Here is a 141329-nt window from a genome sequence, read left to right on the forward strand (position 1 = left end):
CTAGTTATTCTCGCTGTTGGTCAAACAACCATTTAGAAATGTCCTGCAAAGAAACCTGTGGCCACAGTTTGGGCCACCCATGAAAGTTCAATGACTGGCTGGACACACACACACACAGACACACAGAGAGAAATTCCCCAGGCTCTGGGAAGGACAGAGATGTCCCGGGGGCTGTTGATTTGAACCCTGGCAGGGCTGCCCTCCTTTTCCCACCTTTCCCCAAAAGCGTGCCTCCTCCACGCCGCGACTGTGCCTGGCACATGCGGAGCCTCGGGAACGCCACCGATCCCAGCGCAGCCAGCTGGGCAGTCCGTGCTTTCCCAGCTCCCCACGCCGCACACTCCACCAGCAGCGTGGGCAGAAGGTTATTCTCCCCGGGGCATTGGCGATCAATGTACCATGCACTAATGGATGCTTCCTCTATTGTCCCGCTGCGGGGCTGGATTGGCTGCGGGGCTGTGGGAAACACCGGCGATCCCGACACTCACGTATCTGCCCCGGCTCCCCGGGTATAAATAGAGGCATTTGGGAGCTGCCCAAGCATCGCCTCACGCTCGGCACAGCAGCTGCCTGGGGTCTGTGCCCAGGGCTGAGCGCTCGGAATGGCTCCCAGCAATGCTCTCATGATCCACGTGGAGGAGAAGCTGCTGCCAAAGGAAAAGAATAAAGTAAGTGGAGCCCCGGAGGGCATTGGAAAGGCCTCTAGCAAATAAATATAACATGGGAGAAGAGGGGGAAAGCAAATATTAAAGAGAGATAAGGGGGATTATATACATTTTTAAAAATTAAAATGATTGGGGAATGGGTAAGCAGCATCACACAGCTCTCTTGCCAAAATAAAAAAAAAATAAAAAAGTATCTTTGAATACGGGTGTATCAGGGCATCAGAGGGGAAATTGGGTCAGGTGTCACAGAATCCCTAAGGATCTGCTCCGTCTCTCCCAGCTGAGGAAGCCGGTGGTGGAGAAAATGCGCCGCGACCGGATTAACAGCAGCATCGAGCAGCTGAAACTGCTCCTGGAGAAGGAGTTCCAGAGGCACCAGCCCAACTCCAAGCTGGAGAAAGCCGACATCCTGGAAGTGGCTGTCAGCTACCTGAAGCAGCAGAGCCAGCTGCAGGACCAAAAAAGTGAGTGCAGGGCAGGTATTGCACACCTGGACCCAGGTGTGTGCCCTCCCAGATACCCCAGAGAAGCAGAGGCTGCAGCTCCCCAGGCCCATCAATGTCACTGCACAAATCACAACTGCCCCATCATCAGGTCACGATTTTAACCTGCTGCATTTGCTTTTGTTTCTCTTTCAGCGTTCATCCACAAGAGCCCAGAGCAGGACTTTAACAGCGGGTACCTGCGGTGCCTCAAGGAAGCAATGCACTTTCTGTCCTACTATGAGCCCAAGAAGGAGACCCAGGTCCAGCTCATCAAGCACTTCTGCAAGGCTCAGCTGGCTGCAGATACCTCGTACTCTGCAGCTCTGCGTGGCCCCAGCCTCTCTCCCTGTGTGTTTCCCAGAAAACAGCCTGCCCAGAAGAGCGTGCCTGCTGCTCCGACCATCTGGAGACCCTGGTAGACCTGCTGAACTTTATTCCCACGTTTTGCTACAAAAACTAGAGGGACCCGTGGTTTATTAGTTCCTCTTTGAAGTAGGAAACATTGCTTTCCAAAGGTGGGAGAAGGGGGCGGTTATTGTTTTTCTGTCACCAGAAATGAGGGTCGCTGGGTGGTTTCCCTTCATAGTGAAGGACTGTGGGTGTATCTTGCAGCAAATTTGTTGCTTTTATTGGTGGCTCCTGGCCAAAGACAGGACCAAGTTCTGTGGTGATTTAGAGAGCAAATGCCCTTTGGTTTCCATCACAGGCTGCTGAGCCGGTGGCTGTCAGTGGAAATCTTTCCGCTGACTGCCTGGGTCACAGGTTCAAGTGCTCCATTGTCTCTAGATAATGTATTGACCTTCCTCAAGAAGAGAATGTATTTTGTATCATAAAGAGAGGATTGAGCCTTTCCCTTTTGAGTGAAAGATGTTATTAAGAAATGCTGATTCTTCTGAAGCTCCTCTGCTATTTTTAGTATCCTTCTTACAAAAAGTTGTGATGATCACAGAGAGCTCTAGGGACAATTCTTTTCATGTCACTTTTTGCTGCTCTCATTTGAGGGATAATTGGTGCCTTTTGTAAAGGAAATACCTCTGCTATACCTTAAGGAAAAGGGGGAGGAAGGGAGGCAATAAGTACTTTATAATCATTCACTGAGCATGCTAAGGAGCTTAAAAAGCTTTTATAAAGTTGTGATGTATTCATCCTGTGTGATGTTCAACTTGTGTGTCTTCACTGTATAATACAATAAAAATGGTTTTAGTCATTAATGCTTTGCTTTGGAATGATTAAAAGGGCTGACACTGCTGGGCTGGGTGCATGCAGGCTCTCCTGTGGTGGGGAAGCCATCAGGAGGTGTCAGTTCTGAGTCCTTCACTCCAATACATGAATTAAATCTGTGAAGTCCCTTTGGCAGAACAGGATTTCAGATCTGGTAAGGAAGAAACCTCTGGAAAAATTATCAAAAATTAAAATGGAAGTGAAATGGAAGTGAGGTGCTGAGAAGTGTCAGCCTTTCAGATTTACCAGCAACCCATTCAGCCCCCAACAAACCACTCATTCCACAGCCATCTCAATTCCCCCACTAATTTTTCCACCAAGAGATCAGCATTGTGCTTTCTGTCTGTTTGGGGGGGAGTATTGTGCAAATTTCCTAACAATTTCCAAAGAGTTTGGCACCTGCCTCAGCTTGGGGATCTTTGAAATCACCTGCAATTAGGTGAATTAATTTTTGCTGTTTTAATTTTGACACTAATTCTGTTAGCCTCCCTTTACTCAAGTGAAATTATCCCACATACGGCTAAAGGTGTAATTAGATAGGAGACTGAGGAAGCATTTCCTCTCTTAAATTATTTCCTTTCATTTTACCTTGTCTTCAAACTAAATCTGCACAAATAATCATTTCACAAAACTATTCTCTAATCACGGTAATTCACTGATTTGGGTTTATGGCAGGGAATCCTATTCTTGTCCCAGAGATACAGGAACAGCACGAAACACATTTGGTCAACAATCCAACTTTGCTCAGATTCCCTGGGAGAGCTGCCCTTGAAAATCTGCATTTCAAGCACACAGAGTTTGCTCCCAAACAAAAGGAAACACTGAATACCTGATCTTGTCAAAAGCACGGGGCAACCTGAGATCTGCTCAGCTGACAGATCAAACTGCACCCAACACTGAACCTGCCCAGTCCTTGTTTGGTTTGTGGTGAAATCCTCTGTTAACCACACAGAAAGGCCCCAAACAGCCAGGTCAGGGATGTGCTGCTCTGCCTCATTTTGGGCCATGGATCATTTTGATTTTTATTTGTGCAAATGCTGCTTGGGTGCTCTTCACCTCTCTGCCAATGCTGTGCAAGGGGGGGGTTTGGGACAGTTCTCTACCAGTGCTCCAGATTTGTCCTTCCCAATGAACTGCTAAATAATTCACAAGAGATATTTTTAAGTTTTATGCTGCTTAGTGAGCTTGAAGAAGTCACTTCAACTTCGCTGTGCTCAACCTGTCCTTGTCAATTAGCACAGACTTCTGAATGCCAGCAAAGCTCCAGCTGTTGTCCATGCCCGTGGGGTTTTAAATCAAGCCTAATGAGGGCGGTTTGGGGGAGTTGAGGCTCAGCTGGAGTGCCATGTGCCCCAAAACCCAGCCCAGCCTGATGTGCACCGCTGGGAACAGAGCCACACGTGGCACAGAACAGGCTGCTGCTCTTCTGGGGATGGGATTCCACCCCAGGAAAACACGTTTGGGGGTCACAGCTGGCAGCACCTCTGCAGGGTGTGTAAAAAAAGAGTGTAAGGGAGAGAAAAAATGAATTCCTCCTCCCTGGGCAGTGGGATGGGACCAAACCCCACCGGAAAATCTGCTTTTTGTGCTCCAAGGAGTCAGATCCACCGTGGTGCAAGTGCTCCCCTTCTGCTTTTCATCAAGCACAGTCTTGCCCCTCTGGGCTTTAATTTACCAATTACCCAGAGCTAAAAGCCAGACCTCGGGCCTGCCCGGCCCCTGCACAGCAAAGGTTATGTTGACAATTTATTAATTATTATCACTTCTCATAATTGAACTCAAAGCTTCTTAGGGCTCCTCCGGCCCCTGGGGTGACTGTCCCCTGCTCCCAACACATTCCCACCCTTAGGGAAGATGTTGTTTATTATGCTGATCCCAGAGCTCAGGAATACTCTCCAACAAAGCCCCTATTAACCTCAGAGTGTGGGCCTGAGTTTCTCGGAGTTTCCCACACTTTCTTCCCTATTTAGGGCATTCAGAGGCCCACAAAGGAAGCGTGCCTCACAACAGCCCACATTAGTGACGCTTTTTGGCTCGGCATTGTGACGAGCAGCAATTCCTGTCCCGATGGACCATCTGGAGAGCTATTTTCCCAAGGAGCACATTGATCGATCAGTATTATGAGAAGGCCCTTTTAAAACTTGGGAACGTTATGCTCTTTGACACTAAATAGGTGTCTCAAGAGGGGTTGTCAGAAAGATTTTTAAACCATTTAAGGAAGGCACGGGGGAAGAAAAAAAAAACATTTAAAATCGTAATTATTTCTTTAAAAACGCCATCAATGGCATCTGGGAGACAGGCTGGCATGAATGTAGGAAATGGTCTAAAATAAAAATTGGTGCAAGCCATCGAGTTGTGTGCTAGAAGCACAGCCACAGAGGCACAGGGCACTGCTTTTCAAATCTGCATCACACAGACAAGGGAATTCTGGGTTTCCACACTCTTTGCTGGTAGAGTTCACCCCCCCTCCACACCTGTTGCTCCATTGCAGTACAGAATTCCTCTCCATGGAAAATTAAGGATCAGGTGGGCTAAGCTGCCAGTTGGTATTACAAGCAATAGCAGCTTTTGTACAAACTGTGTGTGGAGTAAATCTAAACTTGGGCTGAAACCACCACTTGTAAACCAGGAACAGGATGGTGGAGAACTTCCAGCTGTTCTGATTTATGGATTGTCATGGACATCAACCTATAATGACAGGCTTGGGGTGGCTGGATCCTTTCCTGGATCCCCCGTGGCTGTTCCTCAACTCACAGCAATCCCCAGGTTTCCACCACAGCTCAGGGTCTGCAGGGAGCAGCTCCAGTTGGAGATGAACATGGGGAAAGCCAGGGCTCCTGCAAGAGCACACAGGGACAGCCCCTGGCAGGTTGTGATTTTTGGAAACAGCATCTTCGTGGTGCAACTCGGGATTTGATGGGATTTACAGAGGAGCAGCCTCTGCCACAGCATCTTCAGATCTCAAACCTCCTCCAAAAAACGGAATTTTTGTGTCCTGTTGTTCAGTCAAGTCCATGTTTGGCAATTTTGGGGATTTGTCTCTTTTGATTCTTCATTCCCAAACCAGGGAAAATCATTTCTGTGTGTCTCAGACAGCCCAGTTTTCTGGCTCTGCAGCAACAGTCCCAGGCACAAATTCCTCCCAAGGGCATGGAGCACAATGACAAGGATTGGGATCACAAACATGTTTTAGGGGGACAGGCTGCTGCACTAACAGTGGAATTTTTAAAAAAGACCAAACTGAGCTAACTAATTACAGACTTTTAACAAAGACTAAATGGACTTCCTACAGCAGAGGATGATTTGTCCTTAGTGAAATCCTTTCTGCACTCCATTAGGAATACACCATAGGGACAACCCAAGTCTAGACAATTTATTATTCACAACCATCAGATGGGAAATGCTGTTGCCATTAAGTTTTCAGATCTTAATAACCAAACCAACCGGGGGAATATTTGCTTCTCTCACCCCGCAGCAGCACACAGAGGGAGGCTGAGGCAGGCACGGGGGAACGGAAGATTTGTGATCCCTTTCCAAGGGAGAGGGAGCCGGAGTTTGGGAGCTCTGTGTGCTGGCAGCAGGGCAGGGTGCCTGGTTCACCATTCCCATCAGGTCCCAGGATTTCGCATTCACGGTGTTAAACTGCCCACAAAAGAAGTGTGCCTGGGAGGGTCCCGGGGAGAGCCCACGCCTGCGGCACCATCTGCCCGGCCCTTCAAGGAAAGGATCAGCCCTTAATCACTGGGAGCTGGTTTAGCCCTTTGGAGGCCGGGGCATTGTGCTGCGGACAGCGTGGCATTATTTAAAACCGCTCATTTCAAATGTTCAGGGCTGAAAATTGGGTCAGAGCTTCTCTCTCCCCTCTCGCCGTGGCCGCGGGTGCCGCCAGCATCCTCCTTCCCATGCGGACCTGCTGTCCCTGCATCCCTCCAGAAAATCCCGAGCTTCACTTCCCTCTGCAGGAACAGCACAAGCACATGCAGCCAGGGATAGCCCCAACCCCAAGGAATGCTGCAGATTACAAGCTGACAAAATAATTCAGCAAGCTGATTTTGAATGGGACTCATGGTCCGTGTTCAGTTATAGTTTTTGACAGCCATCAAGATTTAAATTTGTTGTACCCTAAGTGATCCATCTAAATATAAAGTGTCTTTGGGCTGGGAAGGGAATAGACCTGGTTTATGGAAATCCACAAGAATCCAGGCAGAGAAAAAGGCCTTAAAATCTTCAGGTTACGGGATCATCTTTTGCAGAATTATGTCTTTTTATTCACTGTGACATTTTGCTATCCAGGTATCCATGGCACAGGTTTGGCCCTGAGAGGGATGCTGAGGGCAGGTGGAACTGCTTGCCTGCAGGTGACAGGAAAATGAGAAGTTTCCTGTCTGATTTTGAAAGGCAGACACAAAAAATAAGCAGGGTTTATCATCAATGTTGTAGTTGTAAAAAAACAGGTATTCAAAAACTGCATGAGGCCTGCCATGCCTGACTGACAGACCCCAAACATGACTGGGTTTGTACTGGGTTGTGCTGGGAGGGGGCAGCAGACCTGAGCTGGCAGCATAAAACATCCTGGAAGAAAATTAAAATATTGCTACAAGGCAGTTCCAATCCAGAATCTTGTCTGGTCCTTTCCCCTTCATTACCTGTGGCACAGAGGTGAGAAGTCCCAAGTCTGAGCAAACTCACTGGAAGGCCTCACACCTGTAGTACCTCCTGCAAATACAGCAAAATAGTAGGCAAGAATTAACTTTTAACTCCCTGTCAGTTGTCTGTAAATGGGAAATATATTTAGGTGGAGATTCAGGAACAGTGAGGCATTTACAAAGTGGCATGAAATTAAACAGGACATGTTTGGGAAAGACATCACAATCATTACATGTCATGGGCTGCCGTAGGAAAACCCAGATTACCCAAACAAAAGCAAGGAAGAGCTCTGGGTATAACTTACAGAGGGATTCTAAACAATAGAGAGGAAAATATTTCAAGCTAACTATTTGAAGGGCTCTTCCCTCGATTTTAGTCTCTCGTTGCCTGAAAATTATCTGGTACTGTATTCATCTAAGCACGGTTTAATGTCGATAAAAGGGTTTAGTCCCTCTAATTCTGCATCTTTCCCTTTTCAACCTCTCTTTGGGGCGCAGAGCATTATCTCTTCCCGGGATCAGTCTCCTGTGCTTAATTTCAACACAGCCTGGGAAAAGGCAGCACATTGAGATGTTGACGTTCCCAACATCAGGCAGAAGCTGGATGATAATGACGGCGAACGCTTTCCCACGTTCCCTGCCCAGCGCCGCGATGCCAAACCCTATTGTGTCCCGCACTCCCCAGCCCACCTGCTCCTTTGGGAGCGGGGTATTATCCCCAGGCAATTCACAGTCAATTTGCCATGCTGTAATGGATGCTTTCCCTTTGTCCCGGGCACGCATGGATTGGCTGGAGACTGTGGGAAACTCCGAGTCGCTCCGGACCCAGACTTTTGTAATGCGGCCCCTGCGTATAAATAGGGCAGAGCCCGGCTCCATTCTCCACTCGGAGCCGAAAGCAGCCCTTGGGATAACGATGCTCTCTCCCTGGACATCCCATCGCCCGGAGGGAAGGAAGCACAGGGTGAGTGTGTGCTGGAGAGCCGGGAAGGGCCGCACTCTGGGTGTTGGGAGCTGTTGGGGTGTTGTTGGGGAGGGGAAGCCTCGCTGCTCACCTTCCCTTCTCCCCCTTCTGTGTCACAGCTCCGGGAACCCCGGCTCGGATTTACAGCAGCTGGAACTGCTCCTGTTGAAGGGATTTCAGAGACACCAGCCCAACTCGGAGCTGGGGGAAGGCGAAATCCTGGGGGGATGGCTGCGAGCGGGCGAGGTGAGTGCCCCCATCACATCCCCCGTCCCTCTCGCTGCCTTTCCCTTTGGGAAAAGCTCCAGCCGGCTCCTCCCCGTGTAACATTTTCTCTCCTGCCCTTTCAGCTCTAGCAGCCCGTGCCCAGAGCCCGCGGCAGGATGATCCCGAGGGGCAGTGCCCGGCGCCGCTCTGCAATCCCCGTCCCCCCGTCCCACGGGCGCAGCACCGCGGGGGAAGCTGAGCAGCCGCTCCCGGAGGGCACAGGTGACACCTGGGGACTCCGGTTCTTCCTCCGTGCCCACCTCCAGCCACCAGCTTCCATCAAAACCAGCAGCACCGAAGCGATTCCAAAGCCTCCGCTTCACTATTCTGTGATTTTTTTGGACTTTTCCCGTGTTCCAGAGGAGACCATGACTTGCTGTCCAAGTCGCCCCCACTCCTCTCACCAGTAGGGAAGAATATTTCCCCTTTGCAGGTCATTGCTCTGCATGGATGTGAGCTCCCCTTCTCCCAGAAGGAGTGCGAGGATCCCACCGCGTGGAGACAGAGTTGTTCTGAGGGAATGTGAGCTGTATCCTCCTGCTGGGAGGGCTGCAGGGGTCGTTCGGAGCGGAACGACGGCTGTTCTTAACCTCTGCGAGGTTGTGCGTGTAGCTCTGCCCTGGGACGGGCAGAATTCCCAAAAGTGTCCCTGCGGGAGGAGCCTTTTCCTCGGGCTCCCCACCTGGAACGCCCCGGGGTCTCACTGGACACATTTGGGAATCTGGCCTTCCCACGGTGCCATGAGGGGTTCTATAATATTTATAGTCTGTACTGAGCACGCTCTGAGAATGGTTAAACCATATCCCAAACTATGTAGAGGAAATTCCTCGGGATGTCTTGCTCACGAGCCAGGGCTGTTTGTGAGGTTCAGGATGCGTGTGTGCCTTTTGTAAAGGCAGGAGCTCGTTTTTTATGTCCTTATAGGACTGAAAGTTACGGCTATGCTGTCTATTATAAAAGAAATATTTATTAAAGTCTTTCATGAAAGGCAGGTGTATAAATTATATTTACTTTTGGGTACCCTTTTGCCAGGGGAAAATGGGAATTTGTTACTGTCCTTGGAGGATGTTACGATGTGTTCTGTGCAAGCTGCACCAATGTATGACCTGTGCCAGAGTTATCCTGAACGTCAGAAGTTGGAGAAACTTTTAACGGTCAAAAATAAATAAAAATCTGCTTAATCAATCCGAAGTTATTCTTTTTTTAAAGTAGTTTTTACAGCTGGTTTCCCTGTGGTCAATGGACATGAGACAGATTCCAGTGAAAGCAGAGATGTTCAGATTTGACACCGAATTTCCCCAGCATTTCTGTGTCCATCGGGACCCCCTGCAATGCTGTTTTCCATGGCTCGGGAATATCAAACCCCAGCTCTCTCAATGTGAGACAAAAATAACAGCACGCCCCAGCAGCCAATTCTCTGGGAATTCAGCGCCAGGAAAGGTCACTGCAAGGGTGAAAAAAAATCATGGAATGGTTTGGTTGGGAGGGACCTGAAATGTAACCTAATTCCAATCCCTTGTCACAGGCAGGGACACCAAACCCAGAAAGTGCTTTTGATTAAGAGATTAAGTTTCCCAAGGCACAATTCATATTCCTGGGGATATGTCAGGGTCACAAAACACTTGGAAAAACGCAGGGGGTTAAAATTCAGGGATTTGGCTACAGGGGGCACACGTGGGGCTGTGTGGGTGTCCTGGACCCCCGGTCCCCGGGAGCTACCGGGGATCCCCCCCGGGGGTCTCTCTGCCCGTTCTCCTCAATTCCTCCCGGGGGTCTCTCCCCCCATCCACCCCAAATTCCTCCATGGTCTCGACCCCACCAGGGCTCTGTCCTTCTCCTGCCCCCCTGCTCCTCCCGAGGTCTTTGCCCTGGGTCTTTCCCGTCCCCCCCACGCTGCCTCCGGGGGTCTCATCGCCCCCTCCCCAGAGTGTCCCCCCAATTTCCCCTCTCCAATCCCCTGGGATGTCCCCCCAATTTCCCCCGCTCTGGGGTCTCACCGATCCCTCCTCACCGTGTCCCCCCAATTTCCCCTCTCCAATCCCCCCTCTCCAGAATGTCCCCCCAATTTCCCCTCTCCAATCTCCCCTCTCCAGAATATCCCCCCAATTTCCCCTCTCCAATCCCCCCTCCCCACCGTGTCCCCCCAATTTCCCCTCTCCAATCCCCCCTCCCCACCGTGTCCCCCCAATTTCCCCTCTCCAATCCCTCCTCTCCAGAATGTCCCCCCAATTTCCCCTCTCCAATCCCCCCTCTCCAGAATATCCCCCCAATTTCCCCTCTCCAATCCCCCCTCTCCAGAATATCTCCCCAATTTCCCCTCCCCAATTCCCCCCTCCCCACCGTGTCCCCCCCATTCCCCCCCGTTCCCCCCGGGGTCTCTTCCCCCCACCGCAATCCATCAGGCCCCGCCCCGATGGGCGTGGCCTCAGCGCGCTCCCCGCCCAATCCCCGCGGCTCCGCCTCATTCATATGCAGATTTATGCGCATACATTTGCATGCCGATGAGGCCGGGGTAAGGGAGGGAGCGGGTCGCCTTCAAAATGGCGGAGCGGGGCGGGCGCGGCAGCGGTCACGGCAGCCTGGACAAGAGCATCACCCTCCCGCCCGACGAGATCTTCCGCAACCTGGAGAACGCCAAGCGCTTCGCCATAGACATCGGTAACCGGGCGTGGGAGGCCTGCGGGGAGGGGGTGGCGGTGGGGAACGGGCGGCGGCTCCGGCCCCGTTGAGACCCGCGGGGGGCCGGGCTGGCTCACGCGGAGCACGGTGGGAAGTGTAGTTCCCCGCTACGCGCGAGCTAGCGCGGGTGGGCGCGGGCTCACTACAGCTCCCGGCGGGCTGCGCGGTGTGGGGGCAGCGCGGGGCACGACGGGACTTGTAGTCCCGCCGCCCGGTGCCGGCGCGGCGTGGGCAAGGAGCGGCACTACAAGTCCCGGCGGGCCGTGCGCGGGTAACGGGCCGCGGGGAGCCGGGCGGGGCGGCCCGGCCGGGACTGCCCTTGGTGGCCAAGAGGGGGACGGGGGAGAGCCCGGGGGGCTCGGCCGGACCGCCCGGGGGCCGGCAGGACTGGGGGACATCGGCAGCACCCCCTGAGAGCGCGCCAGGCCCTGCCCCAGTGCGCCAGGCCCGAGTGCGGAGCCCCTCGGCCGCCCCCTCCCCAGGCCGCGGCCCGCGGGATGCTGCGGGCGCTCCTCCGGCTCCCAAAACCGGCTTGGAAAAAGCAAAAAGAGCCGGAGACGGCGGCTGCGGCAGTGCCCGGGCAGGGCAGGGCGGCTGCGGGGCTTGGCGTGGGTCGGGGTCTGTCACTGCTGCCTCAGTCACCCCCAAAAACACCCGCTGCCCTGTGCGTACAGCCGGCATTCCCGATTTCCCACACACTGAGCCAGGGACGGGGTGACACGCGTCAGGGTGACACGCGTCAGGGTGACACAGGTCGGGGTGACACAGGTCGAGGTGACACGCGTCGGGGTGACACAGGTCGGGGTGACACAGGTCGAGGTGACACGCGTCGGGGTGACACGCGTCGGGGTGACACAGGTCGGGGTGACACAGGTCAGGGTGACACAGGTCAGGGTGACACAGGTCAGGGTGACACGCGTCGGGGTGACACAGGTCGGGGTGACACAGGTCGGGGTGACACAGGTCGGGGTGACACAGGTCAGGGTGACACGCGTCGGGGTGACACAGGTCGGGGTGACACAGGTCGGGGTGACACAGGTCAGGGTGACACAGGTCAGGGTGACACAGGTCGGGGTGACACAGGTCGGGGTGACACAGGTCGAGGTGACACGCGTCGGGGTGACACAGGTCGGGGTGACACAGGTCGGGGTGACACGCGTCGGGGTGACACGCGTCGGGGTGACACGCGTCGGGGTGACACGCGTCGGGGTGACACGCGTCAGGGTGACACATGTCAGGGTGACACATGTCGGGGTGACACATGTCAGGGTGACACCTGCGCGCCACAGCCGGGAGTTGTTTAGGGACAGGCTGAGCCTGTTCAGTTCCTCCCGTGCGGGGATCCCTCATTCTCTGGAATAAGCCTAAAGTGCCGTTTCGCGCGTTTTCCTCCCGTTTCACTGTCTCGATATCCGTGGAACTTTTATGGGAAAAAGCCAGGGAAAAGAAAAACAAGCTATTCCTGCCCATGTGAACACTGGCTTAGGGACAGTGTGAAGAAAAGCTGCAGCACAACAGAAACCCTGGTGTCACCAGTTCCTTCGGCCCCTCGGGAGCGGCTGGGCACAGCAACAGCCGGAACTGGCCCTTTGTGCGGGTCAGCGCGGAATTAGAGGCGTGGGATTAGTTATAAAACCCAGTTACATGTCTCAGCTGGTGTTCTGAGTGGATTTAAGTCTTTAAAAACTGCAAGAGGAAGGGGATAATGCACAAAGCATGGCTCTGCATACCGTGGGTCTGGTGAGGAATTGCTGCAGCACCTGTGTCATTGTTGGTGTAAAGCACATGACATTCCAGCACTGGCTTTGTGATCCTCGGTTTGGAGGTGTGGAGGGAAGCTTTTCCATAAAAAAACCTGTCCAACCCCTCACCTTTTAGCAGAATACACTGTAGGGTTTGTTTGCCAGAAACTTTAAAGTACTGGCTGGGGCACTGAAATCAGATCCAAGGTCAGGGAAGCTTTTTGGCTTTTGTTACTATAAGTGTCTGTCCGTGGTCACTCCACGTTGACCTCACTTAAATTTTCCTGGAGTAAACTGCCTGTTTTTCTCCTACAGGTTGCAAATTATTTTCCTAACAAAAATATTTGAGCACTGTGGAAGAGCTGACAGTTCTGTTATGAAGGGAAAGCTGCACACTCTAGGGATTATCTTTCACCTCTGCTGCTTCATTTCTTGGTTATTATTAGGCAGCAGAGTGCAGTGCCACTGAATTTAGCCATTATTTAGGATCTAACATTGCCAGGTTTTTATTTGCTTTCAGGACTTTAATGATAACCCAGTAGTGGATCACAGTTACCCTCAGACCTGGAGCACTGTGGAAAACATTGAAGTTATTCATTGTAACCCCAGAAATCCACTTTTGCAGGTCAGATGCAAAGACAGGGCAAGGGGTTGAATTGTGTTTCAAGGGGAGAGTTGAAAGTTTTATTGCCATGAGCAAACTGGAGGCCTGAAGGGGATGATGGGGCTGCTCTGCTCAGACTTGCACTTTGGTAATATCTGCAACTGCTGTGTGCTTGAGAAACATCACTCTGAGCATTCTTTACCCCAAAGCCAAGACCAATCTTGCAAAATAATTACTCAGTACACAAGGTCATTTTCTTACCAAGCTGTGAGTTTGCAGACTTGTCCCTAAAAGCAGAGTGAGAATATTATTTAGATGTTGCTGGTGAAACACTGTGCACATGAGGGGCTTTGCTCAGTGGTGACAAACCAGCTGAAAAAATCCTGGTACAGGTCTGGTGGAGGTTTCCTAAAGTTTCCAGACACAGTAAATAACAGCAGAGCATGTACTGGCCTGGCTAATTAAGAATTTCCACTGCTCATCCTCATCCCACATCAGCTGGGCACAAACTCAATTTATGGAGCTTTTCCCTCCTGTGATGCCCTGGGGGTTAAGCAGGCCAAGCAGTTCCTCAACAAATGTTCTTTCTGCATTTCCATTAATTCTCTCTGGCTTTAACTGAGGAGACCTGGAGAACCAAGAGCTGACATAAACATAAGTTCTATTGTTTGCTCCCAGTTGAGGCATTAATCATAACTTGTCATCTCTTTATGAACAGGTGGTTCATTAACCAAGTTGGCTTATTATTCAACTGTACAGCACAAAGTGGCAAGAGTGAGATCCTTTGATCATTCTGGAAAGGTGAGAATTCCATCAGGGATCAGCTGCATCTGATTGACTCACATGTTCTGGACTGGGTAGAACAAAAATTGTATCCAAACCCAATAGATCTAAAAACTTGTTCTATATAAAACTTTTTGGGAAGTGTTTGTATTGCCAGGTATTGTTTGAAATATTTATTTTCCAGACAGTAAGTGTGGTACTTTTGTAAAAAAAAAACCAACAAACTGTTTCTGTGCAGACATAACTTTCTCTTGCAGAGGGATTTCCTGCATGTCAGCTACATGGGAGAATTGATTCTCTCAGCTTAAGGAGAATTAAGACCTGTGAAACTCTATTCTTCTTTGACATAGCTTGAGGTGTTATATTTAATGGCATTAACACAGTTTCAAGGGCAAAAAAAGCACAAGTATTGATGTTCAGTAGTTCAGCATTTAACCTTGTTTCTTCAAGAATATTCTCTTAAGAAATCCTTTTCTCTCTTAAAGGACATAGACAATGAACCTTTGTATGAAATATCTGTTCAGGAGGAGATTACAGCTCGACTTCACTTCATTAAATTTGAAAACACTTACATTGAAACCTGCCTAGATTTCATCAAAGACCATCTTGTCAATACAGAGACAAAAGTCATCAAAGCCACTGGTGGTGGTGCCTATAAATTCAAAGACCTTATTGAGAAGAAGCTGGGGTTGAAGTAAGTGGAATTGCTTTTTATTCTGTAAAGAATTAACTTACACCTACTCCAAAAGCTTTTATCATTTTCCTGGGCATGCTCAATCATTTATTGTACAGCTCCTACCTAAACTTTCTGCAAAGGCTTGCAGGATAACAAAGGGCTGCTCCATGAATTTACAGCCTCATAAATTTACTGTTCAAACACCAAATATTAAAAAGCTTACACTGAAACCTGCCTAGATTTCATCAAAGGCCATCTTATCAATACAGAAACAAAAGCCATCAAAGCCACAGATGGTGATGCCTATAAATTCATCTTCTATGAATTAATAAGTGTAGAAAAAACATTAATTTGCCCCAATTATTACACATCACTGGGGGGACCTTCAAGGCACCTTTCCTGCTGTGATCTGTGTAGTACATTCCTCAACCCCTGAGGGCCTGAGCTCATCTTTTACACTGTCTTTGCAAATTACTGATTTCTCCTGATAAGCTGGACTCTGTTACCTGTTTATTTCACACTAGTACCTTATTGGCTGTTACTAATAATCAATTGATCAAGATAAGGAGGCAGCTTCCTCTTATCTCATGTGCTGCACCTGCTTCTGGTTTTTATTTGGTTCTGACATACTCAGTTGGTGCCCAGGTCCAAACCAGAGCAGCTTCTCCATCATGAACACACAAATCATTCTGCAGTAGCTGAGATGAGTTTGTGTCTTGTTTCTAACAAGCCTCAGGATATTTCCTGTAAGAATTTCCATAAATCACTAACAGTACAGAGATACAAAGTTCACAGAAGTCAGTGTGTGTTAACTGACTTATCAATCATCTCTAAGTTTTGTATCACATTCCCAGACTTCACACTGAATATGTCCTATTGTGAATCCTGCTAATCTTGGGAGAAGTATTTGTTTTTTTTTTTCTCCTGTGTTTGCTAATCCCAGTTGTAGGCTCCTCCCAGCCCCTTCAATCTGTCATAAACAAGTTCTGAAATGTTGAGGGGGCCTTTTGTCCTTTATTAGGAGGCAGGGGAAGAGCAACAGACAATTATTCCATGTTGGGAAATTGTTTTCTGAGGTTAATTTCCAACTAAGCTTCCTGACCTACTTTGTGGCAGGGGTGCACAGACCATGAAAGGAGCAGGGCTGGATGGAGCAGTGTAAACAAGCAAACAGGATTATTTGTAATGACAACATGATTAAAGTTACTGTGTAACAGAACTCCAGCCTGGAGTTGTGGCATGGGAGGGGAGCCCCAGACCATGTGCAGATGGAGGCTTCATGTTTCCAGGGAGCTGGGCTTGTGCCACTGCTGGGAAAATTCCAGTCTGCAGAGTCTGTGCAAACTGCTCCAAAAGCAAACTGCCTTATCAGGAGGGTTGGGACATTTATTTAAGGCTTTTTCCTCCCTCTCAGAGTTGATAAGGAAGATGTCATGACCTGCCTAATTAAGGGGTGCAACTTTGTGCTGAGGAACATCCCCCACGAGGTGTTTGCTTACCAGAAGGATTCAGACACAGAATTCAGGTTCCAGACAAACCACCCCAACATTTTCCCTTATTTGCTGGTGAACATTGGCTCAGGGGTCTCCATAGTGAAGGTGAGTGGTGGCCAAAATGCTTTGTTGGAGGTTTGGTAAAGGTGATCTGAAACCTCTCACTTATTCAGATTTGTACTTGTTTCTTCTTGGGTAATGCAAGGTTTTAAAAGAAAATTGTGCCTTTTTTAAAGTTTATTTCTATTAATTGCAGAGTTATAAATGCTTTTTCATTCACTGATTTTTTTTTTTTAATTACATTTAATTTGATGTTTAGTGAAGTGGTTACATTACCTGATGAGGACAAAGGCTGTCAGATCAAAGTGATTTTTGATGTTTGTTTGGTCACTGATGAAGAGACCAAGTTTAATGTCTATATTTAGCATTATTTGCCAAGAATTAAATACAAATATTTCCAATAGTGCTTGTGGTGTATGTGCAATGTGCCCTTCTCACCTGCCACTTCCACAATGGAAAGATTCCATCTCCACTGATTCCCCTGCTCCAAACCCCTGCACACTCTGACCTTTAAATCTGTGTTAAACATTATAACAGGACTTTCTAAATAAATCTGCCTTGTTTGATTCACAGGTAGAAACAGAAGACAAATTTGAATGGATTGGGGGCAGCTCAATTGGAGGTGGAACCTTCTGGGGTCTTGGAGCTCTGCTCACCAAAACAAAGGTATCCAAGTCTCTCTTTTAAGGGGGGTGGGATTAAATTAAATGCTGGGAGGAAGCCTGAAATGTTGGAATGTTGGGTAACAAGGCTGAATCCTGGACTTGTGTTCATATTTTTGATACTTCTGATGCATAAAAGGAAGCTTTACATGGAAAAAGATATGATGGAATATAGGGACAAGAATTATAATCCTGCTTGGGGCTCAAGGACAAATGATGGACAAGAACCATCATTACCAAAGATTCTTGGTAATTTTTCCTTCTTTTTTCAACTGAAAATGGAAAATGCCTAGGCTGTGCTTTTTGTTTGATGCTCCTAAAGAAGAAATCTTAGACCATGGCAGTGCCTGCTCTTAATTCTCTCTTGGTTTTGTAGAAGAAATTAAAATTAGCAGGATTATAAATTAAGTATTGGGATAATGGAGCTTGCCTGCAATTTTAATTTCAGGGACAGTGACACATCCTGCAACAGTAAAAGCACATTGAGACTTTTTTCTCAAACTTCTATTTTATTGTGCTTCAGGAAGACAAAATTCTCTTTCCTCTTAGTTCCTATATTTCTGACTTCTAAGATAAGAGATGCCATGAGCCTTCTGCCTGTTTGTATGTGCTGACCCACCCTAGTTTTCAGGGGAAATTCAAAAAAATATCTGCAGATAAGAAAGAGGTTGATTGTGTTCATTTTTAAAGGAGCTCCACTGAAAATCTGTGTGTTTGACCAGACAGGGAGTCTGGATCTGTCCTTGTAATTAGAAATAACCTGACTTTGGCTGACAGGGTTAATTCTAAGGCTGGTTTTGCTCAGTAAAGATGCTGCAGAGCTCTGGTCCAGGTCAGCTGTAGTAACTGTGCTTCTCACCCTCAGAAATTTGATGAATTGCTGCAGCTGGCCTCCAAGGGCCAGCACACCAACGTGGACATGCTGGTGAAGGATGTGTATGGAGGTGCCTACCACACCCTGGGGCTCAGTGGCAATCTCATTGCCAGCAGCTTTGGGAAGTCCACCACAGCAGACAAAGGTACTGGGATCAAAAAAATCTACCCAAACATCTCCTCTGGCTCTTGGCAATCAACTTTATACTGATCAAACAAATAGAACTGAAAATAATCATCAGCATCTTTCAGGATCTCGTGTTTTGCCTGCTATATATTGATTAAAGATATTATGCAGTACTGCTTTATAAGCAGGCATTTAAATTTTCAATTTGGGATTGCCTAAGCCAAAGGAAAATTTAAAAATAGCTATCTGGTTAGCCTGGGGTTAATAAATTCCTGTGGGAAATAGATGTGGCTTTCTGGGCTCCAGAAAGGCCCTTTGGCAGTGATTTACTACAATTTGCAGTTTATTTGCAGTATTTTAATGAAGTACTTGCAGTGCATCTCAGGCCAAGAGGGATGGATGAACCTTCACCCGTGGTTCCTAGAGAGAAGAAATGGATTCCTGCCATCCAGGAAGTTTTTTTTTTTCAAGAAATATTTCACATAAGCTTAGTCAGGGTTTTTTTCCTGATACCTTCAATCAAATCACACCCTTCCTTGTTAGAAGTACATTTGTATGTGAAGTTTTTCTAGGGGGAACACTTTTCTTCTCCACACCTAAGGAAAGCTGCTCCAACTGTGGATTTTTCTTTCCCCAGCTGCAGGTTCAGTCCACTGGACCTTCCTCACTTTGTGTGTAATTTGCTTTACCCTTCCTTCCCTTCCAGAGTTTTCCAAAGAAGACATGGCTAAAAGTTTGCTCCACATGATCAGCAATGACATTGGCCAGCTGGCCTGCCTCTATGCCAAACTGCACAACCTGGATAAAATTTATTTTGGAGGTTTCTTCATCCGGGGCCACCCCGTCACCATGCGCACAATAACCTACAGCATCAACTTCTTCTCCAAGGTAAGGAAAACACAACCTTCCCTACAGCTAGGCCACTTCTCAGCTGTTTGTCTAGGCTCTTGGGATACTTTCCTAAATGAATTTGCACATGAAGTAAGCTTAGAAGGCTGCTCCTTAGGTAGGTAAGGCAGGGATGTGTTGTGGGAGGGTGAAATCAATGTGAAATGCCTGGGAGTTGTGTCTGGCCCTTTTTTCTCTCTCTCTCTCTCCCTACCTCCCTTTTTCTCTTTTTATTATTATTTTTTGATTGACAGTCTGTCTTGTAGCTCCAAGTAATGAGTTTCCACTGTGTTCTTAAATAGTCACCATCATTATTCAATTCCTCTTGCTGATTTGCATCTTTCCACCCCCAGGTCATGCAGTGTGGGGTTGTTCTGCTGAGACAGTTGGCATCAGTGGGGTTTTGTTATTACAGAGAAAAATCAAACCCCAAATCAACTAAGCTGAAGTTCTTTGCAGGTTTTGAAGCTGTGGAAAATACTGAAGATTTTTGACTAGGAAAAAGGTCCAATCCACAAGCTCCTTAATGGTTGTTACAGGTAGATTAGTCCTGCACTTTGGGAATTTTATAGAGTAGATGACACCATTTTTTTCTCATCTCAGTGCTTCATGCAGACTCCTGTGTGCTGCTTTTCCCCTTTTTATTTCACCATTGTTGTCCCTTTCTGTAAAACTTGCTGAGTTCCAAGAAAGCTATTGCAAAACTGCAGCTTTAGGTTGTAAAAGACACTTTGCCAAGGATTTAAATCCAAATCTCCCTGTGAGCTGGAGCTGCTGTTTCCCTGTAACCCCCTCAGGGTGAGCTGTTCCCAAGTCACTGCTGAATTCCTGGGAAAAGGCTGTGTCTCACCCAGCCTAGGAAAGCTGAGGGGCCCTCTGAGGGTGAGGGTTCTCCTCCCCAGCATTCCTGTATTTTGCATTAATAATGGAGTTATTTGGAGGGGGGGAGTGCTTGCCTGTGGGTAATGCACAGTGTCTGTGTGGTGTTGAGGAGCAGTGCAATGAAATAAAGCAATGAGCAGTGTCCCAAAGGTGTTGGCTGCAGTGGCACACACCTGCCTTGGCCATCACATGGCCTTGCATTTCCAGCCTGTTGAAGCAAGAGGAGTTGAATATTCATGGAATGATGCAGTGGTGTTTTCCAGGGAAGGCCATAGAGCACACACCACTGGTGCATGGGTGTTTTCCAGCTGTGTGGTAACTGGGAATGATGTGTGTGAGCAGTTCCTCCCTGAGCTGTTCCAGAGCACCATTAAAGTTGCTGAATGTGTGAGAATGTAGCACAAATGACTATTACCATCTTCTAGTTGTTTCTATTAAATTAAAGTGTGAAACTAGTGACAAAGAAGTGCCTGTTAGCCCTCAGGGACCATCCAATTGCAATGTTTCATATTGTGGCAGGGAGAGGTTCAGGCATTGTTCCTGAGACATGAAGGCTACCTGGGAGCCATTGGGGCATTTTTAAAAGGAGCTGAACAAGACAGTAAGTACAGCACTGCTCTGTTCTGTATATGCTGTGTTCTGAAATGTCAGTGTACTGTCCAAGTTTCTCTTAAGAGGCTGCATGTAAGCTGTTGCCTAAATAAATCCATTTGGCACTAATAAACACAGATGCTGGGCTTTGGTTTTATACATTCTGGCAGGGACATCTTAATTTCTCACTGGATTTCCTGCTCACCTTTGAGCAGGCAGCAGGACTGGGCTCTTCTCTTCTCTGCATTCTGCAAAGAGCAGCCACAGCTCTAAATCCAGCTGGGGAAATGTGGGTTTGGAGAACTTCCCCCTCTTTAAGAGGCCACTTCTGAATTCCTTTAATGTACTGAGGAAGACCAGCATCTCCAAACTGTGTTTGTTTGAGAGTGAAAAGCCTCAGAGAGGAGACCCTTCTGTCCAGATCCTTGGATCCAGGGTGCTTTGGTGGAATTCTGCCTATGTAGTTTTCCTTTTCCCATTGATGTACTGGCAAGCCAGGCAGTACATTGGTTACAGTGGCACAGCCACAGGCTGCTAATGGTACTTAGCTCAGTAAGTATCAAACACACCTCCAAAAAATGTGGAATTCTTTTCCTGCCCATTTGATAGAGATGGGCAAGGAACCAGCTACTGAGGAATTAAAGATATTGCTTCTGCAGCATGTACTGTACATCTGAGCTCATTAAACTTTTCTCAAATGAAGCAAATCTGGAAATAACTCTAGTGTTTCTCTGAAGCTTACATTGTGCTTTGAGAGTTCTGTAATACTATTTTATTAATAATGGATCTAGATTTAGAAGTAAGAGATGCTTAGTGATAGTGCTTTGGAGGCATGCTGATTAATGACAAGGAAATGGGGATAAGAATAATTATTTTAGAACTTAAATTGTCTCTTGTCTCATTCAGGTTGAAGCTCTTTGGAGCAGGTAATTCACAGAGTGGTTGAAACATCTCTTTTGGGGGTTAAAGGGAAAAATTCTGTTTGCTTTTAAAGACAAGGGGAGCTGGCTTGTGTAGTGCAGCAGCTGCTCAGAGGGATGCTGGCTCTAGACTCACTCACAGGAGTATTCTCAGTTTTATTTTCAGATTATGTGTGTCTGTGTCTTTCTCTTTTCTAGATCCAAACCAGTACAGCTGGGGAGAGAATTATGCTGGGAGCTCTGGGCTCATGAGCACATCCCCTGATGTTTACCCCATGCAGAGAACAAGGAGTGGTACAGTATGTGCTGTCTTTTCTAGACCTGTGTGTGTTCTCCCAGCAGTGCTGACCTGGACATAGGTGATGATTCTCTGGTTGCTTCTTGGCCCTGGGGCTCCTGCTCCCCAGAGAAGTGACCAGTCTGGTGCCTGGTGTGGTGTTGTCTCATGTCCTGTGTGCTGTTGGATGGACTGGCTGCTGCTTTGTCTTACTCCCCTTCACCAAACTGGGGGGAATGTTTGTCTCTTACCCTTCCTCTGGAGCAGCTGGATTTTGGAATTTCATGTTCCAGCATCTTTAAGCAGTGTTAATTTGCTTCTTATGAGAAGGCAAATACAAGATTGGACAGAAGAGCACAAGCCCAGTTATCTCTTAAAGTCACTGACAGTACAGCAATTCTGATTTCACAGTGGATTATTTTCACACTGGATAATTTCTGTCTATAGGGTGGGCATGGATAAAATAATCCACAGAGGGAACTGGATCATTTATGATGATTTAAAATTGTCTGCAAATCTGTCAGTCTTAACTGTGGCTGGACTTCTGCAGCCCTTGTGCTAATTTAATTCATTGTGAATTCATTTCTGAGGGAGTTCTAACCCACCTCTTTCCTTTCTCCCCTAGTTTGACATGCTGGAAATGGACAGATTGGAGAGACCACTTGTTAACCTGCCACTGCTGAAAGACCCCTCCACCTATATCCCAGACACTGTTGACCTCACAGATGATGCCATGGCCAGAAAATACTGGCTCACCTGCTTTGAGGAGGCACTGGATGGGGTAAGTGTCACAGAACAGTCCTGTGTGGGTGACACAGGTATTTAGGAAACAAATCTGTGAAGCAGCATGTTTGTCCTGTAAAATATTCCTGCTGTGTCACCTCTCTGGAAGTGCAGCCCCTCTTTCCCTGTGACAGAGGCACCTGATATTGTCCCAGTATCTTAAGGAAGGGCTTAGGCCCTTCAAAGGTACAAATGTTCTTCTGTGGTACTTTTTTTTTTTTTTTTTATTGAGCTTCTGGAAGGTGTTTTCAAAGCATTTTCTCCCTTTACTGTCACTTGGACCTCTCTGTACAGAGCTGCAAGCAGGACAGTTACACAACCAAAGGTCAGAGATCCTTGGGTTGTTCCTCCTCTGGGAGCAGTCCTGCTGCCTCCCAGACACTTCCATGGGAAGAACACAATTGAACCAGACACAAGTTATTGTTTTTTTCTGCACTGAAGCTGATTCAGGCAGTTCACTGGAGTAAACAAAAAGAGAACATAAGGGGTCAATGTGCATTATTGCATTTCTGCTTGTTTCTCCTTTAGTGTATGTGCATTGTTATTTTTTTCCTCTCCTCTAAGTAATTAGAACTTGTGCTTAATTTCTGACAGTACAGTCTGGAAAACAAACTTTAAATCTTTTGGGATAAAATAAGGCATTAAAATCCTTGTTTACTGTTTGGAATGAAGGGAGGCTGGGAGGTGCTGAGTGGGAGGCTGCAGGCACCAGAACAGGGAGGCAGATGGAGGGGTTATTGCTCAGACTGAACTTCACATCAGTTACAAGGAGGAAGAGTTAATTTGGTAACTCCAGTGCTGCCTGATTTCTCTGCCAGGTGGCAAAGAGAGCTGCAGCCAGCCAGCCAGACTCAGTGGATGCTCAGGAGAGAGCTGAGAAATTCCGCCAGAAATACTGGAACAAGCTGCAGACACTCAGGCAGCAGCCCTTGTAAGTGGTTTCATTTTCTCTTTTGCATCACTTGCTGCTTCTCTTGAGTAGTGGAAGCCCATCAAAAGCAAACCAGGTTGTGAAGCAGAACAAAGAAAAGTAGGCTGAAGGCTCAGGCCAGTTTCTGTGTCAAACATCAGATCCTCTGCACAGAGATTTTGGATTTTGTGTGTTGGAGTTGAGCAGAGAAATTCTATCTTGGCAGAAAATTTGTTACTAAAAATTTGTTCGTGGTGATTAAAAATTGCAGCAAGTTAATTCTGAACATTCTCCCTCCCTGTATTTAAATAATTTTACTGTAGATTTAAGATTATTGGATCTACAATAAATAATCTTATTGTAGAACCAGGGTTTAGCATCTGTGACTTTCATCTTTAGTGATTATGTGAGGGGCTGTGACTTTCATAGGAAACAGAGGGAAAAATAACTTTTTGTTTGAAGTAATTGATTTGCTTTTTCCCCCCTTTCTAAAGTGCATATGGTACCTTAACAGTCAGAAGTCTCTTGGATACAAGGGAACACTGTTTGAATGAGTTCAATTTTCCAGATCCCTATTCCAAGGTGAGTTCAAGACACTTTTCCAATACTTTGAAACTGTACAAGTGATGGATGGCTCAGAGGGGAGGGATTAGAACCAAGTTCCTGCACTGGTTGTGAGCAGCTGGGGGAGGAGAAACAGCACTGGGGAGTGGGACATAAACCCCTTCACCTGAACAGTGAAAATAGTAACCAAAAATCTCACCAGCTTACTGCCCTGACAGGTCAGGTAAGAAATGTTGCTCTGTAAACCCAGTGTTTCCTGTCTGTCTTACAGGTAAAGCAGAAAGAAAATGGAATAGCCTTAAAGTGTTTCCAGAGTGTGATCGAGTCCCTGGACTCCCTGGGCTGGGAGGAGAGGCAGTTTGCTCTGGTGAAAGGACTTCTGGCAGGGAATGTCTTTGACTGGGGAGCAAAGGCAGTCTCAGAGTAGGTGTTACATCCTTTACCAGCACCCTTTAAGCTACAAAATGTTCAGTTCTGGGCTTTTTTTCTGAAAAATAAAGTTCCTCAATCTCCCCATCAGCCTTTGTACAGCACTGTTACACCCTGCAGCTGGTTTAAGTCATTACATTTCATGGTGGTTTGCAGACCCAAAAATGTCTTTTTTGCCTGTAGCCTACTGCCTGCAAACATCTCTACATTGCTGAGGCTGTTTTCTTTTAGCATCAGAGCTCTGATTTAATATCCTGATGAGCCTTTTGTTTTTAATATGATCACAAAATACATTTCCCAGTCCTGGGACACACAGACACCCCCAGTATAAGAGTGCAGTAAAATTGCTGGGCACCAGCTAAAGAAGTGTTTGAATTCCACTGATGTGAGATGGAGGAGTTGAACTGTGTGCTTTGTTTCTCTCCTGTTCCAGTGTTCTGGAGTCTGAGCCACAGTTTGGGTTTGAAGAAGCCAAGTCAAAGCTCCAAGGTAAGGGGAGATCCTGGTGGTTGGAGCTGGATGTGAGTGAGGAATGGAGTGGGAATGTTTGTGGGGGTTCTGCTGCCTGGATGACAAGGAATTGTTGGGGCTTGTGAGGGTTCTCTAAATGCAGACCCAGATTTTGGGTAATGCTCCAAAGGAATTATACCTGCACAGAGGGTCACTCAGTGTGTCCCTGCCAGGGAACAGTGTCCTGGGGGTTCCACTTCCACACCAGTCCAGAGCTTTAGTGTGAAAATTCCACTTCAGCCCTGTTCTCATGGAGCCATTCCCATAACACAGAGCTTGGGAACTCTGTGAACTTACACATTTCACAGTCCAAACCTGAGCTCAAATGCCTCAGTGAGTGCAGCATGAACCTCCTGCTTGTACCATGTGCAGAGTGAGTGCTGGTAAGAGTTAGTGGCTGCTGCTAAGAAATGCTGACACTGCTCTGTCCACACAGAACGTCCCTGGTTGGAAGATTCCTACAGCCAGTGGCTGGAGCGACTGAAGGTACGACCCTGGGTGGCCCTAAACCCACTAATTAAACACCTTAATCATCAAATCACCTCAGTAATTGTGGGGTTTGTACAGAACTCTGTTCAGGCAGCCCAAAGCAAATCTCAGTAATTCACCATAAGGGACTAAAGGAGTTAGTCTAAAACGTGGTTACTTGCCAAGCTGCTGCCCTGAATTCCCACTGGAGCCCAGCTGCTCCAGAGCCTCCCCTCCTTATCAGGGCCCTTATTTCCATACACCCAGACCCCTGAATTTAAAAACCTGGGGCCAAATAGAGTGTTTAAGTTGTTCCTCCCCCTGAGTAGCCAACCTAAAACTGGCATTAATGTAGGAGCTTGCTGGAAGTAATGAACTGATCAATTAGCAAAGCTGCTTTATTTTTTTTTTTTTCCCATGTGATCTCTTTTGCCATTTAATTAAGATTAATTAAAAAGCTTTTGTGTCTTTGTGTAAATCTCTCTGTTGGAAATGGCAGCCTAAGGTTCAGGATGAGCAGACTATGGCAAATCCTTACATGCTCCATCCTAAAACAAAGCATCAGCTAATCTTGTGTAACAGGAATAATTAGGGAACTACAGGCACTGTCCTGTCAGTTTTTATTAGAAATTAAGCATTTTTCAGTTCTTCTGCTGGTATGAACTGGAGTGAACTAAGTTTCATAACCCCAGGTTGAGAACAAATGAAGAGGTTAATGGAGAATAGGCACTATCTTTTCATTTTAGGATGTCACTGCCCCCACAGTCCAAGCTGCCCTTTCCTGGCAGAAGGAAATCCTGTTCAGCCAGCACCAGGCTGGCTTAAAACACCCTCCAAGGTAGGTCCAGTTGGCACCCAGCACGTTCAGGATCACAGCCTGACTGGAGTTAGGCTTGGCTTGAGTTGGCAGTGGAGGTTTTATTGCTGGAGTTTGAGAGCCCTGTCTCAAACACAGCACAGGAACTCGAGGCTGTTTTAAAGCCCTGTGCAAAGACACCATCAGGGAGCCCCATTGCTCCTGTTTGTCCCTGCTGTGTGCTGGGAGTTTGCTGCAGTCCAGACCCAAAGGCTCAAGTGTTCCAGGGTGTAAAATGTGGGGGTTTGGAGGAGTAGCTGTGAATGACAAACTTCCCTGAGGTGAGTGGTGCTCCATCCTGAATGCATTGGTTTTCTCTTGCAGGAGGGTCCCCCTCATAAATGTGCCTTAATTTTCGCAGATAACAGTGGGATAGACATAATTTTAGGAGTCTTTCCTTTTGTCCGAGAGCTCCTTTCTAGAGGGACAGAGGTGAGTGGTTTTCCTTCTGAACTCTGGACTTTTGGTAACTGCTGGAAGGTGTCACTGCCCACCAGCAGGACACTCCTCTGCCAAACTGGGAATAATGCAGCACCTGGCACACCAGAGCCTGACTGTGTGACCTGTCCTGGCCCTTCCCCCAGGTGATTTTGGCCTGTAACTCTGGCCCTGCCCTCAACGATGTCACCTACAGCGAGTCCCTGATCGTGACCGAGCGCATCGCAGCCATGGACCCCGTGATCCAGTAAGCACCAGTCTGTCCCACCTCCCTGGGCAGGGCAGGGCCTGGACACAGCCTGCCTTTGCATTTCACTGCTCAGTAGCATCTGCAACCTGCAGCTTCAGCCCAAGGCAGAGCATTGCTTTTGCTAAAGTGAAAAATTTAGAAATCGGGTCTTGCTGGCACACCCATAGTTCTGTTTCTTGTTGTGTTTTTCCTGACAAGCACTCCAGCTGCTCTACCAGGAATTTTCTATTGTTAATAGAGGCAAATCCATGTATGTCACTCAGAGTGTCCCCAGGAGAGGATGCAGGGCTGACTGAGCAATCCTTGTGCTCAAGGAAACATTGTGTTTCCTTGAAAACTTGTTTCCTCCTCCTGCAGCAAAGGAGGCCTTTGCAAAACAGGCTTCAATATTCCTGCTTCTTGGCTTATTCCCAGATGTGCAAGGCCTTGCTGAAGCAGCTGTTGAATATTTTTGTCTTTTTAAACAGCTCTGCACTGAAGGATGAGAAGCTGCTGTTGGTTCAGACGGGCTCCAGTTCTCCATGCCTGGATCTGAGGTACGTGGGACAAGTGCCACTGTGTGGTTTGTGCCCCTCAGCTGCAGGATGGTCAAAGGTTTGGCTGTGAAGCATCTCAGCCACTCTTCCTGGTGGGAATCACTTCTGCACACCCATCAGGAGGTGCTTAGTGTGGATATACAGACAGTGCTCAGGCCTTACAGCTTTTGGCCCTTGGTGAGGTGTCTGTGTTCAGGACACAGCTGGGTCAGGAGCAGGTCAGGTTATGGCTGATGTCAGGTGGCCAAAACCCCCTGGGACAGAAGCATCATTTCACCTTGTTTCACCTGTTCACTTCTGATCAGCTCCTCTGTTGGAGACAGAATTTACTTGTGTCAAAATCCCAAGCCAGGTGCATTTAAACAACATTTGATCCCCTTGGATTTCAGGTGCCACTGTTGGTGAGCACCAGTAACTCCATGCAGAGTCATAGTGGGCAGCTCAGGGCAGCCCTGGGCTGTGGCTGCAGGTGGAGGTGCAGGTGTGACTGTAGGTGTGGCCGTGGTGTGGCTGCAGCTGGAGCTAAGGTGTGGCTGAGGCAGGGACAGGGTGTGATGAAGTGTGGCTGCAGTGGTGGCTGAGGTCTGGCTGTGGGTGGAGCTAAGGTGAAGCTATGGTGTGACTGAAGTGTGGCTGTGGTTGGGACATGGTGTGGCTGCAGCTGGACTAAGGTGTGACTGAAGTGTGGCTGCAGATGGAGCTATGGTATGGCCATAGTGTGGCTGTGGTGTGGCCACAGGTGGAGATGCAGGTGTGGCTGCAGTGGTGGCTGAGCTGTGGCTCCAGTGGTGGCCGTGGTGTGGCCACAGTGTGGCTATGGTGTAGCTGCAGTGGTGGCCATGGTGTGGCTGCAGGTGTGGTCATGGTGTGGCCATGATGTGGCTGAGCTGTGGCTGCAGCTGTGGCTGTGATGTGCCCATGCTGTGCCATGGTGTGGCTGAGCTGTGCCCGTGGTGTGCCCGTGCTGTGCCCAGCTGTGCCCGTGGTGTAGTCCATGCTGTGCCCATGCTGTGCCCATGCTGTGCCCGTGCTGTGCCCATGCTGTGCCCAGCTGTGCCCGTGGTGTGCCCATGCTGTGCCCAGCTGTGCCCGTGCTGTGCCCAGCTGTGCCCATGCTGTGCCCGTGCTGTGCCCAGCTGTGCCCAGCTGTGCCCGTGCTGTGCCCGTGCTGTGCCCAGCTGTGCCCATGCTGTGCCCGTGCTGTGCCCGTGCTGTGCCCATGCTGTGCCCAGCTGTGCCCATGCTGTGCCCGTGGTGTAGCCGAGCTGTGCCCAGCTGTGCCCGTGCTGTGCCCGTGCTGTGCCCGTGCTGTGCCCATGCTGTGCCCAGCTGTGCCCAGCTGTGCCCGTGCTGTGCCCGTGCTGTGCCCGTGCTGTGCCCAGCTGTGCCCGTGCTGTGCCCGTGCTGTGCCCATGCTGTGCCCATGCTGTGCCCGTGGTGTAGCCGAGCTGTGCCCAGCTGTGCCCGTGCTGTGCCCGTGCTGTGCCCGTGCTGTGCCCGTGCTGTGCCCGTGCTGTGCCCAGCTGTGCCCGTGCTGTGCCCATGCTGTGCCCAGCTGTGCCCAGCTGTGCCCGTGCTGTGCCCGTGCTGTGCCCGTGCTGTGCCCAGCTGTGCCCGTGCTGTGCCCGTGCTGTGCCCATGCTGTGCCCATGCTGTGCCCGTGCTGTGCCCAGCTGTAACCATGCTGTGCCCGTGGTGTAGCCCATGCTGTGCCCGTGCTGTGCCCGTGCTGTGCCCAGCTGTGCCCGTGCTGTGCCCAAGCCGTGGCCGCTCTCACTCTGTTGCAGCCGCCTGGACCAGGGCCTGGCCGTGCTGGTGCGGGAGCGTCAGACAGACCTGGTGGTGATCGAGGGCATGGGCAGGGCCATCCACACCAACTACTATGCCGTGCTCAGGTGCGAGAGCCTCAAGCTCGCCGTCATCAAGAACTCGTGGCTCGCCGACCGCCTCGGGGGCAAAATCTTCAGCGTCATCTTCAAGTACGAAGTGCCCTGTAAATGATGCAGCTGGCACGGCCATGGACTTGCACTAGTTTTACTTTAACTGTAAAGAATGTATTTTTATTACAACAGGGACAAGAGTTCACAGGAAATTCCGTATTTATATTGTGCTTTTGTGACTTAAAAAGCGACAATATGATTCACTCTATAGTCTGCACACTCAAATATATATATATGTATATCACTCATTGTTTATTTTGGTAAGTGTTTATTTTAATGCTGCAGTATTTGTGATGAAAAGACTTTATTTTTTTGTTCTGTGAGACATTCATATAGAAATATATTTAAATGTCAATGAAACCTTTTTTATACATCTCTGCCTACTCTGCCAGCAGTGACACAGCACATACCAAGTAGTTTTTAACTGCTAAGTGAACCTGACATTGCATTTTCAGCTTTTAGACTTACCTAAATCTCTCCTGCTCTGTGCAGCTCAGTTGATGGAAGGGCTGTCCCCACAAATGTTGCTCAGGCTGTGACTGAGCCAGGGCTGTTGCAGTCTGAGTTAAGGACCAGCCCTGGTTTCCCACCCCCTTGTTTGTTCCCATCAGCAGGAGGAACATGGGAGGGAGTCCTGCAGCTACACTGAATTCCTCAGCAGCTGGAAGCTGAGTCTCACTGAGTTCCCCTCACAGGGAATGTGCAATGCTGGATTCAGGATCACCCACAATTTCCCAGCCTGAGCTCCCTTGGTTTCTATTGCCTTCAGTTCTCCCTGCTAGGACTGACAAGGATTGGTGTCTTTGTTCCTGCAGTGCAATTACAGCCATTCCCATGGAGCCCAATTTGCTTTTTCTCTCTTCAGCTGTGCAGTTCATAAATGGAATGATTTCACCACCAATTTGCTCTAACACTTACATGCTTCAGTCATCCTAGCTCTGAAAGGGAAAACAGCTTAATGAGGAAAGTGTTTAACATGCAGCTGAGAAAACTGTTCCCCTGAACTTCTGCATTCTTTGAGAGCAGGAGGGTGATGCAAAACACCCTCACATCTCCCCTTGCAGGGGCTGTGCTGTGTTTGACTCATCCCCACACTCCCTCCCTGCTCTGGTACTGAGGGATTTCCACTGTCAATCCTCAATTCTTGGGTAATGAGAACAAAATATTCTCTGTCCCCCAACCTGTGATGGGAAGGGACAAAGGACAAGCCCTGCCTGGCATTTCTTAGCTCCAGTGGTTCCTTGGTGGCAGGGGCTCCCTCTGTGGGGTTTGGGGCTACACAGCAGCACTGTCAGTTCTGACTCAGGAATCACCTTCCAGGACCCAGCACCTCCTGCTCAGGCAGGGCAGGGGGAGGCTGTTTGTAGCTGCAATGCTTAATGCTGTTCCTGATTACAGCAGACAGACAAGAGATTTCATGTTCCACGACTGTTCCTCACAAAGGAATTAGTAGCAGAGGCTTCACATTAACCTGTCCCCAGTCACTTCCTCCTCCAGGCCTTCATGAACTTACAGGGCGAACTTCAAACCTAAACATGGATCCACCATCCTGGCCAGCTCAGCTCCAGTTTATCAGTTTGTCACAATCCCACTCTACCCCTCATCAATTTAAATTCTTCTAAGCCATTTCCTTGTGTCTGCAGCTCCACCACCACTCCAGAAGTGTTCTCTGTGTGTGTTATTAGCAAACTAACACTCTAGACTAGCAGAAAAACATCTTCCTACACTGCTACAGCTCCTAGGACATGGTACAACCCTAACACAGGCCCTTTTCCTGCAGCAAAAGCTCCTCTAAGCATTTGCCTTCCCTGATGTCTCCTGGCTTTGTCTGGCAGTTCCTTTTATGCGTAGACGAGAGCAGATTTCTTCTGTGAAAACAGAGCAACAGGATTTCTGAAAGAGAAATGGGAGAGAAGCTGTGGGTGGGTTGTTCTGTGGATCCACATTTTCCATGTGCACATTGGGAGGGTGGAGAGCAGCAGCACCAAGGGGCACACTCAGACACTGGTGCAGTTTCTGAGTATGTTTTGTCTAATGACTAAAGAACAGCCACCCCTGAGAATAAACTTGTTATGGATTATTTACTGTCCTCTCTAGCACCCAGGCAGTGGACTGCAGTTTGGGATTTCAGGGAATGTTTCTTAAATTTTTTTGGGAGAAGGGGTGCTAGGGAGTTCCTTTATTTTTATTATATTTATGCTGTTCAGGCTACAAACCCATCCCACAGGCCAAGCTATGAAATGTTGTGAATTCAAGGAGTCTTTAAGCACAGCCTCTCCTCACCCTTGCTCCATGGTTTCCTTAGAAAACCAAGGTCAGGGTGGAAATGCTGGGGGCTGGACAGGGGTAAATGCAGGAGCCAGAGCCCATGGTGGTGGAAGAAGGGATACAGGGAGGCAGGATGGGGCTCGGTGCAGGAGCCAGGCTCATGTTGGTGGAAGGAGGGATATGATGAGGCAGGACAGGATTAAATGCAGGATCCACATCTCATGTTGGTGGATGGATCACACGGGAGGCAGGGCAGAGGGCTCGGTGCTGGAGCCAGGGCTCTGTTGGTGGATGGAGGGATACAGGGAGGCAGGATGGGGGTCAGTGCTGGAGCCGGGGCTCTGTTGGTGGATGGATCACACGGCAGGCAGGATGGGGGTCAGTGCTGGAGCCGGGGCTCTGTTAGTGGGAGGAGGCACACGGCAGGCAGGATGGGGGTCAGTGCTGGAGCCGGGGCTCTGTTAGTGGGAGGAGGCACACGGCAGGCAGGATGGGGGTCAGTGCTGGAGCCGGGGCTCTGTTAGTGGGAGGAGGCACACGGCAGGCAGGGCAGGGCTCGGTGCAGAAAGCAGCGCCCACCTTGGCGGTCGCGGCGGCGCGGCGGCTGCTGCTGGAGAGCTCGGCCAGGGCAGCGAGGACGCCGAGGGCGAGGCCGATGCCCAGGGCGAGGAAGAGCCCGCCCAGCGCCGGCGGCTGCAGCGGCCCCCAGCGCTCCCGGCTCTGCCGCGGGCAGCTGCTCTCCCACCACTTGTTGCGCAGGTAATCCAGGTCACCCGCCTCCCGCAGCTTGAGCACGGCGATGGACAGAGGCTTGGTCCAGGGGGAGGCTGGGCAGGGCACAGGAGGGACAGGAGGATGGCAGAGCTCCCAGGCATGGTTTAATTACACATTGTTAATGGGCATCGGGCAGAGGTGCCACTGAAAGCCCTGCTCGCCAGAGGATTTTCTGGTTAGCAACCACCCTGCCCTGGCCACAGAGCGTGGAATAAGGGCCTGATATATAGTATTTATATATGTATGTATGAATGTGTGTGTGTATATATATATACACACACACACTCATACATATATATATACATATATATAAACACACACATACGTATATATATACATATACACACATACGTATGTATATATGCACACACGTATATAAACACACATGTATATATATAAACACACATGTATATATACACACTCATATACAGACACACACATATATATACACACAAACACTCATACATACATATATATGTACATATATATAAACACACATGTATGTGTATATATATACATATACACACATATGTATGTATATATGCACACACGTATATAAACACATGTATATATATAAACACACATGTATATATACACACTCATATACAGACACACACATATATATACACACAAACACTCATACATACATATGTACATATATATAAACACACATGTATGTGTATATATATACATATACACACATATGTATGTATATATACACACATGTATATAAACACACATGTATCTATATAAACACACACGTATATATACACACTCATATATATATACACACACACATATATATATACACACACCCAGATGGAGAGAGAGAGATGGAGAGAGAGAGATGGAGAGAGAGAGAGAGAGAGATGGAGAGAGAGAGAGAGAGAGATGGAGAGAGGGAGAGAGAGAGATGGAGAGAGGGAGAGAGAGAGAGATGGAGAGAGGGAGAGAGAGAGAGATGGAGAGAGAGAGAGAGAGAGAGATGGAGAGAGAGAGAGAGAGAGAGAGAGAGAGAGAGAGAGAGAGAGAGAGAGAGAGAGAGAGAGAGAGGAGGAGAGGGAGAGAGAGAGAGAGAGAGATTGGAAGATGAGAGAGAGAGGAGAGAGGAGATGGAGAGAGAGAGAGAGAGAGGAGAGATGGAGAGAGAGAGAGAGATGGAGAGAGAGATGAGAGAGAGAGAGAGAGAGAGAGATGGAGAGAGAGAGAGAGAGAGAGATGGAGAGAGAGAGAGAGAGAGAGATGGAGAGAGAGAGAGAGAGAGATGGAGAGAGAGCGATGATAGAGAGAGAGCGAGATGATAGAGAGAGCGAGATGATAGAGAGAGAGAGATGATAGAGAGAGAGAGATGATAGAGAGAGAGAGATGATAGAGAGAGAGAGATGATAGAGAGAGAGAGATGATAGAGAGAGAGAGATGATAGAGAGAGAGAGATGATAGAGAGAGAGATAGATAAAAAATGTCCTTATATCTGTGAGAAAAGGGCAGTGCAAAGGTGCTTTGGGAACAACGTGACCAGACCGTCCCTACTCATTACACCGGGGATCTGCATTCCTGGGCCAAACACACCGCAAGAGATGGAACACTTGTGGATTCAAGTTCACAGTGCCAGCATTAACTCCCCCATGTTGACTCCATCACCCTCTCCATCAGGAGCTGTCCCTGCCAGCCCCGCACTCACCGTGGGCGGTGGCGATGCCGAAGCCGCGCGCTCCGATCAGCTCGGGCGCGCGCACCAGGTTGCAGTGGCGCGCGGCCGCCAGGTCCTGCGAGATGGACTCGCCGATGAAGGCGTAGTTGGAGTCCATCACACGCTGCACGGCCTCCTGGTAGGTCTTGACCAGCACGTGCTCCCTCCTCTTCTCCATGTACTCGTAGATCATCTGGTGGATGGGGTTCTTGGAGTTCTGGAGGCCCAAAAAAAAAAAAAAATCCAAGTGTCAAACTCAAGTGTGAGGCAGCCACCGAAAAAATTAAAATCTGCCCGTAGCTGCAAGGGTTGTAAAACAATTTAGAGAAGAAGAGCCTTAAACCACATGTGAACCTCTGCAAGCACAGATTGTCCCCAACACCACACCCTGTGTGACAACATGCATCACACCCTGCGTACAAGTGTCACAAATGGCACACAAGGGCAGCCCCTGAAGAGTAGAGAGATTTTCAAAGGAGAATACAGAATAAAAATAAGAGTTCTGTGCCTGCTTTCTTGGGAGAAGAGGTGGAGGAAGGGCTGAACAGAACAATAATCATATTATTTGAAGTATTAGAGAAAAACTGAGAGAGTCAAAGGTGATGAGGGTGTTGTAGGGGTTATAAGGCCTGAGCTGTGTGACAGCCCAGCTCAGCATCCTACAGCCCCTGTGTATGGGCACAAGGAGATTCTCTGCACCTTGAAGTAGTAGAAGGTTGAGGAGCCCTCCAGGGTCCCAAACTCCAGATTCCTTTGCTTGACCAGGTCCTCGAAGGTCTGGATGGGGAGCTGCTCGCTGCCAGAGCTCAGCAGGGCTGTGAAGTTGGCAATGTAGGCAGCCAGCAGGGCCAGGGTGAAGAGCCACCAGACCACAGCAATGACCCTCACTGAGAGTGCCTGGGGCCTGGGGGTGGCACCTGCACCACAGGGTGACAAAAAAATCACCATAAATCACACAGGAGGGGCCAGAGACACACCAAGAACTGCAGATCCACCGGCCTGAGTTACAGAGATTTCCCTTTAAGCAAAGGCAAACTGCAGCCCCTGCCCTGCAGCTGCACAGAGCCCGAGCCTGGAGGGCCCCACTGTGCTGGTGTGAGCAGCAGCAAGGCTGCAGTGCAGGGCTGGGGCAGCAGCACTGGAACAAAGCTGCACAAAGCAGCCAGGCCATTGCCCAGAGCAGAAGGTGTTCCCCACCTGTACAACCCCAGCAGGTCTGCAATCACACTTCCCCAAACTGGTTTAGGGCTCCAAGTGTCCCCACTAAGACACCTTTTCACCCCAGTGTCAGCAGGAGCTGGGTGCACCATCATCTTCCAAACCCTGCTGCTCCAGAGCTGCTCTGGTGCATCCTCCCAGCTCACCTTGCAGGGCCAGTGCTCCTGCTCCAAACCAGAGGCTGTTCAGGAAGGTGAAATGGTTCTCTTCATTCTTTGGCTCATTCCATTCACAGGGGCTCAGCCTGTGGGAAAATTACAGGGTAAAACCAGACATTCAGAGGGAAAAAATAAACATAATCTCCATCAAGAGATCTGGTGTTCCTCACGGGGAGATCTCACTCATAATGCTGGTTTAATCTGACAGGATTTAAGCTTTCTTAGCCATTATACTGGAGCTGTACAGGAGGCTCCTCAAAGCAAAATGCTGCCTGGGACTTGCTAATCTCTTCATAGGTGAGAAATCCACTGGCTTGAACACAATCTGTGAACAAATGCATTTGTACCTGGCAACAAGGAAGAGGCAGAAGCAGGTGAGCAGGTAAGCAAATAAAAGGGCAGTCCAGGTCTCCTTGCTGAAGGGAGACAGGAAGTGGAAGAAAGACATGTCCTGGGAGGTGGTGTCCTTTCTCAGCAAGATCCCAATGCCAGTCTGCAGGAAGGGTGTGGTGAAGGACACCACCTCTTCCCGGGCTGAGGTGACAGTCAGTGGAGCCACTGCAATGTCAGCTTCCTGCCAGGGAGATAAAAACCAGTCAGCCACCCAGCCCAGGGGCATTTCTGTCCCTCAAACCTTTCTGTCCCTCAAACCTTTCTGTCCCTCAAGCAGGTGCTTCCCTGGCTGAGTGGGCAGGTGTTGGAATGGCATCACTTCCCCAAGTCACATCCCAAGGCTGTTGAGCCACAAGGAACAGGACAGGTTTCCCTTGGAAATCATTGGAATGGAATTCCAGCCAGTGGAACCATCCACAGTGAGGTGCTGGTTGGTATCTGGGGTTTCTGGTTTTCTTCTGCAGCAGGAGCCAGGCTGGGTTTGCTCACCCAGAACAAAGGGCTGCTCCTGTCTGAGTCTGGCTGAGAGCTGGGCTCAGACTGAGCTCAGAGGGGCAAAGACCTTTAACTGGAGAGTCCCCCACAGATAACAGAGCAGGCACAGAGAATGCACCTGATGGGTGAAATGTGCATTTAGGCATCTCCTGAAGAGTCTGGGCATTGCCATTCTGAATGAAATGAGTCTCACCCAGGGGTTAAGCTCCGGGTAAGTTTTGCCAAGGTGTCTGAGACAGACAAGTGCTGCCCTGGCAGTGCCTGGCTCTAACAGCAGTTCCCTCCTGTGGCTGCTGTTCCTTGTCCCTTATTTCCACCTCTGCAAGCCAAACCCAACTCCAAATCATCTCACCCATCAGCTCCACACCCCATGCAGCATAACCCCGATCTGCTCAATCCCTGCAGACCCAAGGCAGCCCGGAGCTGGCTGTCCCTGCAGGGTGTGTCAGCAGCAGCAGCCGGCGTTACCCTCCTGAGGATCTCCCCGATCATGCCGCTCCAGTTGCCCCCAGCAGCCACAGCTCCGTACTGGCCGTCCCCCACCACCTTGACCCGGTACTGGAAGCGCAGCATCCCCGCCAGGGCTGCCAGCAGCTCCATGCAGTATCCCTCCAGCTCCGCTCCCCGCACCATCACGTAGGGATCCTCCTGCAAGGATGGACACGGCTGCAGCCACAGGGCAGCTGAAACGCGCCTTAGAAAATTAGGATTTTATGTTGAAAATAGTTAGAAGAGAGTAGTTATCTGAAACATAAATAACTGTCTGTCATTTCATGTTCGCTCAGCTGCGCTTACAATGGGAAAATACGAAAGGAACATAGACATTGCAACCAGAAACCCATTCTATGAAAAACCAGACTATCCCCAGAAATCACTTGTATTGTCATTGATAGGAAAGGTCAACAGTTTAGGGTGAGGAAGACTCACCTTACTTCCTCCTTTTAAGGCCCCTCCCCAGGAAAACGACCCCAGACTTAATTTAAGAAGTCAATCAGTGCTTAATAGCTATTCAAGCTAATTAGCATAGCAAGCGGGGGGTGGGAGGGGCTGTTATTATGAATATGTAATTGTTTGAATCCTTTGCCAATAAATGGACTCTGATCACCTGTGATTTTGCAGGGCTATTAGAGGATTACCTCACCAGCGCTGAATAAACACACACTTTCTAACTTTAACATGTTAGAGAGTCTTTTGTCCATCACAGTTGAGATCGGTATTAGAACAATACTCTTATTTTGGTAAATCACAGGGACACCCAGGGGAGTTAAACCCAGCCTGGGCAAACCCTCCCTGTTATTCTTCTCCCATTAATGCAGGGACAGCTCCAGACTGGGAAGATATTCCCTGGAGATGTGAATCACCACCAGGGCAGCTGCATCCTGCAGGTCACAGGTACCACAGGAATCAGGGAGAATCTCTTCTCAGTCTGAATGTTTTCCTTTTGGCCCCGTCAAAGCCTCAGGTGAGGGGCACAGGCTGGGCAGGGCCTGATAAATTCACTGCTGCAGCTTGTCCTGAAATCCTGCAGGTCTGGAGCACCTGGTGATGCATTTGGGGGATTTTATCACCTGGTTTTGTCCCTGTGTGACCTTCACATTGTTCCTCCCTCAGGGCAGACACAACACACAGAGGACTGAGCCCCACAGGTGCAGCTCCCCAGAGCACTGAGCCAGCCCTGTGCCCCCAGTGCCAGCCCCCAAATCCTGCCTGTGCCCACTGCTGGCACCTCCACACCCTGGGCCAGCCCCCAAAACACTGCCAGAGCAGGGGCACCAGTCAGCCCAGTGCAGAAGAGCCCTGCACATCCCTGGGTGGGATGTGGAGGGCAGAGTGCAGCCCCAGCTGTGCCCTGGCACTGCCTCAGCCTTACCAGGATGGTTGTCACAGTCAGGGTTGGGAGCCCCTCGCCTGCTCCCCGAGCCTCTGTGCCCTGCAAAGCAGAAATTGAGCCACACTTGGGTTTCCAAGCCCCAGGCACAGCCCCGCCAGGCTGGGCCTCACCTTGGGATGTGCCTGAGTTAAACCAGCCCTAAAACCCACCCCAGGAGCTGTAGTGAGTGCTGCTGTTTCCTAATTAACTAATTAATAGATCACAGCGTTTCACTTCATTGCCTGGTGCAAACAAAAAATCACTGCAAAGGTTGCTGCACATCTTCAGATGGTGTGTACAGCCTTCCCAAGAGACCAATCCTGCTGCAGACAAAAGAATTAGCAGCCAATTAAGGTCTCATTAGAGAGCAATTCCAGGAGACACAGAACAGTTGGAAGCCTGAAAGGAGGAGGAGGAGAAAATGTGGATTCACTTCTGTGAGTTAAAGATACATTTTCAGATTTTACAGTCACCCAGCTCCAGAGGATTTCTCATCAAAGTCACTTCAGGGCAATTTAAGCTTTTTCTAGTGAAGTGTCAGATTCTGTGAGGTTTGTTGGTCTTAAATGTATCTGCTTATTGTAAAATTGCAGGGTAGTTTTTCTAGGCAGAGAGAGAGGATGAGTATATGTGTGTGTGAATATATAAATAAAAGAAAATAAATAAATAAATGCAGTACAAAATGTGCAAAAGAAATCTCAGTCTTTCCAGGAGCTAAATGATCTTGTTTTATTTCTCTCTGTGCAATGCAAGTGATTAAAAAAAAATGGAAGTTTGAGGGATGAGGTTGTTTTTTTTTTTTCGAAGCTGTGATTACAAGTTCCCCAACTTTACCAGCCATCAGGACAGGGCTTCTGACAGGTTCTTCCCTGGGACACAACTGAATTTTAAGCTCTGGACAAAAAAAATCAGTCAAAAAAATCCCACAAAAACAGCACAGAGACAGAGCCAGCCATGAGCAGTGTACTTAAAATAACAACTCCACACGGATTAAAACCCTTGTACATTCCGACCACTATTTCTGAATTAAATATGCAAGATCATCTGCCCTATGCCTTTGTTAGTAGCTCTGCACTAATGAACTCACACATACCTTACTCACAGCATCATCATTCCTCCCAGCTCCTGGAAAAACACAACAAAATCAGGTTTTTGTGGGGTTGAATAATCAGAACAATCACTCCCAGCTCCCTTTGTTTCCTCCCCCAGGCACAAAATCAGGCAGAGACAGGCAGGAGTGGGGTGCAGGAGGTTCTAATGTCACTTCATGATGTCACTTGTGTCCCTCACCCTGGCGGATGGATCCTGCACATCCAGCCCATCCCTGAGGAGGGGCAGCACCAGCTTTTCTCCCTCCTCACACAGCCCCATTCCTGCCAAGCCCCATTTTCCCCTGAGCAGAAGCCAAAAGTTCCTCACCACCCACTTCCAGGCACTGTTTTTTTCTTACTTTTCCTTCCCCCTGCTGTTGGCAGGTTCTGCATCTGAGATGCAGAATTAAAATCACAAATTTTGTCAATATATTGCTTATTAATTGCCTGGGATGATTTTTCTAGAATCTGCTTAGCATTTCTCCTTGGACTTAGAGAATTCACTGCACAAAAGCCAAAAGCCCTTCAAGATAAACCAAAAAATGCAGGGTGTTTTCACTCTTTCAAGCAAAAGCTGTGACTTTCTCTCTAAATATAACAGCATATTCATTCATTATGTATTTATTTTTCCTTCTTTGGTGCTGCATTTGCTGGCCTTGTGCTGAACTCCACATTATTGTAAAACAAAACCTGTTTTTTCCCTCTCCACCACACTTCTCCATGGGGGCTGGAAATGTTCACAAAGGAGTTTTCTTGTCTCCCTTCAGAAGCCCCTTTAAAGCCAGCAGCAGCTTTTGGAGCCCCTTTCTCAGGGCCTGTGGGGTTCCTTGGAAGCCAGCAGAGCTTTCTCAGGGCTCCAGCTCCCAGCTCAAAGCCCCTTTGTGAGCCCTCCTGAAAGGCCCAGGGGTGATGGGGCTGCAGCAGGTCATGGCAGGGACACTCCCAGCACCAGGGAATCCTCCTGGGAATCCTGTTTTTTAGGAGGCTGCAGCAGCACAGGACAAAGGGAAGGGATCATCCCTCCTTTCTTAGGTTGGTGGCTGCAAGGATCATCTGTGGGTGTAAAAAAATCAGCTTTTTCTGTGCTTCTGCTGCTCTGAGCTTGCCCAGCCTTCCAAAGGGAGGGTCCTGTTGGAATCCTGGGGAAAAGGCTCCTGGCACTGGTCAGGTCTGGCCACCTCATCTCAGCTTCCCCCCCATCCTCAGCACATCTTGCTGCAGCTCAAGGGACCATAAACTCACAGAAGTGCAGCTTTGACCACAATAACCACACCTAAACCCATTCTTTTTCCTTTCTTTTTGGCTTTTTTTTCATCTTCCCTCACCTCTGTCATCAGTTTTCAACTGTAGCAGCAAAGAGACTTGGGGACATCAAAGACACTCGGTGGCATCAAAGACACTTGGGGACATCAAAGACACTTGGTGGCAGCACTCACAAAGTCACAGCCACAAGGTGAGCCCTGGGGAATCTCTTAATAACCCATTTGAAAGCAAATTCTGTGATTAAGACAAAGTCCTGCAAGCACTGGCAGGTAAAAACTGAAGGAATTAAAGCTCTGAAGAAGAAGAAAACCAGTTTTGGGTGCAGCCAACACTTCTGGATCCTTTTCCTCACCTGCCTGGCTTGATTCCCTCAGGAGCAGCAGGGATGTAACCACACAGATTGTGAAGTGAAGACCTTTATCCATTGGAGCAGAAATTCCTGCTGCTCTAAAGGAACCTCAAAAGTAATAAAAACCATTACACCAGAGATTATAAAAAAGTAAATTTAAAATGCCCAAGAAAATTTACAATTTATGAGAGTGTGTAGGCAAAAATATACTACACATGGCATTATTTGCTGCTGACTATACTCAGAAAACACTGGATTTAGTGATCTTACCTCATCAGCTTTTAGGAAATTTCCTCAGTCCTGCATCCTATGAAAACTCTTAGCATTACAGCTCAGTACTTTCCCTCACTCATTTTCCCTGTGATGAGAAAATTAACTAAAACTTCTACAGAAAGTTCTTTCCAGGTTAAATTTCAATGCTGATTTTGCTGTTGCTGCCATTAAAAAATGCTGCCAAATGGGAATATGTTGATCCTTGTGAAAGGACCAGAGGAGAGAGCTGAGATCTGAGCTGTACATCAGCCAACACTGACTTTATACTTTATTCTACAACTACTTTTTAGACAAAGTAGTTGGGGTTCTTGGCTGTTGCCAGAGCAGCACAAAAACTGAGCAGCTGCATCAAACACGGGGGGGAAAAAAGGGAAAAGAAGCAGCAGCAACCTTCAGGCTGAGCCAGGGAGGAACTGTGCTTTTCCTGGTAGGCTTAACCTCTAAATTCCTGTTCTTTTTCCCTTACAATTTGGTAAATGCAACAAAACCATCTTCCTCTAAAAAAAACCCTAAACTAACCAGAGCTGGTAACATATGGCTGAAAAGCAAGTTGTTAATATTAGAGAGCACAAATAGGGTGCAAATGTGGGTTTAAAAGTCAGGAAGGAGCTGGCACCAGGCTTTGCCAGAACAGAGCAGGAATTGAAGGCATTTCCCACTTACAGAGAGTCCCTTGGCCCGTCTGTCTGTCTGTCTGTCCGTGGGCTGTGCAGGATGCTCGGGATGCCCAGCACTGGAGCAGTGGGAATCCCACAGGCTGGGGCATCCCGGGCTGGGTTAAATACCCGGGAGAGGAGGAGGAGGAGGAGGAGGAGGAGGAGGAGGAGGAGGAGTGGCCTCTGAAGGTGCCAGCTGGACCAGAGGACACCAGAGGCTTTGGGGAAGGAGGTGACTACAGCAAGGACAGGATTTGGAAGCAGCTCAGTCCAGCAGCTGATGCTGCATCAAGACTCACAGAATTCTGTCACTGTGGTGTTCCTGTAAAATTCCTCCCTTTGGAGCTGTCCCAGCTGGGCAGCAGCTGTGCCCATTTTCCTGCCTGTTGGTCACACAGACAGAATCAGCTTTGAAAGACACAATCAAATGTTCATTATTAGTGTTGTTGAAGGCCAGGCTGGAGGAATACAGACCATAAATCCCACGTCCAGCCATGTCCAATACACTGCTGGTGATCTGGAGACTCTGGGTTTCAGATCTTTCAGTTTCATGAACTGAAATCCACATCCAGGAGTCTCAGGATGCACAGGAAGAGCAGGAAGAGCAAAACTGTGACCTTCTGCTGATTTAAATTCCAAATAATTCTTAAATGCTGGAATAAATTCTACTTATAGGAATAAATAAATACATGATGAATGGCTGGTCTTATGCAAAGTCACAAAACAAGCTGGAAAAGTGGTTGCTACTAATTTGGAAGCAAGAGGGCAATTTTCACATGCACTCTTATGAGTTAAATCCAGATTCTGTTGGTTAAAATTCTGAACAAAGGTAAATGTTTTGAAGTGCTACGTGATGCTGCCTGCTGTGAGGTGCATTAATTTAACAAGTATTGCTTAATCAATTAAAGATGAAAATCATCTGATTGTGAGACTTCTCTGAGAAGACACAAATAGGCCTTTTAAACATTAACTTTCCAAAGCTGTCAAGTTGCATGTACTTGACATTAAAGCTGCAAAAGCATTAAAGTTACAAAAGCAGCGACTCCCTGCAGCTTTTCAGCCCGAAATTAAAGTATTACAAGAATGATTTTTCATCCAGAGAATGTTAATGAAACTTGCTTTGTGCTGGGACACAATGGGAGGCTCCTCTTGGCAGATCCCACGTTCTGCTGCAGCTTCACCTCCTTCCCTCCAGAGCCTCTGTGGGGTCACCTCAGTGCACATCCCAAAACTTTGCTGCACAAAACTCTCCTGGGATCTGCAGTCAAGCTGGGCACATCTGAGCCAGGCTGCAAAACCCAGGGAGTATTTTCAGACAAAGCATGCTGAAGAGCAGTTGAAAAGATTTAATCAGAAAATATAACGCCCCCAACTTTATATTTTGATATCTCAAAGTTTAAATTTTGTTACTGTTTTGGTATCTGAGAGTTGAAACTCTTGTGACCGAGTGCTACTAAAATTAGAACCAAGAGCCCCTTTCCAGCTCCACAAGTGACAACCCTTCCAGGAGGAGTGTGAAGGATGTGAAATGCACTTTCACTGTGCACTTTGCTGGGACAGGAATAGAAGTGATTTTTCAGTCAAGTGACAGGTGAAGAGCAAAATTGTGCTGCAGCATTTTCAGCCAGGCTTTAAACCCCTCAGTGATGAAACAGGGCCATCTGTGTTACTTGTACAGCTGCTCCTGGATGGATCAGCTCCTTCTGTCTCTTTGGCTACTAATTCCAGCAGAGTTTTCATCCCTGCAGCCAGGGCTCTGCCCCAGCCCCTGTGCTGTGTCTCACACCACAGAATGTCACTCTGCCAATCCTTGCACATGTTCTGGAGGACCTGAGAAAATCTGAGCTGGGTCTGTGCTGGCTACCCCTCTGTAAAAAAATAAAATTAAATGTTATCCGCAAAGGAAGTCGAAGAACAAAGCATATAGAATGAACCATGTTTGTGTATCACAAACCCCAGTGTTGTGTTATAGCTAGAGTCACCAGCTGGAAGGTTAAATATGTTTATTTTAGTAGTGTAAGGTGGTTTTACAAACAAATTCTTAAGTTTTGCAATATACACAAAAGAATCATTACAAAGGCAAAATATCCTCTCAATAATAGGGACTCTATGCAGCCTGAAATAAAATTAAACCTCTGTTTCTCTTTAAAATGCATCTTAGTAAACATTCTTCTCCATCACTGATAAAATGTACATCTATAATAAATGACATCATAATTGGGGACTGTGGGGACACATGACAACATCCCTAAAAATAAAAAGTAAAAAAAAATGGGGAGGAAAAATTATTACTCTGTTCAGGTTGTTATTTAATTCTAAATATGTCCATCTAAAAAAATTAAATATCTCTCTTTTTTAAACATATCGTTGAAAATTTTGCATGGCAGTGCAATACAGAAATAGTAAAATTCATCCAAAAAAAGTGCTATGTACAGCAGCATTGTTAAAATACCATAAGAAGGGACAGTGCTGTTTCAAGATAAGACTGACATGCTTTGTAGCCATTTCTGAAGTAAATCAGAAGATATTTCCTGTCTATTTTTAGCCATTCCCTTCTCTGCCCTGTCTCAATTTCCTCAGACAATGCCTTGAGACAAGGAACAGTCACAGTTCAGTTGCAGGGTGTGCATGTGTACATGCATGTGCAGACATCTCTTTGCATACACACAGGTGTATATATATAGATATATAGATATATAAACAGGCTGGGTTTATAAAAGCATTGCTTTGGAACGGGAGAGCTCTTCTTCAAAGAGAAAATGTGGATTTTCACTGAAATAAGCAGGTCCACGATGGAAGATGGACTGTATCTATCACATCATTAATTCATACCCTCAGAGGCCTCAAACTCTTCCAGAAAACAAAACGTGATTCTAAGTCCAGCCTCCTTACATGGATCCATGATTTGTGAGAGCAGAATTTACCTCAGCATCACATTTAGCTATTAAACATCAAGGTTGCCTATTGTCAGAAGAATGATTGAAATTAGTAAAGACCAAGAGCAAACTGCAAACGCCAGAAGTGGTCACACACACAGGAGGCCGAACCGGAGGCTGGGCAAAGCACAATTAAAAACAAATCTCATCTGTCCTTTGGGATAAGGTGGGTTCAGGGAGGGCTGGGAAGCACCGAGCCTGGCAGGATGGTCTGGGGCCTCTCAGGTGGCCGTGCTGGCTGTGACAGGGGCACAGACAGCGCCCAGCGCCGCGGGGTCACAGTCTGAGCATGAAGAACACCTCGGGGTCACAGTCTGAGCATGAAGAACACCTTGGGGTCACAGTTTGAGCATGAAGAACACCTCGGGGTCACAGTTTGAGCATGAAGAACACCTCGGGGTCACAGTTTGAGCATGAAGAACACCTCGGTGTCGGGCTGGCCCTTGGGCGAGGCCGCCGGGGCGCCGTGGCCGGCGGGGTCGGTGCAGCCGGCCCTGCCCACGCTGCAGGCGCCCTCGGGGTTGCCCCTCTCCTCGATGGGGTTGCCCCTGTCCTCGATGGGGTTGCCCCTCTCCTCGATGGCGCTGCCCCCGAGGCGCGCCCGGCCCTGCAGGCGCTGCCTCTCCTGGGCCTGCCGCGCCCTGTTGGCGATGTAGCGCACGCGGCTCTGGCTGCGCGACGACGAGCGCCGCAGCAGCCCCGCGCTCTCGCCCTCCTCCTCCGACTCGCTGGGCTCCAGGCTGATGGGGGACGTGATGTCGTTCTCCTGCTGGAAGGCCGTCAGCCTCTTCAGCTGCTCCGTCAGCTCGTCCTGGGGCCTGGCCTGGCCGCGCAGGCCCGAGGAGCGGCGCTGCTCCCGCATGGAGCGCGTGACGAAGCTCCTGCTGATGCTGCGGTACTTGCTCTCAAAAGTGCACGCGATGTCGTCGGAGGTGAGGTCCCCGAGGCTCTTGGACTTCGCCTGGTTATTCCCAACCGCGTCGCGCGCTTTGGATTTGTTGGAGGACTGCCTGAGACTCTCCATGTAGAGCCTGCTCCAGGTGTGCCTCCTGGGGATGGACGAGAAGGCGTCCGGAGGGCTCCTGGCCAGCGGCCGGGGGCACAGCTCGTCGGCCGGCAGCTGCCCGCAGCGCAGGTTGGGGTTGGACTTGCTCTTGCTGACCATTGGCATCTCGCGGCTGCAGGCGGTGGCCGAGCGCGGCCGCATCCCCTTCCTGATGGCCAGGGGCTCCAGGCTGTCCCGGTGCAGACCCAGGGGCTCCAGGCTGTCCCGGCGCAGACCCAGGTCCGGGAGGCTCTTGCGAGCCAGGCTGGGCAGGGACAGGTCGATGACGGTGTCGTTGGAGGACATGCTGGACGAGGAGGACATGCTGTCCCGGTGGCTGCTGCAGTCCAGCTTGCTCCAGATCCGGTCATTGACAGTGGCATCAAAGTACACTTCTGCTGCTGGAGACGGGCTGCTGGGAATTTTTATTAAGGCTGAGGAGTCTGATGTCTTCAGTCCTTCATTCTTTGCCCTTCTTGCCAAAGTGTTAGAGCTCGTGTGAGGAGCAGAGACAGGGAGAGCCTGTGCAGCCTGGCCTCTCTGGGGAGAGTCTGCCTGTGTGCCTGTAATGACATTGCTCTGCTGGGGTGGAACAGCTGCTGCACCCAGGGTTTGCACTTTGGATTCAGAAGTGCTTTTCATGTCTGTTAATACCTGACCTGGTTGGTTGTTTTGCTTCTGGCAGTCTCCTACAGCTTGGCCAGCACTGTGATCTGCTGCCTCTACCAGCCTGGCTTTTTGGGGATGTGCTGCTGATCCACCCTGATCTTCAACCTCACTGCACCATGTCCAGCCATTTCCTTCTGTGGGACATCCTGCCACGCTTGTCCTCTCATCCTCTGGGGCTACTAAACCTGTGTCAGCTGCTCTTGGGACATCCTGCCTTTGGTCTTCTGCAGCCAGATCTGTTCCTTGTTCTCTGGAGGGTGGGGGCTCTTGAGGCTGGTTGGGTGTGCTGCTTCCTTCTGATGGGGCTTCAGTGGAATGGTCAGACCCAGATCCTTCCTCAGAATCACTGTAAGGGGTAATGGGCAGAGGGAAGAGAGGGCTGCAGTGATGGTTCTCATTGGCAGGGACAGGCTCTTCTGTGATTGTTTCTAGGCTGCATAAAGAAGTGACTGACCTCTGGATTGAGAAGTGGCAGACATCTGGAGTGGGAGGCATGAAAAGAGAAAGAAAGAAACAAGAAAAACAGAGATACAGGGTTAGTTATCTCTTACAAATTACAGCTTATTCACTCATTCCTTATGTGCTGCCATTTTGTTCTCAAGGTACTAGTTGCCTATGCTAATAATGATTTTAAAAATGTGATTTCAAGTGCCTGGCCAAAGGCAGCAAAACAGTTTGCACATTCAGTTTTAGCTGCACAAAGCCCTGTTGCTTCAAGAAATCTCAGTCCATGTACAGCAGCACCATGTGACTGTTCTGGTTTTCTTATCAAACAACAACAGTACCCAGCAATTTTTGCCCTTTGTGTCCCCTTTTGTAAACCAACTTTGCTTCCTCCACCATTCAGCACCACTTGATTTTCAGTTTTCCTTCCTTCCAGCACTCAAACAGGTCAGGGTATCAGAGCACAACCAGAGCATGTGCAATAATCAAAACACCAGTTTGACCAGCAGATGTGATCCCAATGACCAACCACTCAGAAGAGAAGCAGCACAGGACTTGTGGAGCAGATTACAAATGATCTGCAGACAGTGGAATGTTGGCAATGGGACTTTTAAAAACAAAACCAAAGCTTTAAACAGACTTTGTTCTTCCAAAAAAACCTTGGTAATTTCTATTAAAAAAAAAAAACTCTACAGACAGATGGGTCATGAACAGCAGGCTGAGAGTGCAACCCTGGAGAATCACTACAGCCACCAATTACCTGGAGAAAATGCTCCATTCTCTGCAATGTTTATCACCTGCACCCTGGGAGCCACAGCAATCATGCCAAAAAGATTATGTCCCATATCTCCAAAGCACAGAGCAGACATGCATCCCAGAACTAACAAAGCACCACTGAGCCAGACCACGACCTTAAGGATACAGGAGCAGGTAATTATGGGGCAGCAAACAAGCAAAAACCAGGAGTACAGGCAACAAGGTGCTTGAATCAGGGACACTCAGCAGACATTACCTTTGACTTGCTTGTCCTTTCAGTTCTTAACTAGAGAGAGAGAGTGTGCATGTAGAATAATAGGACAGAACAGAGGAAAAATCCAGTTAATGTAGGGAAGGCAGGTGCAGATAACAGGATAAATTAGTGCTGAGGGAGGGAAAGGAGATGTACAGGAATATTCACACATGGTTGTAGGATCCTAAGAATTTCTGACCAACCAGAGCACTCAATGGAATCCACACATGGACAGATATTAAGTTCATTTTTTTAGTCATAGAAGAATGAAAATATTTGTTAGCATTGAAGAAACACTCCACTGGACAGGAAAATGGAATCACAGAACCATGGAATCACAGAATCATGGAATCACAGAATCCCAGAGTGGGTTGTGATAGAAAGGACCCTAAAAATCATCAAGTTTCAAGTACCCTGACAGGATGCAAGGACACCTTCCAGGCTGATGGACTCCTTAAAGCCTTTTTCCTAATGGAAAACATCACCTTCACTCCCAGAACCTGCCCAGGGAGTACCAGCCTTTCCTTTGGCACCAGGATTTTTTCCAGTTCAGTGCAGGAACTCAAGGATGGGAGCAGCTCTTCCCTGGCCTGTCCTGCATTAGCTGGGAGTGTTGGAAGGGAATCAGGCACGTGTGCCCATAATCCAAACCCAACATTCCAGACTCTCAGTGTCTGGAGGAGTGTCAGGGAGAGCCCAGAGCTGATCAGACCTGTGAACTCTCCTTCTCCCCATCCAGCAGCACAGACTGGGGCACGTTTGGAAGGGAAATCACTGGAAATTGCAATGCTGGTGCCCTAAAGGGCCAGTTAGAGTTTCCTGCCTTATCCTGGGGGCACTTTCCCCAGCAGAATGCCAATTCCCAAGTGCAGCCATGGAGCTGGTTTCCCTGGTTTCCTGGCCCAGGGCATGGCCTTGCAGGAGGATGGGAAAGGGAGCTGTTTGTGCAAACAGAGGGGCTGTCACTGGACCAGCAGCAGCCAGTCCAAGGCACCATTTCACCATTTTAAGGGTTTGCTGATTCCATGCTTGGGAAGTCAGATGGATTTAATCAAATTTCAAGCATATCACAATATTTGTTTAGTGACTTGGGGGGGCTGGCAGGGGAGCTGGCACTGATAATGGGAAATGGTTTCATATGTCACAGTACTCAGAGTTTGTGAAAAGCCCAATGCCAATAATTTAGGCATAGAAAGAGTTCTGCTGCTTTGGATTAGCTGCAAGTCACGGGAACCAGAAAACTTTGCCCCTCCCATTGTCCTGGTATTTTCCTAAAAACCCGAAGTAGATACTGGAAAAATACATGAAAAAAAAAAAAGTATAATAAAATAGAAGGTAAATTGCAGACACCTAACCAGATGAAATTGGTCAAATAAATAAAAATATTTCAAATTTCTATATGAGGCTTCCAAAGAAGCCCACTATAGGTGGGTAGTTACAATCTGTTACTGAAAAAGGGATTACATCTTAGAAAAAGCACCAAAGTCATTTCACTGTTCTTAAAAATGTAACCATCAGTGTCCAGATTTCCTGGACAATTAATGAGGAGGGTGAGGGATTTGAAGATGAGCTCTTGCAGTCACAACCAAAAGCTGTATTTCCTACTTTCTCCTTTCAATTCTGTGAAGCAGAAAATTCTTATCAACATCTCTTTCCTTCTCTCCCATGCCTGCCAAGCCAGGAGGAATAATGAAATTCTAATTATTAAAAAATTTCCTTTGATGGCCTCTGCTTTGATTTCCCATATTTGTGAACCCCAGTTCATGGTACAGGTGCAGTCACACAGTCCCAGTGACCACATTCCTGTTCCTGCTGTGAAACAAGCACAGGATGCTGCAGCTTTAGGAAGTTTCCTCTAGGGTGGCACATTTTGGATTGCAGTGGGGAATGCCAGGAGTGCCCCAGCCTGGCTGATGCCAGGGAGCAGCAGATCTCACACCCTGTGCTGTGCTCTGCCCTCAGGGACTGTGGAACAGCACAGCACAAATGTTTGCATACACATTTGGGACCTGAACGGGCTGCTGTGTTTATAAAATATTATCTCCTGAACACCCCAGGGCAGAGAACTCCATCCAGTAATTCCTGGACTGACAGCAGTGACTTTGCAAGATCTTTGAGGGGGGAACAGGTTTAGTGTTATCAGAGAGCACATCAGACACCATTCCTGATGTGGTTATCCCTCAGTGGAACACAAAGGCTGAGAATGGAAATATTGTTTGTTGATGCGGGTTTTCCATATTCAATCTCACTTAATGCTCTGGTTTGGATCTTAAAATTTACTTAGTATCATACCACATTCACTAAGAAAACCAAGGAAACAAAAAAACCCTGAATGAACAACCCCAACATTTATGGACTACTGACAGTGTCACTACTGCAGATGGTTAACTAGGCATGGCAGGGACTAATCTAAACCAGACACGTCTACAAAAAAGAAAATAAAAATATTTATGCAGATTATTTTTTTCTGTCATTGCCAAAATTTAAAAAAAAAAAAAGACCTTTTGACAGCCAAACAACATAGAGGAGCTTCTAAGTAAGGATGCTATGCAGAAGCTGAGACAATGATGTGATCTACAGTGGAGAAGGGTGAAGAAAATCTGGTCTTACCAGTAAAGAATATAGGGGATTTACTTCGAATTTCCTCCAATTTTTGAACGAACAAGGCATTCATTTCCCTCTGTAGGGTGCCCACTTGCCTTCGAGAGGGTTCAGACCAATGCTTGGGGAATTCTGGGCTTCCAAGGCTTTCTAGACTGCTGGAGTTGGAGGATACAGAGCCATTGCTGGCTGCAACCAAGTTGACAGTGCTTCCATACTTGCCACCTGCTTGGCACTGCCACCGCTGCCGGGAATGAGCCTTCATCCCATGACACTTGGAGTCACCACTCCTCTTCCCTGGGCTCACAAAAGACTGGGTGCTCCTTGCCAGGTCACCTGCAGTTCCAGGGCTGCTGCAAGGCTGCAAATCTGAGTGTGGCCTGGGCTGCCCTCTGACAACCCAGGTCCTGAGCTCTACCCTCTCCTCTGCACTGCTGCCCTGCCCAGGGTGCAGGGGGTCTCTAGCAATGGGCCTGCCAGGGTGGTCACTCCACGGCCCCTCTGGGTCAGGGCTGTCTTTGGAGCCAACCATGCATTTCATGCAGTTGGTGGCCACTCCGATCCTGCCCGAGCTGTTGATGGCACAGCGGGCGAAGACGCTTTGCTTCTCTCCCTGGGGCTCCTGCAGCCTCACCCTGTGTGCCCTGGGCAAGGGCTCGCTGAAAGGAGCCCCGGGCTGGGCACAGCTCTGCCCTGCCCCTCTGGGACAGCCCTTACCTTTCAAGCCCTTGCCAGCTGCCTCCCCACCGGCACCGTCTCGGGGCGCTGGGGACGGGGAAGCACTTTCTGGCTCTTGCACAAAGCGAGGCTGGGAGGCAGCTTCCACTTCCCTCCCCTCTCCAGCCCCTGCAGAGCTGCTGTCCTTTGTGTCCAAAGCGATTTCAGGAAATCCCTTCTTGTTCTTCTTCTGGCTCTTGGTGGGTGCGCTGGCCGTGCGTCTCAGGATGTGGCTGCTAAAGGAATGTTTGCGATGGAGCTGCCCAGCAGCATGACTGTCCAGAGAGGCCTGCTTTGGATTTCTGAGAAACAGCCCTTTTAGACCTAGAGCTTGTTTGGCCTGCAAAAGAAATAAGAAAAGAAGCAAAATATAAAAAGTTCCCCTATGAAAAATGTCAGGTTCTTCCTCTGGGCGCAGGAGCTCATGAACAAATGATCGTTCACGTACAGAGTCTCCTGCTGTATTCTAGCATCAGCATGAGAATAACCCAGAAATAGGACAGGCATTAAAAATGAAAAAAATCACTAACAGCAGCCTTGCAAAATAACACATCTCTTTTTTTTTTTTTTTCCTCAGCTATGTTTTTAGATAACATTTTCCAGCCACACTTATCTCAGTATTTGTCATAGTTTTCTTTCTAGCATGTAACTACTTACAACATCTACATAAACATTAGAGCTACAGAAAAGACAAAAAAGAAGATAAATACTTCTGTCTACAAGGATTTGATTCTGAAAGCTGAAGAGTTTCTCAGTTTCACCCAAAGCAAATGTATTTAAAGTCCTTGCTGTAAATGCTTATTCTAGGGAGTGCTGGGAAATAAACACTGACCATAAAATAGAATAATTTTTCAGTATAAAGGAGATCTACACTTCAATTGAGTTGAGCACTGTCATGAGTAGCAGTTAACTCTACACACACACACAAAACATTATTGAGTATTTCAATTTCTACCTTGTGATTACATTTTGGTAATTTTTCCTACCATACAACATTTATCCCAAGGTGTATGTTTTCAGCACTGAGGAAACACACTATAAACAAGGGAAGTTAGTCAGTGTCAAAATACAGTTCTCCATAGTCTTCAGTAATTATTTAAGCATGAAATACATAAATTCACCATCATAAATCTCCCACCACCATACAACTGATTTACATTTCAATGAAACAGAGTTCCAGCATTCCTGCAAACATTCCAGGTGTACTTGCCAACTTTTCAAGCAGCAGGCTGATGCCTGAGACAGTGCTGGTCTGCTCTGTGCACAGAGATCACTGGAAGCACAGAAAGGCATTTCTCTTTTAATCCACTTCTCCCCCTTTGTTCTCTTTATTTCCCAGTTAGATCAGACTCCTGAGCAGCTGCAGCATCAAGAATGAATAAACCCAGGGCACATCATGGTTGAAATGCATTTTCAGGAGCCCATGGCAGAACCTGACCAGAGCCACACTTGCACTCTCTGTCATTTCCAATTTTGCCCTCTGATGTCACACGAGGTCACACTTCTGCAGTGCCAAACAATGGCACAGAAGTGTCTCATTTAACTTACAATAGTCTTTCACTCCCAAATAAATATTTGAGTGCATGCTCATGCATCTCCAGTTCTGCTGTGCAGGATTTAATGGACAGATATTGGCTGCCCTGTGCACTGAGCTTGGCCTAAGAGCTGCTTTTACCCCAAGTGTCCTGCCCAAGCTGCCACAAGGAGCAATAAAAATGTTCATAATATTATTTTTTTATACAATATTTAGTCAGTTATAGTTGACTGGAGTTTAGTTATCACGTGCCAATTTCCAGTGTGTGTAGGACATTAATCAAAAATTACCTTTAGGATAAGATAAAGATGGTGGGGTTTGATTTTTCCCATGCAAGGCAAATATTAAATACTGGAAAAATTTTCTGTAAGAGCCAGACTATTGAAGAGTCTGCTTGGATTACTGGGAGACAAGTTGGCAAGTATACGAATTTATTGCTATAAAAATCAGACAATATTTGCAAAAAAATCCAGAAAAAATTGTCATACAAACAACACAGAAAAACAATATCCACCAAAAAGAAAAGGGAAGCACTGATGGAATGGGTGACACGAAGTGCAGGGCCCCAGGTGTCATTCTGGCTTGTTTGGTGCAGCTTTATTAAGCTGGACACTGTTGCTTGAATCAGTGGAGTGATTCAAGAACCCAAAGGCAGATTTGGTTAACTTGAGGGGAGGGGGAAAGTTTTAAAAGAAGGAAAAAAAATAAAAGAGAGCAGTTTTGAGGGAGATCCAGGACATTGTGCTTTCAACTCCCAGCCCAACTTTTACAGGGCTGTTTCACTCTCTAAAGCAGATTTGAAAAACAGCACAAGAGGCTTTTCACAATTTAGCACTGTGAAAGGAGAGGTTTGAATCACAACCCTCAAGAGAAAAGGCAGAAAGAGGGAGAAGCTCAGGGAAAGGAGAGAATGGCAGAACTTTTATCCTGGATCTGCTTCACACAGGGGAGGGCTCCTGGCTGTCAATGACCCCACAGGAGCAAATGTCACCATTCATGGTCCATGAGTTGGAGAGCTGGAAATGCTAACGAGGAAATGCTAATGAAGCTACCAGCTCAAGGCATGCAGGTGTGTGGTGGTGTCTGCACCTCCCTGGGGAAGGAGGGGGTACCTTCAAGGCGTCTAAAAACGCTCTGCTTCTAAAAGGAGACTTTTTTGACATAGAGAAGCCCACTGAAATCACAAACAGACAGAGTAAAGGCAGAGTAACGGTGAGGGAGGATCTCAGAGATAGAAAAACCACAAGAAATTCTGCACTACACCAGCAGAGCACAGAAGAGACAGAAACAAAGAAAAGCCTTTCCAGGAAAATGAGCAATCTGAAAGAGACTCCACACACAAGTTAAGGAGAAAAAAAAAAATAATAAATTCTAAGGGTGTTTTAGTAATACCAAGCTACTGAGCAGGTGGAATATCTCCATTTATAAAAATGTCCCAAAATGTCAATGTTTACATTAGAATCTCTGGTTTAATAAAGAACCAGGCTGATAACTGGGGTGATTTTTCTGCCCATAATTAAGAGAGGAGAAAATAAAGAATTCTTATTTGGACAGCACTCTGTTAACCAAAATTCAAAGCAAAAATTGATTCAGACAGACCAAACCAGGAAGGGGATGTGTAATATCTGTTCCACATTTTCAGTAGTTTTCATTAAAAATTAGAAATAAAAAAAATAAATTAAAAAAAACAAAACAGAACCACAACACATACAGGCTATCCTTCCAAATCCTCCTATTTTGTCAGGCCACAGAGTCACTTCTCAAACCAGCAAACCCAGAGAGACTGCAGTGACAGTGTTCTGCAGGGAACACCAAGAAAATCTACATCCCAAAAATATTGCCAAAGTTTAAATGGACAAATTTCTGCAAACTATCACCAACCAGTGGCTCATGAGGGAGTTAATAATTATGAAAGGCTAGAAAATGAAGGCTAAACATAGAGAATTTTCCAAAACAGTTTTGAATATAAAATACTTCAAACATTGAGAGGATGAACATTGTCCCTTCCTTCAAACACTGCTGGCAAGGGCAGCGACTTGGAAGCTGCTGGAGTTTAGTAACTAAGCTGTGATTGAAGTGCAGCTGTTAGAAATGCTGATTTCCCATTCAGGAATTGCAGGAATTGCCCTTGGCAGGAGGACTGGGCAGTCCCAGGCTGCTGGATGCCTCCTCCTGCTGCCACAGTGCTGACACTGCACCTCCCTCCTGTGATCCTGCAAAGTGCTTTGTGCCTGATTTCAATGACTTTAACAGCACTGGGGGGACAGGGGATCTCTCGTGTTTAAATGGCTTAGGAAAAGTCTGAAATTGGGGCTTTGCTTTTGTGGGAATTGAGATGTGGCAGCCTGAGAGTTGTTTCCTGCATGTGGAGCAAACACATCCTTAATAACAGGCAAGGAGTGAAAATATGTCCAGCTATTACTAGCATTACCTTTCCTCTGCATTTTAAGAGTTATTATGGCAAAAAATCCAAAGCAAATAAGCTTGAAGAATTGAATTAAATTTAAAATACAAAACATCAGGCAGAGCCTTTATGGCATCAGCTTTGCAGGGAACAAGTGCTCAGGGTTAATGTGTGTAACCTTTGGCTCTGCAAGGTGCACTCACAGGACTGGGAACAATCACATTATTTATATAAATGTGTCCTGCAGTGAAATAACCTTCCCCTCTGGCTTCCTCTAACAGAACTGCAAGAATCTCTTCTATAACTTTCCCTGTGACTTGTCTTTATCTCCCTGGATATTCAGAAAGATCTCAGGCTACCATGGCAAGCACAGGGATCAATTTTACTCAAAGTGAACAAAAATTTCAGCCTGGACCTTCACCCAAGGAGCCTCCCTGGTGTGAGACAAGATCCTGGCAGCTCCTGTGGGGGTGTTGCACACCACAGAGACACTCACCTTACCACAGATGTCATTTATAGCCACATGCACAAAGATGGAAGCTTCTTCTATGCCTTCCAGGTACACGTGTCTGTAACCTGAAACAGAGGGAGCAGAGCTGGCACGGGGCTGGGACAGGTCACAGGAGGAGCAGCTGTAGATTTTCCTTTTGTGAGCAGCAGAAGAGATGAAGCAGGTTTCTCCCAGCTCTTCCTCACAGTGAGGATCCAGGCTGCAGCATCACCTTGCCACTCTCAAACTTACAAACTTCACCCCCATTTTTTGTCATGATTTCATAAACCACCCGTGTCCTCTTTCATCCAGGGTCTATTATTGCTGCTGTCAATCCAGGATTTAAACTTGACCACATTCTCTCCTCTGGACTTTCAGTCCATTATTAAGGCTGCAAACCTTCCATCCAAGGTCAGTTTACTGAGACTGGATGTTTTGGTTTTTTATCCTAAACACAAACCTTTTTCTTTACTTTGAAAGGAAAGAAAAATACATACACAAGAAGATTTAATCTGAAAGATGAACTGAAAACAGAAAGATGAAATTGTCAGAAAATGCCATTTAATAACTTGGATCCCATCATAAGAATAGGTAATTTTCTGTTCTGTGTTAAGATACTACTCATAAAACCTGGCAAAACTCAAGAGTTTTTTAAAAACTGTTGTGAAGAGAGGAAAAAGCAATAAAGGAGCAATGATTCTGTATAGCAGCCTGCCAAACCCACAGTATTTACCCACCCTGCTTAACAATCTTACTCATTTCTGCAAAATCTACTCCCAAAAATCTAGAGTTAATTGATTTAGTCTTCACCACTGTACAAGTTCTAGAGTTAATTGATTTAGTCTTCACCACTGTACAGTCAGCAGCTAAGGCAGAGAACTCAGGGCCCAAACTCCAGTCTCTCCAGAAATTTCTGCTGCAGACACATTAATTTTTAATTTTCACAGGAAAAATCCCATCCCTGATTTGGGATGCCACCTTGCCCTACCTGGCATCATGCTGCTGAAGGCAATTGTCCTCTGGCCGATGAAATCCCTCCCGATGGGGTCGTGGTCCCACACCAGGAAACGGATCAGGGCGAGCTCTGGCATGTGCACTGTGAACACCAAGGTCTCCTCCCACATGGGGTTAAAACCTTGCCAAAGGGAGAATCAGCCTTTAGGGGGTCTCATTCACAAGAAATGAGAAGTCTGCCTGCACAGGGAATTAGGGTTTTCCTGGTTGAGTGGTGTTCTTGGAAAATCCAGGATTCCCACAAGGAGCAGCACAAGGGTTTGTGAGAACAGGGTTGGGTCTAACCTAAATTTGGTCCTGCTTCCAGGAGGGGTTTGGTCAACCTGCCTCAAAATACCCCTCTCTCACACATAATGAGAAAACAAATGTCTTGTTTCACACCAAGACCTTCAGCATATTCATAGCAACTCAGTCAAAATCCAAGTCTAATTAACATTAAAAATGCTGAAATCCAATTTTCAATGCTTTGTCATAATAGGTACCAAATCTTATCTACTCCTATTCTTATGAAAAACAATTGCCTATAAGAGGATGTTTCAATCATAAAACCCTAAATCCAAGATAATCTTACCATTATCATCAACAACTCTGGTTTGTTCTTTGAAGCAATCAACAGGTAAGCCTATAACTTCTACTTCAACAAATGGATCTATGATCTGAAAAAGAAAAAGCAACAAATATTAAAAAGGAAGAATGACAAAGATGAAACTCAAGCAAATGGCTTTTACAATATGGGCACTGTACATGAATGTCTGGGTAATTATTGATCCTGAGCTTTATGGAGTGGATTATTAAATTGATAAGATCTCTCTCCCTTTTTTTTTTGCTTCTGGAATTACTGTGTTGGCAGTTGGAGGAAAACCATCAAACCACTGCTGTGATGCTAAAAAATAAAGAAAACCACTTGAAGATGTAGGATGTTCATGGCCTAATTTATTAATGTTCTGTGTCTCCTGATAAGTTACTGCAGGATGTGAAATCCTCATCCTCAGCTCAGCCAGTATGGAAATAAACCTTGTGCATCACAAAATAACAACCATGGCTGTCCCATACCTCTCCTCTGTCTCCCAGCATGGAATCACGTGGTTTGGGAAGTTGTTGACCACTGATAATTCTTAGAACCAACTGTTTCTTCAATTGGCCAGGCAGTGGATCTTCAGAATTTGGATTAAAGACACCTGTAAGAATGAAGAGTCCCATAATGTGGCAGAAGTGCAGCATGACTTTAATTACAGATACCCTCCAGCTGGTTTGCTTCTGGCATCAGAAATGCATCTTTAAATAAAATACAAGACCCACACTCAATCCTGTCATGGAGTCAGTGAGCCACAGGTTCTGCTGGTTTGCCTTACCTTGACACATGCAGTTGGGTTTGAGGACATAGCCACAGTTCCCATTGGCACTAAATTTGGCCCGGTTCAGTTGCAGCATTCTCCCCTCTGACTGGTAGTTTAGTGCAACTATTTAAAAAAAAAAAAAAAATCAGTTTCAAATTTGACTTCTTAGATGCAAACAATCAGCTATCTTATGGAAAATAATTCTCTTATATAACATATAGTACAGCTTCAGGGAGAGAAGCTCTGCAAAAGAGCTGAACTCTGAAGCCCTCTTTCATTTGAGAAATTCATTTATTTCCATTTACCAGGCAACTCCTTGCATGTGAGACACACATTTAAGGTAATCAATCCAGAGACAGTAACAAGGAGGACTCAATGATCAGCAAAGCTGGACAAGCAGAGAGTGTCCTAAGGGGTGATTCCAGCACTCCTATTAAAACATCCCTCCCAAAACAGAACAAAACCATCAATAAACAATCTTGCTTTCTGCTCACCAAGCTGGCAGCCAGCATTCCAGAAGGGCTGGGGGTTGTAGTTGCTGGAGTCCACTCGGTAGGAGGAGGGGTAGATGCGGGACAGCTGGTGCTGGTTGAAGCGCAGGTACTGGGCTGGCTTCTGCTGCAGGATCTGGTGGGCTTTGGTTTCACTGAAAGATGAAACCTGCCAGCTGGAAGAGACTGCAGAGGAGATTAGAGGTAATCTCCTTATTCATTATTTATTGTCTAGATAAAGCTTTCAAAAGTGCATAGCGTTGGTTGCTTTTAACTATCGAGCATCGTTTCAGCAGACGCCACTCAGAGGGAACTCTGGGCACTTATGGTTGGGAAAGTGAAGCTGAATGTGAGGATGACTTCAATCTTCATTAAGAAGTCTTCTTTTAATGAAAAGATATGTAAGAACATAAACATTTCCATTTCTTTGTGTAGCAATTATTTTCACCAAACTTTTAGTTCAACTTACTTTCACTTTCAACATCGTGGCTGCCAACAGATTTTGTGTATTTCACCAGGTCAGACAGGGCCCTGGACAACTTCATTGTCTTCTTCTGTCTGTTTACCCTAGAAAGACAAAACAAATTAGCTTCCCACCAATTAAGGGGTAAATGTTATCTTTCACATTTAGGAATAAATAAGGGCAAAGAAATATACGGGACAATAAGAGCTCAAAATGCATAAAAAGTGCAAAACTTTGCTAGTTAGTCTGAACAGCACCAAGAGATGATTCTGGTGATTTTGTGGCAGATATTTTATCTCCCCACATTCCCACATCTAGACCAGAAGCAAACCTATTTAATGGGTGCATTTATACAGGTATATTTTAGCAACAAAGTTGTCCAATCCCTTGTTAACAAACCTGCTGTAATGTACAGAGCTCCTGGCTAAATTCCCTTGAGAATCCGAATCGTCTTCACCCTCTTCCAGACTTGATGCCTTTTTCAATTTACTCCCTTTTTTCTGTGCCAGAGGGAGATAAAACCATAATATCATAACAGTGTAATCAAAGTTTGAGCATCTGGCTACAATTCTGCTTTGTTATGCCAATGAGTGTGTTACTTAGGGAAAATGGAAAATGACAGCTTTCGTAACACTCGGCTCTGCAGCTAAATTTGCACATAGGGAAAACTCAGCCCAAGGTCTGAGCCTTGTTATAAAGGATGCACAGATCCTCAGATAAAAGGTGTAAATTAATTTTTGTGGTTCTCAGTTAGATTTTGGACTCTGTCAGACCTCCATGTGAATTGAATCTGTGCTGTTATGCACAGTGACAAGCAGCTCCCCAGCCTGTCTGTTCAGTGAGCAGCCTCAGAGCGAGGTGCTGCAGATGCTGCAGTTATGAAATTCCTCTCCACTGCGTGCAAAAATAATAAAAAAAACCAACCCTCCAGGAATCCAAGATGTGGTGCAGACCTCACCTTGGCAGGGGCTCACCTTGCGTTTGGAAAAGCTGCCCATGAGGGAGCGGCTGTGCCTTTTGCTGGCACTGAAATCTTCCCCAGATTCCACATCATCCTCAAGTTTACTCTGAAACAGGCAGAGAGGGAACACAGGAGCTCAGACAGAATGCTCAGGCAGCCTCTGGATATCAGCACAAACAGAAAGGGGGTTTAGCAGTGGCTGTTCTGGGTTAACACCTCTGCTAAAGGGTTGGCCAAGCCTTGGCCTTGCAGTGGCTCTCACAAAAATGTCATGTAAAATATGTCATGTAAAGCTTTGGGTTTAAAACACATCCAAAACTCACCCCACTGAATGAATGGGAAGCTGATTTTTAGCTCTCATCCCTAGTTTAGTTTTAATCCCTGGTTATTACCCCTGCTTATTATTGGCAGATCTCCACTGGTTTTCATTTGTGTGGATCAATCTTCCCAAACTTTTTGTGGCTTATTACAAAGTCTGAAATGAGAATGCCTCAACTTCATGAAGTTGAGTACATTGTTATAAATTAGAGTTAATATAAAATTAAAATATATTGAAAATGCATAGAACAGAGAGAACTGGGGAACAAAAAGAGCCCAACTTTCATAAGCAGTTTTTATAATGGAAAATCAAATTCTTCCTGTTGAAAAGTCATTTCAGAGTACATTTCATGCTCCAATTGCTGTGTGAGCAAGATAAATAGTTTGTGTATCTGACAGTGATGTTCACCTGGCACCATCATTAACTGCATGAATTCAGCTATGAAGCTGAAGTTAATAGTATAAGATATATTTAGTAAACTGATGAAACACAAGTAAAATTCAGCATTAATTCACCTTCTTACTATCAGACTTCAGCCCAGCCTTTCCTGAGGATGGTAGAGTGGAAACTGCAAAATTGTTTGGATCTTCACAGTCACGGATTTTGGATTCTTTTATCAGTGAGTCAAGTTTTTTCTTTGCTATATTCTCCACTCTTTTCCTGTTAGCAGATGCCTGCAAACAGAACATTAAATCATTAAATAAAGCATCACATGAGCCCTGTGCCATGTCCAGGCTGACCCTGCAGCTGCAATAGGATTTGTTGGGAAAAGTGGATGGGAGATGCTTTAGAATCCTCTTTTCAGCACATCAAAGGCAAAATGCAAGAGAAGTCCTGTTCCCTGCTCTGTGTGCACCATGGCCCTTGTGGGGAAGTGGGGAAATAAAACTAAAAATAAAAATCAAGAGTTTTCTATTTCACTCAGGTCTTTTAAGGGGTGACAGATTGTGTTCTCTCAGTAGGCCTCAAGAATCCCCAGTTACATTTATCATGGATCAAGTTCTGATTTTCTGAACTCTTCAAAAATTCATTTTGGAAAGCAAACCAGGTGTAGCAAATCTCAGATTTAAAGCATCAGTAAACCTCAGCAAAATGAACTGTTAATAACAGAGATGGTGCTGTAAAATACTGAAAAGTGATATGCTAACATGTAATAACTTCTAAAAAGCAATGAAATTATTTTTCTCCTTTGCTAGTCTTATTCACAAAGAAGATTCTCTTTTAGATAAAAAGGATCAGATCTATAATACAAAATGAGGAAACAGCCTGAGGGAGAGAGGATTGAGAATGCAAACTCTCTCCAAGGCAATCAGGTTTATGTCATTAAATGGTTTTGCTGTGTTTTGTATTGTTTCTGCAAGGTGCAGTGGAACTTGCCAGAAGATTAAAGTGACAAAAATATGGAACTTTTAAAAAGGATGAAGAAATAAGGGATTTTCAGATTGAAGCCAGCAGAGATTTTCTTTACAGTACAAATCAACCAAGCCCAGCATCCAGCAAAGCAAAGGGATGCTCTGTAAAAATGACCACAATTTGATGTATGTAGAACATTTTCTTTTTTTGTTTGTTTGTTTGCATTTTAGGGGGATCACATAGTGATGCACTGAAGAATCATGAGATATTACTCTTTAAAATTTTAAACCTGAAGCATAACCCCTGGAGCAGGTGCTGCTTTAATGCACTTTTGCCAATCTGCCCCCATGAATGTTTAGAACCTGAACCACTTGTGATAAATCCCAAAGATCAGATCACACCCACAATCCAGAGAATTCCTCTGAGGTTTCCTCCCACTGGGATGGGAAGCCTTGCCAGACATTCACACTGGAATGGGCACTTTACTTACATCTCCATTCATCAGTTTACAGTCATCATCAATCTCATCAGCACTGTCCTCATCAGAAACTTCTCCTTCCTCTGCATCCTCGCTGATGGTGGCTGGAAGTTTCTTGCCCTAGAAGATAAATTTATTACACAGGCAGGGGAGCATGCAGCTCTTCCTGTGACATATTCCAAAAAACCCCAAAATTATTCAGAGCATCTTTTCAGGTTCTGATTGAGAAGACATTTATTCTGAACCTTAAGTAGCAGTTTCCCAAGGTCTGCTTTTTGTGAAATGATTTAAATTAGAGTGCAGTGACAACCAGGCAGAAATCCTCATCAGCACAGGCAGGAGGAGGGAGAGGACACATAAAACAGGGTTTACCTTAACCAGGATCTTCCCTTTAAGACTGGCTGGTGAAGGGAGCTTTGTGGAGTCATCGTTGTGCACAGAAGACAGATCCAGTTTGTCTCCCAGGATTTCTGTGAGATACTGAGCCATCTTCTTCTGCTGCACGATGCTGCAGTGGTTCTCAATGGACAGGATCACAGGGTACCTGCAGAGATTAGCATCACCTGCCAATTTGGCTTTTACAGCCCACTAACAACAATGTCATAGAGATAAACCTGCAGACAAAGCCTCTTCTACCAAGACACAAGTGTTGTTTCTAGTTTTAGTTTTGCTGTTCTCATTTATTGTTGATTATCCAGGCTGAGCAATGCCTGGCTGGTTGAAGATAAGACTTGTGGAACATCTACTCCAGTGTGGTCAGTGCCATGTAAAGCCACACTGAAGATGGATTTCTCTCCAGAGATGATGCTTCTTTAAGATCAACACAACAGCCAGACTATAAAGAAGTTTTGCAGTACTGAACTATTACAGATTCATTAATAAAAAATAAATTATTTTTATCCTGACATCTGGCCTTCATTAGCTCCTCATCAGGAATAATAAGGCTTTCAGCCACACCAACAGTTGATGATGTGGTCCCAGGTAATATTTTTGCAAAGGTTTAAAAAAACTGAACCATCTCATAAGCATTGCTTGGATTTGTTTACCATGACTTCAGGCAAACTGCAAAAAATCTCAGGCTCACAAGAAGTTTACCTGGTGTGAAAATTTAGTGCAAGTTTAGCTCTATTTGTAAAGGCAGATGGGCTGCTCTGGGGGAGCTACTGGAACATTTTTACAGCCATAAAGTAATTTCTATTTAAAAAAAAAAATTAGCTGGCACACACATTTTGACTGTTTGTGGAGGAGAAGAACAGTAACTGTCAAGGTATATGAAACTTCCCATGAATAATATTGATTTTCTGAGCTATGTACCTGTAGGGAAAATAATCTCTTTCAGATGAGCACTCTGCTTTGCCCACAATCAGGCTACTGTCTTTTGGATTCTTTATTCCCTGCCTTGTTTCCTATCCCTAGAGCACACAGATGTAGCCTTGGCAGCACCAGAGTGCACATCCAGAGAGACAAAGTGGTTCAAGTGTCAGCCTTGAACTAAAAACATTCCCAGGCAAACCCTGTTGTTCCTCAGGTGTTGTACAAGCTCAATAAAGCCACCTCCACACCTCTGTGCAGAATGTCCCTACTCAGCTTTGCCTTGGAAGGATCTGAAGGATTCCCCCCAGAAAACAGCTCCAAATTCTGTCTGGAATTTAGATTTTCACTCCCTGTACAAGGATGCCATGGAACACTGCCCTGAGACTCAAAGGTTGACAGGCTGGGTACATACTCATTCTTGATAAAGGCATATTTGTTGATGGTTTCAATCACATCTCTGAAGAGGATTTTGGAAGTCAAGGTGTATCCATGGTGGACAATTGGTTCCCCATCCGGCCCATCCCAGCAGTCAACTGTGGGACAGAAACAGTGACACCCATCAGAGCAGGAGACCTGGCCAGCACCTGTGGGAGCCCAGAACACCCTGAAATCCCCCAGCTGTTCCCCAAAGCAGGGCACAGGTTCATTCCCACCCTCACTGTGCTGAGCATCCTCCCTGGGAAGGAATTTCCTGGCCTTGACTTGTGCTGGGACCAGGTGCCTGTTCCCACTGTTGGAGAAATCCCCAAGAAACTCTTTTAACAAAAGAGTTAATTCTTTTAACTCTCCCTCTTTATGACAGGGAGAGGGATGACAGAGCAGAGCATTGCTTTCATTGTGCTCCTGCTGAACATGAAAAGGAAAGCAGAGAATCAGCCAAGCTGCTCACACCACAGACCAAGCCAAGACCACCTTGGATTCTTGCCTGACTTTATACTTGTCTATTATATTTCCATGAAATGTTTTAGTCCTCTGAAGCCAGTGGCACATCTACAATCCAACATGAGCAAACTGTATTTGCCTTCTGAAAAACTGTGAAAACACTTTGATGGTCAGAACATTAAAGATGATGATGAAACAGGCAGTGTCTCAGAAAGGCAGCAGGGATCAGGGGGGATTGCACAGAAAAGCCTCCTGGTCACTGCAGAGACTGTCACCATTTCACTGAATATTTCCCTGCAGAAATATCCACCTTCCTCTTAAGTGTGGCAGGAACTCTGCCATATTTGCCAGCCAGGTTGTCACACACTTGGCTAGGCAGGACAAGCACCAGTGCATTGTGCCCAACACCAGCATCCTCTCTACAACAGAAGTTTTACAAATTTTTTCCCCCCCCACTACCAGCAACACCATTCCTCAAATACCTGTTTTATTTCCATACCCAATAAAATTTCTCTATTCTCTCTCATTATTTTGTTGTTATTTATGAAAACACCATTTCCCAATGCTTTTTTTTCTCTCCCCAATTACCATATCCTGCAGAAATCTTTCTTCAGGGAGGAGAAACAAGACCACAGAGCCCCCTGAGAGCTCCTTTTGCTCTTTACCTTCCACGCAGCGACAGCCAGACTGCAGCACCCATGCATACATGTCCACCCTGGACTGGGACATCAGCTGATCTCCCATGAGGTAGGTGTTGTGTGAAGAGGTAATGAAATAGTGACTCAGAGGGTAGCTCATGTCCTGGTTCACTTGGTAATGCTCTGGGTTGAATATGTCCCCTGATGGACTCCTCATGTAATTGGTGAAACCTGCCAACAAGCAGCACTGTAAGTAATACAGTTTCATCCTTTCTGTTGCTGTAATCCTCCTAAAATGCATGCCTATATTCCCCAGCATGTAAGAGAATTTAAATTTAAATTTAAATTTAAATTTAAATTCATCAACATTTAAGATAAAGGAGTAGCACCATTACCCCCAAATTGTCACCATGACCAAGTGCAATTATTGTTTTTCTCATTGCTTTGTACATTTTTCTGCTCTGCCTTTCCAGAGAAAAATATGTATATTTAATCCAAACTGCTTAGGCTTATAACTTGTGTCAAAAGATTCTGCTAAGACATTGTGTCACATGGCATATAAAAGCCTCCAAAAATCTGCAGTCACATCCTGGAGGTGCTCCTCAGTGAAATCCTGTAAGATCTGCAGTATTGGGCTGCAAAGAGACAGGTTTTGATATATTGGGCTGTGCAGAGACAGGTTTTGATGGCCCAAATCTCTCCTCTCCTCTCCTCTCCTCTCCTCTCCTCTCCTCTCCTCTCCTCTCCTCTCCTCTCCTCTCCTCTCCTCTCCTCTCCTCTCCTCTCCTCTCCTCTCCTCTCCTCTCCTCTCCTCTCCTCTCCTCTCCTCTCCTCTCCTCTCCTCTCCTCTCCTCTCTCCTCTCCTCTCCTCTCCTCTCCTCTCCTCCTCTCCTCTCCTCTCCTCTCCTCTCTCCTCTCCTCTCCTCTCCTCTCCTCTCCTCTCCTCTCCTCTCCTCTCCTCTCCTCTTTCAGTATTTTCAGTATTTTCCCAAAAATACCAGAATAATGACAGTGCACATTGGCTTGTACAAGTTACCCTGTAATTTGGATGTCACACAAATCTGCCTGTGGAGTGGGGAGCTCTGCAGCACTGCACCAATGTCACTTCAGAGCTAAATTTCACTCCAGACTTGACACTGAAATATCAGTTTTCAGTGATGCTACCAGAAGAATTTATTTTCCAGAGCAGTAGGATGCTTGTAAATCCTGCAGACACCATCACCTGGGCCCTCTGTGTCTTGCAGTCACTACTCTTGTTCAGAAGCAAAGTTTTAGCAAGTTAGGGTTTTATCTTTGTGTGAAATTGCTGCTCTCAGATCTCCAGCAGACATTTGTGCAGGTACCACAGACACTTTTTGAAGCACTGTAAGTTCCACTTCAAATCTCTCCCAAAGGTTTTTCTTTCACCACCAAGGAAATACTCAGATTCCCATTCACACCCTGGCTTTGCTGACAGAGATGATGCCTTTGGTCAATAGGTTTCTGCTTCAAGACTTCTAATTCTCCTGACATTTCACTCATCCTGCCAAACTTCCAAAGGTCTTAACACACTTTGACTGTGACAAAATAAAATGCCACCTTTATGATGGCCCTTCTGGGCTACACATTTTGTGTTAAAAGTTTTATTAAAGGAAAAGAGCTGATAAACACAAATGGCAGCCAAAAACTTTTGAACAATACACTGGGACACAGTGCCAGGGAATTCAGCTCAGCCCAGCTGAATATTGAAGTCTCTTGGAGCACACACCACGATCAATGAGCAAATCAGTGACAGAGCCAGGGTGAAAACAAAAGATGAAGCAAGGCAGAGCAGCCACTGTGGAAAATGGATAGAGCACAGAGTGTGTCAGCAAACACACAGCCAAGCCCTCGTGGCAGGTAATCAGTTCTTCCTGCAAACCAATCAGCTGCTGCAAGATTAATTCCAGCACTGGGAGGGCAGTGCTGCAACACCACCATTGTTTGCTTTAAGCTCTTGTTTAAACATGATGTCATGATGGTTGTAATGAGTTCACACTAATTGGATTTATCAGTCCCAGGGGGAAGAAACAGGAATGGGAAGGTCCTGTCAGGGTGTCCCACTGCAGTGTCACACTCAGGGAAGGTGCTCTGGTGTCACTTTGATCAGCAGACAAAGGCAAAGCTTTTCTCTAGGAGATGTGAACAGCCCATTGTCACAGGCCAAGGTGCTCCATGACAAGAGCCCAGCTGAGGACACAAGGCAGAGCAGGCACATGAGTGACCAGGGAAGCACAAAGAGCCCTGTACTGTTATTTCACTATGCTGAAGTGCAGCCAGCGTGGGCAGGATGCTCCTCTCAGGGCTGAACCAGTTTGAGGAATGAACAGGCAGCTTCAGCTTCCAGGGCTTTGCATGTCAGTCCCCAGGGCAGCACTGGACTTGTTTTCTGGGAGACAGGAGACATCTAAAGTCTCACCTCCAAGAGAGGAATAACTCCTGTGTGTGTGCACACACATGCTGTACATGCAGACACAGATTTATGATTTTTAAGCAGCTCTTCCTCCTTTGTCAGCACCAGCCCAGCAGTGTGCCCTGCCAGCTCCTCTGGTTGGATGCTGCCAGGAATCTCCTGCATTAATTAAGCTCTAGATTAGATCTGTTCAGTTCTGCTTCACTTTCAGCCAATTCCTGGGGGGGTTAAGGTCACAAAGCTTTTTCCAATTGTCTCCAAAGGATCTCACCTTCTGTTTCCCCCTGATCAGGAGCTCTGTAGCAGACACCAGCAGAATGTCAGCATGCTGGACTCTCTCTTATCCTAACCCACAAAGTCTCTAATGTTTTATCATCCATTCTGAGGTAAAGCAATTGTATAGATTTTTTTTTTCTTGTTGTTTTTCTCTATGGAAACTTACAATAGTTTGAAAAGCCTACTCTTACTTTTGCAAGTATGAGGAAGGGAAGATAATGAACTCGCTTATTCATTATTTATTTGACTGCAACTGCCTGTAAAAACCAGAAAATGAAAAGAATGTCATCTGCTGTCTCACTGGCATTAGCATAAGCTTTAAAATAAATTGAAAATTTAGTCTGGAAGTAGAACAGACCTTGACCCATCCTAAGCAACCACCTTACACATTGTACCAGAAACTACCCACTTCTTCCTGCAGAAAACCAAACAACTTCTGTTCTGCCACTTTTCAGGATGACAACACACCCACAGAAATGGACAAGACTGATTTTCTAAAGGTCCAAGAACTTTTGCACAGAACCTAATTCCTGAGGAATGTATTCCCTTCCTGGAGTCAATAAGATAAGATCTGGCTGAAGATTTACTATTTAGAGGAAAGGACTTACAGCCAGCCCCCAAAATAACAGCACCAGCCTGGTGGTACAGCACTGATATATTTAGAGAGAAGGTTCAGCAGCAAAGGTCAGGAAGGCAGGACCAATTTCATCTATCATCCCACTCACATTTACTCTGGATCACATCACTCCTCTTATATTAAGACTTAAATGATTTCCAAAAATACCTGCAGGAATGATGCAACTAAATTCAACTGTATTTTCCAAAAGCACAGATAGAGACACCTCCAGTTCTAGCTGATTTCCAACGGCTGCTGCTTCATCCTGATATGTACCTTTCAAAACTCCTCCAAGGAAATCTGATTTCCCTTTAGGTTCCTCAGTAAATGGTAGATATTAAAACAAAAAAGCAAAAAAGACTGGAAACATGCTCAATCCAACATGACAAAATTCCACAGCTATATATTCTGCAAGCAGCAGCAATACTCTCCTGAGCATTGAGACAGTTCTCTTTCCCCCACAAATCTGCACCAGCCAGCTTACCATCAATTCCCAGGGCTCCCTCCTTCTTGTTCTCTGGGCATGGCTCAAACTTGCTGATGATTTCCAGGCAATGTTCTTTAGTTACATTTGTCATCTGTAACAGCAGCAAAAATGCAGTGTTAACTATTCATCACAGCTTCTCTGAGCTCTCCCCTCTGTCTCCAGTCCAACAACTGGGCAGATTATCCATAGTGGGACTCAGGATTTCCAGTTCCCCAGTGGGATTCTCACTCCTGTCAATCAGTGTCAGGTCAGATCAGAAGGGAAGAGCTCTGTGAAAAGTTTCTGTGCTATTGGCAGCTGCCTGATGACAGAGTTCTGCTTTGTAGGTCAGATCTGTTGTTAGGCACCACAGAGCATCCAAACAGAACGAGCTTTGTCACAAACCAATGGGATTTCTTCTCTTGTAGGATTAGAGGATTAGTTTGCATTATCAAAGGGTTTTTTTTCCTTTAAAATAAAACAAGAAAATGGCTCATCTTTATGCAGCAGACAGAAAAATCTGTTAGTAGCAGGGAAACAGAATCTGGACATAATGTTCTCAGGAAATCTGCTAACTTCAAGGTTGCTTTGCATTCTCAACTGAAAGAAAGTACAAAGGGAAATATATGTCTGTAAATGTTGTCATTTATGAAACCAGAGCCATTAATGTTGAGCTGTAACTTACATAATGCAATGTTTTAGTAACTTAATTTTAACACAGTCAATATTCCTGCTATTAACTGTTGATGTATTCTCTATTATCCTGGTATTATTTAACACTCCTGTCCTGAGTGGTCCAGCAAATCCTTTCTATTAGGTGCTGTGCATGGCATGAAAACACAGTCCTTGTCATCAGAGTGCAATAAAGTGACCATCAATTTGGCAACACAGAATCTTTGCCTGGGGGAAAATGAAACCACCAGCACATCTGCTACAAGATCAATGCCTTTTCTGGAGCTAATTTAAAACCTAATACATAAAAGTAAAAGAAGAAGACAAAAACCTCTGACTCTGGATTTGAACATCACTGATACTGGGTTCCAGAGATAAAGCTCTGGAACATCAGGTTCTGCTGGAATGGAGTAAAGATGTTTTCCCTGTCCATGTTGTATGAGGAACCATGGCAAGGGAAATCCCCCAGGCAGGATTTGCCCATATCAATAATTAGCTGAGTTGATTTGAGTCCTGTGGTGAGTGTTCATTTTCCCCTCACCATCTGGAGGATCAATTGACCAATGAAATGGAAACACACCCCTTATCTAAGGTAACTGCCAGAGAGGTGGGTATTTTATTCATTCCTTTCATGGACAATGACTGAAACTCTGGACATTTATGACTGAAGCTTCAGAGGAGGCCATGAGATGAAAAGTGCAAAGATAAATGAAAGCATTTCTTCCTGCAGCACTGGAGTTAAATCACTCAGAGAAAATTTCTTTGGTACTACAATGTGTTTTAAAAACTCTCCTATACATTAATCATCCTCTCAACTGCTCTTAGAAAGATAATCTTCCATTTTGCACACTGAGATAGTGTGACAAAGTAATTCAGAGTTTCATCATGGGCTGTGCACTAGGCCACAAGCAGAGCCAGGAACACCAGCTTTGCCCCAAGGTAGTGGGAACAGACAGATGCTGATGGGATTGCTCAAGGGGAACACATGAAAAAAGAAAGCAATTCTAGAGATTATATTTGAAGGCACAACAAAAAAAAGCCTACAGGGGGAAAAATAGATAGTGAGAGCCAAAAGATTCAAGAAATAGCCCTGCCAGCCTACAGATGAAAATCAGGAGACTTCTGTCCATTTTTAACATGCACAGCAGCACAATCCTCACTCCTTTTAAAAGGGAATTCATTCCCAATGGCAGGCAGGAAGCTGGAATTCAGCTCCTGGCTTGGGCCTACCTTCTGTTCAGTCTCCAGGAAGCGTTTCAGGTCATCTGAGTCCAGGTAATCCTTGTGGTTGCTGTAGGTGAGCATCAGCAGGTACAGGTCGCGCCGCGTCGACATCATCTTGTAGAAGGCACAGAACTCCTCAAAGTCCAGAGTGCCCTGGTTGTCATCTGTGTCAGCCTCCTGCAGCACACAGCAGCCAGACAGTCAGGAATACAACTGCCTGCTCCAATGTTAAATAAACAAACCCCTGCATGAGAGTGAAGTGCTGGAATTAAATGCAGGTTGGAGCTGCCTGATGTGGCTGCTGGAACTGACTGATCCATCAGCCTTGTCCAAGAATCCTCTGCACAGCTTTAAACCTCTCCCATCAGTGTAGAAACCAAAAAAAATATTTTAAAGGTTTTAATTATTCTGCAAAGAACCCCACTGAAGGATTTCTTCTCTCTGTGGCAATCAATAAAGACAAGGTACCCTCCAACAACATGTGTGTGTCTGGCAGAATTACCCACTCACATCTTCAGAAGATCATTGGAGCCCAAATCATCTTGAAATCAATTTTATATCCAGGATTTGAGAGGATATCTGTTAAATCCATGGCCATAAACTAATAAGATCTGGAAGAATACTAATTTTGCAAGTAAAGAAAAAATCATCAGGGATTTCACATAAAGGCTTGCTGGTCCCTGCAGGGACTTTGTGATAACAAAAGCTACACATCTCCATTGTTGCTCACTAAACTGGGCCAAGGTCAGCAGAATGTAATGTCAAACAAACAGCTCTTAGCAGAGCAAAAATCAGAAGTTTGCATGCTGGATATTTTATTAGTACCAGCTATAATAGGATATTGGATACTTTATTAGGTAATATTTGTTAGAGATTTGTTAGAGAGAACATAATCAGAGGAGGAAACATGACTGAGTTTCTGATCAAAAAGGTGTAGCAAAAGAGCAACCTTGGTACTGTGTGTTTTCATGTTATGTAACACCAGAAGGTACCTGGTGTGTTGCCTTTTTCTGTGCATAACAATTTATCTGTGACGTGTTTCTGGAGCTCTTTCCAATTTACCAAATGGGCTGTGTAGTATCTCTCAGCAGAGTGGAAACAAACCAGCTGCTGAAGTATTTGCAATCTCTCCTACTGGGTTTCCTGTTCAATCCTTTCTTTTTCAGGAAAAGAAAAAATTTCTTACCTTAAACATTTGCTTGACTTTCTGTCGGGGTAGGTTCACATTCAGTTTGTGCATGAGCTGGAGCACTTCACTAATACTGAGACTGCCATCCCCATTTTTATCTGCCTCATCAAATGTCTGCTTCAACCACATTGAACAGGAGTTAAGGAACAGCAGGGAATATTGAAGGATATTACTGAACATCATGGATATATTATTTTTTCACATTAGGAAACACTGCAAATGAGACTGGGAATGAAAGGTCAAGCTAATATCTAACTCTCCTCATGTTAGTTCAGTAAGAGAACTTGCTGTGCTCAACATGCCACATATGTTCTGTGCCCATTTAACAGCACAGAAGAAAAACTTCTGAGTGAATCTCAGAGTTACATCACCAAATTAAATGGATGGTTTTACACTGGGAGTGAGACTGAAGAATATGCAGTGTGTTCTGCAGTCCACTGCAGTCACTCATCTCCAAATCTTGCCCAGAACAATCCTGTCTCTGGAAACAGGGAATACAATGGGAACTGCTTTGAGCCTGGTGCTTACTTGCAGCAAAGCAAATACTGTAAGGAATCCTGAGCTTATCCAAAACTCTCCACAGCTGGGGAAGCCCCCAGGCAGCACAGGAAGGATATTGGTCTCTGGTCCTTTGGCGTTTGGAGAGGCTGTCCTCATCACTGATCCCTGCCATCAGGTACTTCAGCCCTGTGATCCAGGTCCGTGCTTCCTCAGCACTGGAGGACACCAGGTCCAGGGATTCCATGTGGTCCCCATAGTAGATGCTGAAGCAGCAGTTGGGGTCAAAGCTGCCATCAGCATAGCGCTGGAAGATCTCTGACTGCTTCCCCTCACACACCTCCTGGATGGAGTCAATGGAAACTGCAGGGACAGAAGGGCAGCTCGTTAATGGCTCTGAGCACACCTGGGCATTCCCCTCACACACCTCCTGGATGGAGTCAATGGAAACTGCAGGGACAGAAAGGCAGCTCATTGATGGCTCTGAGCACACCTGGGCATTCCTATCACACACCTCCTGGATGGAGTCAATGGAAACTGCAGGGACAGAAAGGCAGCTCATTGATGGCTCTGAGCACACCTGGGCATTCCTATCACGCACCTCCTGGATGGAGACAATGGAAACTGCAGGGACAGAAGGGCAGCTCATTAATGGCTCTGAGCACACCTGGGCATTCCCATCACACACCTCCTGGATGGAGTCAATGGAAACTGCAGGGACAGAAGGGCAGCTCGTTGATGGCTCTGAGCACACCCTGGGCATTCTCATCACACACCTCCTGGATGGAGTCAATGGAAACTGCAGGGACAGAAGGGCAGCTCATTGATGGCTCTGAGCACACCTGGGCATTCCCCTCACACACCTCCTGGATGGAGTCAATGGAAACTGCAGGGACAGAAGGGCAGCTCGTTGATGGCTCTGAGCACACCCTGGGCATTCTCATCACACACCTCCTGGATGGAGTCAATGGAAACTGCAGGCACAGAAGGGCAGCTCATTGATGGCTCTGAGCACACCCTGGGCTGGGCAGGTGTGTTCATCCCACAGAGAAATCCCAGGGAGGGAGAGCCCAAATGTCACACTGCAGGGCTCACACAGGGGTTGCCTCCAGCTCATTTACAGCACACCACACCCCTGCAACCTGCACAGCAACTTCAGCTTCATAAATTACCCATCATAAAGTCATTCACTGCCCTTTAAAGTCAAGCACAACACCTCCCATTGAGGCAGACCCTTCATTCCTGTTGGTTTACAAGAGGACAAGGTCCCAGGAGGGCTCAGGGGGAGGTTCTGTGGCTGACACTCACTTTTGGCTTTCTCATTCTTGCGAGAGGGTCTCCAGCGGATGCACGACCTGTGGTCATCCAGGTAGTAGAATCTGACCAGCCCCTTGGAGCCACCACGGAGTTTGATCATCTGGGTGCCTGCCTGCATGGAGCTCATGCATCTTTCCACTGAGGAGAATGAAGTGAGAGCAGTGAGTCAGGCCTTGCTCCCTTTGCAATTGCCTTTATAGTAAGAAAACACATCAAGCAGCTGCCAAATGAACAGTTGGAGTCAAAGGACAAGGTCAGGTATAAAGATCCAAAAGAAAAGATTCTTGGTGATTGTGGACTTACCTGTAAATGTGAAAGTTTTCATTCCCTTATTGATGTATATAAAATGTTCATATGTTGGAATCAGTACAAGGTATGTACCTTTCTCAAGACCATCTCAAATCTGAGCTCCTACATCATGTATGTGCTGGACACAGGATGAAATTTCACCTGGAAACTGCAAATCCTTGGCCAGCAAGGTCCCATTGCTTCTATGGATTAAGCCTGATCCTACAGACTTGCTTAGCAAGAATCTCACAGATTTTTCATCTTCCAGATCCCCCAAACCCACATTTTCCTAGCAGGAGGCCTCTCACCTGTGTCATTCTTTGCCTCTCACCTGTGTCATTCTTTGCCTCTGGTCCTCAGGACCTGTTCCATTCCTGTGAGTTTGGCAGCATCCCAGACAGTGCAGGCATGGCCCTAAAAGCCCCAAGTGTTGGGAGAAGCTCTGCTCTGCAGGGATCCTGTCCTTCCTGAGGAGCTGCTGCCAAGCCAGGCTCTGGCCCTGGAAGCCCCTGGGAGCAGGGTTAGAGCCTTGTTCTGAATTCCAGCTGCTGCAAGGACCCAGCTCAACAACTTCAATCCAACTGTGAGCAGCTGGCTCTGTCCCAGGAATAACTGCAGACTCACATTTTCTGCCAAGTCTCCCATTTATTTCCCCTGATGACAGAGCAGAGCCTGTGACCTGATTTTCCTCTGACTTTCTGCCTGATCTGTTTAAGTAAAATTAAAACTATTACTGTGTTCAACACATTTTTTTTTTTTTCAGAGCTAAAGATGAGAAGTGGAAATTACTACTGAGGTTTTTGATTGAAGAATGAAAATTAATACATGCAATGCACATTGTAGTTCATAAATAAATGCAAGGAGATTCTGAGGTCAGGTGTCTTTTATCAGTCAACTGTGTTCAAATGAGAACACTCATTCCATATATTCCAAAATTCATCAACACCAAGACATCCCTTTGGGGTGATTCAAGTCCACCTCTCACACAAAAGCAAAAGCAAGGTAAGTAAAAAGAAATGGGAAAAAAGCTTTGATGTTTCTGTGCCTTAGAGCTCATGTTCAGAAAAAGTCAATTAATTTACTCTGGAAAAGGTTCAGCAAAATAGATTCATTTGAAAGCAGACCTGTATAGTAAAAGGAAATTTCAATTTAAAGGCACAATTCTGTAAAGTTCATTGTCCATGTTCATAAAATATTCATGAAGAGAAGGTGTGGAATTGAGAACAAGATAATCCCTCATGTAACATTTTACTTCTTAAAGCTGGGCCCTTGGCTTCAGTCACAGATGCCTCTAGAGAAAATCAATATTCAGCAGGTATCAGCCATAAAGTGCTGTGCCAGAAACATCACTGGAATCCACTGCAGCATCAGATCCAAACTCAGCCCAACCTCTCCCAGACACTCAATCTTCTCAATATCTGCTTTCATTCCAATTCGGAATTTTCATTTCACAAAGTTTATAGGGTTTTTGGAAAAAAAAATTCCATCAAAATAGGTAATAAAAGAACACTAATCACATACACTTCAAATCACACTAAATTTCCAACTTCCTCTTTGAGAATTATAGCAGTAAATAGTCTTATTGGAAGAAAAGAGAAGAGTAGAAATGGGGAAAGTATCAAAGATCACACCTGTTACAAAGCAGAACATAAGAAGAAGCACCAAAATAAAAGAACACACTCTCTGCAAAACACTTTTGCATGAAGTAGAAATATGCTCCCTGCTGTTTAATTTTAATAATATTTGGATTGGGTGATCTGTGACCAGCCCCAGTATTTCAGTGTTGCCATCTTTTTGGGGCTGGTGACACAGGCAAAGGAGAAAGAAAAAAATCTCTTCCTCCCTGTGTCAGAGCAGCAGCTTTTCTGGATGCTGGCAATGCAGTGGGAATAAAACCCCAAAAGGGACACAGAGGTGTTGGCTGGGGACACCAGGAGAGGCAGGAGATGGAGCAGGGACACCTCCACACCTGTCCCTGTGTGTGGCACTCACTCACATCCCTCCCCTGTGAGAATGAAAATTTAGAGCACTACAGAGACTGGAAGGGAAAAAAAATAAATCCTAGTGGTGCTTATATCAATCAGAAAATGATACAGGTTTTTTCTGAAGTCTTTCACAGCATGCAAGTGGAAAGGGCACACTGCTGAGAAGTAGAACTGCTTCTCCTTGCCATTGTTCACTTTCTTCTTTAAGGATTCTTTTCTACACTTCACATAAAAATCACCCAATCTTGCAATGAATCAGGTTTTTGAAGAAATGACTCTTAACTATCTTCAATTAAGGCTGAATTACAGCTTTTCTGTTTTGCACTTCATTAGCTCCTTTTTATTTTTCAGAATTCAGCTTATGTTCAGCTCTCTTCTGATCTAATGAGTTGCCTCAATTTGCATCTGGACAAAAAAAAAAAAATCGTGGAGAGAAGATGGATCTCTGTAGTGCAGCACAGAGCACTGTCAGAGCAGGGAATAGAAACATGGAACACCCAGTTCCACACCTGATGCAGCAAAAAGGCTCACAGTGATTTCTCATGCTGCTTAATAACATTTATATTTACTATACACAGTGTTTAAGTAACAATAAATAGCAAAACTACACAAACCATAAACCCTACAATTTGTCCTGAAACAAGGGGGGGAAAGGAGAGCAGTCTCATGCCTATTGTTAGAAAGATGTTCTGGTGTCTGCAAATTAATTATTTATGGTTCAGTAGCATTATTGTCTTTTAGGAGTCTCTGAGTTTGATATAAATGTGTGAAGGAGTGGGAGTATTTTAGCATGTGGGGATGAAAAGAAGTCAGGAGATTGAGTCATTGAGTATTTTTGTACATGGACCAGCTTTGTCAAAAGATCCACATCCCTGGGTTCAAGGCAGCCCCAGGTTGTCACACCTTTGCCCAGCCAGACCTAGGGACAGTGAGCAGGGAGCATCAAACCCCTCTGCTGAGTTCTGCCCCATGAACACATCTGGAGGATGAATCCCAGTTGTGAGCCTCACAACAACCACAGATTGTTGGAAAACAGGTTCCAGCAGCTTTTTTCTCTCAAGGGCCTCCAGAAGATGTTTGTGAGCCCAGAGAAACCCCCCAGTACACGTGCAGCAGAAGGGCAAGCTGTTCCCTTAAAATATCCCCAAACCAAAACAGCTTGTCCCACACACAAACAGAGGACTCCCACACTTGTCACACATTCAGCACTGCCAATCCATTGAAGACTTAATGACTGCCCCATTTTTTTTTAGTCTCACTGGAAATGGTTTCTCAGCTATAAGTGGCTCATCAATACATAAACCAAAGAGCTGACTGGCTCCAGCCATTCCTGCCAGGAATATCACTTTCTTTCTAGACAGGAGGCATCAAATCCTTTTTAAAATCAATATATCAATATAATGATATAAAATATTTAATATATCCAAGTACATAATGTATCCAGCAGAGTGTGTTGGGAATTCTTTCCAGCTGAACAGCCCAGAGGATATTTTGCCAATCCTGCCTATGAACTGTCTGTGGTGCTCCTGGCCCAGGTGCACCAGGCTCACTCACATCACTACACTGGATCCAGGAAAAAAACAGATCATATCCAAACTCATTAATCTTCATTTGTTTCATTCTGGACCCCTCCAGACTAATGAACAGGTTTTAAACCAACCATCTTATTCCTAGCACAGCCTTCTCCCCCTTTTTGGCTCTCAGTGGCTCAAGCTTCACTGTAGCCTGTGACTCTTTACTGTTCTGCTCGTTCACCAAAAAAATCTGAAAGTCTATTTGGAAAAGAACATTTCTCTGTAATTCTGTCAGCAGTAGTTGGGACAATGTATACAAGAGATGATGGAATCCATCTTTAAATCACACAACCCCGAATAAATGAGGTGTTAATGGGAGAAGAGATGCTCTTAACCCTGTGGAAATCAGGGGCTTGATTCCAGGTCAGCTCTCCATCCCTTCATCAGCCACCTGCATCCAGGGAAATGCAGAAGCAGAGCTGGATGATGTTTCTTGAGCTCTGCAGAAATTCCCAGTACTTGCTAAGCTATCTGTGTGTCCAACCTTCTTGCTAAAAAAATATTCTTTGATAAATGAGGCTGACAGACAAAAAGGACAAAAAATTGTCCCAAGGGAACAGGGGGTTCTGGTCAAGATTTCCTCACTGGACATGCAGAAGTGGCTCAAGATGATTGTTACTAAAGAGCTTTTACTAGAACATCTGTTTTCTCTGGCCATCTCTAATTAGGTTTGCTGGGTTTATTAGCTATTTAAATGAAAGGCTGCTGTGAGCACCCAAAGGGGATCCTTCTCACAGACACAGGGAAGCTTGAGAATTTTGTGTATCAGAATTCAGAAAACAACCTCTAAACAGTCCAGTGACCTGGTGTGGATGAAGACAGCAGAGAAACTTCCAAATGCTCATTTTTAAAACTCTAAAATACAAATAAAATGTAAGAGTTTAGAGGTGTGCAATACTGGCAGATGGCAAACCTGTCTTGCTGTGGGTAAGGAGAAGGAGACTGAATCTATGCAACAGAATATTTTAAAAGGACAGAACATGTCAAAATGTACAATTTTGCTCTAGCTTGTCCTGAAGAACACAAATCAATCTTGAAATTATAAGTGAGGGCTTGCTGAAGACAAAAAGAACTGCATACCAACCAAGCCACATAACACCAGACCAGGGCTGCCTTTCCTTCCTTTCTGCTCCCCACACTGCTGCTACACAAAGATTTGGCAAAGATGCTGCCACTAACTAAGATTTCAACATGAAAGATTTAAAGATGTCAGCATTTCATCCCGTGCAGGGATCCAGCATCTTACCAAAGTGGCCGATTTTCCATCTTGGAGAAGCCACGATGCTGCCACCAACCCAGAAAAAGTCTTCAGCCAGACGGGCCACTGAGAACTTATTTTGGAGCAAGGGAGATTTTGAGATATCCATATCTGAGCTGGACTGAAAACAAGCACTGATGGTCTTAGGAGGTATCAAAATTCTGTAGGAAACGTTTTCCATGTAGTAAAATAAAAATATTATCAGAAAAATAGAAAATAGCCATTGATTTCCAAAATCCAGTGGTATTTTTCAAGTATTTTTCAGGTTGTTTCAGAGCAGTTTCTCAGCTAATTTAGGCCTCCTTCACAGTCCTGATTTAGAACATTAAAATCCCAATAAAATCCTTTTTATTGTGATGTACCTATGACTACGTTGGAGGACTGGGTGGGCTTCAGTTCAAGAATTTTAAAGAAGACACATGATGGACCATGAGGCAATTTGGCATGTAGATGGAGCCATTTCTGGACAGCAAGGCCTCCTGATGATATTCTTTTCCTCCTGCTGATTCTCCTCTTCCTTTGGTATTTTCCCAACTGCTTGGCATCATCAAGACATTACAACAATTTTTAGTTGTTGGCTCCTCCACTGCTTCCTCCTCCTGACAGCAACTCCCACAAGGAGAAAACCCTTTCCTTTCTTTGGTTACAAACAGATTTGCAGGTCCCACTCTTTGCAGGCCTCCACCTGCTCTTCAAAACCAACCAACACCATCCCCTGCAGTAAATAATGCACAGTTAACAGCACAATCCATTGCTCTCTCTGCCCTCCTGAGCCACCCTTGCCTTTCACTGTGGATCTGCCCAGCTGCATAAGCTCTTCAGTCTATTTCCAGGGCTGGAAAAAAAAAAATAATAATAATCACATTTTCTTCTCATACAGCTCTTCAAAATATCTTCATGCCAGTCTTCTCTTCTCTGAAGGTTCTCCTCACTATTTTAATGGACATTTCTGATAAAAGAAAGAACATTTCTCCCTAGGCAGCAAAAACCAGACACGATGGAAACACAGCAACACATGTTTGCTTCAAATCCTAAATCCATCATACGCACTAATCCTAAAGCTGTGCTCCTGCCCTATCCTGTCAGGGGATTTAGGTGACATGCTACAGCTGAAAAAAAAAAAAAAAGGTTTCAATAAAGTGCATTCTTCTTCTCCTCCTTCTTCTGCTTCTCTTCTTCATCTTCTTGTCTTCCTCCTCTTCCTCCTTCTCTTTCTTCCCTGGTATCTTTCCATCTCACAACCTATTTAGGGATGTCTTTGCAAACTGACACAGCCACAGAAGATCTTGCTTAGGGTAGAACCAGGCAGCTCCTGTGCCCAGAACTGCTGCAACAGAACCAGGAGCACTGAGGGGGCTCCAAGACTGACAGATAAAAGCAGGTGAGGATTAATTTTTAAAAAGCACTAAGTCACTACCTCATTCTATTTGAAATGCACCCATTGAACTCCAAATACAGAAATCTGTCACTTAGGTTATCACAACTACTTAAGCTACATTAAGTTTTAAATATTATAGACAACCTCTCTTGCCATCTGTGATCTGTACAAGGAGCCTCATATGCTTCTACCCTGATGAGCTAAACACAAATTGCTCGTTTAAAAACACATTTATTAAGTGCTTCCTACTCTTCCTTTCACAGTTTGAAAAAAGCTTTGGAGTAGTTAATTCTGGAGATGATTCACTCTCAATTACAAGTTGTTTATTTCACCACCTATGCCCAGAGTTCTTATACTGGGGCTTGACTCAGAGTTTAACCACAAATTAATTCCAAACTAGAACCAAACTGGGTCTGCACCACGGGAGGCAGTGATGCTATGTACACTCTTGCCACTATTTATTCAAACATTTCAACCACAGCCTTCCACCCTCCTAAGGCATCTTTCAAGAGCAATTTAGTGAGATGACTGCAAACTGTCATCAGGGAAAGAGCAACTTCTCCTATAAAATGTTCAGAAGGAAAAATGCATCCTGCCCTGAAGGGAAGAACAAAGGGAACTTTGTCCTAAGGATCTTAATCCTTTCTTCATGTGATGCCTGGGCCAGGATGAGAGCTGGGATCTGTGATTTTTGTTGCCTTTTCTATCACCTGCCTCTCTGAATTCCTCAAATAAACCCATAATATCTTTGTGTAATGTCCATTCTTTAGAAATAACACCTTAAATGGCTGGAATGTCAGGGCTGTACCTCACAGGGAAGAAGAGAGAACTAAACTTGGAAGATCTCAATTACAAGGAGACACAGTTAAGACAAATTTCTGCATAAACCCAAAGTATTGCAGCTGTTTAGTTCCTTTTTCCCTCTCTTGCAGTATTAATCAGGTTTCCTTGCAGTTTTCCAGGCTGTACATGCAATAAAATCAGTGTCTGGCACAGAATGCTGAAGGTACTCCCTTCAAAATTCAAATATCAATTCTACCAGGACATCCTAGAGTCTGCATTCATTTATGTGATATCAACCTGGGCATGAGGGGAAGGGAGGAGAAGAGTGAGATGTAACTCCCATTACAGCATTGCTCAAGATATTGGTTTCATGGTTCAGAATTAGAATTCTGCACAAGAGGAGCTTCAAATGTGGGTTTAGTTTTATTTGAGAAGAGAGAAGTGCCAATGATTTATAGCACTGGAAAAGAACTATTACAATATTCAAGTTAAAGTTAGATTTTTAATCCTAAGAGCACACAGAAGTTAATTTAAATTATTTCAGTTGGCACTATCCATACACCCCTTCAGGCCTCCTAAGAAAATCATCATAGAAACAGAGAAATATAAAATCTTTCAGAAGGGTCTTTCATTTATTATGTTGGACACTGGATAATAAAAAAGGAACAGTGGATAATGAAGGGTTAAAGTGGACACAATCCCTCTCCCAACTCTTAAGCACACTGAGCTGAGGGCTTAGGACCTAAGCCACTGAAATGGGTTTCTATTCTTGCCTCACTTGACATCCTCAGAGAAATCTTGCTCACCTGACACAACAGAGAGATTAAAGACTTCTTTCCACAGCACTTCAGGAACTTATTATTGTCTGAGTGTAACAAAGGCTTTTCAAGCCACGAAATAGATTTTAAAACCAACAATGTCTGAGTCTCCAGGCTGGCCTGTGGCTCAGCTAAAAATGGAACTCAGAACACTTGAACAATGCTGGAATGTCAAAGACTTGCAGAGGAAGAAATTCACTTTCAGAGTGCCAGAGGAGCTAGACTCCATCCCACAGAAAGAACATCTTGAGGAAGACACAGGAGCACAACACACATATGGTTTGGAAGAGGGAGAAAAGGGAACAGGATGGAGATCCTCCTGAGACAAATGGGTTCATCATTAATGCAGTCCTTCAGGATGGAGGGATTCACTTGGCTGCTGAGGGATGGGAAGAGTGTGAACAGTTATGTAATACATAGGGAAACAGCTGCAGCCCTCAAAGTAGAAAAACCAAAACTAGAAATTTCAATATCCTGGCTGCCAAAGACATTGAATGTTACAGAGCTGGCAGTGCATTTGACCTGCAAATCCACCAGGATTAGACCTGTGATTTCCCAGCCATGCACTCCTCTACCTTTGCATGGACACTCCACAGACCCAGTTTAGCAGATTAACAAACTGACCCTGTCACAAGAGGCTGGCCCTAAAACACTGGGACACTCATGGGCAGCTACTAGTGATACACAGAGCTCTGATACAGGTATTCCCATTTCCCACTGCTCACCCAGGGAAATCTTAATCCTGATGGCTGTAGAATCATGAGAAAATGATTGCCAACCAACAACAGAGTCATAAAATACAAGGAGGAAACAGAAGAGATTGGTGCCTTCTGGCACACCTCTCTCTCTCATTTACTTTTCCCCTCCCCATTGCACTTTCAGCTCTAAACCCCTGTCAGAAAACCTGTAAAAACTGTAAAAACACCCTTTACAACCACATCTTAGCTACCCCAGCCCATGATCTTCATGGGAGTTAGCCTGTTACCACCTTCTGAAGGACTAAATGCAAAGATGCTTCTGAAATATCAAATGCAAATACATCTCACTAAATACAAGCCAGGAATACTCTCAGTTAAGGTTCAAAACCCCACATACATGGATACAAACACAAGCAGCAGGAGATGAGTGGACTTCATGAACCAAAGGTGAATGATATTAATTCACTACTTCTAAACATGTGATTTATGTTTCTTCCCTTTCCCCAGAAATGCTGCTCCCAGGAAGTCTAAAGCAGCAAGAACTGGGCAGCCAGACCATCCAGCTCAGCTGCAGTTTCTCTTCTCTCTGCTGGAGTCATTTGCCTTTGTGTTTCCAATGCACCCTCTGCTTTTTCACAGCTGTTTGCAACAGCTGCCCATGTTTTTAGTGTGGGCTCTTCCCAAGAAGAGAGATTTGGGCAGCAGATGCTGATGGAGAAGACATCCACTGTTACATTTTATATTTTTGTCTTTCAACTAAAAACATCTGTATTAGTTCTATTAAGAATTGACTGAACCAATCACTTTCAGATGGTTTTGGCTCAGAAAGGCCAGAGCACCTGCTGGGCCACAGCCTTACCCCAACTGTGCATAAGCTGCCTTTTCCCTAATTCTAGCCCAGCTCCACCCTGCTGCCCTCTGCCATGGGCACAGGCAGAGCCTGCCTGACCATCTGGACAGCACCTCTAAGCACAGTAATCCCCCCTCCAGATTAAGGCTGCACATCTTGCCCAGATCGAGTGGAATTCAGGTTATTCCCAGGCCTACAAGTATAAATTTGTTTACTGGCTCAGAGCATATTCAACAGGTTATTTAGCTTGTCTGAAATACACCTGTTTTCAGAATCCACCCATTGACAAGGCACTGATTCCACTGGGAGAGGCTCTAACCTCACATTTTCCTGGTGCTCCTTTCCATGCTGGAATTCACAGTGGGACAGCTGCAACCACAACCATGAACCTTCCCAGGGCTCCCCAAAACTGTTTAAAAAGTCCCATTATTAAAATGAGCCAGTTGTGAAATCCCTTAAATTATTTCATTCACTCAAAAGAGTGTATGTGGAACAGGGGCCCATTAGCAGCAAGAGCACTAATTTAATGACAATTACTCTGCCTCATGCCATGATGTTTAGTTCTCCTGGCCTCATCTGGAAAAAAAAAATGATGCAATTATTTTAATTGAGAGCAGGCTTTGTGATTTGAGCTGTTGAAGCCTTTATATTGCAAAGTTGTTTTAAACAAATTTTGTCAGCTGTAGAAAAAAGTCAGCATAAAATGAAGAATTTAAGACTATCCATGGTGCTCTAAGGTCACCTTGTCTACAACCACCAACTTGTATAAGAAAATGTTCCTACACACTTAATTGAAGTAAGATCATAAACCCTTTACATTTAAAGGTCTTTCAGTGCTTGACCATCTGTTCAGGGCCATGGGCCATAAACACAGAGAGGGAGATTAGGGCAGGTTGGGAGGAAAGCAATCCATCAGTATGATTATTCCTTCTAGGAAAACCCCTCTAAGAATTCAAGAATCCAAAGCAAAATGGGCACAGGAATGCAAGACAGGTTGAAAGACATTCAGAAAAGACACCTGATACTGAGATGAATCACCACAAAGTGATTTTAACTCACAAATTTGACTTCTGCATTTGGGATGAATTTTAATGTATTCTATCTGTATAAATTCAGAACTCTTCTAGACCTTCCTTTTGTGCCATGTACATTTTGAAATATGTGACAGACTCCCTATTCCTTCAAATATAGACCAGTTCCATGAAAGATGAGGAAAAAAAGGAGCTGCAATGGCTCTAGGAATAACTCAGTCTGTCTTCATTCAGTGCTTTTCTCAGCTTCTGTGACATCCAAGAGACAGCCTTCTGAGACTGTTCTTTAAATTTTCCTTCTGACTCAACAGAACCCAGCATCTGTAAATCTCAGAAACCAATGGCAGGTCTTTGTGGGAGATTGGAAGATGACCATAATTGTGTTTTCCTTTGGGCAGGAACCACCTGCTGTAATCCCTGAGGGGAAGGCCAGCAGCAGAAAGCAGCTCAGAGAGTGCAGGGTGCTGAGCTGGAGCCCACAGCAAGGTCAAATTGGGCTGATTGCCCAATTTCATTTGGTGCTGGATTCAGCAGGGCTCAGGTAAATGTACAGGAAGTAAAGTAATTGCTCCTGGACTCTTACAGGAAATGTATTTCTATCTTTTGCTACGGCCTCCAATATCCACCTCAGTTTGAAACAAAGCATCCTGACAGATTCATTTCTCCCCAGGGCTTAGAGCCAGAAGATAAGCAGGCATTTGAAGGCTGATGAAAGTGTCAGCTCGCTGGCTGAACTGGAAAAATGGGCTCTCAGGAAAATATCACACAGAGATCCACGTTTAACACTGGTTCTGGACTTTGTTCATACTGGCAGGTCCACATTCACTCCATGTCAGATCAAATCATGCCAGAAAATGTAGTTGCTGTCTGCCACATAATGTCTTTAGACCTGCAGAGGCCAGTATTGATCATCCTGCAGAGGCCAATATAGATTATCCCTCTATAATTCCCTGAAGTGGGAAAGCTTTCCCATTTGGCTGGGCTGGATTCACATTCCCCACAAATGATTGTCAGGGGCAGCAGGGATATGAATCACAGCAATCTGCACGTATGGTACCAGTTAATTTGAAGTTGTCCACTTAGCATTAATGTGACATTTTCTTTGCAATTTTTCCTTACTTCTTTTTTTTTTTTTTTTTTTTTTAATCAAGTTGAAGATGAGGCATCTGGAAACCATCTCTAGTTGAGGGTTAGACCAGCACAAACAACATCTTCAGTACAAGGCAAAATCAGGAGCAATGATGCTGGAGAACCAGAGAGCACCTGAGTGTTGATCTTCCCAGTGAGAGACATTGTGCAAATGCTGCTCCTGGGAGTCTGGAGCACTTTGGAGGCTGAAATTCTGCAGCCACATCTCATGAGCTCTTCCACTGGAAGATGTTTTCTGACTGCCACATTTTTTAAGGATTTTCCCAGACAAGTTCCTTCTCTCAGGACATGGCCCATTCTTCTCCCAACAGCACTGACAGCACCAGTTCTTTCCTCAGTGATAACTAAACATTTCAGAATTACTGGGAGCAAGGAATATTTCAGATCACCATCAATGACTCTTTAGCCTCTAGTCAGCCAGAAAAAAGGAGAGTGGAAAGTCACTGGAACACCAAGGCCTTGAGAGCTTGGATGTTGGTGCCTTTTTGAATGTTTGAATAGATCATCATATGAAGGCTTCTGGAGGCTTCCATACACTTGGGAATTATTGGCTTCAGTTGCATCATGACTGGCTTTATACAAGTGGGAGGAGAATCCCATTTCCTTTTGATGCTACAGATGACAGCAAGAAGGTGGAACCCTTTAAAATCAGCCCATGGAGCCCCTGCCCATGGAACCTCTGCTCTTCTCAGAGCCCCATTTGTTCTCCAGGTGTTTCCACTCACTGGTTTAGAATGACACCACCTGGCAGAAACACTGAGCTGGTTTCATCACAAGGATTCAATCTCAGCCTCAGCACATCCCTAGTGCAAGCAAGGAATAAACCTGGTGCCTGCAACCTGGGTGATCTGCAGGGAGATCCTTCAGCCTTCCTCTCTCATTCCTGTTTTCAGAAGTTGGAAGGTGAACCCAGTAGGAAGAAGCCAAAAGGACTTTGGGTGACACAATTCCTGCTCCAATAACTGGATCAGAAATACTCAGGCTGTTCCATCACGACATTTGCACAACCAAACTATTCTGGTTTTCAGAAACACTTCTGTTAGAAAATGCAATCATTAAAAGCATGTTAAGGCTCTCCAATGCCAGAGGGCAGGGTGAGATGAGAAATGGGAAGGAATTTACAGGTTCTGAAGATTTAAGAAAGCCACTTTCTTTCCCAGGAACAAGAAAAGTTCTTGCATATAGGAAATCATTTCTCCCTATTTAGCACATTGTTCAGTTAAAGCTCCCAAATCTCCAGCCTCTATGCCAGCAATATGGTACAGGTAAATAAATTCTTATGCCAAGTTTTAAAATCTGCTCTTTTGCTTTTTAAAATAAATATTGACAATGCCCAAATGCATCTCATTATCTCTGCTTCATTCTCAACAAATCTCCAAGGAAATACTAGTTAACATTTGTCTGTTGTTGTGATGCACATGGAGACTCTCTCATTACTTACCTGAATTGTTTGCATACTTCTCAGATTCATTAAATCTGTTGCAGCCCAGAAGTATTCTTGGATTTGATATTAATTTAATAAATAAATAAAACTATTTCCAAAATGGTCATAAAACTATGGCCATTTCTATGTACAACAAAAGCTTTTCCTATGTGATGTTTTATGGCCACCCTCTTCTTTTTTAATTACAGTTCTGCTCTAGAGTGGGACCTTTTAAAGTCAATTTGCTGCAATTTTCACATCCACATCCTGCTTCAGTTACTGGAGCAGTATTTGCTGCAGTGAGGAGTGACTGCCCAGGTACAGCCACACCTGTCTGAGTTACCTGTTGTCCTTTTCTCAGTGAATGGCAACGCTGGAGCTTATTTTTGTTATTTTAGTAACAAAGACACAGCAAAGCCAAACCAGAGCTCGTGGGTACAAGGTTTGGTTCTGATACCAAACACCAAGTTACAGCCAAGCACTTTTCCACTTTGGTAAAGTTTTCATCTAGAAATGATTTTTAGAAGAGAAGAGAGAACTTTGAGGAGCATTTCCTTCAAAAGGGATTGAGGAATGTGGCACTAAGCACTGATCAGTTGGAAACACAGGGAGTGAGGGACACTGCTCTGCCTTCCCAAAGACACCAGGGTGTGACATCAGTGTCCAGAGCAGCTTTTCTGAGCACACAGAACCCAAGACATCCTTCTTTACTTGTTGCATAACTCCTGTAAAGCCACATGCCTAACAGGCATAGAACACAGAATGCAGAGAGACAAGCAGCCGGGCACTGGAGTCAATTAAAATACATCACAGGGAAAGGTTTCTCTCTCCAGGCTTTTCCTGAGTAAATCCACGAGGAAATAAAGCTTTTAAAAATAAAAACTGGGCTTTTGAGAATTGGTCTTGAGTACACAGATTCCCTCAGCAGCCATCAGCACAGGAGGGATGAGCTCCAAGTTCAGCATGCAGGACACTGCAGCACAGTTTTCCCAGCTCGAGGCACTTCCCTGACTTTACCCCTGGTTTAATCCCACCAGGGATAACTTCAACCCCAGCTGATTCTGTGCACTCTTCCTGTTGGATGGGTGTAAAGAAACTGCATCTAATGAGTAGCAAATCATCTGTTTTAAAAAATTAAAACAATACAGCTGACTCACAACAGTACTAGAGTCTCTTTTCTCTCTTCTAATGTGGGTAGCAGAAGGTCTCTGGTTAAAAATAGAAAGCCTTTCTTATGGTGACAGCAGCTAGTTAAGCAAGCAGAAAAGGAACATGAACATACCTGGTGCACTCCTTCGTTGCACACTTTATACAGGAGGAAACAGCCATTAGAGATACATTTATTATTTAAGCTTTACTGATAGTAGGAGGCAAAGGTACAGCAAAGGCTCCCCTAAGAACCTGCTGTATTTGTTTAAAGCATTCAAGTTTGAATAACAGAAAAGAAGTGCCCAAGGAAGCTTTGTAAACTACACTTTACAGTAAAACTAATTTCCCTCAGAAAGGTGGTTAAGATAAACATTTCCCCCTTACCTTTTTCTGGGCTGAGGCATTTAATTGTGCTTGCATCATCCATATTCCAGTGAGAGATTCAAGTAAAAACACCAGAGGAAGCAGCAAGGAGCATCTGCACATCCCTGATCTTTCCAAAGACTCTTGTGAAGGATGAGGAGAAGAGCAGTGCCCCTGGATTCACTGCAGCATCCCAGGGATGTGTGCTCTGAGCAGCCTCATCCTCTATTCCCTGAGCATCAGGAGCTGCTGCCAGGTAGAAACCAGCACAGGAGCTCAATGAATGTTCCCTGCCTTTCCCTGCAACTCAAGTGTTCAGCCACCTGGGATAACTGTTTGTTAACTCTTTGCCTCCCTGCTCTCAGGCAGGACCTGGGGATGTTTTCTGCTTTACTGCTTCAGAAATGAACTGCAGGAAAAACTTGTGGATGTCAGCAAAGGAGCACAGAGGATAATTCACTTTTATTTCCTCTGGGATGTATTGCAGTAGGCAGTAAATGTCAGTGAGGTGCTGCTTCATTTAGGAAGGGAAAATAACCCAACTTCTTTTTTATGTTAATGCCTCCCCTGTGTCCATTCAGCATCCTACACATTGTTATGGGATCCTCCCAGACTTGCTTAAGTTTAGAAAGCAAGTCTACAGCTACTGATAAAAATAGGCAAGCTGCTCTCTTTGGATTTCTTTTTAATTCCTTTTCTTGGCAAAGATGATATATTTTCCACCTTTTTAACTTGCAAGGAAATATTAATGCAGAGTTAATGGGATATGGCTAGGAAACAATGCACATTACTGTAGTCTGTGTCCCAAAGCACAACACAGAAGACAGACACAGACCTTTGAGCTCTGTCTAAATCCTGGAGAAGAATTTCAGCATCTTTGTATGAGGATGCTGCCTAAAAATTCCAACCAGGAATAGTTCCTGCCCCTCCTACATGCCACCGAAATACACGGAATAAAACAATTTGTTCCTTTGAGAGCTTGAAATCTAATTAAACAGGAATGATAAAAGATTGGGAAAAAGTTAGTCTCCCCTCTAGGAAAGGAATGGTGCTGAGGGGCAGGGTAAGCAGGATCACAGGTGGATCTGCAGGCAGTGACTTCACACAGGTTCCTGAGTGCTGCTCTGGATCCTCACCTCACCTGGCTGCAGGAGCTGGAGCCAACCTGTTTGTGCTGTTGGATGCTGCTCCCTTGCCCTGCACCTCCCCATCCTGAGGTGCTGTGCAATGCTCAGAGTCACCTTTCTCCCACCCCACTCAGGCTCTCCACCCTGGAAATGCTGATTCTCATTCACAGCCCCCAGCTGCTGCAGCTCAGTTGTCCTGCAGTTTCCACCCTACACCATCTTTGCATTTCAGTCACTACTGCAGAAAGATCAAGATCTTTACAAGATCTGACACAATCCTCTACAGTTTTCATTTAGGGCATGAATCCCATGGTCCTCGCCATCTAAGGAACGACTCTGGGATTTGGCTCAAGTTTACCTTCAATAAAACATTATCCTGTTTGCTTGGTGGTTTTCAGCAGTAGCTGTGTCCCCTGAGCTCTCATCTCCTGAGCAACCCATCCAGGAGCACTTGAGGAGCACTTACTGCAGAGCCTCTGGGGCCTCATGTATTTACACCACTTTACAGGAGGGCAATTCCTCCTGCAGCCACTGTGCTTTAACACAGGATTATCAGGGCAGACACTGCAGGGAATGTGCCAGGTTGATCCTAAAAGAAACTCTCATTTCTGTTCTTATTTCCTGTTGGCAAGTGCAGGTTATCAACAAATCTCTGTCTCATATCAGAAGGGAGAAGATGGGCAAGTGCTGAGGCCCAGAAAATGCCTGTCAGATAATTTCTCTGGGGAATCCCAGGGCAGGAAACCTTCACACTGCAGGGTGGGCTCAATTCAGTGCTTAGAGACAAACCTCCCATTGAACATCACCTATTCCTCACAACCTGATCAACAGACAGAGCAAATTTGAAGATAACAGCTAAGGATGATCAACTAATTCACTAATTGCCTCATCAAATTGAGCAAAGCTTATTGCTTCACCAGGTTATGCTTTCTTTAGAAGAAAAATATACTCCCATCTGAGACCATTAAAGATTCAGAACCAGTACCTAATTACTGTATGATATCAATTCCATCAAATGAAATGTTTTGTTTCTCTGGGAGTTTCTTGCTGTGCAGTTAGAACAGGGTCACAGAACAAACGTCAGAGAAACATTTGAATGCCTTCACAACACATGCAAATTTTTTGAAATAAAGAGAACACAGACTGTGCTATCATCGAGACCAAAGCATTTTACATTAAAAGATTTTCTTATTCCAAGCAATGTCTGGTCTAAACCAGGAAAAAGACAATCTGCTGATTCTTACAATCAGTGACAAACTTTTATCTGGATTTGTGGACTCTGGTTCACACCAGAAGTTCATTTGTGACTGGGAAAGGTCACCAACACTCCAGTTTGGAGAGCACAGTGCTGGCATGGAGCAAACCTGCACCATTGTCAGTTCCATATTACACAAAGCAGAGCATGCCCTAATTCCTTCAGCCTCCATTCCCAGCTCTCCAGCTCTACCAACCAGAGCAGAAGAGTGACTTGTAGTGTGGTGCTGTCACATCACAAAGGTTTAAGTCCTAAGAAGGGACTAAAAGGGGCCAGGACTTTCCAAGATATGCAGAGAAAACCCGGAGTGAGCTGGTTAGAAGAGCTGAGCCATGACCTGACAAAGATCTGCCCTTGCTGTGTGGCTGCACTGCCCACACTGATCCTGAGCTGTCCCAGAGCTCTGCCCCAGCCACAGCACCATCCTGGCTGCCTGGGAAAGGAGCAGGGCACTGCCAGAGAGCAGCACAAACCACCCAAGCTCCCACTGATTCACAGCTTGGTCAGGTCACAGTGGCTCACACTATAAGGCTACATTATCATTTGACTACACATTCACCTACACATACATCCTTCATCCCAAGGCTCCAGCTGCCACATTTTATCACATTCTAAGATCTATTTCCTGGCAGAAATAACAGAGGTCTTGTTGCCCAGCACAAGGGGAGGAGTGTTAGCACTGCTGGGGATAGAATGAGCCAGCTGGGAAATGCAGCACCACCACATTACACCATGGCTAAGTGGAGAATGGAACATCCACAACACCAGGGACATTCTAAATAACTTCTGAAAGTCGAATGCTGAGCCCTCATTGAAAGCCATCAAACTCCATCCAGAGAGTTCCATCTCTCACAATCCGTGGCATCACTTCAAGACCTTCTATAAATCAACTTCAACACATGTGGGTGTCTGTTCTTAAGTTTTTGTTCCCATAGTTACCAATGTACTTTACCACAGAAGAGAACAGCAGGTGGCAAGACATAGAACAAAATCACCATTCTTTTAACATAAGAAGAGTTGGGAAGTTTCAAATTAAGGATTTTTTGCAAAATGTTTACAGACAGTAACCAAGACTAACACTATCAGATTAGAAAACTGTAACATCCTTCCATACATTTAATCTTGAGTCAACAATAAATTCAACATCCAGTAGGATGACCAATTTCCAGCCCTGCATCAGATGATGCCATGGGATTGCACAATCCAGATTTGAAATTCTCCCTGGGTCCCCTGGATATCTTCCCATGTACTTTCTGCAGAGAAAAGGTGAAGAGGCCCAGCATACTGTGTACAAGATAGATTTCCCCAAATAAAATCATATTTGTGGGACAGAAACAGTAAAAACAACCACCAACAGCCTGTTCAACCTAAACAACAATTTACTCGAAGCTGCTATCAAAACTCTCACAGCTGGCAAGTAACAACTTCTCCATTGTCCACTCAAATAGAGGGCAAAATGACTGGCATCCAATGTGCTGTAAATACCAAGGAGATGCTTTGCATAAATAAGTTTTGTGACTCTTTCTGTAATAAAATCAGACACTGTGGTACTGTGTGCTGTCCATTGCCTTCTGCTCCTCCTCATGCAGAGAAGCTAAGGTAATGTCCTTCAGGCTGACATCCTGTCAGCTGTCTGACAGGACAGCAACCAAAACTTAACAGTAAATTGTACCTGCTCCTGAAAGCCTCTGTCCCTGGCCAGCTCACCTGCCTGGGGCTCACCAGCCTGTTTATAACACAGAGATATCAACCATTCCTCTGTCTCTTTGTTATATCAACCATTCCTCTGTCTCTTTGTTATATCAACCATTTCTCTGTCTCTCTGAGATATCAACCATTCCTTTGGCTCTCCCTTTCATCCCCTTCTCCAAAACTTCTATTGAACACCAGAAGGATGGAGAGCACTGAGAAAGTTGTTTGAACCCAGCTGGTTTAACCTGACTTTTTCACCGCACAGTTTCAGAATAAACAATTTACAATCTTTATTATTTCAGTCTTAGATCTTTTTCTGATTTGGAGATTAGAAGAACTGGAGTGTTTTGGTGGCCTATTTTCTTATAGACCCATAAATCATCTTGGCTGTTTGAGGTTTTCAGGGAACACACATTCTTCCAAGAAACTCTGTTACATAAGATGGGAAGATGCTCATGTCTAGCAGAGAAGGAGGAAAGGCAGTAATGAAAGAAAGCAAAACCAGTTTCAAATAGATCTTAGGGTCTTAGAAGGCCTTTAGAAGTAAAGCTCAGCTACCAACCAGACTGAACTAGTCCTGAGTTCTCAACCACTTCAGTGAAAAGAGCAGTCCACAGCACCACAACCCCAGCCCCACACACACCACGAGCCTCTCTGCAGCACTTCTACTTCCTGCAGTGTTTTATAAACAAATTTTCAACTTCTGACTAACAACCTGAAAATGAGAGAAAGATCATTGGCTGGGCAGCTTTGTTTAGACACAAACACTTCAGTAAGTAGTTTGTGCTGTGTGCAGGTGATAGAATCTGGAGGTGCTGCAGTGCCAGCTGCAGACAGACACGTGTTTGCTGCTGGAATTCCTGCTACTTCTCTTCAGATCACTAAAAGGAAAATGTAAAAATCCCTTGGCTTGCTGCTCCTCTTTGTCCCTCCAAGCTTTATAACTGAAAAGTCAGACTCTGTGTTATATCTTACTGCACAATTGGTGTCATTGTGGGATCTTTAAATACCTGACAAACCACAGGCAGCCCACAGGCACCAGTGGGAGCTGCCTTGCCTGGCAGTGCCTCACCTGCAGCCAGAGCTGTTTCCCAAATGCAGGAATTCTGTACAGCCAGAGCTGCCAGGCAAACACTCACCTGACCTTAAGGCAGGCACATCTCCCAGGTGCACCAGAAAGGAGTTGTGTTTGAAGTACAATCCTGGAGATCATTTCCCTTCCCTGGAACTGTAGTTCCCCCTTCACAATTCTTTCCCTGTGTTTTCTGGTTGGTTTTGTCAACTCCTCCAGTGAGGTGCTAAACCTCAGTTACTCCAATGAGTTTGGTTATCCCAGATGCATCCAAGCAACAGAGACAGTTCACAAAGATTAATGTTCAATTACCTCAGATCCTTTTGTTTCTCCACCTTTCTTTCTCCCCTTAAAAATAGAAATGCATTATTATTCTTGCTCGAGTGCAGCCCAGCACAGTTGCTTTATTCCATGTTTCTGCTGTTAGCAGTGGAGGGAGCCTGCTCACAGCTCCCTGCTCCTGGTCCTGTTACTGCTTTTGACACATTTCCACCCTGCAGCCCATTGTCTGCAAAGCTCTGCTGCCTCTGAGAATCCAGTGTCAGCACTGTGGGAGAGCTGTGGAAAAGGCACAAAACGAGCCCAGACCAGAAGAGAATCATGGCTGCCTAAACTACATGGATTGTCCCTATGAACAGATAATAACCTGCTTCAGGCTAAATCACATCGTTGGTGTGTGCTGGGGACAAGATATGAGATACCCAAGACAGGAATGGAGGAAAGAAATAAATTAATCATTTCATTTTTCAGCAGACAGCACTCTGACACATATGACAAAATCTCCTGAGCTAATTCTCTCCCAAAATCAAAACTTGCAATTCATTCAGTCACAACTGTGACATGGATTTCTGAGCACAGACACAGTTCTCAGACAGTTGAGCCATGAAAAATGCACGGTGGGGTGGAATCGATTACTAATTAGTAATAGAAGACACATATGCTTGCAACCATAGAAAACAGCTGTGCTGCACTCTGCTCCATTGTCCCAAATAAATTGGAAAAGATAAATGCATTGCTCTGTGCAGGCACAAAGTAGATGAGGCATTCATGCTTTGTTAAACTTTCCAGACACTCGAGGGTGTTTGAAATTATGATGCATGTTAAATTTAAGCAGATTTATTATCCACGTGTTCTGAATGTAATGAACACTTCACTGCCTCACATTTCCTACTTTAAAAATAGCAGATTTTCTAGGCTGGACACACACATGTGTCTTATGTAGGTCTAACACAAAAGTTTTAGTCATACAGATGCTCTGAAGCAGCAATTAATGCCTCATTTTAAACATTTTCCTATATATTTATGCACACACAGCTTCAAGTGCTCACAAGAGCAGGTACAATAAAAGACTTGCATAATAATAGTGGAGAAGTGCTGGGTCTTTTTAAGCCAAAGGAATTTTGGGTACTTTGCATCAGAACTTATGAAATAAAAAAAGTTTCATCAAGAAAATTCTACCTAACACATTCAGATCACTCCACCTGTTGCCAAAATGAGAACAAAACAATTTGCACTCTAAGGCCTTATAATTAGATGGTTGCAACTGCAATTCATTTGGGTTTGGATAAACATTGTCCAAACTTTGTTTGCCCACACAAGATTGAAGCAGAGGATGAAGATGCATTAACACAAGATCAGTATAGATTGTGGAAATTATTGTTCACTATCTGCACTAATTAGGACTCTGGGTACTCATTAAGAGGAACTGACTCACCTTTTTGCACAGTAAAAATGTATCTCAAATCAGACATTTTTGTAGAGTACTTTGTATTTGGTAATCAGAACAAACTCCCATAGCAGATATGTGAGATTTCTGTGTCAGGTTTTCAGTGTGTAGAGAAAACAGAAATGAGATATCCAAGTTGTACATGAAATTTTCGGGCTTGTCCCTTTACTTCCCAGCACTCTCCTTATGCAATGCTTTAATTTAGACTATCCTGAGTACTGGTGCAGAATTAATCAGGTCAGCAAGGGGCTGCCAGCCACGATTACTGCACCTTTAAATACTTCTTTTCACCATCAGTTCAACTGTTACTCTTCTATTTTTAAATCGGTTTCAAACTCAAGACCCACAGGCAGGGGGCAAATCCTTCCCCAAAAATGCCCCGGACAAGAGGCCAACACCAACCTGGGCTCTTGAGGTTATTCCCCTTTTTCCTACAGCTTGTTTACTGGATTGTTAAGCATTCTGGCAGCAAATGGAAGGGGGTGGGGAAGAAGACGAGCTGCCACATTTCTAAAATTAGCATCTTCTGTCTCCGAGAAGCCTGTGGAGATTTAAAAAAATTAGGTTTCTCTGCAAGATGCAGAGAGATGTGGAATTTAAACTGCGTTGCACAGCTAAAATCCTGAGCTCTGTTTCATACCTGCAAGCCAGTTCAGTGCCTTGCCTTTCATCCCCCTTCTCCCAGCTGTCAGTCAGAGACTATTACAAAATTCCTAGTCCATTTTGTTGTGAGAAGTGATTGCATTCCTGAGCCCTGGCATCCCCAGGCAGCTCTGCCCCAGCCTCATTCCCTGCTTCAGAGGCTCCTGCTGGGCTCTCACACAGTCTCTGGGGGGAAAAAATGTCCTGCTCCCCAATTTCCTCCCCTCACCTGTGGTTTTTTGGTGCTCAGGTACCAGGTGATGCCCTGCTCAGGGAATGTCCTTCTCCAGTTTGGGGTGCAAACATTCCTCACAAAGCTCCTGTGCCACATATTGTGTGTGGACAGAGCCAGGATTGCTCCAATTCCAGAGCTGAATCGTACAGACACGTTGGTTTTAACAGAACATCATTAAAAATGACATTGTGATCTTTGCTGTTCATTAATAAAACCTGACAGTGAAAGAACTGACTGTGCCTCAGTTCCTTCAATGCCACCACTGCACAAAAATATTGGAATATTATAACAGACCTGTGCTGCAAAATCCTAACCCAGGATATTGGGCTCTCACAGATGGGCTTCAAGTTAGAAATGGAAGAGACTCAAGAATAAAACTCAAGTTTCTTTCCAAGAGCCACTAAGGGTGCCAAAGTCTTCCTTTGGATCACCTCATGAAGGAACCAAAGACTCAGCCATGACACAAATTCAGACTGGCACAGGCAGAATTAAAACATATGGGACTGGAAGGGTCTGTTCCAAAAGTCCCTTTTCTTCTTTTAGCAATTTTATTTATTCTACTCCTATTACAAGTCACAGTTCATGTCTTATGACAACCATATTTGCTTAGATTTCTTACAGGTATTGGAAGAATCAGTGGGCAGTGTTGCAGCAGAGAACTGTGAAAAGAAATGGGAAGGTTTTCTTTCAGGATTTCCTTTATAAAGGAAAGTTCCAAAAATAAGTCATGTATTTTGAATCAACATGTTTTGGTCCATCAAAATAGTTACTGGCTTAAAAAGCACATGAGATAGTATATATTACTTATATGTAGTATAGATTAGATGTGCTTGGCAGTATGCAGTATAGATTAGATATATTTAAATTTAAATGAGATGAGATGATTTAAAACAATGCAAAAATCTGCATATTTTTTTCTGAAACTGAAAAAAATAGGTTTATTTGAACATTCAGTGAAATAAGATTTTCTTTTTAATCTGACATGATAAATTCTAAAAAAATTCTATTCTACAAAGTATTTCCCTTTTGGTGAAGTTCCATAGAGCCAAAGTAAGTGATTTCATTCAAGATGCTCAAGCCACCTCTAGTTCAGACGTTTAGTATAAAATTTTTCTGGACCTGAGTCTTGCAGTTAAAATATGAGCTTTTCAAGTACTTATTGACTGGAGACAGAAAAATCACATAAAAGTGGCCCAAAATAAGAGGGTTCAAGAGACACAAGTCCAGGCCTTGCCACATCCCAGGCTGTCCCACAAAGCACAGAGGTGCTGCAGCTCCTGCCTTAGCACAGGAGTTCTCTGCAAGTCAATTCTCTGCACATATCTCTGCCTGTCACTGCTAAATTACAATTACAGTCACTCCTTTTAGCTGTTTGCCACTGATTAAATGAAAGCACAGAAGTCAGTTTATGTGATCAGCCAGTCTGAGCAGCAAAAAATCAACCTGCAAGAAGCAGCTTCTCTGTTTTTAGTGATACCCTGTTCCCACTTTATGTTTGCTCTGCCCTCTCAGGCACAGCCCTTGGAAATGCCCAGGATCAGAATTTTCACCCAAAGTTGATCTTACACCCAGGTGCCCAAAGGCCCCAGAGCATGAAACTCTCTTGTCTCTCTTTAAGGAAATCCCCTGCCCCCACCAGCAGAGGGAATTCAGCCTGTCCTCACTGTCCACAGGGCACAGTTTGTTCATCCTTGTAATAAATTATGGATGCCCCCCCGTATGCATCTGTTACTCAAATCACCAGTTAATAATGTATGAATAAATGAAGAGACTGCTCTGAGGGGAGAGAACTGTGGGGGACTAAACTTTGAATTCTCTGCTACAGCAGCAAGCATCAAAGCTGTACTGCCAGGCTTGACCTCAGCTGGGTTTTATTTTTTAAGAGGGTTGGAACTAGCCTCTTATGAACATGAATGGCAGAACAGCAGGGGCATGGCATGAAAGCTGGCCCAGAAACACGGGGAAAGAATGAAAAACTTGCCAGAAGCACATGGGTATCAAAGGTCTTCACTATCTTGTGTCAGTCTGAACTGGGAGTGAAGGTCGCAAGTGAATTGATAATTCTCACCAGAAATAAGTTTTTAATTCTCACTAACAGTTCTCCATCAGGGGAAGGGATATAATTTGAAAATACTAAGACTGCAAATAAGAAAAAAGGTGAAGAGCTACTGAAGAAGTTCCTAAGTCTCTAAGAAACTTGTTCATCACATGCTCCAGAACTGTAACTTGGCACCGAGCGCTGCTGGATCTCAGGCTGGAAACATCCCCGTGTGTCGGGGAGCACCCAGCTCGGTGTGGCCTCGGCAGCTGAGGAGGGGACAGTCAGGGACGGTCAGGGGACACTCAGGGGACACTCAGGGGACAATCAGGGGACAGTGGCCATGGCCACGGGCGCGGGTCCCGCTCGCTGCCGCCGGGATGCGCTGCGGGCGCACGGAGCGCTCACCGCACCCGGAGCGCAGGAACTGAGAGAAACTCACGGGAATGAAACCTCACGGGAATGAAACCCGACCTGCGAATATCCCACCGGCTGGGACGGAACAGGAATTCAGTGCGCTGCATGAGCTGCAAGACACAAAAAACTGTGCCAAGTCCAGGTAGTGTCTTCCAGGGACTGAGCCTCATCTCTTCTCACAAGTAAGTGCATCTCATCCATCGAGATAAGCATCGTCTGTTCAGGTGCTGGAGACTGATAGAACAGCAATTTCTCTGCTATAAAAATGAATGGCACAATCTGTCACTGTATTGTCTCTTGTCCCTAAATTACCTATTTCTGCTGCACCTTTCACAACAAAAAGGAAGCATGGAATCTTCACAACTCCCTCACAATTCTAACTTTTACTTTTATTATTGCTTTAAGCTTTAAGGAAGGAAACCTGCACATCTTGCACAGTGCTTGCAGTCAGTTCACAACTTTGACTGAGAAGCAGAGAGCAAACTGCTCAGAGCACTGCCTGTCCAGCCACCCAGGCTGAGGGAGGAAAGCAAATCAGGCTCTGAGCCACACAGTGAAGAGCTCAGAGACTTTCTGGTGATAGTTACTGGCACAGTCTCTCTGATATCACAGCCACATTTACAGGACATCACAACCACAATACACTGTGCAGAGGATCCAGATTTTATCCCTACGTTGTCTGTAAGAAGCTTGAATCTAATATCTGGTACTTGTACTATTAAAAAAGCTCTTCCAGCTGAGGATTAATCATCTCAGTAGGACTGTGCAAATGCATGTGAGATGAGTGGGGAAGGTTATATAAAGCCCACAGAGAGAGGGAAAATGCAGAACAGAACTGGGGACCTGGATTGCGCAGCACCTGAATGCCTGCAGGTGCTTCTAACAGCGAGATGCATTCAGTGCTGGCTGTAATTTACTTGTCAGTCATTTACATGATTAATTATCTCCTCCAAATGGCTCATCACCCAGGGTACCTGAAGTGTTAACCATTGTTAGAGATGCAGTAGTGTGATCCTCCAGCAGACACAGACCCAAGGAACTGCACAAGCACACTTTGCCATGAGACATGCAGCTGATGAAAACCTGCACAGAGCCCCAGGAACACACAACACTGCAGAACCATCTGAGAGCTGCACACAGGAATGGCTGTAATGAACTGTGTGCCACAGGTAAAGAGGAGATGACTGCACAATCAAACCTGGTCAGCATAATCTACACCAGCAGAACTCCTGCACAGTCACTGATAGGATGCAGGAACATCAGCACTGTGCAGCAGCAGAAATCATTCCACACACACAGCAGTGAGTAATGACATGAAAAAGAAATGATGGACAGAGTTTAGCACAGTAGTGGAGTTTCTGTTGTTTAAAAGCCAACCTTCCTTTCTTCCACCAGTAAACTTTGCAAGGCACACTCCAATACAATGTCTACAGCTGCTGAAACTGCTCTGGAGTAAACAATTCATTCAGAGAATTGGGAATTGCTCTGTCCTTAGCATTATCATTTCTCCAAAGCAATACATGTTTCACTTGCTGTAAGTGGAATGGATTTTCAATTACTTAGCAGTCTTTGTATTTATGTAGATACTCTGGCCATAATTAATAAAACATGACTTTTTCAAGATAAAAGATCTTTTGAAATGATAGCGAGCTGATAAAAACTAAAAAATATTATCCTCTAACAAACAGGGTCAGATGGCTGAATGCCTCTGAGCAAGTGAGGAAAAGGGAGAGTAATGTGATGTTATAAAAGTACTACTGAACAACAACTGAGCCCACAAGCACAAGAACAATTTATCTTCTAGCAAAAACTCGAGTGGATGCAGTAAAAAGAACAAATCCACCTACTGTGTTTCTGCGATGGGCTTCCTAAATCCATCATCTTGTAGAGATGAGTGTTTTTCTCAATTGCCTGTGTTAGGAAGTCAGAATACTCTGCATTTTCCCTCCGTCTTGCTCCCTCTCCTGCAAGTCTCCCTCTGTGTCCGTGTGAGAAGGCAGTTTGAATTTCATCCCGTTTATTAGCTCAGGCACTGAGAATCACTGCCCGTTCTGTGATGCACAAGCTCCTTCCCTCCACACTGCACTGAGGAAGCGGGGGAGAGAGCAGAGGTAGGATTTTATCTAAACTAATTTTTTGCTGGAACAATTAACTCTTCACTGACTGACAGCTCCTTCCTGGTGTATCTCGTGCCAGTTGACACTGAAATGTCAGCTCCTCTGAGGCAACAGGGGATTCTGTCTGACAGATGTTTAATGTTCATATTCCTTCTTTTAAGATTTCCTCTGCTTTTGTCTTCCACTGCTTCACTGGGAACTACAGTCAGACACCCCCACAGCTGTGATTTCCTACAACCACCTGAGCTGCCCCTGTTCAATGATGCCAGAGGGGCTAAGGGGCACAAAATCTCTGAACTTTCAATGTTTTCTTTGTTCCCCAGTCCCTACAGCTTCTAAAACTTACAGAGGTCTCTAACAGGGATTTATTCTCCACCAATTAATGCTTGCTGCTTCTTCAGGTAAAGCATTTAGCATCTCTAACCCTGAACAGAATTCTTTGCCACAAAACCAAATTCACTGCTGCTAGAAGAATGAAATGTGGATGCACCTGTGTATGCCACCTTCATCCCCAAACACTTTCAAGGTAACAGAACAGAATCCTGTTCATTCCTCTGCAGTGAATTCTCACTCAGGTAAGAACAAATGATCTTGCTTCACTTTCTCAACCACCTGTTCTAAAAAAGAAACACAGTTTAGTAACACCACCCCATAGGCAGTTCCACACTCAACCAGGTCAGCAAGAGTTTCCCCAAGTTTAATGTTTTCCTGGGAGAACTGTGATATACATAAAAATAAATGAATATATGTATATATGTATGTATGTATGTATTTATAAAACCCTGTAGATATTTGCATCTCTTGAGAGAGCTTTAACTTTTTAATCCCTGCCCACAGTAAAACCTCTCTGATGCAAATTTTTACTTAGAGGTCTATGAGAAAAACGAATCAAATTAACTAGATTTTCCTCACTAACCATTTTCCTCCAGAGAACAGCATGCAGGATTAAGCACAAACCCTTTTTTCCCCCTACTTCAAACAGCACTTTGTAGTCCATCTATTCCTTCTTCTGCTGGTAAATGAGGACAAAACCTGTTCTGTAATCATAGATCTGAATGCTAATGCTTCTAACATATTTCTATTTTCATATTTAATTCTAGCAAATGAGCATTTTGAACTTTCATTAAGCTTCATTTCTTGATTTTTGAGCATTATCTTGACAGCAACCCAGCTCCTGCATCTGTCATTATTCCAAAGGCTTGCCTGGTACTGGAGACTTTTTCTTGGAATGACTTTCCTCTGACTTTCACTGATGGTCCCACACACTCTAAGTACATATGTCAACACACAGTTCATTCACTGTGACACAAATCTCAAGTTTTTTCTTCCCTAGATCCAATCACAAATCCTGCTGGCCCACTGGGAATCAACATCCCCTCTTTTCAGTTCAGTAAGAGGGACACCAGTTAAGGGGATTAGAATAGTCTCCAAACAGGTTTAAAATCTTCTGTCTTCTTCACTGAGCCAATTGCATTTCAGTAGGGAAAAGATGATTACTTCAGGGAAATATCAGTGGTTCTGATATTGTCAAAAATAATCTCACTCACTCTTCTCCAAACTATTCACAGTTCTTCTGTTTTGCACAGAGCATTTTCAGCATAAAAGGACCATAATAGAACAGCTTCTCTTCACAGTGGCTGCACAGGTTTAACTCATGGTTTGTATTTCTGAGATCATGAGTTCAAGAACATTCTCATTTCCTCTGCAGAGCCAGAATTGCAGCTGAAGAATCCTGGATTTACCTGGGAGATGGCAGCAGCCACACATCAAGTGGTTCCTCATAGTTTGATAACTGTAGAAAACCACTATGGTTTGCTTCAGAAGACAACTGGAGTCATTTGTTCTCTCAAGAAACAAAGCATTCCTCCCTCTGATGAAGCATTTAACCTCAGATCAAACTGACAGATAAGATACTGCTGTAAAGATAAATAGAACACTGCTTGGAGATGAAGGGCATTGAAATGTTTTGGGGAGGTGAGTAATACCAAAAGCCAGGGAGGTGTCACAGTCACAGTCAGGGATTGTGCTAGGATTTTAAAATAATAATTTGCCAAACTCCAGATGCAAACCAAAGCCAGTCATGCTGTAAGGCACACAGGTTAGTAGTCACCTGGCTGTACCTGCATTTGGTGGCTTTCAGGGGGATTAAGTTTACCAGAACTATCAGCAGATGAAAATAATTTGCTTGTGAGAAGGTGTAAGAGGGAGAGAGTCAGCTCTTGTTTACAGAGCCTCCCAGAGCAGCATCCTCCTTTGATTGACAGGCTTATTCACAGCTAATGGCAGCATCTCCAGAACTTCCCACAGATAATGCCAATATCGCTGCACTTTGTTGGGGAATATTGGATTTGCTCCCCTCCCATCTCTGACAACACACAGGCTGAGCACTCATATGAATGAATGAAAGGAACATATTTTTTCTCTCGCAGCGTTATAAAGACCTTATTTTTAATTGCTCCAGCACTGGTTCAGTCAATTCAGAAGCTGGTTTACTACCTCTAAACATACTGTACTTATTCTAACCATCTGACTGAGCATGATTTTTACCTATTTCACTGTTATTAGGATCAGACCAGGGTAACTTCCCTGCCCTAGACACATCTATTAAGAACTTTTATTCTGCCTTGCAGCGAGCAGTGGTTACAAGTTTCTAACCCCCGAGGGATGCCAGTACAAAAGCTCCAGGACAGCAGCACTGAGCTGGCTCTGAGGCAGCTGAAATGTGGCAGGATGGAGGCTGTGTGACCACGGGCACACGTTCACCCGGCAGATGGCAACAGCGACACGGCATGAGCCATGTCCTGACCCGGGAGTGGGCAGCGCACGCAGCTTTTATTCTGCTGGGTTTGTCCCATTTCCCTTTACAGACACGTGAGATAGAGCAGGAACACTTGAGGGGGCAGAGGAGAAGAAAGAAGAAGAAACAGATGGTAACATTCAGGTGATTCAGTTACTAATCCAGAAAAAAAAACAACGAACCACTGATTCTACAACAGAGTTCAGTCAGCGCCTTTTATCTCATTTTCCTCAGTTAACTTTTACAGGAGAAGCAGAGCTGCCACATAAATTGAGTATCCAGGTAACGCTCCCCTTTTTATTACAGCCTCATGATTCACTAGCACAGAGCAAAGAAAGGTGAGGCCACACTGCAATATTGCTGCAGACCATGGAGAGGACCAACAAAGGAGACCTTTGTCAGAAGCACCTTTGTGGTGCCCACTGCTTTCCGTGTCAGATTTCCAGCCTTCTAAACATTTATACTAGCAAACTCCACTGGGACTAAGACAGGTGGTTATTAGTATTTCCTGATGCTAAAACAAAATCACTACCAAGGGCAGAGGCTGGAGACAAAGCAGATACCTCCCTGCCCCATAGCAGGTGTCAATTCATTGGTATTTAGGTTCCTTCCAGGAGATTGCAGCAGGAATGTCTGAACCTGAATGGGAGTTAGGAGACTAAACACCTTGAGGCATCTTGGCACAGAGCCCCCAAAAACTACATGACAATGCACTTTACCAAAAAAAACAGGCAAGCAAAAATCCCAACCAAAAAACCCCTAAGAAATAAGTTAATCTAGAAAGCCTTAGACATTTTCATTACCTGTTGAATCTATTTGGGCTAAATGGCAAGGCTTGAAAAGTTCACTTGATTCAAGCTAAAATCATTGAGGAAACAAATATACATTCCTCAAAGATAGGAAAAAGGGATCTGAGTCACATCAGCTGAAAGATAAGATACTTAAGCACAGTCATAATGGAGTTCAAGGTCCTGGGCTCCAGTGGTTCATTCTGGACTCCTAAGCCTGAGCCTCCTGCTCAGCCCTTGGCTGGCAGCAAGGAGCAGACACCCTGCTGGTACCTTGTGGCATACATGATCCCCAAATCCTGCCCTCATCAGGTGCAGGAGGTGTATTTGTGGAGTGTGAATGAATGGGCAGAGCTGAGAGCTGCCCTTGGGTGCTGAGCCCCAGCCAAGGTCACCCCTGCCTGCAGTGACCTCAAGAAATTTCCACATCCTTTACAGTGCACTCTGCTTCACAGAAAGGGACAATTTCTTATAATTTTGTTATCTCTTAATGTGATATAAAAATGCTCAAAGACTGAGTGCTTTCAAACTATTTTCATTCTGAGACTTGAACAGTGTTAAATAATTCTACATAAACCTGGACATCCAAAATCAGCTTTTCACCAGCTGAAAACTGATTCAGTTTCTCTGTTTCATCAGTGCTCAGATCAACTCCAGGCCACCACCACCCAAGATTAAAAACCTGCAGGGTTCAAACTCCTCTGTGCTCTACAAATTGCATGTTGCAGAACAGTTCCCAAGCAGCTGATATCAGCACCCACTATTGTCACTCTCTAGATCTTACCAGAGTTATTTCACTTCTGAATTGCTGAGGTTGGACATTATTATTATTTGTACTTCAGAACACATAAAAAAGACCTAAACATGAGTGAGAAGTGTCTGTTTTACAGGAACAGCAGTTCCCATTTATAATCAGAATAAGAGATAACATAAGGATGGAATGAAGTTACAAAAAGAGCCAAACAAGAAGGCTGAAGCAGAATCAGAACTAGGATCTGGATCTGCTGAGCAGTCCAGTATTGTGTCCTTAGATTCATATTTCCATTACAACAGCCTGTGGACTCATTAACATAAATGTGTATAAGCTGATGTTGCCAACAAAGGAAACAATTGTGCATTCTGCAAACCTCACTTGTGCATTTCTGCTCTGCAGCAAGAGGGAGGACAAACAGCAGCTCTCAGTGCTCATTACACTACAGCCTTATCCTCCATTCAGGAAGGAAAAAAGGTGTTAAAAACATAACTGTCAGTTGAGACTGTGCAAAACCTTCAGAATTTGGTGTCACAATTTTGTAGCACACTGTCTGTGTGATTCCAAATTGAAGAGAATGACATGTTTGAGTTCAGTCATTAAAGGGATAACAGTGTGTCTGTTCAGACTGGATTCAAACTGCACCAACAAAATCCAAACCTAAACCAGGTCCCATTCTTCCCTCCCTCCCTTGTACACACAGAACAAGCAGAACTGCAGCATCAGGTCACATTTTATTTTTAGCTGATGGGCAGTTTCACAGAAATCTAACTTTAACTGAAGTTCCTGTCAGACAGCTGGTGCCAGTTCACAAAATATCACCTGTGTGTCTGTTCTGCAGCTCAGCTTGTGCCACAGAGTGGTTTGGGCTGAAGGGACCTCTGGAGATGCCCCTGCCATGACAGCAGCTGCTCCCAGCCAGGCAGATGTTGGAGCCCCAGCTGAAGGCCAGCTTAAGTGCCTCTCCAGGCTAATCTGATGTACCACATATCTCAGCAAACAGGATTTTGCATGTCTGTGCACAACACTCTTTCATCAGATTACAAGGGAAAAGTGAGTCTAGACATGCCAGAGCATATTTGAAAAATAGAGGATTACTGAGTTTGCCATATACCTTCCTGATTTTGGACTCTCCCAATGCTGCTGTAATGAGGACTAATGACATTATATATAACCAAATTATGTAAAAGTTAATTGCATTCCACTCAGATTTCCTTTTTACATAGCAATCTGCTTCCTCATCCATGTACAACTTACACTGAAAAGTGGAGATTTTACTGCAAAAAAAAGCAACAGGTTTTGAAAAATGTCTCAGTTGATGAAACATCAGAGAGCTGCACAAGTGTGCCAAGAGTTCCAAGCCACTGATTGCAGGTAACTGTGATATTGTGGGGCCAAATGATCAGCTGAGGAGCACTTAATTAACTCCATGGGAGTTATTGGCTCAACTCTCCAGCTCCCTCCTTTCCTAAGTTTTCTGGCAGATAAACTCACCGAAATACAAAAAGAGAAGTGTGCATGTGGCAGCCTGAGCCTGACAAAGCTGAAATTTCTGTTATTTCTGAAGGCACAGGCTGCTGCAGGCAGCTCAGCAGTGTCTGTCAGTCTGTCACAGTGCAGAGAAAACCAGAGCAGAGCTGCATTTCAACAGAGCCATGGAAAGAGTTAACAGGGACTCAAGGCCAGGCTCAAGTGGGTGTTCTGAACCAGCCTGCAAAGGGATTCCTGAGCCCAGACCAGCTTTTGTTTAGGTCCAGACCCACTTGCATTGGAATGCTGGAAGTGCTGCCCAGGCACAATGCAGACTTTCTCCCCCTCCAGCTATTTCTGCCTTTTCTTTGCACTTTGTCCTGGGTTTGCACACTGACAGAGCTTCATGTACAGGAAAATGTGATGCACATCCAGGAGCCATCACCCTACAAATAAAAAAACAGCTCCCTAACAATCAGTTTGTGTAGTATAGAAATACCTGGAATAGATCACCTCATGTAATACACCCATTTCACATCTGAATTTCTGCACTTTGCTTTTCCAAACTCCTTGCAAATCAATATAAGGAAAGAAGCACACTCAGACAATTATAACAGCTTGATGGCTCTACTTGGAAAAGTACCATCAGTCAATGTGTGAGAAAGACATGAACTAGAATAATGAAAATCAATCATGGATTGATTATTTCATTGATAGGCTATTTTTAATACACCTACAATATACATATATTCAGCTAGTAAAAAATACTAATCAGTACAAATTGTAAGCTAACAGAGAGTGAAATTGATCTCACAACTGCTGGGTATTTAACCAAAATTACAAAATTAGATCCTGTGAAAACCCACCCAAAACTTTTAGTGCTGTCTACTTCATGATTCCAGGCAGCAAATTAATTGCATTTCAAGCAAATGAGTCCTGTGTTGAATAAATGTAGTTTTGATTTAAATAATAAGTTAAATAATCTTCTTTTTTTATTATTATTTATTTTAAATGCAAAAAAACTCCAGCCCCTCCTCCCTCAGATGTCTCACATAGCACAAATTCATCTGCCACAGACATCAGTTGCACAATTCCCTCCCTCCTACCCAATCTCCAGTCTACACTTGATGTGCACAATCACATCTGTAATCTCCAGAGCTTCCTAAGAGAAGAGCTCATTTTCCCCTGTGCAAGCTGTCAACACTGAAAAAAAGAGCAACAGCCAACAAGAGTTATTCTTTGAGCTCTGCATCTCCCAGCTCAGTTCAGACAACTCCATGGCACAGAGCCACAACCTGAGGCACTATAAATCCCAGTCTCATCAACTTCAAGAAAGATTTTCCAGAAGCACTGGAAAGAATCAAGGAAAAAAGTTGCAATCTCTTGTCAGTCTCATCCCAGGATACTAATTTACATTTTTCACAAGTTTTACAAATTCTATACATGAAGTTCCCTTCACACGACTGGAACCTCACAGACTGTACAAGCAAGGATAGAAGAAAGATCAATTTAAAGTTTTCCTCAGTGTACAGGGCAATGGTTGTTTTGGGGATTTTTTTAGTACACTTTCCCCAAACTCTAGTCACAATACCAACTACACAGAAAAAAGAGACTGAGGAATATACAAGCAAAGTTCCCTCAAAATTAAGGGAAACTAGCAGTCCCATATGAAATACCAATACAATAGAAGTAAATTTGGAGAAGAAAAAAGTGCATTTTCCATACCCAGCTATGAGATGAAAGGATGGCCCCTTCCACTCACCTACTGTGAGGATGTTTGCAGAGAGGAAATGGCAGCAGTTTCCCTCATGGAGAATGGATTCTTCTCTTTGTGTCAAATCCCCTGCTGCAGATTTTGGAGAAGTCCCAGCCATCTCAAACTTTCAGAGCAGCCTGGCAACAGTGCTTGCTCCAAGTCAAACAAAGCACTTCAGTGCAGATATCTGCAGAAAGTTTCAGTCAAGCAATGAAAATATCCGAGTAAAAGCAACAATTTCAGGATGTTGCTGCTTTGCTTGCTTTGGAAGTGCCAGGGAGTGCCTTCTCTGGAATTCCACATTCAGGAGGCTGTCCTGGTTTAATTCTTTTGACACATATTCCACTCATTGAACAACTGAATTTGTGGTGTCACTGTGGAGAAAGATCCACGGAGCTCAGTCTTGGCAGGATGGATGTGAGAGCCCTTCCCAGGAGCACAGGAGTTACAAACATTCCGTGGATCTTCCCAGTGTTTCTTGCATGTGGCTACCCTGGAGAAGACATTTTTGTAAATAGTAGAAGTTTAAGTGTGAGATATTTGCTACAGGAACATGTTTAGGTGATGTACAGTGGCCTCAGCAGACAGAGGACACCAACTCTTCCCTCCCTCACCCCGGGATTTTGCACAGACAGAGGAAGCTCCACTTTTGCCAGCAGCAGCTTCTCCAGCAGCCAAAGTGCTCATGCTGGGGTTAATTACTTTATACACACAAACACACAGATATAATATGTACACATACACTAACTCAGCCCTTCTGCACAACAAGTGAATGATTCCCAAAGGACTCTGCCTGATGAGGGCTCCTTCATTCTCTTCCATCTCTAACCCTCAGAGCTCTTTGCTCCTCTTACCTGTTGTCAGCTGTCTCCATCCTGTGTCTCTGTCACTGTCTGGCATTCCCTTTCCCACTGGATACAGAGGACTCACCTTTCCAAAGCTGCCAGTGGGAGAAAGGAGGTCGACAAGGCTCCCTCCAAACCAGCAATCACACCAGACAGAAACCTGGGATCCTACTTAGTGCTGGTAACTGTTTGAATCTCTGGGAGTCTCCTTCAGTTTGTAATTACAAGTTGAGCTCTGAAACATTGCCCTAACTTGTTTTGTTGTGAAAGCACAGATCCAGTTTGACATTATTTTAAAGAGAGAAGGCAATGGAGCTCACTATTAATTAAAGTGATTAGAAATAGAGGAGGGGGTTTGAGACGTTTGTAGCAAAAAAATGAGTAAGAGAATGGCCTGCTAGAGCATCTGCCTGTTTGAAGCTGTACCTCTTTCCTTGTGTTTGGTCCCTCATTCAGCTTCTTTGGGAAGTCACTTCCTCCCTGCCATTATCTTTTCACCAAGCCCCACCTTTTCCATTCTCGAGCTGTTCACAGGGAGCATCAGTCAGTGAAGTAACACCCTTATGTGGAGCCAAATGCATGGCAACTTCATCTAAGGGACAGCAGTGCTTGGCAATATTTATCCTGTAAAATGTCAGTATCATTACAATCACTTGTTTCCACATTTAAATGGGAAATATCTCAAGGACACCCTGTGGCTGTGCAATAGTTGTGGGCATCTCAGACAGTGACATTCGTTTGGCAAGGAATATCTTCATTACAGAGCACAGCTAGAGTAATCAAAACCCATATTATAAACTTAGGGCAGATTGCAAAAACTGACTGGATTGAGAGGATGGGAAGATAATAGATTATCAAAGACAGATCCTGTGCCCCCCAAATACTCATTTTTGCACATGTTGTCACCAGTCCCTGTAATTGTATCCCTTCATCATTTCCTGACATATACATAAACAGGTAAAAGAATACAGAGCAAACATTCTGCTTTAGACTGAGCAAAATCAATTAATATATTTCCATGTATTAATTTAATACATTTCATATATTCCTTTTGTTCATCCTAAAATAAACGTTTTTTTCCTTTAGGTTAATCCTTGAATTGATACCAAAAATACACTTACATACACAGAGCTGACTTGTTTATTTAGAATGGAACCCAAAGCCAATGTTAGAAGGCAAGTCAGGATTTAAATCAACTTGTCCAGTGAAAAAGCCAAAACTGTACCCAACAGCATTTCTGGGGCTGCTCTGGGCAGGTATTTCTGCAGATGAAAAGTCCTGCCTCATTTATCATCTGCTTTGGTCATCTGGGCAACTCCTGACCACAATTTTATAGCCATGACCCACAAAGTGCCATTTCTGGTACCTGTGCTCTGAATGTTTAATCCAAGAACTGAAATTAGGAAATTATTAATCCAGGAATCATAGGCTGACAGGACAGAGGGAACTGTTTTAACATCAAGACAAGATCAGCCCATTTCCTTAGCAGAACTGGTGGGTAGTTACTTTGCAGACTCTCTCACCTCTTTGCTTCAGGGCTTTTTTGAAAGGCCATTTCCTTTGTAGGAAGTTCAATCACTGTGACTCATTAGACACCAAAGAACATATCCATGAGGGCAAGGAAGACTGAATGGGCACGGGTGTTCCTGCTGGTGCCAGAGCAGCATCATTCCAGTGAAAGCAGATGAGCTTCACATTGATGTGGCTCGTTAAATATTTTATTGTCTCGAGTTATGTCAAATTCATGTTCTTTATGCTTTGTTATGATCTGAAAGGGAAGCCACTTTGAGGCAGCTGATCTCTGAATGTCTTCACTTTCCATGCAAAAGATTTCTTTCTGCACTCAGTCCCACCTTTTACAGCTTCCTGCAGGTCCTCAGAGCTCCCTTCCTCCCCTCCCTCTCCTCAGCATACCTATGTTGGTAAAAAAATAAAAGCTGAGCCCCTCTTCCCAAACCAATCCCCATAAATCCTAAGCAGCCAGTGGAAAAATACACAATGAATCCTTAAAAATAAAGATTGTTATCTCAGAACAACATTCAGAGGCCAGATTTCCTATCAAAGTAAATGAAAGAAGCTTTCCTGGAAAATTTGTTGTGAAGATTGTGTGATGGAAAATATCATTTGCACTGGCTGGAAATACCTCACCTCTGTTACAGTAGGAACCGTGGTGGCTCTGAGAACAGCACTGCTCATTGACAGAAGACATCAAACAGCCAAAAAAAAGCAATTGTATCAGTTCAGACTACACGAGCAGGATTTAAACTGTCTGCTCAGGCTAAGAGCCCTACCTAAGATTATTGTGTGAGGTTCTGTATTCCCTTGGAAAAGAGGACTTAAAACCCTAGAGGCAGGATCTGTATCACTTACAGACAATAAAAGCTGTGTACACCATTAACAATTCTCTAGCCATTTTTATATCACTGTAGTATCTAAAGCTTAACCCCACAAGACCTGCTTTTGTTCAGGGAGGTTTTGAGTGGCATCCACAGAACTCAGACAAGCTCTGATATCCTCCCAGGACAGATACACTGATACCATGAATAAAACACACAAAAACCAAGTCATCACTTAAACCTGAACAGTTTGATCAGGAAGCAGATCAATGGATAAAACATCAAAGCGCCATCAAATGGTAGGGAAAAAAAAAAAATAACACTTTAAAGCATTTAAATGTGAGAGCTGGGATTTGCTTTTAAGCTGCAGCGTGGCTGCCTCCGACACGCTGCTGGTCGGAAGGAATGCAGCGGGAATTGCAGGAGATAACCTGCACGCCCAGGCACGCCAGGAACAGCCAGGGCTGCTCCGGGAGAGGAGGAGGCTCCGCGTTCTTCTTCCCAAGGGACTCTCACACAGTGCCATGGCAAACAGCTCGCTTCAAAAGGAGAAAGTGAAGAAAGGCAGTCTGGAGACATCAGAATACCTTTCTGGCAGGCTGGTGTGTTCACCTTCACCCAGAGCAGAGTCATCCCACTTGAAAGGAGCACTTAACATTTGTCAGCTTTTCCTCACACGCCCCTTACAGCCCGAGCTGGAGCCCTGCATTTTTGTTGAATGATGTAACTGAATATTCCTTATGCAAGTAAGCAGACCTGTTATTAAATCCAAATTATTTATTTCAGGTTTGCATGGACCACGTCATACAACCTTAGCATTCGCTTTAGGAAACAAAATGTGAAATTTGTAACGATTTCTATCCGTAGGAATAGGTTTGTTTGTAATCCCCAGCCCTATTTATCCTGAATTGCCAAAACCCCTCTCGGTTTCACCATCACTCCTGTCACCAGCCAGTTCCCAGACCTGTCTGAAGTGACAATGGAAACACAGCAGCCTCTTGCTTCTGAAGAACATTTGCATTTTGTATTAGCAAGGGAGAACTGGCAATTTCTATTAGGAGGCAAAAGGAACTAATTAAGCAAAGCCCTAAATCTCATCCAATAGCTTGGCTCAAAAGAACTTTGAAAATAAAAGTTTCATACTCTAGACCACAAAAAACAAAAAGCCCCAGAGAATAAACGAGGGGAGGAAGATCTCCATGTTAGGAGACAGACAGAGAGTGAGGACTGCTGGAAAAGGTTCTGCTGCACTTGGGAATTTGTGAGTCATTCTAAGGAGGGATAGACTATGGGCTCCAATGCCACTTGTAATCAGATCTATAGTTCTAATAATGTTCATGCTGTCAGTTGTGCTGGCAGTCTTGGTCACTCTCCAGAAGCCTGATTTTTTAAATTCTTTTTCTTCAATTCCATTTAAATGAGCAGGAATTTCTTTTAAGAATGATATCTTTAATCAAACTGCCTCAATTCTGTACAGCAGCTTATTGCTGCACTGATGAATCTCTTGGTTATTAAGGAATAATTTATTCTGGGGGAATTAGAGAAAAAGTGGCAACTTGTGTTCCCCTTTCACAAGTCAGTGGCAAATGATCAGCTTGCTCCTGAGGATGCCTGGTGGGGCCAAGCACCAGAGCCCAAGCACAGCAGACAGACACTGCGAGAATATTGCAAACAAGAAAAACACACTTGTGCTTGGCAACTTCAAGAGGACACTACCATTTCTTTTTTTTTTTTTTTTAGCCAAATATCCAAACCAATTTCTTAAATGATGACTCTTCTTCTTTATTAGCAGGAATGGGTCTGGGAATCACTCAATTCATCCTCATTTTGTCAAACAGAGGGCAGTGATGGGCACTCATGGGAATTACAAGGCAGCAAGCCTTTAGGGCCTGATCCAATAAATATCAAAGTACAGCTCTGCTTCACTCTCCACCTTATCATGGACTTTAGTACTTGGTTAGTCAATAAATAACATTACTTCAATAACCTCATCTCACTCAGTCTAAAATTACAGGAGGGGAAGAAGTGGGATAGGTCACTTTATACTGTAGGAGACAAAACCCTGTTAAGTTGTTTAAATAGAAAATATCTCACGTAGTCCTTGCAGCAATCCCACTCAATAATGCCATTATAACTGATCCCAAAGTTGTGTTTTTGAGGTTCACTTCTGCAGGCTATAGAACTTCTTCCAGGCACCTCAATTACAGCTGCCATTGTTTCCTTAGGCTTCATTCCTTACTTTTTTTTTTTTTTTAAATTAAATAAAACACAGATTACATATTTTCAGTTAAGGGAAGAGAAAACTTCCAGAGAATCCATTGCAGCATTTAAGGGCAGTAGGAAATCTGGAATAACAAGCTGTAGGGTGAGGGGTGGGGGGGTATGTTGAAGGGGAGAAGAGGCAGAGAGGAACTTCTGTTATTTTACAGCAACTAATCCTGCAAGGAGAGCTGAGAGAACACATCCTCTGAACACCAGACCCAAAACAAAAAATGCTGTTGCAAGTTCCTACATAACAGCCCTTGGCAAACACCCTGAGGGAATGGGAACTCCAGAGCTTGTGCAGCACTTCCAATCTCTCCCAGGAATGTTAACATGGAGAGATCCCTCACCTTCCCACCTGATTTCCCTTGTCATGTCTGAGGCAATCCAGAGCTCCCTGACAACTATTAAGATGACAGAAGATTCTACAGGAGCCATTCCCTAATTAAATAAAAAATGTGGGCCAAGATCAGATCCAGGTACACCACAATCAGTCTCTCAAGTTTCGTGCTGTATTTGTGATGCAAATGGATCTGAAATCCTCACTCAGGTCATGCCTGTCTTGATGTCTGCACCCAAAATGTCTCTCAGGACTGCACAGTCTCACAGCAAAGAGCAGGGAGGAAGGTGAGAACTTTGTCTCAGCATGTGTGGAGTTTGTCACAGCCTGCACTGTGCAGGTACCTATTCCATGACTCTGCTGTGCACCTACGTGTGCTGAGGGGAAGTGCTCCACCCCCACAAAATGAAGGCAGACTAAACAATGAATAAAAAGTGTGGAAATTCCCTACAGATTTAGAATCTGTGCCCTAAGCAGTGATGTGGAGACCAGAATTTGAGTGATTTGCAGCACAAATGGAGCTGAGGAGTTGCACACAGTGGCCATGGATAGCTGTCCCCTCAGAACAGGGCTTGGCTCAGGTCACACAGGGCTTTCCTTCCCTGCCAGCTGAGCCTGGATTTACAGTCAGCACCTCCTGCTCATGCCACAGCTGCCACCAGGAACTGTCACAAGTGATGGACACAAGGTTTGCCATCATCCAGCGAGGCCAGAGCTGACCATGGGAGCAGAAGTGAACTGACAAATGTGGTCAAGACAGTGGAAGTGAAAGAAGATTCAGGCATAACACTGGATAATCTATTTCAATATTAAGGTCAGATCAATTTAAGCTTATCATGGGAAGAAGTGGGTCATTTTAAAGATAACTAATGCAGAACTGAGATATTTGGGTGCATGAAAACTGTATTGCAGTGAATTCAGAAGATCCTTAATAACTTCAAGGCTATCTTTGCTGAAAAATATCTTCAGCCTCATCCTCTAACCCACTCAAATTCATTTATACAGTAATTTTCTCAGCTCTGGACAATAACAAGAACAAACTCCAGTGATATTCACAAGTATGTTGTCTCCTTTGAGCTATATTTAGGAACTGAGGGCTCTGTACCATTTATTTCAAAACATTTATTTCAAAGAAGTGAGATTGTGTTGTTTTGAAACTATGTGTACATGACTTTAGAAGTGCCTTGCACATTACATGTTTTATTGCTCTGTTGTTCTTGCAGGACCATTCACTAAGATGCTGTCAGCCACTTTAGGTTAAGTATGGAGTAGCTTTTAATTCAGAAAAATTATAGAAATGATGAATGAAAACAAAAGTCTTTTCAGACAATGTAGAAGGAGCTTGGTTGTAAACTGTTATCATCCTTTCTTGCAAAGCCAGAATAAACTTGTTCTTTGGCTGAGAATAATCAAAATACACTGCATTATAGGAACTCATCTTGCCAACAGAGTCATTAAACATAAGAGTCAGTGAGCCCTGAGTGCTTCAAGATTCAGTTATACAGTTTTATATTATAAAACTGGGTATGGCAGAAGCACTTCTGGTAAAATATTGCTTATTGAATAAAAAAGCTTACTGTTAACAGCTCTGCCATGACAAATATTTCTGTATCTGGTCATGGCCTGTATGGTCTGTAGCAAACCCTCAGTGCCTGAAGCAGAGAGTCTGCAACAAGCAGTGCCCAAATTAACATTTCTCCCTGTCCCCCCAAACATTCCTGAGGCCACCAGGACACAGTGACACCACTCAGCCTTGCCCACATTTAGATATCTCAGTGTCCTCAGCACTCACTGAGCTCCCCTCACTCACACTGAGCAGCCTCTCACAGTTAATCTCACTGGGCAAAAAGCAATTCTCCCCAGCACGGTTTCTGCACCCTCAGTAAGGACAGAAAAATCTCTCCCAGTAGACAAAACTTTCACCACATTCTTTTGAACGATAAGTTAACTTTGAGCTCTGAACATGACATCAATTTCCTACCTCAAACCAACCACAATCAGCACTGACTCTTTATCTACTTCTGGTTTATTTTATAACAGGCAACTTAACAGAACATGATTCTGGAAATTATCACCCCGAGGATTCAGGTTATATTTAAGACCTACATCTGAACCCTGAAGCCTAAGGCATTTGGAGCATACATAGCCCCAGCAATCCATCCTTATTACTTTCCACATCTCTGCAATCATTACACAATTTTTTATGCCAGTAAAGAATTGAAACTATTTCTCCATGCCCCCCCAAAAATGAGCAAATTTTTAAAAAATAAATTTAAAATTTCAAAAATAAAGACATGCATTCCCTTTCAAAGTCGTGCATGTCTTTCCTCCCAAGTTAAGACTTGGCTGTTCAGCCATGTTCTATTGTTAAACTGGTATTTTATTTAAATACCTGAAGTTTATTTTACTTCCAAGCTCTTTTATCCAAGTTGCCTTTCATTTTGGCTCCATACACCTGGGAAAGCTCAAGGCTCAGGTAATCACTCAGAATGAATGCAGAAGTCTTTCATTTAAAAAGAGCAGTTGTCCTGTTAGAAAAGTCTAAACTTTAATCACAAATCCGGTTTACTTCATCCCTAAACTCAAACTTCAAGCTCAGAGAATCTAAAATTTCAGGACTATCAGAATTCCAAGATTCTTGATCATTTTTATGACCAAGAGAAACCATGATAAAATTTTAAAAAGCATTAGACATGATGCTCTTTCCATTTTCCCTCTTCCTTCCAAAAACACAAGCGCAAGAGTTGTAACAAATTCTGTTACGGCTACAAGGCTATTATAATATATATATATATTATTATAAATTATAAACGTTGTTTCTAACACCCAAGAGCGAGCACACCAGAAGGATCGTGCAGGAGAAAGCAGCAAACACACCTTAGGGTCCCCGGGGCGAGCAGTGCAGACGGGCTGTCCCCGCTCCGGTGCCCAAATTTCATCACCGGGACAAAACCGGCAGCAGGAACCGCGGAGCCCCGGCGAGATCCCGCCCCGCTCTCGGCTCTCCGGTCACAAAGCAGCTTCACAAACAGTTCAGCTCCAGGGTAACAAGTTCAAAGTGGGAGGAGGCAAAAGGAATGGGAGGGTGGTAACGATGGCGAGCAGACTTTTGGCATCCGCAGAACCTGTTCTTCAGGTTGGGGAGTGAAACATCTGCCCGGTGCCCGGGTTGAAAGCTGCGCTCCCCAACCTCTTGTCTCCCAACAGGTCCGCAGAGGTAAAATCGGATTTTATGATGCACAGACAAGTAGCTTGTGGGAGGAAAAGTTAATCATTGCTGAGCAGTGAGGTTTTTTTACATTTGGGACTTCCTTGTGGTAACGTCAGTGAAGCAGCTCGTTCCCCTGTCAGGTCTGTTAGAAGGAAAAGCAGAGAAGCACGGCATGGAAATCAAGAAGTTTGGCTTCCAAAAACTTCATCAAAAACACAACTGCTGCGTTTTAAGAGATAATGGAGGTTTTCTGAAGTCACCAGCATCAATGAGAATACAAAGGAGAAGAATCAGATTTTCCTGGCAGATCATAGTGTAACAACAAACATTTTATGTGTGTGTGTGTTTATATTTATGTATGAATATATATATTAAAGCATATCACAAAATGGGAAGGTTATTTGGCAAGCTGCATCTCCTCAGTTCAAAACACACTGACAGGAGCCCCACCCTTCAAAACATCACAAAACAGCATTTAGAATATAATAAAATCCCTGTAATAACTCAAAATAAGCATATAGACAGAACTTATACACTTCTAATGGTTTAACATTTGTTGGCAGAGTCAGATGTTCAGCTTTATAAATGGTTTCCAATCTAATAATTAAGTGGTTATTTGTCAGGATTTCAGCTTAGAAAAAGAATAATCAAAAAACAAACCAACAAACAAAATAACTTCTTCTTTGGTTTCTTGACCCACAAAATAAGAAAATCAAATTTGTCCACTTCAGTAAAAGGGCAACAACTAATTTTGGTATTTTTCCTAGCTGTTGGACGTGTGAGATAGACACAGATCTGCCTTCAAACAATAATCAAAACATGAGAGATCTCACTGTAATTCTGAACAAAATTCCCAAGAATCGGTCAATTAATTTTGAATATTTTTAAAATTCTATAATTTAAGGTGGCAGCTTTGAGCTTTTTATTTAACAGCAGATTGAAGTGTGAAATTGTCCCATTCCAGACCCCCTTTCCCGTGGGACATTTCCTAATGCAGGTGCGCCCCCTAATGTTATGTGACGGAAAATGTAATTTATTTTCTTTAATTCCATTAATTTCACAGCTACAGAGGGAAAAATCCGCGATTCCATTGATGCGATACACCCTAAAAAAATAAAAACTGAGCAGCGCCTGGAGCAGGGAGGGAAGGATTTAAAATGTTCTGATTATCTGTGAGATTCATCAGCTTTACTTATCACGCACAACTTCTGGTGCAGTTTAATTAGAACTTTGATGTCATGATCTGTGCGCTATTAGGCTACTGAAAGGATTACAAATATCCAGTTTATTTGTGGTTATGTTTGGCCACAAGGAGCATTTCTTTGCTTCTCAGTTAAAAGAAAGGAAAAAACCCACCGAGCTCCTGTTCTCCCAGAATTTTCCAGTGAGTTCCTGCCATATCATAATATAAATTCTTCATGAAAACACCTACTTTAATTCCAGTGAAAAAATAAATTAATTAAATGTGGAAATGTTTCACCTTAGCGTGCTGCAAAACTGAATTTATAACAATGCTGGGGGGAAAAACAAAAAGTGTTCTGACAAAAATGGATGTACCAGACCTCAGAGTGTAAACATATATACACACACACATGTATAGGTTGTAAACATTTACAGGATGCCTCTACCTTTATCAAAATATGTTGGGTTTTGGGTTTTTTGTTTATTTTTTTTTTAAGAAATGGAGTGTTTGTGTTGTTGTTTTTTACTGAAGAATTCACCAGTTCTGCTACACACCCTGGCAGCCCCTGGTACCAGGAGTTTAGAGATGGATGCATTGATATGTTGATGTGTTTGTAGCTTTGCCGTGTGGAGTTGGTGTTTGTTGTTTGTCTCATTTAGAGTTCGACAGAAAACAAAGGACAGTTTGTTCAGTTTCCCCGTATAAACAGCTCGTCTTTGGAGGGATGCAGGGAGGTTTTCGCAGCTGTTAAAACAGCAAGGGCAGGACACTGGATACACGTTCCCTCCGAATTATCCCGGGCCGCGGAAGGAAAGGAGGATTTGTACAAGATCGTGAAGTGCCGCACCTGCCTGGGAGCGGTGATTTGTGAACTGTTCTGAATCGGATCCAAGATCTCACTTCTACTGTTCTCACCACCTCAGCTGTGACCGCGGTGCTCCTCCCCGCTCCTTTCCCCTGCTTTTCCCTCCCTTTTTCCTTCCCCTCACAGCTCTTCCTCCCCTTTTCACGCCCCTTTTCCCACCCCTCACACCTCCTTCCCTCCCCTCGCGCCCTTCCCGCCCCTTTTCCTGCCCCTCACAGGCTCTTCCCGCCCCTTTTCCTGCCCCTCACAGGCCCTTCCCGCCCCTTTTCCTGCCCCTCACAGGCCCTTCCCGCCCCTTTTCCCTCCCCTTACACTCCCTGCCCGACATTCCCGCCCCTTTTTCCGCTCTTTTCTCATTCTCTCTCCCCCTTTTCTCCGTCGTCCCGCCCCTTTTCCCGCCCTTTTCGCCCCCTCAGGGCGCGGCCCCGCCCCTTTCCCCGCCGCGCACTGACGGGATATCCCTGCGCGGGCAGCGGGTGCTCCGCCGCTGCCGGGGCCGCGGTGCCGCCTCAGGCCCCGTGTCCCTCCGCCCGCCATGGCGGCGGCGGCGGGCCCGGCGCGGCTGGTGCGGTGCGGGCAGAAGGACGAGCTGTACCGGGCCGGGCTGCGCAGCGGGGCGGGCACGGCGCTGCGGGGGCTGGCGGGTAATGCCTGCGGGAGGTTGGATCCGCCCCGAGCCGTCCCGGGTGTTCCGGGATCTGCGCTCGGCTCTGGATGGGGCTCTGAGGGGAGAGGGGGCCGGGCAGGGCTGGGATCAGCGCGGAGCCGGTGCAAAGTGACCCCGTCCCGCAGGTGCCCGGCCGTGGCTGCAGTGGAGGAGGGAGGTGGAGCTGCTCTCCGATGTGGCCTATTTCGTGCTGACCACGCTGTCAGGTACCCTTCTCTGTGATTTATAATTTATTATTTCTCCCAACATCTGAAAGCTGAGGGGCTGCGGCTGCTGCGCTGGTGATCATCACCTGAGACTGCCCAGCAGCAGTGGGAGTTGGTTAGGTTTGGATAAATGCCTTCTGGTAAATATGAAACCATGAAATTGTCGGGGTTGGGTTCAAACACACTGTATCAACACAGATAGATATTCTTCTAAAAGCATTTTTTAAAAAAAAAAGCAGGAAGAGATGACACCATAAAAAGTATCCCTGCTTTAAACCTAAAATTGCCAATATTGGATGTCACCATGATGCTTATCTTAATTCAACAGAAAAAAATGAACTATTCCCAAACTCCAAAGCCTCAGTTGTGGCCTGAACAGCACAGTAATCCTGCAGTTGCCCTCTCACCCTGTTTTCTGTTGCATCATTCAGGTTATCAGACTCTGGGAGAAGAGTATGTGAACATCATTCAGGTTGAGCCAAGCAAGAAGAAGGTGCCTTCTTTCCTTCGTCGTGCCCTCTTCATTTCCCTGCACACCGTGCTACCCTACTGCCTGGAAAAGGCACTGCTGCACCTGGAACACGAGCTGCAGATGCAGGCTGAGGAATCCAGGAGCCCAGAGAACCCCCCAGCACTTGGCTTCCCCAGCAGGACCCGAATTCGCAGCTGGATTCGGAAGCAGGTTGGGGAGCTCACGGAGCAGCAGAAGAAAACAGCCTCCCAAGCTGTGTGTGTCCTGAAACAATCCATCCCTCTGCTGCACCGCCTCCACCTGGCAGTGTTCTACATCCAGGGCACCTTCTACCACCTCTCCAAAAGGATCACAGGGATTTCATATGTAAGTGGTTTTGGTCCACTGCAGAATTTTGGTCTTTTCTGAGGTGCCATATGTGTAAAAGGGATAAGGAATTTGGCTGTGGTTGATTACACAGGCAGAGCAGAGGGATGAGAGAGAAGGTTTTGCTTTATGAGAGGGGTGATGAGTCCCTGCAACCAAGAGGTTACAGGTAATAAACATGAATGCCAAATGTCACAAGTTAACACCTGTGTAACTTGTCTACCACACATACACTGGAAGTGAGAGGTGACTTGACAAATCCATGGGAAATACTGTTTTGAACAACACCCAATTTAGGTAGCACTTTTCTATATAAAGATAATTTTGTATCTTTCAAAAAAAACATCAGCCATACTGGCCCAGAAATGTGTATAGAAAAAAAGTTTTCAATTCCCAGCATCAGAGTGGAAAAGAGGTCTGTTTGCTCAGTGATACAGAAGCTGCAATTTTTATGGGCAGACAGCAGCTAACTCCAGCCTGTCCTCAGAGACAGCTGGTTGAGAAGTCCAAAAATGTCAATTTTTTGGACATAATGAGAATCCCAAATCACATTTATTGCAGATGGGGAGAGGAGGAAGTTTCCTAAAAACCACAGTAACAAAACATCTCTCTTCCTGTGAATTCTGTAGCTGCATTTTGGAGGACTGCAAGGAGAAGATCAGAGTATCCGATCCAGTTACAAGTTTCTTGGAATAATTTCCCTCTTCCACCTTCTGCTGACCATTGGAGTCCAGGTGTACAGCTTCAAACAGAAGCAGAGAGCGAGGCAGGAGTGGAGGCTGCACCGCAACCTCGCTCACCAGAAGTAAGAGGTGGTTCTTACTTCCTAGGAAAGAGGTGGGAATGTCACAGCTCTCAAGAACAGGGACAGCACAGGAGTGACACCCCAATTTAGGTTACAATCTGATGTAACATTGAATTAATTAGCAAAACTATTCCTCATGGTTTTGCGCATGCCTTGGACTTCATTCTTGGCTGTTTCTAAGACCTTTGTGAAAAGGGTTGGTACTTGAGCACAGGGTTTACTCAGGATGGTGTTGCCAGCGTTTCTGACGAGCAGCTAAGTGCAATGAAGGCCACTGTGCCTGTGTTAATTAGGAGCACGGGCAAGGAGGCGGCTGCGGGGCGCCCGTCGCGCTGCACGCTGTGCCTGGAGGAGCGGAGGCACAGCACGGCCACCCCCTGCGGGCACCTCTTCTGCTGGGAGTGCATCACTGCCTGGTGCAGCAGCAGGGTGAGTACACTGCACAGCCACTGTGCCCTGGGCTCCCTAGGGCACCCAGAGCTGACCAGCACCTCTGCACTTGGTGAAATACAGTGACAGTTACAAAGGTGAGGCCAGTAAGGTGAGCACTTTAAACTGGGCTGGCTCAGGGGAGCTTGTACCACAGTTGGGACTGAAAAATTATTTTCTAAAAGTAGCTAAGCAGTTCTATTCATATTTTTAAATAGAACTATTCAGTCTGTCCATCTACTCCCTTTTCTTTCTGTAGGCAGAATGTCCACTGTGCAGAGAGAAGTTTCATCCTCAGAAACTGATCTACCTACGGCACTACCAAATGTAAAGGGAACATCTTCTGTTTCCTGACAAGGGCCTGAGCTCATCCTCTCATACTTGTCCTACAGCTTGGGTTGGTCTGAGAAAAAGGTTTTAAAACTGGAAGCTCCCTGTGCAAGGTGGCTCTACATTCCTGTGTGGCAGAATAAAGCTATTTCTGCTTCTACCCTTCTGGCTCTTCTGCTGTCTCTTGACTCTAATAAAAATGGGTTTCTAAAACATGCTTAACACAAGTTTGATAGTTTTCTTCCTTTTGGACAATAGAAAACTTAAATTCTTATTCTCAAAATACCAGTGTAGACAACGAGGCTTTCAGATTTTCAGGCAACAAACCATGAGCATCCACCACTGGTACTTTTATAATGCCCATTCTGGGTGCTGTCTCACTAATTTTAAGTGCTTCCATTCCTGGTTTCCACATTGCTAATAAAACAAAAACCAACAAAGAGCCACAGGTCAATGTGAGCTAAAACTACCTGGCACTTTCCCAGGATTACTGAATTCCAGAGCTCCACAAAGCCTTCATTTGACAAGGTGAGAGGGAAAGGTACCTACATACATTTTCCAGTTAGCTGTCTGCTGAAGCTGCTGAATTCCATTCAGAATCTTCCAAGAGCTAATCTCTTCCTACCTTCTGCAAGTGAATGTTCCCTGAAGAGTTGAAAAAGGCATTGCATGAAGGGAAATTGAGGGCAGCAATTACTGAAAAGGAGTCATGAATAGTGTTAGATCAAGAGATGTATATAAAGATAGAAAACAAGTAAAGGGGAACACTGTCTTTTAATAAATTTTGGAATTAAAAAGTCACTTAATAAAACTGCAGTTGTATCACATGAAAAAGTTTACATGCAGGTCATTTAGCTCTCATTTTTTTTTTTCCCCCATAAAAAAAGAAAATCTGTGTTAAAACCCCCACCACTGTCTGTTCTGGCCAGTTTGGGTACATCCTGTGGGGCTGCACGAAGTCAACTTCAATTATTCAAGAAACCATTAAGTATGAAACAAAACTCCAACTAATAACAATTAAAATATATATTTTTATAATTCCAGGTCCTCAAAGGAAATTGTGATAGAGTTTGAACAAAGTTCTGAGTCATCATGAAAGAGCCAAATTTTAGCATCTGCTGGGAGATGGAACAATGAAACTGGCATTAAAACCCAACACAAACGAGTTGCTTTAGAAGCTAAATGAGTATTTTTGCCCTACTGCAAACCCCATAATTTAGTAATTTCTTATTCCTATCTATGCTTGTTTGGTTATAACTCAGTAATACCATGCATTTAGGAAACTGCCTTAAATTCTGCATCTAATTTAGGTCTACTGAATTTTTCTATGAAAACAGCACACGGCCATGAAGCAGAAAACAGCATCACGTGTGCCAGCTTACACTTTTCTCCACAGATGTGCACAGCACTTCAGGGTGATGTTGAGCAGGAGAACCATGAAAAAATATCCACCTCTAGCCCATTAACCTCTCCAGTGCAACGGATCTTGAAAGAAATGAGTTATCCCAAATCCATGGGATTATCCAAAGCTTCTCCAACTTCTTACAAAAGAGAATAAACTCAATGCAATTTGGTTAGAATGCCAGTTTCCTCAAGAAACTGATATTTCAGATAAAAATAGCAAGATCCTCATAAAATGAAAATTCAACTGCTTTGTCACCACTCTGTTAATCACTTTTATGAAGAAAAAAGGCATTGTTACAATGGCTCAAAATCGTTCCTTTAGTGAGCAGTAGAATTGGTCAACAGGTGATTGCTTCTTCCTAGCTAGCAAAGGTCTTCCCCACATCCTCTTTCCCTTTGTATTTCCTCTTGCCATGTGTGAAGGGGATATATCTGTACTTTATCATGTGCTGCAAAGAGAAAACAGCAGATGTTGAGGCAAGAAAGTTATGTAATATCTAGAAAAATGGTTTATAATGCACATTGTAAATTACTGAGTCTTCCAGAAAGAGAGTTCTTAGTAAAGGTAATGAAATAGCTAATCCTAAAAAAATTTAAATTTAAATAGGAGTATGAGAGCAGTTTTATAAATCTCAGATTTTGGGTTACCCAGCAAATTGTACACTACAGTGAAGATTACTGATTGGGGAACCATGAGAAACTGGAGAGAGCACAGAAGTACTAATTCTTTACCACCCTTTCATCTTTAATTTACCCATTTGAATCACAGTACCTATCCAAAATTCTAAATGTTTGGGAGAAAAAATAATTATTTTTTAAAATGCTAACCATAAGTGATTCATTAAAAGTGTCTGAAACACTTTCCCCCACCTACTTCCTCACAGCACCTTGTGAGAACTTCCCTTTTCACCCATCAGAGATGGTTCAACACCTCTGCATCCAAAACAGCCACTGGAATTGGATGAGAAGCTGCATAAAATCCTGACACTGCACTCTAAAGTCAAAACCTTTTGAAAACAAGAATAAAGTTTGGACAATCTGCTCAACACTGTAAACATGCCCCACCTAAGCAATTAATGTTCATTAATTAATGTTAGTTATTGAAGTTCCTGCAGTAAAATAAGTGTGTGCAGCACATTTAAGCCCAGAAGGGTTGCCCTGAATGTCCAGTTTGGAGCAATGCTGTAAATCCTGACCTCACAAATCCTCAGTTCTTGCCAAGTTACCTTGATTTGCCTCTTCATAGTGATACAAAATAGCATAATGAAGTACATCACAAGGATTGGCCAAAACACAGGAACGTTGAAAGCCTCAAAGAATGTACAAGCCATAGCAACCAGGATTCCTTTAGTGGCAGAGTGCCTGAAAAATAAGAGTAACAATTAATCCTTCAAGCCCAGTCACCACTAATGTCATGCAGACATTTGTATTTTTCAAAAACAGAACACAGGCAGATGGATCCACTCACCAGAATTTGAATTCTGGGAGCCTTCTAATGAAAGGTCGAAATTCTTCATTTTGCCTTGTAGGTAAGGAAGGACCATCATCTAAAAATGACAGAAAAGAAACCAAACCACAAATCTCCTCACAGTAGTTTGTTACACTGTTCAGACTCCAGTTTTTCTTTTACTTTCTATCTTAAGAAAAAAAAAATAAACACAAAATAAAACCACACCCAATTTTCATTGTTGCATGGAGATCCCAGTTAGGAGTTGCTGGTTTAATGTTAAGTTCACACAGATTCCTTAAAATAAATTTAACATAGATTCCTTTAAAGAAAATAGGGAATAGGAATACCAGGCCACTTGAGTCTTGGGGAGAATTTAAGACACATAAACCTCTTTTCAAAACACAGAAAACTAGTACAATATGGAATATATTCAACTCCCATAAAAAAAGGCAAATTTTATAGCAACTCTTGATGTTAAGTTGTATAGATTTTTTTTTCAGATCTAAAAAAATACAATGTAGTGCTCAAAGTCCATTATCTTTACACTACTGTGTCAGCCAAAATGAGCTGGAAGTTCAACCAAGTTTCAAATGATGGTAAAAAAGGAACTTTTCCTCATACCTGAATCTTCCATTAGAGAGGGGTCTACCTTTGGTGACAGGAAAGCTATGAAGAGGTTGAGGTGGTAGATTCCCAAGGCATATGTCACAATGTACCAACCCTGCAAGGGACGAACACATAAGGGTAAAATCCTCCTGAAAATCATTTTCTGATACTGATTTTTTAACAAGATTAAACAACCCTGGTTTTTTTGCTTCCTAGAGAAGCTTTTCTATGTCCTCATATTGACTGAAAGGTTTCTGGGCTTGTAAAAATATCAAGAATTCTCAGTGATCAAAATAAGTCTTAGAACATGACAGGAGAGCAAATCCCTCATGAAGTGACAGATTGAACATGATCTGGCATCCAGGTTCTCCATGTTCAAAATGTGGACTTAAAAAGTAGAAAAGAGCATAAAATCATCCCTTTTTAAATCATTTTTGCAGCCTTCAGTGTCTGAAATGTTCCTGCTACTATCACCTGTAAAGGTTTTGCATTCTGTAATCTTCAGTTTTTTGGGAATAACAGCTCCCAAGTTCTTAACTGAACTGCAGACTGGCATGGACCAGAAACATCTGATTAGTGGGGAATAGTCTGCCCCTGGCTACAGGGAGACAAATGCTGACAAAGCCATTCTTTATGGTTTTCATGACAGAAAGGAACCCCTGGCTTTCAGCATGCTGTTACACAGCTTTAATAAAAGAGCAAAAACTTCATTATAACAGTTTTTAGTGATTTATTTTGTGATTTAAGATTGCCATCCTCAGGTATTCACACATTTTTCTTTCTGCAGCAGCAGTTTCCACACTCAGAGGATGTGTTCTCCCTTCAGACTACACAGTTTACCTTCTGCCACGTGCTGAATGGTACCACACACAATTCTAAAGCAACAACACACTTCAGAAACACTATTAACATCAAAATTAGACCAGCAATAATATCTGGAACTACTTCAGCATCAAATCCAGTTCTCTTACCTGCAGTAAATAAACTCTAATCATGTAGATAAAGCTCAGCCCCAACGTTACAATCCATCGCACTGCGGTGTAGGGGGTGGATTTGTCTAACCAGGACTGGTAGATCTGGAGCAAACAAAGTAAATAATAAATACTGTAAAATACTTGATGCACAATGGATAAAGTTTATTTGAGGGTAGTATGGGCAAAAGAAAGTATTTGGGAGGAGTATTTTGGGAAAGAGAATAACATGAAACTCTTGTTTTACTACAAATAAATTACATAGAATTATCCTTACAAGTTTCTGTATTTTTACAAAGGAAAAAAATCCTTAATGCTTAGGGCTCTGTAAAGCAATTTACATTTTCTGGATTTTATGCAAGTTGCTTCCCTTAAGATGAATTTGAAATGAAATCTGAATTCACTCCTTATTTCTGACAGTAACAACATATTTTCACTTTGCAATGTCATATTAAATATTCCTATAAGCCATTTATTATAGATATTTATCTATTTAAAAAGACTTCAAAATAAATCTTTTGTATAGATTGTAGCATTTCAACAACCCAGCCAACAAGCAGTGAGTTCAAGGAGCTGCAGTGAGATCTGCTTCTAAAGGAGTCAGAAAAATCCTTCACAAAACCAACCTGTCCAAGTCTTGAGAAAAATCTATAGACCACAGAAGGTTTTCCATGCACAGACTCCCCAATGCTGTCCCCTTCTGACATGGTGGCTGTGGAAACAAAACATGGGACAATGGAACATTGAAATACAAAAATCTAAGCTCAGAGAAGTTTAAAGCACATTCTCTGAACCAGCATTTACACACAATATTTTTCTGGCTTGTCCTGTTTGAAACAAATCATTCTGAATGAAGTATTCTTAAAAAAAGGACATTTATACCAAAATGAATGCAAATTCCTTGTCCAAGGAAGCAAAGAACAGGGTATTTTACAAAGGCAAGACAGGATCCAGTGTGTTTTGGGGAAGGAAATAAAGAAGTCCATAAAGAAATTCAGGAAGAGCCCAGTTGGACATTGTCACCCTGCTAAGGACAGGCTGAGGTACAACTCCAAAGCAGTGAGACATGAACTGCAGCACCTCCCTCCTGCCACCTCAGGCTCCAAAGGCAAAGAACAAAAAGCACAGTAAGGAGATTTTATTTTTTTTTTTAAAGCTACTTAGAATTTTAAACACTGAGCAACCACATAGTGAAGAAATAAATTCAGGCCTCTGCACACCAGTGGTTTCAGACTCTGCCAGAGCACCAAACCCAAAATGCTGCCCACACTGGAACCATTCAATGAGTTTCTCTGTCTCTTGAACACCAGGAGCTGAGCAGTGACAGAAAAAATTTATACAAGGGCAAAACTGTACAACCAAAAGGCCAAGAGCCTGAACTCAAAAAAAAAAAGTTACTCAAGGGGATTATTTTTCAATCCATGCCTCCGCTACCAGTTGAAGAGCTTTCCAGCTTTATCAGTGAGTTTTATAGCTCACTTCAAGATAGAAGCCAAATAAAGTGGATCCCAAGCAGAAACATTTTGCCACATCACCAAGAGCAATCCCTGGCATCACTTCCTGGAATCCTCATCTGTGGGTGGGACTATGGAACTCCTGGATACTGGGAGTACATTCAGCCCTACTCAAGAGCCTCAGAGGATAACAAATCTGTAGGAAACATTCATAAATCAAAAAAAAAAAAAAAAAGAAAAAGTAAATTGTCTTAAATGCTGCAGTACTGTGACTGCTGCAGAAAATTTAAGATCAAGGACAATCTGAGGAGGCACAAAACCTTAAAGGTGTGTATTTTTTTCTGCAAACATCTGAAAACTATATCCTATGGAATAATTAGAAAGTAGAAAAAAAGGATCCCTCTTACACTTCAAAAGCAAAGAGGACTCATTAGGAGGCTTCAAGAGCTGAGTCCACTTTGATTCAAGCTGCAGCTAAAAGAAAAGAATCAAGTAGAAAGTCATACAATATACACAATTTTCCATTACAGGCAAAAAGAAGTAATTATTCTTCTCTCCACTCTCTGCAGGGCAGAAATTGTTCAGCATTCTCAGCTGAGCATCATTTGGTGCTTTATTTTGGGGTATTTTTTAATGTCCTGACATATAAAGCTGTAACAAAATTATTCAACTAATTAGAATCACAGAATAATTTATTAGAGACCAATGAAAACTCTCATAGTCTCAAAATTACTTCTACAGATACATTCAGAGCAAACATGGGCTACAAACAGACCTTACAAGACAATCTTGTAAATATTTTCCTGAGTGGAAAATCACATGTGTAAAGGTACTGAAGGCTTTAAGCTGGAGCAGGGATCCTGCTTGGTGTAAAATATTACAATTTCTGTGATTTTGTATCATTTTTTATCATGCACACAGTTTTTCCAATAAATACAACAGTTCCACTGAGGACAAACCTCTCTGGGACTTGTTTAATCACAAGACACAGACTAGAATTTAAGGTAATACTTTTTATCACATTAAAACTTTGCTGGAGAACACCTGAATAAACAATTATCAAGAGAGGGAATCCTTAGCACTGCTCTGAGGGCAGCTTACAGTTAAGAACACTGGGTTGTGTTGGTTCAAAAAATGATTAAACCTAGACAGTTACAATTTCTCTTTCATAAACATGGAACCACGGAATGATTTGGGTTGGGAGGAGCCTTAAAAATCATCACATTCTATCCCCTGCCATGGACAGGGACACTTTTCAATGTCCCAGGTTGCTCCAAGCCTTGTCCAGCCTGGCCTTGGACACTTCCAGGGATGGAGCAGCCACAGCTGCTCTGGGCACCCTGTGCCAGAGCCCCACAAAAGGGAGTAATTTCTACCCAAAATCCCATCTAAGCCTGCCCTCAGCAGTTGAAATCCACTTTGTGAGGCACACAGAGATTCACACAAACATCGAGGGAATCGTTGGCTACCAGCAGAACCGACGCTGCTGCTGAAATGAAACCTTATTGCAGCAGTTTTCTCTGCTGAAAACACCAGGCTAGCGAAGGTAAGGGCTGAACAATTATGTTTTCCCCACAATTGTTATGGTAATTTCATTACAAACACCACTGATCGCTGAGTTCTGAAAGGCAGAACCTCCGGCAGTAAGAATATTTAGTTTAAGCCTCATATCAACACACAGAGGTACAGAATTGGAGCACAGCTCTATTCATGATACAGATCTTTTTTTTAGATTTAAAATATAAACGAAACAAACCACATTGCCTATCCAAGTTACCTTATTTCATAGAAGAAATGTCTTTGAAGAGCAACACACTAAGGTGATTTATTAAGAACTGGGTGAATGGACAACCACGGGGAAAGAGCCCATTGGCCGCTCCGATTGGTTTTTCACACTAAAAAAAGGCGCTGTTTAATTTTATCCATTGCAACAGCAGCTGAGCAGCACCTGCGCTTCTCGCTTGTGAGATTTCCCCTTGCCCGGCCACCGCTCGGTACCGTGAGCGGGCAGGAGCCGCGCGCCCGGCACGGAGCGGGGCCGCAGGGGGGACACGAGCCCCGGGAGGCCCCGGGAGGCCCCGGGAGGCCCCGGCCGGAGCCGAGCCCGCAGCAGCCCCCGCGCTCCCGGAGGGGCCGCTCGCTCCAGGCCCCGCCCGCCCGCGGTGTCAGCGCCGCGCCCGGCGGCCCCGAGGCGCAGAGCTCGCTCCCGCTCCCGCCCCGCTGCGGCCCCGCTCGGTCCCGGTACTCACAGGCCACCGGGCCCGTCCTGCCTTCCGCTCCCGCCCCTCCACAGGCCAATATGGCGGCAGCACGGGGATCCACTTCCGCTTCCGGGGTTCAGGGGCGGGGCACAGCGCCGGTGCTGCTCCGCTATTGGCCGCCGGCGGAGCGGGCGGGGCGGTGGGAGGTGTGCGCGGTCCGTGAGGGGAGACGGGGAGCGGGCGGGGCGGTACCGGCGGAGAGGTGGGAGGTGCGTGTGTGGCCTGTGAGGCGGGGCGGGACCGGGCGGTACCGGCGCAGGACAGCACGGGGCGCGCGCCGCTGAACAGCCCCGCCCTGCTACGGGCGCCAGGCCCCGCCCCCCGCGCTCGCACAGCCAATGGGAGCGACTGCTGGGGGAGGGCGGGGCGGCAGCGGGCGGGGAGGCGGAGCAAAGGGCGGGGTCGAACCGAGGCCAGCCGAACTCAGCCGAACCCGAACCGAGCTCTACCGAAATGGGCCGAGTCGAGCCCGAGCCGAGCCGAGCGCAGCCGGAATGCGCCGAGTCGAACCGAACCGTGCCGAGCTGAGCCCCCTCACAGGATGATGCCGAGACTGTAGAAAGATTTAAAGCTTTAAGTAGTTCACTTTATTTTATTCCATGAGTACGGAATCAAAATCAGTAGGAGAATACAAGAAATACTCGTTACGTGGTAAAAGAGGTGACACAAACATCCCTACACTGAGGTGCGTTTGTTCCCGTGGAACGGAAACACTGATAAGCGAATCCCAGGGTCCATCATTTATTTTCGTGGATTCGCTGCCACGAGGCTGTTCCGAGCTGTTCTGTAGCGCCTTCGGGCACCGCTGGGCGTCTCTCCAGCATCTGTTTTGGGGCTGAATTCAATAAATGCTTCAGACTCCGTGGCTGCAAAGTTTAGTGCTAAAGTTTACACTCAAAAGTGACAAGATGCCAAAAAAAATTAGTCCTGGCACTTCTGAAAAATCTATTTATTTAGTCTTTATAATCTGAAAGTATGTGAGTATAGTCATACATATAATAAATAGGTTTAAATTAAATGTATTAATATACAAACGATACAGTGTAATGTATTTTTATAAATATATAAAGGCATAAATATTTTATAAATTTACACATAAATATACATATATATTTGTATATTATTATATATAATTTTAAAGACACCCTGTTAACACAAGTGATCCCTCAGCACATACTGCATTCAAATGATATAGCTTAATATGAAACAATAAGAACATCAATACCCTTTTTTTCAAGCAAAATAATAGGTTAAAGGTGTTTTGGGTTTTTTTTTAAGCAGGTTATCTCAGTGAACACCAAATGTTGTTGCTGATCAGTCAGTATACCCAGATATGGGTCATAGTTCTGTGCCTGAAAACTGTGTGAAGCTGTGTAAAACTCTATGGCTTTTCAAAAAATCTGTTTTTTTCCCTATTCTGAAACCATACAGTGGATATCCTGAAGTAATCTGCTAGAGCAAGAAAAAGTAGGCAAATATTTCAAGCTCTAGGGTATCCCAGCATTACTTGTGTGGGGTATAAAATGGATTAAATCATGTTATGAATGTTTAATCTGTCCTCAGTTTCAGCTGCAGCAGTGTCAGGGCAGGTTTTTAGATCAATCATTGCAAGGGATAATTTTTTTTTAGTCAGTGGATGCTGTCAATTAACAGCACATTGCAGTCTGGGAATCTTCAGAGATTCAGATCGATTAAATGTCCAGTAAACAAGCAATAATTACAATTATCAACAGAGGAAACCAATAATAGCAAACAACTCTGATTTATCTCCTTTTTAACAGTAAAACTGGTTTTGCATTCGGTAAAAATGTTGTGAAGAGGTGCGAGACAGAAACTCTAACTGAGTAATAGGGAACAAATGAACAGAATCTCTGAAAGCTGGTTTTTAAAATAATTAAATAAAGCCCCCAGTGACCTGTTTGGTTTTCATGCATTTTTATGTTCACAGGTTTGAGAATGCAAGGAAACGATGACACATGAATGAAGTTTGCAGAGGTTAATGAAGGAAAACACTCATTTTTTTTTGCCATAAAAATGTTTCCTCCCTGTGATCCCTCCTCTCTGGCTGCTGCCTCGTTCCATTCTGTCCCTGTGGCTGCTTCCTTGTTTGCTTTGGCTGAGTGTGGTTTGTCCTCATTCCTGAGGAAGCCCTGCTGTCTGACACACCTGTTAACCACACAAACAGGTGCCTGGCCTTCTGGGCTTCCTCACCTGCAGGAATCCATCTCAGGTACCTGTTCACAACACTCCTCATGGCTTCACTCCAGTGCAAATTATTTAAATTTCTGCAGTTTTGGTTATTTAGTGTGAGGCTGCATGTTGAGTGGGTAGTAGGACATTTGAGGATCCAATAAATCTTCCCAAATCTTGATTGTGATTATGATTACAACATAAAGATATATGATGTAAAAAAATAAATAAAACTATTTCTGATTTCCAGACCATGAATGAATCTCCCCACTAGCAAGTGCTGAGCTCTATTTCAATGGCTTTTGGAGGGGACCACTAAATTTTGGTTAGTAGGAGACTACCCTGAGTAAAGCTACTTGTGAATTTCTGTAATTCATTTCCTACTGTTCAGTTGTTTTCTCAGAACTAGCTGTTTCAAAGTTGTTCCCCATGATGAATAAATTCGTAACATCTCAGGTTTTTCAAACACAAAATGAGTCATGCCAACCTGTTTTCGTAGGCTGCTGCAGAAATGAATTAATATGATAATATGACCTGTGAAATTACTACTGTTGGTGTACTAAATGTTCTTATTTATTACATGTAGCATTTAATTGTAGTTTAAATAAATTCCATATAAACACATTTACTGCAAAGTTTAGAAACAATCCACAATTACATGGTGCAGTTGCAGGAATTAATTCCCTATCAGTGATTCTTAGGAGAGGAGGATTTGTAGGGTTGATACCAAGCTGATGATAAACAGCTTTACCTTTATCAGTTCCTGTTTGTCATGAACTCTTCACAGAATCCCAGACTGGCTTGGGTTGGGAGGAGCTTTAAAGCCCACCCAGTTCCATCCCTGCCATGAGCAGGGACATTTTCCACTGTCTCAGGCTGTCTCCAAGTCTTGACCAACCTGGCCTTGGACACTTCCAGGAATGGAGCATCCATTTCTGGTTTGGTCTCTATCAGCAGCTTTGTCTCTAAATCACAGAAAACACACGGCCTTGCTAACACACAAGGAGTTTTACGTGTTCAAAGCACAATACCCAATTCTGCCTTAAAACCCAAACCAAACCCAAACAAACCTTCTGCAGTGCAACTGATGCCATCACTGGGAGCTTGGAGCTGTCCCTTTTCCCCTCCCTGCTCCCTTTGGGCACCGGTGGCTCTTTTTCTGGAGGCCCGGGTGGCACTGCGGGTGTTCACGCCTTTGTTTCTCTGCAGAGATGTGTGATGTGGAGATAGTGCTTATGTGGACGTCAGCATTTCCAAACCTTGCATGTGTTGCATTGCTAAGCAACTTTTAGCAACACTTATCTCGCGTCCTTATGCCATCTGGAAAAGAGGATTAGACAAGGAAATGTGCCAGGGAGAGACAAAGGCACATCTAAGAAAGAGGTGGCTTAATTGCTGAAGAGAATGAGTGACATTAATAGTAGGCAATCAGCAGAAGTGATTGAAAGCAGGCACAATGCTTCACAGGTAGTGATAAGGAAGCTCTGGGAAAGGTGGCATATTTTATACCCCCTGGCCTCTTCCCTCCCTGCAGGAAGCAGAATTTGGCTGCACCCCATTGAATGATGCAAGATGAAGGCCCCTGGGATTTCAGTTTATAAATTAGATACAGTTGCAGTGAAAATGAGTCTTTTCTAGATCTTCCAGTTGTTGTGTCCATCCAGGAGTGTGGCTGGATGCTGTCTAGAGGTCCTTCCCCTACAGCAGAGGAGACTGTGAACTGCCAGAGGAGCCTGAACTGGAGTTGCTGCTTGTAGAGATTCTGTACACATGAGTTACAATGATTTTGTTCATGAGTTACCATCCAAGTAGCTATTCTGGGATAACTGCTGAGGAAAACATCCTGTGCTTTGGGAGCAGAGTACTGGGTGTCAGGAGTGTTTCTAAAGAAGTGCCTTGTGCTTTGTTGTCATCCCCAGCACACCTGGAACTGCTAAAGGTGTAAACCAAACTGCACCTTTGGCTACTAAATCCAACTGGAGCTTCAGCTGTGAGTTTACACACATTTGAGAATTGTAGGAGCCATTTTTTGGTACCTCTGCTGTTATCACATAAAAAGCAAAATATCCAACTCAATAGGAGAATGATGATTTTAGGTTTTAAATGCTCTTATTCTTTAGTTCCTTATACACACTGAGATTGGGAGAAATGTTGCCTGGTGGCTAAACAGGATGTAGTACCATGTAAAACCAGTGAGGTTTGTTACTGAGCTCTTTTATTTCCCATACCTGGACTTTTGACTGCACTTTGACCATTGTCTGATTATTTCCATCTCAGTTGTGACTCTGAAGTCTTCCAATAATATGGAACAATTCACACTAAATTTCAGTGCCAGCTCTGGGCTTCAAGATGATTTTTACATGTATCTTGGAACAGAACTGTCCCACAATATACAATCCTATACTTTCTTCTTCCAGCAGGAACTGAAACCAGTATTCCTGACTGTGACCTCTCCTGTCCTGGCTGGCTCTGGTGTCAGTTAATGCCATTAAAATGGTGACTGTAAACTGTTCATTGTGACATCAGACTGAGCTGCACACTTACATGTCCAGTTTTAACATTTCTGGAAACTTAATTGGCTCATACCTAAACTTCTGTGGTATTTGGCTTTGTAGCCTTAAGAACCCTTAAAATTTTATGCAAAGGGAATACCTTGGGTGAAATACAGACAGGATTTAAATAACCAAAGCTTTTTGGAATGGAGTTTGGTACACTATTTCACTTTTCACAATCTTTAAAAAGCAAACTAATGTGTGATTCTGTATGTGACAAAGCAGTTATTCATTCTTGCCATGTAATTTAATGCGATGTTCTATATGAACTGAAGGGCTTCACATAATAGTATCCCACAGTAACAAACCTTGGGCAAGAAATGTTTGATTCTCCTCCCTTTCCCCTTTAGAGCAGTGCCACATAATCCTTGGTTGTTGTGTGGTCTCCTATTCAACTTTTCACACAAATGTTGGAAGGGTATTTATAAAAAGTCTTGAGGACCACCCACTTTGCTATTGAAAATTGGCTGAAATAATCCCTTCTTTATAATTTAGCTGTGGTGTCAAAATTTAAGTTTCATGTGCATTTCTGTTCAAGGGCCAGGGGAGAAGTGACGTGCTGTGGTCGATTGTGGTGGTGACACCTGTGACAGGCTCAGTGCCTGGGACATCCCCTCACTGTGCTGCCCAGTTACTGGCAGCACTTTGACATAATGCTTTGGCTGTCCCTCTTTTGATGGATATGATCTGACTGGAGTGTTTGGCATCCTGAGTGCTCGGCTCTCCCAGAACACAAGGTTCTCTGGAGCAGCAGAAACCTTTCCTGAGGGGAGAGAGCTTCATTCCACTAAATTCCTTCAAAGACATTTAAAAGAAGTCCAGTATTCTCCTAATAAATTTTTATTCTTGCAATGAGGGAGTGGTTTTTGTGTTTAATACCGTGGATTTTTAATTTTAAAAGGAAAGTACTTTGGAATCAAAAAGTTGGAAAATTAGGAAAAAAGCAAGCTCTGAGTGTGCGTGCATGGTTTGTGTGTTTCTCAGAGAATAATCCCATTTAGTGTAAATTACACATTATACACTGGAAACAGTAAAGAATTGCTCAGCAGGTTGTAATTTGTCAAGCACAGAGTACAAATGAATCCCATCCTAATGCAGAGATATGGAATCCATGGCTTCATAGGAAGCTTGTCTAATCCAATTGACTTCTGGGGGGGTGGTGTTTGCACAGCACACACAGCTCCAACAGGAGCACAGCTGGGCAAGAGGTGCTCCTAATCTTGGATTGCCTCACTCAGATATAAATGCATCACCTCAAAAAAATGATCCCCAAAGCTGGGAATCCATGGATGTACTCTCAGTGCCAGGCAAGCAAAACACATGGAATGGAACTCAGAAGAAACTATCCAAACAATATTTGCATGTCAGAATCTACTGTGGGATGTTAAGACTCTCAAAATTAAATACTTAATAAAAAAATCAGAGGATTATAGTTCACCAGATTGATTTATTTCTACCTTTGATACTAGACATGCTTGCAATGCTAGGTTATGTGTTCTGAACCCAGAATGAAAATGTTTCTTTTTAGAAGCATTTCCTCTAAAGGAATAAGTTTTCACAGGTTTCAAAAGTCTCACAGTAAAGTGCTTCTTTAATACAGCCAAAGTTGATAGTAATCAAAATTCATAGCAATGTTCATACCCTGTGGAATGTTGGGATGGTCTGTTCCATGATTAGTTAGCAGATGTTAACTTTAACAGGCCCTTTTTTCTGGCACTGTAAGCTGAACAATAAGGAATTGAATAGGTCTTGAAGAAATCGCTACACAATCATGGGAGTATTCTCTTCAGATTACTATAAGGATATATTTGAAGAGAGAAAATTTGTTCCACTCCTGTTCATTGGGTACTTAGAAGACTTAATTTTCCCTTTTCTCAGCAGTGCAATCATTTACATTCTGCATTAAGAAAGCATGATATTCCTGTTTATTGCAAAAACTTAATTGTTTTTTCCTTAATCTTTTTAAAATGCATTTTTGTGGAAGTTGAGGTTATTCACAGGACTTCGGTTTAAACATCCAGATAATTATATCAGGCAAAGAGATAGTTTGGTTTTTGTGAAGAAACTGCCTTTAAGGGAATGAATGTTGTCTTCTTTCCATCCCTCTAGGAAGACAGGTTTGCTTTACCACTGCACAACAGGGAGGATCTGGGGGAAAAAAAGAGCAAGAAACAGCCCTGTGGAGACTGAGGTGAGGGGAAGGAGATTCACCAGGTGTCAAAGCAGATCTTCTGCAGCCCAAGGAAGGGCTGGAAGAGGCTGAGGTGGAGCAGGTGCTTGTGTGCTGCCCATGAGGAGGGACAGATTCCCCCCATGGAGCAGGGGGGGTGTCCTGGGGGAAATGCAGCCCAGGAAAAGCAGGAGCAGCTTCCTGATGGGAACTGTGGCTTGTGGAGCAGCTCTGCTGGAGCAGGGAATGGAGGAGGGAGCCCCAGAGAGGGAATGTCATGGGCTGGCCACAACCCCCCCATTCCTCATCCCCTGTGGGGAGGGGATGAAGGAATAAGGTTGAGGCTGGGAAAAAAGGGCCTGAGTTGGGCAGAAATACTGTCCAAGCATCATTTAATTTGTAATAAATGATTCCCTGAGCCTGTCTTGCCCATGGTGGCAATCAGTAAACATTCTCCATGTCTTTATCTTGACCATGAGGCTTTTCATCTCATTTTTCTGCCTGCTATTGAGGACAGGGAATGAGAGCACAGCTGGGTGGGCACCTGACAGCCAGCCTTGGGCAACCCACCACAATGGCTATGAGGGATATAACAAACAAAGCTTCAATGGGTCATTCCATTGAATTAATTCAGATTTGGTTGAGATTTTCTTTCACTTGAGTCATAATTTTTGACCCTCTTAATTTTACCCTCCATCATCTTCAGCCACTGACCTTCCTCTATCTAATGCTGTTGGCCAAAATAAAGAATTGTGTTGTCTTTTTGAGTAAAAAGTACAGTAAAAGTGTTTTATATTCTGACTTAAAAGCTTTCCCTGAGCTTGTGACATTGTGCTATGGTAACAGTAAGAGATGGTTACTCTACAGCTTATAACTGATTCTTTATTTGTTGGGATTTTTGGTGATCAGCTAGAAATGGTCATGATCTGGAAATCAAGGGTTGCATCAAAAACCACCAAATTCCATCGAGTTCTGCTACCAGCTTTGAGTTTTTTGAAAGAAACAGAGGAAAGCAGTAAAATCCTGTGTACAAGGTGTGGGGAACAGCCAGTTTCTTTATGTGTTTCCCATCATTAATTTATAAATGCAGAATTCTAAAACCAGGTAGTTAATTAGCCAACTTCATAAATTACAGCTTCCATATAAGTGTTACACAACAAAAATGCTAGAAAATACCTTTTTTACATGCTGAGATGTTTTTATCATTGTCAAATGTACTTTCATAATATTTTCAGCCTTTAAAGGGTTCAGGTTTTTCACTGCCCTCCCGAGCCCCAGCTGGTGGTTTCCAGCTCAAGGAAGAATTCTCTAGTCAAGGAATTACAGCAAGTTCTGTCTCCAATAATTAGGACCATAAAAATCATTCTTCTAAACACTGATTTCTGGTCCTAAATTAATCATTGGTTTCTGAAGTATTTAAGTCCCTGGAAACTGATGGATATATCAGTACATTTAAGAAGCCAGGAGCCTTTAAACCTCACCAAAAATTGTTTCAAAAATCTCATCCAGCATTAGGTTTCTCTCTATATTTTATAGCAACGTTGTTCTTTTTTTTTTCCTTGTCAAGGATAATAGCTGATGCCAGAATTGTAAATACTCTACAATAATTATTTGAAGTACAGAACCTGATTAAATAGACCCTACAGTGAAATATTTCTTTGAAGCTGTGAAACTTGATTCTTTGTTTATTAGGAAAGTCACCACTATGAGTTTGTGCAGCATTTCAAAAGACTTGGAAAACGCAAGAAGTCATCTAAATTATTCTAAATTCCCATTTGTCAGCTCTATCTCCAGTCTGAACAACCTAATAGATTTAAGTTGTAGGAGAGGTGATTCTCAATAAGATGCTTAATGTGTGTTTTCTGCTGGATCCCCAGCTGTAAATTTTACATACTGAGCACCTAATGGATGTCATGGTAAATTTTTCCCTTATATTTGGACTTAATTAGGATTTAAAACCCATCAGCACAAACAAACAAAAATGTCAAAACTGTTTTCTCTCCCTGGCTCTGAGTGTATAAGCTATCTTTTGACATATGTTGCATCTGGAAGCTGGGAACTGAAATCTCCTGGTTTTGTCATTAGCAATTCTGGATTTGCACTGGCTGATTTGCCATTCCCTAAGGGAGATGGAGCCAGAATCTGGGTCTGGCACCCAATATAGAGCAGGAGATGCTTCGAGCAGCCAGCATGGTGAGTAAAGATAATGGATTAGTCTGCTCAGCTTTCTAGTTAACTGAAAAATAAAAAAAGTATCTTTGCATTGCAGTAAAATAACTTGAGAGTATAAGGAACAACCTTTGTAATACAAACAGGCAGGATTTTTTTTAGCAGAGTGCTGAATTCCTCATAATAAATACAAACATGGTAATTTTTTGACATTGACTTCATTCTGTAAGAGAAATCTTTCCCTCCTGGGGTTTCTGCTCAGTTATTTTATTCAGGCAAAACAGAGTGGTGTGCAATAAGATCAAAAGTGTTCAAGTTAATAATTTCTGCAGTCTTAACTCATTTACCAAAAATGAAATAGAGCCTAATACGTAAATCTGGACCCCAGAATTTTTCCCTTCACTGATGTTCAGAAACGCTGCTGGTACTTCACATACTTTCAATAACAGCTTTGGCTTGTGAAATGATCCCATAAATACAGCAGCTACAGGATCTAAAACTGTGGGAGTTCTACTCTCAGGGAAAATCAGGAATATTCAGGCATGTAGGCTTTTATGTCCACGCAAAACCATTTTCACATTTTACAAAGTATTCAAGCAGATGGTGGAGGCAGAAATGTTTGATATTTTTTTCCCCTTATTAAATGTTCTGTCTGATCTGTAGTTCGTGGTGATTGAACAGTCATTTTAACCTGGGAATTATTTTGATGCTGGAGTAGCAAGTTCTAGACTGCCACTCCAAGCAGTGAGAAGTTGAGTGTTAAAAAATCATTTTTCCTTCAGGAACACCTGATTTGGCTAATTCTATTAAGATGCTAAAGATGGTGGATTTGGGTTCTGTTTATTTATATTGTGAGATTTGCAACACTGGAATTCCCAAACCATAACACTGGATACATTACACTTTCTCTTGATGCCCTAATTGCAACAGAAAGTTTAAGGGGAAAATACAAAAACCACAAAACAAACAAACAAACAAGAAAATTAACCACACAAAATCCTCCTGGCTATGAAGAAAATCAGAAGATTTGATGATTTTGATTTTAAGTTTCAAATGTGATACTTCTGAGGAGGTTTTTGTAGCTGTGGCTGCAGAGGTGACTGTCCCACCTGTGTTACTGTGTGGAAGCCCTGAAAAACAACCAGTTCATTTGCAAATCCAGTGTGTGACTCATGAATTTAATCAATTAGAAACAAAATATCTTGTGACTCTCTGGATGGGGCACCATATGTTGCAACGGAAAAAGAGCACTTTAGGAGGAGGCAGTTTGGTGTTTTTGGAAAGATGACATTGGAGAGAAAATGTAGAAAATGTGTTTGGCTTTAAATATTAGGACTTCAAAACAAAACCCAGTCATTGTTTTGCATAGTTCACTGAGCTAAAGATTGTTTTGGGGATTGGAGTCATCCTGTTGTTACGGGCACTCAACTATTTCTGGTGTTGGTGTCACTGCTTGGGGGTGTGTTCCTGTGCATGTGATTGTATTTTGTCCTTTCTGAGTGTTCATGGCAGGCAAGCTTGGGGCTTTTCAGAGCTTACTAATCATTGATTTCAGTTTGGCCAGGGACATTGGGGTAATTGGCACTGGAAGGTAAGTGAGGCAGAGGGGGAACACCTGGGGGACTTGAAAAGGAAGGAAGGAAAAAGGAAAAAGAAGAATGACTACAAAGTTGTATTCAT

General features: G+C 44.6%; 6 protein-coding genes across 15 annotated transcripts; 3 read left to right on the forward strand and 3 right to left on the reverse strand.

Annotated features, from left to right (window-relative positions):
* Nucleotides 1-416: 416 nt before the first annotated feature.
* Nucleotides 417-2317, forward strand: LOC306812119 (transcription factor HES-5-like). The gene is made up of 3 exons (XM_079326396.1): nt 417-668; nt 946-1129; nt 1304-2317. The coding sequence occupies exons 1-3, from the start codon at nt 603-605 to the stop codon at nt 1567-1569; spliced, it is 516 nt and encodes a 171-aa protein (XP_079182522.1). The 5' UTR covers nt 417-602; the 3' UTR covers nt 1570-2317.
* Nucleotides 2318-10737: 8420 nt separating this feature from the next.
* Nucleotides 10738-29433, forward strand: PANK4 (pantothenate kinase 4 (inactive)). 3 transcript variants are annotated; one of them, XM_079326326.1, is made up of 20 exons: nt 10770-10906; nt 13190-13294; nt 13992-14074; nt 14542-14750; nt 16147-16330; nt 16859-16951; nt 17813-17966; nt 18654-18835; nt 20237-20318; nt 21427-21527; nt 22131-22286; nt 23107-23219; nt 23693-23780; nt 24034-24185; nt 24625-24680; nt 25138-25187; nt 26350-26457; nt 26610-26710; nt 27181-27249; nt 29037-29433. In XM_079326326.1, the coding sequence occupies exons 5-20, from the start codon at nt 16166-16168 to the stop codon at nt 29248-29250; spliced, it is 1884 nt and encodes a 627-aa protein (XP_079182452.1). In that variant the 5' UTR covers nt 10770-10906; nt 13190-13294; nt 13992-14074; nt 14542-14750; nt 16147-16165; the 3' UTR covers nt 29251-29433. The 3 variants fall into 3 exon arrangements, with proteins under 3 accessions (XP_079182450.1, XP_079182451.1, XP_079182452.1); XM_079326324.1 differs by lacking the exon at nt 13190-13294 and having other exon boundaries at nt 10738-10906; XM_079326325.1 differs by lacking the exons at nt 13190-13294; nt 26350-26457; nt 26610-26710; nt 27181-27249; nt 29037-29433 and adding an exon at nt 25916-26142 and having other exon boundaries at nt 10738-10906.
* Nucleotides 29434-30602: 1169 nt separating this feature from the next.
* LOC306812075 (putative glutamate receptor) lies at nt 30603-41978 on the reverse strand. 6 transcript variants are annotated; one of them, XM_079326328.1, is made up of 11 exons: nt 41691-41978; nt 40762-40866; nt 39149-39180; nt 38056-38115; nt 36654-36833; nt 35645-35871; nt 35286-35383; nt 34621-34838; nt 33913-34138; nt 32037-32284; nt 30603-31082 (listed from the first exon to the last, which is right to left on the reverse strand). In XM_079326328.1, the coding sequence occupies exons 2-11, from the start codon at nt 40832-40834 to the stop codon at nt 30981-30983; spliced, it is 1464 nt and encodes a 487-aa protein (XP_079182454.1). In that variant the 5' UTR covers nt 40835-40866; nt 41691-41978; the 3' UTR covers nt 30603-30980. The 6 variants fall into 6 exon arrangements, with proteins under 6 accessions (XP_079182454.1, XP_079182453.1, XP_079182455.1 ...); XM_079326327.1 differs by having other exon boundaries at nt 41695-41886; XM_079326329.1 differs by having other exon boundaries at nt 40762-40856; nt 41695-41730.
* A 3195-nt stretch (nt 41979-45173) lies between these two features.
* On the reverse strand, nt 45174-111118 carry PLCH2 (phospholipase C eta 2; the record flags this gene model as incomplete). The annotated part of the gene is made up of 23 exons (XM_079326173.1): nt 111099-111118; nt 108112-108598; nt 73467-73613; nt 72278-72521; nt 71658-71787; nt 70478-70648; nt 68594-68687; nt 64814-65017; nt 63679-63799; nt 62325-62496; nt 61965-62072; nt 60637-60795; nt 59816-59908; nt 59241-59341; nt 58848-58945; nt 58382-58564; nt 57903-58010; nt 57604-57728; nt 57122-57206; nt 56525-56671; nt 55543-55622; nt 51109-51448; nt 45174-46816 (listed from the first exon to the last, which is right to left on the reverse strand). Coding segments are annotated over exons 2-23 (4665 nt in total), but the record flags the coding sequence as incomplete, so codon positions are not given.
* An 8424-nt stretch (nt 111119-119542) lies between these two features.
* Nucleotides 119543-122582, forward strand: PEX10 (peroxisomal biogenesis factor 10). Of its 2 annotated transcripts, XM_079325999.1 has the most exons (7): nt 119545-119623; nt 119661-119791; nt 119940-120020; nt 120452-120858; nt 121488-121663; nt 121957-122092; nt 122352-122582. In XM_079325999.1, exons 2-7 carry the CDS (start codon nt 119683-119685, stop codon nt 122421-122423), a joined length of 981 nt encoding a protein of 326 aa, XP_079182125.1. In that variant the 5' UTR covers nt 119545-119623; nt 119661-119682; the 3' UTR covers nt 122424-122582. The 2 variants fall into 2 exon arrangements, with proteins under 2 accessions (XP_079182126.1, XP_079182125.1); XM_079326000.1 differs by lacking the exon at nt 121957-122092 and having other exon boundaries at nt 119543-119623.
* A 595-nt stretch (nt 122583-123177) lies between these two features.
* On the reverse strand, nt 123178-130735 carry RER1 (retention in endoplasmic reticulum sorting receptor 1). 2 transcript variants are annotated; one of them, XM_079326006.1, is made up of 8 exons: nt 130557-130735; nt 128823-128958; nt 127480-127565; nt 126854-126958; nt 125898-125997; nt 125295-125373; nt 125053-125188; nt 123178-124275 (listed from the first exon to the last, which is right to left on the reverse strand). In XM_079326006.1, exons 2-8 carry the CDS (start codon nt 128893-128895, stop codon nt 124186-124188), a joined length of 669 nt encoding a protein of 222 aa, XP_079182132.1. In that variant the 5' UTR covers nt 128896-128958; nt 130557-130735; the 3' UTR covers nt 123178-124185. The 2 variants fall into 2 exon arrangements, with proteins under 2 accessions (XP_079182132.1, XP_079182133.1); XM_079326007.1 differs by lacking the exon at nt 128823-128958 and having other exon boundaries at nt 130557-130725.
* Nucleotides 130736-141329: the final 10594 nt, after the last annotated feature.

This window comes from Erithacus rubecula, assembly GCF_903797595.1.
Source record: "Erithacus rubecula genome assembly, chromosome: 24".
Taxonomy (NCBI): domain Eukaryota; kingdom Metazoa; phylum Chordata; class Aves; order Passeriformes; family Muscicapidae; genus Erithacus; species Erithacus rubecula.

Bases quoted from the DNA above. Each gene is read 5' to 3' on its own strand.
- LOC306812119 (XM_079326396.1), top strand. From the start codon at position 603: ATGGCTCCCAGCAATGCTCTCATGATCCACGTGGAGGAGAAGCTGCTG. The intron at 669-945 runs GTAAGTGGAGCC...CGTCTCTCCCAG, and splicing joins TGCCAAAGGAAAAGAATAAA to CTGAGGAAGCCGGTGGTGGA. The intron at 1,130-1,303 runs GTGAGTGCAGGG...TTTCTCTTTCAG, and splicing joins CCAGCTGCAGGACCAAAAAA to CGTTCATCCACAAGAGCCCA.
- LOC306812075 (XM_079326327.1), bottom strand. From the start codon at position 41,797: ATGCCCCAGCCTGTGGGATTCCCACTGCTCCAGTGCTGGGCATCCCGA. The intron at 39,181-40,761 runs GTGAGGAAAAGG...GTGTTTTTCCAG, and splicing joins GAGGGAATCAAGCCAGGCAG to GAGCTGGGAGGAATGATGAT. The intron at 36,834-38,055 runs GTAAGGCTGAGG...CCATCCTTGCAG, and splicing joins TGACTGTGACAACCATCCTG to GAGGATCCCTACGTGATGGT.
- RER1 (XM_079326006.1), bottom strand. From the start codon at position 128,895: ATGCTGAACAATTTCTGCCCTGCAGAGAGTGGAGAGAAGAATAATTAC. The intron at 126,959-127,479 runs GTTGGTTTTGTG...TGTTTGCTCCAG, and splicing joins TTTTCTCAAGACTTGGACAG to ATCTACCAGTCCTGGTTAGA. The intron at 125,374-125,897 runs GTATGAGGAAAA...TGTCATTTTTAG, and splicing joins CTCTCTAATGGAAGATTCAG to ATGATGGTCCTTCCTTACCT.
- PANK4 (XM_079326324.1), top strand. From the start codon at position 10,789: ATGGCGGAGCGGGGCGGGCGCGGCAGCGGTCACGGCAGCCTGGACAAG. The intron at 16,952-17,812 runs GTATCCAAGTCT...TCTCACCCTCAG, and splicing joins CTCTGCTCACCAAAACAAAG to AAATTTGATGAATTGCTGCA. The intron at 27,250-29,036 runs GTACGTGGGACA...ACTCTGTTGCAG, and splicing joins TCTCCATGCCTGGATCTGAG to CCGCCTGGACCAGGGCCTGG.
- PEX10 (XM_079325999.1), top strand. From the start codon at position 119,683: ATGGCGGCGGCGGCGGGCCCGGCGCGGCTGGTGCGGTGCGGGCAGAAG. The intron at 119,792-119,939 runs GTAATGCCTGCG...CCCGTCCCGCAG, and splicing joins GGCGCTGCGGGGGCTGGCGG to GTGCCCGGCCGTGGCTGCAG. The intron at 122,093-122,351 runs GTGAGTACACTG...TTCTTTCTGTAG, and splicing joins CTGCCTGGTGCAGCAGCAGG to GCAGAATGTCCACTGTGCAG.